Source organism: Coregonus clupeaformis, chromosome 10 (assembly GCF_020615455.1).
Source record: "Coregonus clupeaformis isolate EN_2021a chromosome 10, ASM2061545v1, whole genome shotgun sequence".
NCBI classification, from domain to species: Eukaryota; Metazoa; Chordata; class Actinopteri; order Salmoniformes; family Salmonidae; genus Coregonus; species Coregonus clupeaformis.
Window position 1 is genome coordinate 38,460,850 of NC_059201.1, and position 130,872 is coordinate 38,591,721.

The 130,872-nt window shown below is 42.7% G+C and overlaps 1 protein-coding gene across 1 annotated transcript; it reads left to right on the forward strand.

The window, feature by feature from the left end:
* The first annotated feature begins 12,959 nt into the window (after window positions 1-12,959).
* Window positions 12,960-105,511, forward strand: LOC123491681 (solute carrier family 2, facilitated glucose transporter member 9-like). Its single transcript, XM_045223321.1, has 7 exons — window positions 12,960-13,034; window positions 45,337-45,437; window positions 55,773-55,877; window positions 73,930-74,090; window positions 94,962-95,086; window positions 98,343-98,488; window positions 105,431-105,511. Exons 2-7 carry the CDS (start codon window positions 45,354-45,356, stop codon window positions 105,509-105,511), a joined length of 702 nt encoding a protein of 233 aa, XP_045079256.1. The 5' UTR covers window positions 12,960-13,034; window positions 45,337-45,353.
* The last annotated feature ends 25,361 nt before the right edge of the window (window positions 105,512-130,872 follow it).

Consider the following 130,872-nt stretch of genomic DNA (forward strand, 5'->3'; position numbering starts at 1 on the left):
CATAATCAAATAATATTCAGCTCAGACACCAATACATACCCCACAAGACATACCACCAGGGTTCTCTTCACAGTCCCCAAGTCTGTGACGAGACAAACACACAGACTCTAACACACACATTATTTTTAACTGTATTGTTTGTATACTTTTTTTTTATTCCATTGTTTGTATATCATTTGTATTTTAAATAAAAGCACCTAATTTGGCACATATTTATATTTATATATATAGTGGGAAAATTGATATTTTGGCATCGCAGGTTGGCCCCTAGAAGCCGTGGCAGCCATCTTCCAAAAATGGCAGCCGTATTAATTATAATAAAAAATATTATATAAATTAACAAAAGACAATCCCGCCACCACTTCCCTCATCGAAGGACAACTTTATTTTCAACATCCCTCTGAGAACCCAGGGCCAGGTTCCCCAAACATTTGGTGAGCCACAATATTTACAGCACGCGCTAGGTGAACTGCTATGTCGTTATTTAGCTCACACGCTTTAACTAGTGCAGTGCCAATGTCTTTATCAAATACAGATCCCCTGTCTTGGGCCCGATTTTCGTTCCTGTCAGTTGTGTGCTGTTTACTCCTGCAGTAGACCAGCCAACCTGGAAATAATTTTGCTTGTTAAAGGCTGTCATCCATGCAAGATCAAACGATGTGGTGATACACAAAGTTAGGCAGGATGTCATGTGAAATGTGGTTTTTTGAGGCCATTTTCAAGGGGTCAAATCTGGTGATAATGGAAATAGTAATAGATTTAGGTCAAATATCCTGAAATTCAAACACTTGAATGAATGCATTAAGTCACTTTTCATACAGTTATTATGCTTTAAGACATGCAAATAATAAGCGCTTTACCTTGTGAGGATCGGACACGAGAGATATTGGAACTAATGCAGTCAAAGTTGACATTGTTGAGGTAATGATAGATTTTGCCCATATTCATATTCGCGTCCATATGACCAACATTCGAATGTATACTTAAATATACATACTTGGAAAATGGCAACGTCAATCATGACAATTTATTGGAGATTTGCTGATGATAATGACATACAAATACACAGACTTTCTAAAGTGGTCCTCTGTAGCTCAGCTGATAGAACACGGCGCTTGTAACGCCAAGGTAGTGGGTTCGATCCCCGGGACCACCCATACACAAAACATGTATGCACGCATGACTGTAAGTCGCTTTGGATAAAAGTGTCTGCTAAATGGCATATTATTATTATAAAGCATTGGATGCCATTTGTGCTGAGGTACTCCAATGGCCTTTCAAGGGGAATTTATCCACCATTTAAAGTTTGTCAGGATAAAAATACTTAATCCGAGACAAATCTGTTACAAATGTTATTCCATAACATATAAGATAACATATGTTTTAATGTCATATTCAATGAGTCCAAGAATACAGTAAAACTACAAAATAGGCATACTGACAAAAGCTGGATGTTTTAAACCACCTCCGAATCTGGATGATTCTATTGAACATAACACACTTTACTTACTGATAATGTGATATACTATACATTATACGGCTACAGTCAAATTAGACTGATATTTTAACAATTTAGTCCGAGATTTAAGAAAACGCTCTGAATATCAAAAAATATCATCAATTTAACAGAATTGGATGTATTGTAATACTTACAAAATCAAATGCCTGTGCTAAGATCTGAATAGCAGTTTGACAGAGGTTGTGTTAGTATGTGTAATATTCTCTCCAACATTCATCAAGGTATGATCATGAATATGACCAAAGTCATGGGATGGAAAATATCTTCCATTGCAATCATACTGTGAAATTAGTGCAATCAAGCTTTAAGTGTGTGTGAGCAACAGTACCAACTACTGTATATACTGTATCCCGTAGTTACAGTATCAATCTAGCTACCTTATTCAATTAAATTGTACATTTACTACAAACTCAATACTTTTGTCATTGTTATTTTTAATGGGGTAGCATTACTACTAGACACACAGTAAAATATAAACCTGAGATATAAAAAACACTTGATATATTCAGTGAAAATGAACAAAATTGATCACTATATCCAAATGTTTATGTTTACTATATCTAAATCAAATCACATTTTATTTGTTACATGCGCCGAATACAACAGGTGTAGACCTTACAGTGAAATGCTTACTTACAAGGCCTTAAACAACAATGTCGTTTTAAGAAAAATAAGTGTTAAGTGAAAAATAGAAAAATAACAAATAATTGAAGAGCAGCAGTAAAATAACAGTAGCGAGGCTATATACAGGGGGGTACCGGTACAGAGTCAATGTGCGGGGGCACAGGTTAGTCGAGGTAATTGAGGTAATATGTACATGTGGGTAGAGGTAAAGTGACCACGCATAAATAATAAAAAGAGTAGCAGCAGCGTAAAAATAGGGGGGGCAATGCAAATAGTCCAGGTAGCCATTTGATTAGCTGTTCAGGAGTCTTATGGCTTGGGGGTGGAAGCTGTTAAGAAGCCTTTTGGACCTAGACTTGGCGCTCCGGTACTGACCTAGACTTAGCGCTCCGGTACCGCTTGCCGTGCGGTAGCAGAGAGAACAGTCCATGACTAGGGTGGCTGGAGTCTTTGGCAATTTTTAGGGCCTTCCTCTGACACCGCCTGGTATAGAGGTCCTGGATGGCAGGAAGCTTGGCCCCAGTGATGTACTGGGCCGTACGCACTACCCTCTGTACTTGGAGGCAGAGCAGTTGCCATACCATGCGGTGATGCAACCAGTCAGGATGCTCTCGATGGTGCAGCTGTAGAACTTTTTGAGGATCTGAGGACCCATGCCAAATCTTTTCAGTCTCCTGAGGGGGAATAGGCTTTGTCGTGCCCTCTTCATAACTGTCTTGGTGTGTTTGGACCATTATAGTTTATTGGTGATGTGGACACCAAGGAACTTGAAGCTCTCAACCTGCTCCACTACAGCCCTGTCGATGAGAATGGGGGTGTGCTTGGTCCTCCTTTTCTTTTAGTCCACGATCATCTCCTTTGTCTTGGACACGCTGAGGGAGAGGTTGTTATCATGGCACCACACGGCCAGGTCTCTGACCTCCTCCCTATAGGCTGTCTCATCGTTGTCGGTGATCAGGCCTACCACTGTTGTGTCGTCGGCAAACTTAATGATGGTGTTGGAGTCGTGCTTGGTAATGCAGTCATGGGTGAACAGGGAGTACAGGAGGGGACTGAGCACGCACCCCTCAGGGGCCCCCGTGTTGAGGATCAGTGTGGCAGATGTGTTGTTACCTACCCTTACCACCTGTGGGGCAGCCCGTCAGGAAGTCCAGGATCCAGTTGCAGAGGGATGTGTTTAGTCCCAGGATCCTTAGCTTAGTGATGAGCTTTGAGGGCACTATGGTGTTGAACGATGAGCTGTCGTCAATGAATAGCATTCTCACATAGTTGTTCCTTTTGTCCAGGTGGGAAAGGGCAGTGTGGAGTACAATAGAGATTGCATCATCTGTGGATCTGTTGGGGCGGTATATCAATTGGAGTGGGTCTAGGGTTTCTGGGATAATGGTGTTGATGTGAGCCATGACCAGCCTTTCAAAGCACTCCATGGCTACAGACGTGAGTGCTACTGGTCGGTAGTCATTTAGGCAGGTTAGTGTTCTTGGGCACAGGGCCTATAGTGGTCTGCTTGAAACATGTTGGTATTACAGACTCAGTCAGGGACAGGTTGAAAATGTCAGTGAAGACACTTGCCAGTTGGTCAGCGCATGCTCAGAGTACACGTCCTGGTAATCCGTCTGGCCCTGTGGCCTTGTGAATGTTGACCTGTTTTAAGGTCTTACTCACATCGGCTACGGAGAGCGTGATCACACAGTCGTCCGGAACAGCTGATGCTCTCATGAATGCTTCAGTGTTGCTTGTCTCGAAGGTAGCATATAAGTAATTTAGCTTGTCTGGTAGGCTAGTGTCGCTGGGCAGTTTCCCTTTGTAGTCCGTAATAGCTTGCAAACCCTGCCACATCCGACGAGCGTTGGAGCCGGTCTAGTACGATTCAATCTTAGTCCTGTATTGACGCTTTGCCTGTTTGATGGTTCATTGGAGGGCATAGCGGTATTTCTTATAAGCGTCCGGGATAGAGTCCCGCTCCTTGAAAGCGGCAGCTCTACCCTTTAGCTCAGTGCGGATGTTGCCTGTAATCCATGGCTTCTGGTTGGGGTATGTATGTACGGTCACTGTGGGGACGACATCGTCGATGCACTTATTGATGAAGCCAGTGTCTGATGTGGAGTACTCCTCAGTGCCATTGGAAGAATCCTGGAACATATTCCAGTCTGTGCTAGCAAAACAGTCCTGTAGCTTAGCATCTGCGTCATCTGACCACTTCTGTATTGAACGATTCACTGGTACTGCCTGCTTTAGTTTTTGCTTGTAAGCAGGAATCAGGAGGATAGAAATATGGTCAGATTTGCCAAATGGAGGGCAAGGGAGAGCTTTGTACGCATCTCTGTGTGTGGAGTAAAGGTGGTCTATAGTTTTTCCCTCTGGTTGCACATTTAACATGCTGGTAGAAATGAGGTAAAACTGATTTAAGTTTCCCTGCATTAAAGTCCCCGGCCACTATGTGTGGATGAGCATTTTCTTGTTTGCTTATTGCCTTCTACAGCTCGTTGAGTGTGGTCTTAGTGCCAGCATCGGTTTGTGGTGGTAAATAGACAGCTACGAAAAATATATATGAAAACTCTCTTGGTAAATAGTGTGGTCTACAGCTTATCATGACATACTCTACCTCTACGCTATTCGTTAAATTAAAATGCTAATGGATGGCCCTGCATAATATGTTTGTCTTGGATGAAGTGTTCTTATCCTGACAAACTTTAGAGGGTGGCTAAATTCCCATAGAATGGTAACACAGAGCCCGTCATCAAATGCTTTAGAAATGTGTATTTGTGTGTATCATTAGTTACAGTAATCATCTTCAATAATCTGTCATCATGGATTCGGACTATATAAATATGGTATATACATTTATTTTTTCTTTATATTCAGTGAAAATTGCCAAAATCTATCATTACCTGAAAAATTTCAGCTTTGACTGCATTTACACTTGACCCCTTAGTTCCAATATCTCTGCCCCAGATTGTCCGATCTTCACAAGGGAAAGTGCTTATTGTTTGGAACTTTCTTTCTGAGTAGTTAAAGAGAAGTTCAGGTGGTCAGGTCTGTACAACGCTGGTCTGACCAATCAGAATCCATGCTCCAAGGCTGTTTCGATCACGTCGACTGGAATATGTTCCGGGGCGCCTGTGGGGATGACATCAATGAATACGCCGCTATTGCTGTTGTTGGAAGGAGTACAAGCAGATCTGGGACCAGGCTCAGTTTGGCAAGTGCTGTTAAAAGCGTGATAGCACGAGCTCAGATGTGACATCGCTGCAAGTACACCTGTTCAAAGCATCCATTTCACAAGTGTACCTGCAACGCTTTTTACTTCAAGAAATCGTACAAATCCCCAAATTATAGGTAAAGAATATGTTGTATGTAATGATGTGGATATTTTAACCAGCCTTTGTTTTAAATATATTTCTCACTGCTTGTGGATGGCATTTTCAACACTGCCTTATGTTGGATTTGTATGTTTTATTTGGGCATATTATATCAGCTGGTTACTGTAGTTTGATAAATGGGTCTTTATCCGATCATAACTACTTTTTCTAAATGTAATACGGATGTTTGTCTTTATTTTTATGTCACATGATTTCCTTTAATTATTCATTGGGAATCTACTGATTAATTAACATAAACAATAACGTTATAGTTTAATTCAACAAATGTATTCATTCACAGCGTAGTGTTTTGTTGTCGTTGAATTCACCACAAGTATGCAATTATGCGTAGCACATGGGGATGTGTGAAACTTACTCCGCAGCCTGAAGTGTTCCCACTTGCGCGGCCGAATAGCTTTTCACGTGCTGCACTGACTGGTAAGATGCTTCAGGAGGACGGTCATGTGTCCTAACAAGGCAGAGGTCCTGTGTTCGAGCTTTGGTGTGAGCCGAATCAAGAGGAAATGGTGCTCGCTAAGTAAGCAGCATGACGCCCTGGTGACCGCTCTGACCACCTGCACTTATTGGTGGTGTTCCCATGCTCAGACATTGCATGAATCAACCAACGGTTGCGTACCATGTCATCAACTGTGCCGTGGGGCACCAGATTGCTTTAACATGTGATGTGGTTAGCTGATAAGTAAAATACCTATATATGGGGTGCAAGATCTGGCATGCGTCAGCAACGTCTGAGCAGGGAACACGACCAATAGCAGCGGTCTCTGTAGTTCTGAGAGGAGGGGGGATACCTCAAAAAAGGTCTTGCAGAGCCCATAGGGCCCACTCTGTTAAACTCAAACAAACCAAAAGGGTGCAGGAGGCAGTTTTGTGGTGATCCGCTTCGCAACCTGATTGTATTCACTTGCCAAATCAATTGTTGAAAACTGTTATCAACCTTGATCATACCACAGTTCAACAATACCTTTTGGCTGTCTTTTTCATTGGGTGAATAAATATGAAACACTTTTCAATGCGGTAGTGACGTGGTGTGGGAAGGCCTTTCAGACGTTTTTTTCCCCCCAGTATGTTTAAATTAAGTTACCCAGTCATTCCTCATGTGATAATGCTAATGGATTTAGTGAGAGTCCTTAAGACAAGGAAGCCTGCTAAGAGACTGGTGAGTTATCCTGTCTCTATTAGTTTTTTGTTTTGTTTTGGAGCTTACAACTGCATACATTTGATGGTGCATTAAGTAATGTTTCCACAAACAAAAAGCTATTAATGTCTATGATATATTTAGTGGTAAAGTGGTTTGTTTATTGTCAGAGTAGCTGATCCAGTCACCTTCATCAAAATGAACAGCAATGTCTTTCTGATTCACTATTGGTTCTGGTTCCGGGCAGTTGAAAACATGGACAATATGACATGCAATAGCAAAAGTATACTGTTGGTTTAGTGATCAGATTAAAGACTATTGGTAGAGGAAACAGCCATAAGTTAATAGTTCTAATGAGATGCTCCATTGATATTTGTGAATGTTTTGTCTTGTTTTCTTTTCACATATTGGATTAGTTTCTCAGAGTTACTGTTGTCATGAGGTGGGAGTCACATACCAGGGGCTGAGGAATTCCATCAGGGTCCCAGGAATTCTGGGATTTAAATAAGGTAGGTTAGTTTTTTGTCTAAGAGAGATTTGTCAGTAGCATTCAGATGGAGAAAAGTGGAAGTGTGTAGTATGTTTGTGTGTGTTTGTCGCTCAATCGGTAGCTATATCAATTTAATCAGCAGTTCAGGAACTGCTATGATAATAACAATATGGTTTGCTGGAAACTATACCGTTTGGGACTGTGATCACACTATGGAAGTATTGTTCTTTTTTTGTAAAATTATGATGATGTTTATGAACTGCTGCAGTTAACTTCACACTTCATGATTGTATAAGCCCCACTATGTGTTAACCAAAGGTTTGTAATCTTTAATGGCAATTCTCACAAGGCTAGGTTTACTGTTTTAACCTCTAATCATACCCTTCTCCACCCTTCGCTCAGTCTTATGTCCCTATTAAATCAAAACAGGCCACCTGATTCTAGTAAAAACAAAATTCTCTCCATGTAGGGAGAGAGCATGTTTGAGTTATTACGCAGTTGAGGGGTTTCTTTATGTTTCACAATGTTAAAGAGCAACTGCACCTAAAAAGAAACCTCTCGTTTTGAAAACGTCCTACGTGGCATCGATATGAGTCAGAAACCTTTATTCTAGTCTCAAAATCGACTACAAAGTGTAAATAGGATAATTTTGGTCATAAAGTCAGCCCAAAACGGAGATTGGTGAGATAGGAAAAAATTGTATGTCAGCACCCAAGAAATCATCAATTCGGAGCGCAGCTGCACAGCCTGATCATTTGATTGGTAAGTCCATGGTAAGTCCATGGAAGAGATTTGACCTACTGATTCCATGGCATAGTGTTTATGAACTGATATGCAAAACAATACCAGATTCAAAACTTAGAATTGTTCAATTTAAATTATTATATAAAATTATTGCTACCAATAGAATGTTATTTATATGGGGGATACAATCTTCCCAGCTCTGCAGATTTTGCTGCGAAGAGACAGAATCATTAAATCATTTGTTTTGGTACTGTTCATTTGTTTTTGGACACAGGTCCAGGAATGGCTGAAGGATTGCAATATTTACCTGGCGCTAACCCTGCAGATAGCACTACTGGGTGATCTGAAAAGTCATAGTCAATCGATCAATAATACAATACAATTTTTTGCAAAAATGTTTATTTTCAATGTACAATTTGTAGAAACAATGAGAATAGAAGGGTTCAGAACTTTTGTAAAACATCACAGTACAGTTGAAAAATATATAGCAAATAGAAATCCAATATGGATGGTGTTAAGAGATAGATGGGAGGGGTTGAATGGAGTTGAAGGATGGGACTAATAACAACTAACAACAACTAATAACAACAAGATAACTAATGTAACGCATACCGTGTCCATAATAAGTATATAGGTTATCTCCCGAGTGGCGCAGTGGTCTAAGGCTGTGCCACTAGAGATCCTGGTTCGAATCCAGGCTCTGTCGTAGCTGGCCGTGACCGGGAGACCCATGGGGCGGCGCACAATTGGCCCAGCGTCGTCCAGGGTAGGGGAGGGAATGGCCGGCAGGGATGTAGCTCAGTTGGTAGAGCATGGCGTTTGCAACGCCAGGGTTGTGGGGTTTGATTCCCACGGGGCCAGTATGAAAAAAATAAAAAATAATGTATGCACTCACTAACTGTAAGTCGCTCTGGATAAGAGCGTCTGCTAAATGACTAAAATGTAAATAGGTTGAGAGTGTTTGTGAAAGAGCACAGTTAGAAAGATATAGAAGCAAACCGGATGGACATCATGAAAATGATCGGAGAGGTTGAGGGTAGAGGAAGTTCAGGAGTAAAAACAGATAAAATAGAATTATTGTAAAATTGACTGTGTCGATAAAGTGTATATAGTATGTACAGTGGGGAAAAAAAGTATTTAGTCAGCCACCAATTGTGCAAGTTCTCCCACTTAAAAAGATGAGAGAGGCCTGTAATTTTCATCATAGGTACACGTCAACTATGACAGACAAAATGATACATTTTTTTACAGAAAATCACATTGTAGGATTTTTTATGAATTTATTTGCAAATTATGGTGGAAAATAAGTATTTGGTCAATAACAAAAGTTTCTCAATACTTTGTTATATACCCTTTGTTGGCAATGACACAGGTCAAACGTTTTCTGTAAGTCTTCACAAGGTTTTCACACACTGTTGCTGGTATTTTGGCCCATTCCTCCATGCAGATCTCCTTTAGAGCAGTGATGTTTTGGGTCTGTCGCTGGGCAACACGGACTTTCAACTCCCTCCAAAGATGTTCTATGGGGTTGAGATCTGGAGACTGGCTAGGCCACTCCAGGACCTTGAAATGCTTCTTACGAAGCCACTCCTTCGTTGCCCGGGCAGTATGTTTGGGATCATTGTCATGCTGAAAGACCCAGCCATGTTTCATCTTCAATGCCCTTGCTGATGGAAGGAGGTTTTCACTCAAAATCTCACGATACATGGCCCCATTCATTCTTTCCTTTACACGGATCAGTCGTCCTGGTCCCTTTGCAGAAAAACAGCCCCAAAGCATGATGTTTCCACCCCCATGCTTCACAGTAGGTATGGTGTTCTTTGGATGCAACTCAGCATTCTTTGTCCTCCAAACACGACGAGTTGAGTTTTTACCAAAAAGTTATATTTTGGTTTCATCTGACCATATGACATTCTCCCAATCCTCGTCTGGATCATCCAAATGCACTCTAGCAAACTTCAGACGGGCCTGGACATGTACTGGCTTAAGCAGGGGGACACGTCTGGCACTGCAGGATTTGAGTCCCTGGCTGCGTAGTGTGTTACTGATGGTAGGCTTTGTTACTTTGGTCCCAGCTCTCTGCAGGTCATTCACTAGGTCCCCCCGTGTGGTTCTGGGATTTTTGCTCACCGTTCTTGTGATCATTTTGACCCCACGGGGTGAGATCTTGTGTGGAGCCCCAGATCGAGGGAGATTATCAGTGGTCTTGTATGTCTTCCATTTCCTAATAATTTCTCCCACAGTTGATTTCTTCAAACCAAGCTGCTTACCTATTGCAGATTCAGTCTTCCCAGCCTGGTGCAGGTCTGCAATTTTGTTTCTGGTGTCCTTTGACAGCTCTTTGGTCTTGGCTATAGTGGAGTTTGGAGTGTGACTGTTTGAGGTTGTGGACAGGTGTCTTTTATACTGATAACAAGTTCAAACAGGTGCCATTAATACAGGTAACGAGTGGAGGACAGAGGAGCCTCTTAAAGAAGAAGTTACAGGTCTGTGAGAGCCAGAAATCTTGCTTGTTTGTAGGTGACCAAATACTTATTTTCCACCATAATTTGCAAATAAATTCATAAAAAATCCTACAATGTGATTTTCTGGAAAAAACATTCTCAATTTGTCTGTCATAGTTGACGTGTACCTATGATGAAAATTACAGGCCTCTCTCATCTTTTTAAGTGGGAGAACTTGCACAATTGGTGGCTGACTAAATACTTTTTTCACCCACTATATAAGCTGGAAGTAGAGGCCTAAGCATTGTTGTTCACTAGTTTACTCCGATTAGGGAAGGGGTGGTGGGGTTGTAAAGTAATAAAGGGAAATATATTTTTAAGAAGGATATGTGTGTATATATATGTATGTATATGTATTTATATGTATGTGTATATGTACAGTTGAAGTCGGAGGTTTACATACACCTTAGCCAAATACATTTAAACTCAGTTTTCTACAATTCCTGACATTTAATCCTAGTAAGAATTCCCTGTCTTAGGTCAGTTAGGATCACCACATTATTTTAAGAATGTGAAATGTCAGAATAATAGTAGAGAGAATTATTTATTTCAGCTTTTATTTATTTTATCACATTCCCAGTGGGGTCAGAAGTTTTCATACACTCAATTAGTATTTGGTAGCATTGCCTTTAAATTGTTTAACTTGGGTCAAACCTGTCGGGTAGCCTTCCACAAGCTTCCCACAAAAAGTTGGGTGAATTTTGGCCCATTCCTCCTGACAGAGCTGGTGTAACTGAGTCAGGTTTGTAGGGCTCCTTGCTCGCACACACTTTTTCAGTTCTGCCCACAAATGTTCTATAGGATTGAGGTCAGGGCTTTGTGATGGCCACTCCAATACCTTGACTTTGTTGTCCTTTAAGCCATTTTGCCACAACTTTGGAAGTATGCTTGGTGTCATTGTGCATTTGGAAGACCGATTTGCAACCAAGCTTTAACTTCCTGACTGATGTCTTGAGATGTTGCTTCAATATATCCACATAACCCCCACTGCATGATGCTGCCACCCTCGTGCTTCACGGTTGTGATGGTGTTCTTCGGCTTGCAAGCATTTCCCTTTTTCCTCCATATATAACAATGGTCATTATGGCCAAACAGTTATATTTTTGTTTCATCAGACCAGAGGACATTTCTCCAAAAAGTACGATCTTTGTCCCCATGTGCAGTTGCAAACCATAGTCTGGCTTTTTTATGGCGGTTTTGGAGCAGTGGCTTCTTCCTTGCTGAGCGGCCTTTCAGGTTATGTCGATATAAGACTAATTTTACTGTGGATATAGATACTTTTGTACCTGTTTCCTCCAGAATCTTCACAAGGTCCTTTGCTGTTGTTCTGGGATTGATTTGCACTTTTCGCACCAAAGTACGTTAATCTCTAGGAGACAGAACGCGTCTCCTTCCTGAGCGGTATGACGGCTGCCTGGTCCCATGGTGTTTATACTTGCATACTATTGTTTGTACAGATGAACATGGTACCTTCAGGCGTTTGGAAATTGCTCCCAAGGATGAACCAGACTTGTGGAGGTCTACAATTTATTTTCTGAGGTCTTGGCTGATTTCTTTAGATTTTCCCATGATGTCAAGCAAAGAGGCACTGAGTTTGAAGGTAGGCCTTGAAATACATCCACAGGTACACCTCCAATTGACTCAAATTATGTCAATTAGCCTATCAGAAGCTTCTAAAGCCATGACATCCTTTTCTGGAAGTTTCCAAGCTGTTTAAAGGCACAGTCAACTTAGTGTATGTAAACTTCTGACCCACTGGAATTGTGATACAGTGAATTATAAGTGAAATAATCTGTCTGTAAAGAATTTTTAGAAAAATTACTTGTGGCATGCACAAAGTAGATGTCCTAACCGACTTGCCAAAACTATAGTTTGTTAACAAGAAATGTGTGGAGTGGTTGAAAAACAAGATTTAATGACTCCTACCTAAGTGTATGTAAACTTCCGACTTCAACTGTATGTGTATATGTATATATCTTTTTTTGGTCATTTAGCAGACGCTCTTATCCAGAGCGACTTACAGTTTAGTGAGTGCATACATTTTCATACTGGCCCCCCGTGGGAATCGAACCCACATATATATATATATATATATATATTCTTTTTTTTTTGCGAGAAAAAAAATACATATGGGGGATTGGAAGTGATGCAGACAATTACATTGATGGAAGTTACAATCTATCTGCAATATTAAAGCTGATCTACCCACAAAAAAAAAAAGTCCATGGTCAATTTGGTTTGACATTCGATATCCCTATAGGGCTAGTAAGGGACCATTAGTAAATTACACAATGTACATGGGATAAAATTTTAAAATGTTAATAGCTCCAAATCTCAATGACTGAAAACCTCAAACCAACTATACATTGTAGAAATTCATATACAAATATTGAAAGCATTTAATAACATAACTAAAAGATGTGCAACATGAAAATATTGTCCCATTTACATTGAGTCATTTATTGACAGTCCCTAACTAGCCCCAGAGATAGGCTATCCAATGTCAAACCAACTTTGCCATGGTCGCACACCAGCTGGCTGAAGCTAATTGGCGAAAGAAGTTGGCTAGCACTAGCTAGCCAAGGCGACTTCAAGACACAAAACTTGAAACCGTCTAATCAGATCATCTAGAAGGGTGAGTGACTGTAACTGTGTACTGTTTTGGCAGAGTGAATGTACGAACACTTACCACGTGTGAACACACACACACACACTCACACACACAAGACACCCACGTTAAACCACCCCTTCCAAGACAACTGTTTTTTGGCTTCAGTTATGGCAGCTGCGAATCTTAATGACCAAGCCGAAAAACTAGGCCAAATCAGGAAGTTCAGCCACCCTTTAACTTTGTTTTGCTGAGCACATGCATCCAAACATGCATCCTTGTTTGAATAGGGTCTTCACTTCAGGGCCCTGTGCATTATATCCCGTGACGTTAAAATGTACTGTACCTGAGTGAGAATCTATGTGCATTGCAAGATGACCTACAGTAAGTACCAAGCAAACATGCCCACCAGGCATGCTCCAGGCATAAGCAACACTAGGGCCTCTGGCCGCTAGGGGGGGAACTCAGTCGGGGTCTCAGTTTACTGTTGAGAGTTAGAATAGTAGAATACATAAGGTACAAGCTCAAAATTTGGTTGTGCATCAGCAGTTTTTCTCTTGTTTTGCCAGTCACTGACATTCACTCAATTAGCCATGTCAGCTAACCATTTTTTGATTGGTAAGTTAGTCTAGCCAGTTATCTAAAATTATACACTGAACAAAAATATAAAACGCAACACGTAATAATTTCAAAGATTTTACTGAGTTACAGTTCAAATAAGGAAATCAGTCAATTGAAATAAATTCATAAGGCCCTAATCTATGAATTTAACATGACTGGGAATACAGATATGCATCTGTTGGTCACAGATACCTTTAAAAAAAAAGGAGGGGCGTGGATCAGAAAACCAGTCAGTATCTGGTGTGACCACCATTTGCCTCATGCGGCGCAACACAAATCTCCTTCGCATAGAGTTCATCAGGCTCTTGATTGTGACCTGTGGAATGATGTCCCACTCCTCTTCAATGGCTGTGCGAAGTTGCTGGATATTGGTGGGAACTGGAACACGCTGTCGTACACGTCGATCCAAAGCATCCTAAACATGCTCAATGAGTGACATGTATGTTGAGTATGCAGGCCATGGAAGAACTGGGACATTTTCAGCTTCAAGGAATTGTGTACATTATCATGCTGAAACATGAGGTGATGGTGGCGGATGAATGGCACAACAATGGGCCTCAGGATCTCGTCACGGTATCGCTGTGCATTAAAATTGCCATTGATCAAATGCAATTGTGTTCGTTGTCCGTAGCTTATGCCTGCCCATCATATGGGTAGTCCTCTGTAGCTCAATTGGTAGAGCATGGCGCTTGTAACGCCAGGGTAGTGGGTTCGATTCCCGGGACCACCCATACGTAAAAATGTATGCACACATGACTGTAAGTCGCTTTGGATAAAAGCGTCTGTTAAATGGCATATTATTATTATTATTATAACCCCACCGCCACCATGGGGCACTCTGTTCACAACGTTGACATTAGCAAACCGCTCTCCCACACCACGCCATACACGCTGTCTGCAATCTGCCCGGTACAGTTGAAACCTGGAAACCTCCAGCATGACAGTGGCCATCAAAGGTAAGCATTTGCCCACTGAAGTCGGCCACGACGGCGAACTGCAGTGAGATCAATACCCTGGTGAGGACGACGAGCACACAGATGAGCTTCCCTGTGACGGTTTCTGACAGTTAGTGCAGAATTCCTACGGTTGTGCAAACCCACAGTTTCATCAGCTGTCCGGGTGGCTAGTCTCAGACAATCCCGCAGGTGAAGAAGCCGGATTTGGAGGTTGTGAGGCAGGTTCGACGTACTGCCAAATTCTCTAAAACCACTTATGGTAGAAAAATTTACATTAAATTCTCTGGCAACAGCTCTGGTGGACATAACTGCAGTCAGCATGCCACTGGCACGCTCCTTGAGACATCTGTGACATTGTGTTGTGTGACAAAACTGCACATTTTAGAGTGGCCTTTTATTGTCCCCAGCACAAGGTGCACTTGTGTAATGATCATGCTGTTTAATCAGCTTCTTGATATGCCACACCTGTCAGGTGGATGGATTATCTTGGCAAAGGAGAAATGCTCACTAACAGGGATGTAAACAAATTTGCGCACAAAATTTGATATAAATAAGCTTTTTGTGCGTATGGAAAATTTCTGGGATCTTTTATTTCAGCTCATGAAACATGGGACTAACACTTTACATGTTGCAGTTATATTTTGTTCAGTGTATTAATCATGGCCGAATACCGCACGTGCCCAAGGGGCCTGACCTCCAGGGGGCCTCCATTGATTTTGTTAGTCACTCTTACTTCATTAACATGGCATAAGTCATGGCAAAATTGCAAAAATGTCTATCTGCCCCATGGCAAAATTAGTAGAATCACATTAAGTTGATTAAATTGCTAAATGTTCTCTCCGCCCTATGGCAAAATGGATAAAACTGCAAAAAACTTGATACGGTTGATGTCTGTGCCCCCTAAATCGAATTATCATAATTCAAAAATCCCCATAAAAATCCATCAGTTTAAGCTAGAGATATCATTGGATGCATCTCAATCTACCGCATCCGCCGATGTCGCACTTCCGCATCAGCGGTGAAAGGTGACAGAGCTAGGGCGGTGTTTGTCAGACCATGAGACGTCCCAAAAATCGGTCTTCTCACAAAATCGTCTGTAGCGTCCGAACTATTACGATCCCTCTATGGAAAGATGAGACTCTCACGAACACGATGTTGTTCTCCGTTTTGGTCTACGACCCCCGCAAGCGTCTTGGGCCTCGTCTGAAGTCGGTACAGCCCATCTGCCAACTTCTGTTTGTAGCGTCCGAACAGTTTGGGCTACACCCTATTATGACCCCTCTGTGGAAAGGTGAGACTCTCACAAACAAGTACATGTCAGTTTTGCTCTAGGATGCTCCCAGGACTCACAAGACTCCTCTGAAGGTCCCCCGGTACAAGTTGAAAAAATTAATGGAGGTATATATGGACACTTTTTAGTGCCAAAAATAAGGGGTTAAATACATGTAAAGAAAAATAACATGTTTCCTGATCTTTCTTATATCTCTCAGATATAGGACAGACACTTCAGAACAAACTTCCTTTTGATACTTTTTTGGGACTATTTGTTGTTCAATACGTTTGTATGGGCTAATAGCAGTAAGGCCCAAAAAATTATTCAAGGAGTCCTAAAATTCCAAATCAAATAGCTAAATGATCCTTGGTATGACCTTCTTAAAACATTTCCATATAGCTTAGTAGAACCCCCCCCCATCCCCCGGCTTAAACCCACTCCATCCCCCCCAGCTGCAAAAATGTCTCTCCGCCCCATGGCAAAATGTGTAGAATTGCAGGAAATAAACAATAAAACTTACATTTTTGCTGTCCGCCGTCAAGACGGGCCCCCCCCAACAAAATCTCGCTTAGGGCCCCCAAAAAACTAGAGCTAGCCCTGATGCCCACATTGGCACGATGTGGGCCCAATGCTGGTTAAAATATTGGCCCCATGTAGGCTGGCCAAATATTCGAATGAGTCCCTGCCGCTATATTATGAAGTAGCTGGGCTCGGTGTGGGCTAGCCCTAGCAAACATTGCCTACTAAATACCCACATGGGGCCTATGGGGTCATGTTTGCTGGGTATACATGACCATTGCAACATACAGACAAGATGAAAGGGAAGAGAGGGCAAAGTATAGATGGGAATTCAATAATCGATGTCAACAAATCTTTTGAGTCTGACTGAATTTGACTAGTATGTGTTGTAGGTTGAAAGGAACATTTACAGATGAGAAGATTTGACATGGTTACAAAATTACATTTGTTATGAGTAGGGCCCTGCTTTTTGGTGCAGAAATAGAGGCACTGTGCTTTTACCGGTATTTCCAGCATTATCCACTAGTGTTGCTGCAAGTAGAAAATCCTAGTTGTGTGTAACCACATTGATACTGTATATTTAATGATTATTCAGAATTACTACCTGAATTCCAAATATTCCAGATGAACGTAATAAGGTTAAGAAGATGGTACTGTAAGTTATATGACATACTGTGGGAGGGGAGACTCCTTGACATACAGCAGGGACGTCATCAGGACGGGGCTTTCGGGACTTTAGCCCCGCATATTTTTTCTCTGCTAAGATGCTGTAAAGAACAAATATTCAACTGAATGCGCCACTTAGTTGGAATGGCATACTCTTTTTGGCAAGACAGCATCAGGCTTTCTCTGGTGACATAGTTTCAGCCACTTGCGAATTGAAGGAAATTTGTCGAGTGCACTGTTCGCATACTGGAATTATTTTGGACAAAAATGCGAAGGTAACCTACTTTTTGAAGTGATTTGTTTGACAATCAGATAAAAACAACATGACTGGTTGTGTTCATGCCACATTAAAAGGTAAAACATTTTTACAGTTGTCTTTACTATAAAACACATAAAGAAATAGGAGGTCCCGTGAAAAAAACGTGCCCCCCTATGGAAATAAAATGCCCGTCCAACTGATTTGTTCTGGCGCCGGCCCTACATTGCGCTGCTTTGAGACAAGCATGGGGACTTGTTTTGATAAATCAATCAATGTCAGATTTTTGTTTTCACTGAATCTCCGTTTGGATATTTGGTTACAATCACGCTGGGAAATGTTAGCTAAGTTGAGGTGAGTGCTGATGATCATTAGTCTAGTTTATTCATCTATTAGCAGGACTGATCAGAACATTTTGCTAGCATATTATGCCTAGTGGATTATTTTGCTCTTCACTCGTGTAGTAGCCATGACCCCATTCCTGAAAGGTAAAACTCTCATGAAAACGTAGGCCTACATGTTTTCTGTTTCCCTCTACAATGCTCACCAGCCGCGTAGGAGACATTAGAAGGGACTTTGACAAAACCACAATTGAAAGAAATGCAGATCTTCTCTACACACACACAATTAGGCCTGTTACCTGATGAGCTTCACTGATGTTTTCCTGAACTTTCCAATACGTTTCTGATGCACTACACAGCTGATTCAACTGATGAATTGGATATTTGAATCAGCTGTGTAGTAGTGCTAGGACCGAGTTTGGGAAACCCTTATTAGGCTACTGATGCAAATACGCGTTTTTATACCTTTCCCATAGGCTATTCAAGTCATTTAAAATATTGTCTTATTAGCTTTATGAATATAGAAACTTGGTTAAAAAGGCCATTAGGCCTACATCGTTTGTATAACAATATAGATAAGACCACTATTGGCTAAACAGGAGAAAATAAGTGATTAGATAGGAACACTTGTTCGTTGACTTACTGAAATGATTCACTTGTAATTGTAGGCTACTTGCTGATACTGTATATTATTTTAAATATTATTGTAACAGTAGGCCTACAGTGGTTCCTCAATTAAAAGTTTTGAGCTTATGCTGCGACAGTTAGAATTTTTTTTGTACGATTTTTGTATTTATTTTTTGACAGTTCAAAACATACACATACAAATGACAACTACATCACACCTGCCCAGACCCACCTGCTCACACCCCATCTCCAGCGCCTGCATTACTCTCCGGCACATGGACTCAAACTGCACCATTTTGTTTCTCACCATCGCCCAAGCACTTTCAACATTTGGATAATAAAGCATTTAAAGGCTGACATTGGTTGATTTTCAGTTTTTAAGTATACGTTTTTTCAAGATCCATAGGGTATCTCACTGCACCCTTATTTGCCATGTCTTGAAATACAGTGCCTTGCAAAAGTATTCATCCCCCTTGGCGTTTTTCCTATTTTGTTGCATTACAACCTGTAATGTAAATGGATTTTTATTTGGATTTCATGTAATGGACATACACAAAATAGTCCAAATTGGTGAAGTGAAATGAAAAAAAAATGGAAAAGTGGTGCGTGCATATGTATTCACCCCCTTTGCTATGAAGCCCTTAAATAAGATCTGGTGCAACCAATTACCTTCAGAAGTCACATAATTAGTTAAATAAAGTCCACCTGTGTGCAATCTAAGTGTCACATGATCTCAGTATATATACACCTGTTCTGAAAGGCCCCAGAGTCTGCAACACCACTAAGCAAGGGGCACCACCAAGCAAGCGGCACCATGAAGACCAAGGAGCTCTCCAAACAGGTCAGGGACAAAGTTGTGGAGAAGTACAGATCAGGGTTGGATTATAAAAAAATATCCGAAACTTTGAACATCCCACGGAGCACCATTAAATCCATTATTAAAAAATGGAAAGAATATGGCACCACAACAAACCTGCCAAGAGAGGGCCGCCCACCAAAACTCACGGACCAGGCAAGGAGAGCATTGATCAGAGAGGCAACAAAGAGACCAAAGATAACCCTGAAGGAGCTGAAAAGCTCCACAGCGGAGATTGGAGTATCTGTCCATAGGACCACTTTAAGCCGTACACTCCACAGAGCTGGGCTTTACGGAAGAGTGGCCAGAAAAAAGCCATTGCTTAAAGAAAAAAATAATCAAACATGTTTGGTGTTCGCCAAAAGGCATGTGGGAGACTCCCCAAACATATGGAAGAAGGTACTCTGGTCAGATGAGACTAAAATGTAGCTTTTTGGCCATCAAGGAAAAACGCTATGTCTGGCGCAAACCCAACACCTCTCATCACCCCGAGAACACCATCCCCACAGTGAAGCATGGTGGTGGCAGCATCATGCTGTGGGAATGATGGATGGCGCTAAATACAGGGAAATTCTTGAGGGAAACCTGTTTCTGTCTTCCAGAGATTTGAGACTGGGACGGAGGTTCACCTTCCAGCAGGACAATGACCCTAAGTATACTGCTAAAGCAAACCTCGAGTGGTTTAAGGGGAAACATTTAAATGTCTTGGAATGGCCTAGTCAAAGCCCAGACCTCAATCCAATTGAGAATATGTGGTATGACTTAAATATTGCTGTACACCAGAAGAACCCATCCAACTTGAAGGAGCTGGAGCAGTTTTGCCTTGAAGAATTGGCAAAAATCCCAGTGGCTAGATGGGCCAAGCTTATAGAGACATACCCCAAGAGACTTGCAGCTGTAATTGCTGCAAAAGGTGGCTCTACAAAGTATTGACTTTGGGGGTACAAACCCCCAAAAAATCAATTTTAATTCCAGGTTGCAAGGCAACAAAATAGGAAAAATGCAAAGGAGGGTGAATACTTTCGCAAGCCACTGTATGCAGACAGACGGATTAAAAGTTAGTATCCATTGAAATACTTCTGACAGCCAACTTTCTAACTCCGCCCATAACTTTTGGACTTTATAACAGTCCCAGATGGCATGGATTATTATAACCTAATGAAAAATGAACCTAGTAATCTAATATAATTTACTGCAGGCCCAAATCCTATGGGCTTAACCTTCTGAATTAATAATTATATTGAAGATGGAAGCCGCCTCTTAATGAGTTCCGAGATCCGATCTGTTACCATTCAAAATGACATCAATTTATTTAGCCTAATTGTTTTTATGACTACAGACAGTAGGCTATTATTGCTATTTTCCTGCATTAATTAATTTGTCTGCATGTCTATTCAACATTTGGCTAAAAAGAAACCATGCCAAGAAATAAGAACAATATATTTTCACAATGCAATGCAGCACATTGACACTTTAAAGAGCCTTCTAATATTAGACAAATATACTAAAATAATAACTTCAAAAACAGTCCATTCATCACTGGATTTCTTCAAATTGCTGTGCAGGAAAAGGATGTCATCCACCATGCCTGGTCACAGGCTCGCAGCTTGCTTCTAGCTGAAACCAGGTGACGCTTTATCCTTTGGAACCACACAATTACCAGGTGGACAATGGGCCTCTTGAAGTGATAGAGGAAATCAACAAGACCACAAGTTTCTTTCACAATAGCTGGCCTTATGTTATCTGCAGTTTTGAGCTGCACTCTCCCACTCCGTTTATGTAATGAGCTGTAAGGCACAAGTATCCAATTTTTCGAAAATATGTGAAAAATCCCCCAATTTGTGCCACGGTTTAGACTACCGATAGATGCTGCAGTCAGTCAGAGTTGAGTCCTATTGTAAAGTGTAGCCTAATGGCCAAAAAGGGCAAACTCGCAATGTATTCGAGGCTTCAGTCCTCTGAAGTTTTAAATTTCTAACTCAATATCATAGACCTGATTTGCCCTAATGAAAAATGCATCTACCCCTACAAATCCAGTGATAATTAAATTAAATTAAATATATAAATGTATTATAGTCCACATACTAATTCAAATGAAATGAGCTGTAGCAAGAGGAGAGAGACTGCATATGCTAAAGTCAATCAGAAAGAATGTGTCTGCAGGCCCAAATCCCTGCATTATAATATAACTTATTTTGAACGAATGCCAGTAATGAGTGAGTCACTCAGCCCTATGCTTCTGTTCCTGCTTCTGTTGCCTGTTTGAGTGTTTGTTTAATATCCTACTGATTCTGTGATCACCAAGCCTCATGCAACCACAAAATGTCGGATAAAGCAATTTCACAAATCCAACTGTTTTTAAACTTTGCTATGCTTAATTAAAGGCTTTAAATATATATATATATATATATATATATATATATATATATATATATATATATATATATATATATACACACAGTGGGGGGTAAAGTATTTAGTCAGCCACTAATTGTGCAAGTTCTCCCACTTAAAATGATGAGAGAGGCCTGTAATTTTCATCATAGGTACACGTCAACTATGACAGACAAAATGAGAAAAAAAATCCAGAAAATCACATTGTAGGATTTTTTATGAATTTATTTGCAAATTATGGTGGAAAATAAGTATTTGGTCAATAACAAAAGTTTCTCAATACTTTGTTATATACCCTTTGTTGGCAATGACACAGGTCAAACGTTTTCTGTAAGTCTTCACAAGGTTTTTACACACTGTTGCTGGTATTTTGGCCCATTCCTCCATGCAGATCTCCTCTAGAGCAGTGATGTTTTGGGGCTGTCGCTGGGCAACATGGACTTTCAACTCCCTCCAAAGATTTTCTATGGGGTTGAGATCTGGAGACTGGCTAGGCCACTCCAGGACCTTGAAATGCTTCTTACGAAGCCACTCCTTCGTTGCCCGGGTGGTGTGTTTGGGATCATTGTCATGCTGAAAGACCCAGCCACGTTTGCTGATGTAAGGAGGTTTTCACTCAAAATCTCACGATACATGGCCCCATTCATTCTTTCCTTTACACGGATCAGTTGTCCTGGTCCCTTTGCAGAAAAACAGCCCCAAAGCATGATGTTTCCACCCCCATGCTTCACAGTAGGTATGGTGTTCTTTGGATGCAACTCAGCATTCTTTGTCCTCCAAACACGACGAGTTGAGTTTTTACCAAAAAGTTCTATTTTGGTTTCATCTGACCATATGACATTCTCCCAATCCTCTTCTGGATCATCCAAATGCACTCTAGCAAACTTCAGACGGGCCTGGACATGTACTGGCTTAAGCAGGGGGACACGTCTGCACTGCAGGATTTGAGTCCCTGGCGGCGTAGTGTGTTACTGATGGTAGGCTTTGTTACTTTGGTCCCAGCTCTCTGCAGGTCATTCACTAGGTCTCCCCGTGTGGTTCTGGGATTTTTACTCACCGTTCTTGTGATCATTTTGACCCCACGGGGTGAGATCTTGCGTGGAGCCCCAGATCGAGGGAGATTATCAGTGGTCTTGTATGTCTTCCATTTCTAATAATTGCTCCCACAGTTGATTTCTTCAAACCAAGCTGCTTACCTATTGCAGATTCAGTCTTCCCAGCCTGGTGCAGGTCTACAATTTTGTTTCTGGTGTCCTTTGACAGCTCTTTGGTCTTGGCCATAGTGGAGTTTGGAGTGTGACTGTTTGAGGTTGTGGACAGGTGTCTTTTATACTGATAACAAGTTCAAACAGGTGCCATTAATACAGGTAACGAGTGGAGGACAGAGGAGCCTCTTAAAGAAGAAGTTACAGGTCTGTGAGAGCCAGAAATCTTGCTTGTTTGTAGGTGACCAAATACTTATTTTCCACCATAATTTGCAAATAAATTCATAAAAACTCCTACAATGTGATTTTCTGGAAGAAAAATTCTCAATTTATCTGTCATAGTTGACGTGTACCTATGATGAAAATTACAGGCCTCTCTCATCTTTTTAAGTGGGAGAACTTGCACAATTGGTGGCTGACTAAATATTTTTTCCCCCACTGTATATATATATATATTCATTAGAACAGACTCTCTGGTATTGCTTATCATTTATTTAGTGTTGTTTACATTGTTCCAAACAGGCACAAAAATAATATTGTAATCTAACAGCACCTGTTTGTCATGCAACAATATCTTATGCGCTTTTGACAATGATTTTACATGAGGCCTAATTCACATCAAATGCCTAAACTACTTATATCCACTAGGCTAATAAATAATCTAAAATTTCCTTTAAATTATTTAATTAACCTATATCATGTTATTTCAAGTTAATTCCTTTGGCGCACATGCAAAAGCGATTTGGAGTTGAACGAGAGTAACAAAATGTATTACAATTGAATTTTAATGAACTGAATTTCCACTCCCCCTCCCTGGCTCAAGACGGCGCCAGGCTGCCCATCATTACCCACACCTGTTACCATCATTACGCGCATCAGCGCTCATTGGACTCATCTGGACTCCTTCACTATGTTGATTTCCCCTTCTATATCTGTCTGTTCCCCAGTTTGATCACCGTGTCTGCATTGATGTTATTTCGTTTCCCCTGACCAGATGCTGTCCGTGTTTTGTTCCATGGTTTTTATTTATTAAATCATCACCCTGTCTCTCAGCGTCTGTCGAACAGAGATCGTTACAGAATGCAGACACCAATATTGGAAGCATCAGGACGTTTTTTTTTTTTTTTTTTTTGGTGACGTCGGGTTCGTGTGCTGCTGCCGAAGGATCTGGGGGTGCCTCAGCTGGCTCGTCGGGCTTCCACGCCTTAGCTGGCTCGAGAGGTTTCCTTGCCTCAGTCGGCTCGGCAGGCTCCCATCCCACGTCATGCCTCAGCCGGCTCGTCGGGCTCCCACGCCTCAGCCGGTTCATCAGGTTCACATCCCACGCCTCAGCCGACTCATCAGGCTCCCACGCCTCAGCCGGCTCGTCAGGCTTCCACGCCTCAGCCGGTTCATCAGGCTCACATCCCACGCCTCAGCCGGCTCGTCAGGCTTCCACGCCTCAGCCGGTTCATCAGGCTCACATCCCACGCCTCAGCCGGCTCGTCAGGTTTCCACGCCTCAGCCGGTTCATCAGGCTCACATCCCACGCCTCAGCCGGCTCGTCAGGCTTCCACGCCTCAGCCAGTTCGTCAGGCTCACATCCCACGCCTCAGCCGGCTCGTCAGGCTTCCACGCCTCAGCCGGCTCGTCAGGCTCCCACGCCTCAGCCGGCTCGTCAGGCTCCCACCCCTCAGCCGGCTCGTCAGGCTTCCACGCCTCAGCCGGCTCGTCAGGCTTCCACGCCTCAGCCGGCTCGTCAGGCTTCCACGCCTCAGCCAGCTCGTCAGGCTCCCACGCCTCAGCCGGCTCGTCAGGCTCCCACGCCTCAGCCGGCTCGTCAGGCTTCCACGCCTCAGCCGGCTCGTCAGGCTTCCACGCCTCAGCCGGTTCATCAGGCTCACATCCCACGCCTCAGCCGGCTCGCCAGGCTTCCACGCCTCAGCCGGCTCGTCAGGCTTCCACGCCTCAGCCGGCTCGTCAGGCTTCCACGCCTCAGCCGGCTTGCCAGGCTTCCACGCCTCAGCCAGTTCATCAGGCTCACATCCCACGCCTCAGCCGGCTCGTCAGGCTTCCACGCCTCAGCCGGCTCGTCAGGCTCCCACGCCTCAGCCGGCTCGTCAGGCTTCCACGCCTCAGCCGGCTCGTCAGGCTTCCACACCTCAGCCGGCTCGTCAGGCTTCCACGCCTCAGCCGGCTCGTCAGGTTTCCACGCCTCAGCCGGCTTGCCAGGCTTCTACGCCTCAGCTGGCCCGTCAGGCTCAACTGGTTCCCACTCCTCGTCCGGCTCGTCTGGCTCCCATGCCTCGGCCAGCCCGTCAGGCTCGCTCAGGCGTCCCTAGAGGGGGGGGGTACTATCACGCCTGCTCCCGTTCCCCCTCCCTGGCGCCCGAGGGCCCATCATTACGCACACCTGTTACCATCATTACACGCATCAGTGCTCATTGGACTCACCTGGACTCCTTCACTTTGTTGATTGCACCTTCTATATCTGTCTGTTCCCCAGTTTGATCCCTGTGTCTGCAATGATGTTATTTCTTTTCCCCTGTCCAGACGCTGTTCGTGTTTTGTTCCATGTCTTTTATTTATTAAATCATCACCTGGCTTCCCGTCTTCCAGTGTCTGTCGAACCGAGATCGTTACACTCTTGTTACACTAAGGTTTTTATTCTAAGAGAAACTTAAAATGTTCTGTTATATTCTTAACATACAGTGAGGGAAAAATGTATTTGATCCCCTGCTGATTTTGTACGTTTGCCCACTGACAAAGAAATGATCAGTCTATAATTTTAATGGTAGGTTTATTTGAACAGTGAGAGACAGAATAACAACAAAAAAATCCAGAAAAACGCATGTCAAAAATGTTATAAATTGATTTGCATTTTAATGAGGGAAATAACTATTTCACCCCTCTGCAAAACATGACTTAGTACTTGGTGGCAAAACCCTTGTTGGCAATCACAGAGGTCAGACATTTCTTGTAGTTGGCCACCAGGTTTGCACACATCTCAGGAGGGATTTTGTCCCACTCCTCTTTGCAGATCTTCTCCAAGTCATTAAGGTTTCGAGGCTGACGTTTGGCAACTCGAACCTTCAGCTCCCTCCACTGATTTTCTATGGGATTAAGGTCTGGAGACTGGCTAGGCCACTCCAGGACCTTAATGTGCATCTTCTTGAGCCACTCCTTTGTTGCCTTGGCCGTGTGTTTTGGGTCATTGTCATGGTGGAATACCCATCCACGACCCATTTTCAATGCCCTGGCTGAGGGAAGGAGGTTCTCACCCATGATTTGACGGTACATGGCCCCGTCCATCGTCCCTTTGATGCGGTGAAGTTGTCCTGTCCCCTTAGCAGAAAAACACCCCAAAGCATAATGTTTCCACCTCCATGTTCGATGGTGGGGATAGTCCCGGGGGCGGCAGGTAGCTTAGTGGGTAAGAGCGTTGTGCCAGTAACCGAAAGGTCGCTGGTTCTAATCAACAAGCTGACTAGGTGAAAAATCTGTCGATGTGCCCTTAAGCAAGGCACTTAACCCTAATTGCTCCTGTAAGTCGCTCTGGATAAGAGCGTCTGCTAAATGACTAAAATATAATGTAAATCTGTTCTTGGGGTCATAGGCAGCATTCCTCCTCCAAACACGTTGAGTTGATGCCAAAGAGCTCCATTTTGGTCTCATCTGAACACAACACTTTCACCCAGTTCTCCTCTGAATCATTCAGATGTTCATTGGTAAACTTCAGACAGGCCTGTATATGTGCTTTCTTGAGCAGGGGGACCTTGCGGGCGCTGCAGGATTTCAGTCCTTCACGACGTAGTGTGTTACCAATTGTTTTCTTGGTGACTATGATCCCAGCTGCCTTGAGATCATTGACAAGATCCTCCCATGTAGTTCTGGGCTGATTCCTCACCGTTCTCATGATCATTGCAACTCCACGAGGTGAGATCTTGCATGGAGCCCCATGCCGAGGGAGATTGACAGTTATTTTGTGTTTCTTCCATTTGCGAATAATCGCACCAACTGTTGTCACCTTCTCACCAAGCTGCTTGGCGATGGTCTTGTAGCCCATTCCACCCTTGTGTAGGTCTACAATATTGTCCCTGACATCCTTGGAGAGCTATTTGGTCTTGGCCATGGTGGAGAGTTTGGAATCTGATTGATTGATTACTTCTGTGGACAGGTGTCTTTTATACAGGTAACAAACTGAGATTAGGAGCACTCCCTTTAAGAGTGTGCTCCTAATCTCAGCTCGTTACCTGTATAAAAGACACCTGGGAGCCAGATATCTTTCTGATTGAGAGGGGGTCAAATACTTATTTCCCTCATTAAAATGCAAATCAATTTATAACATTTTTGACATGCGTTTTTCTGGATTGTTTTGTTGTTATTCTGTCTCTCACTGTTCAAATAAACCTACCATTAAAATTATAGACTGATCATTTCTTTGTCAGTGGGCAAACGTACCAAATCAGCAGGGGATCAAATACTTTTTTCCCTCACTGTATATGTGTTGACTGAATATACACATGTGATGTCTGCTAAATTAACAAGTTGATGGTGAAGCCATGAAGCCTCGGCTACTAAGCACAGAGAAATAAAACTACAAAAAAAGGTTTCACATATTTCCAAGACCTGAGCTATTTAATGTATGTTTTATTTATTACATTTACATGTGGAATGTTACCGAATAGATAACAACAATAGAAATAAGCATCTGGTGGCATTGGTAGAGAGTCAGGCGGAGAATGGAATTAAAGTGCACTGTACTGTAGTACGCAACAATGCTGTGGGCCAGGTGTAAATGGTTAAGCAGCCGTTCCAATAAATTGGAATACTAACGAAGCCATCCGCCCTTGACGGGATGGATCCATAATGAATTGCAATGGGAATAAATATCACTGAATGACGGAAATATTGGAATAAAGTTGGCTAATGCAATTGAAGGCAACAAATAGTTGCTTACTGAAACACCCAAAGTCATCCAATTGTTATAATAGGATTTGAAGCAATAGCCTACCCGCGTGTGGTCAACTATTTCAGCAGCCTTTCACGCTGCTTTGAGACAAGCATGGGGACTGGTCTTGATAAATCAATCCGATTTTTATTTTCACTGAACTTCCATTTGGATTTTGGTTAGCCTACAATTAGGCTGTGGAAATGTTAGGATTATTTTGCCCTTCACTTGCAGTCTACTCCTAGGCCTACTCCCGACCCGTCAAGTTGTACAGCGCCATATTTTCCTAACAGAAACCCTGAGGCCTACATAGGCTACTGTAAAATGCATTTTTGTTTTTCTTGGAATAGAAACGCCATAATATTAATCAATTTAATCAAGCAAAACTAACAGTATAAACAGCACAACAAATACAATAATAATTTACAAAAAAATCAATCCCATATAGTCTGTTCTAACAAAAAAAGGTTTTAAAGTCTGTAGTACAGCCAATATTAAAAACAGTCAAATGCATTCAATCGCTTTAGCCAACATGTTGTGGTTTATTCATTGTTTAATTATTCAAGGATCCCTTTGTTACTTCGTTTTATAACTACAATGCTTGACTGTATTTAAAGATATGGAGGACTTGTATGCTGTGTGATGACATGCACAAATTAATAAATGATTGGTTGATATACTATATATTGAAGTAGGCCTTTATGCCAATAAGTAAGTAACGCTAAAACAGCTACAGTAAACAGGACTCTTAGGCCTACAGCTCCATGTCATTTCAGTAACTTAATTTCAATAAAAACCTTGAACCCACCTGCCCCTGACTTTTCCTAAATATGTGTATTTTACACTCTAGCAGTAGGCCTACATTGAGATAAATATCATAAAAGACATGAAGGTCTGCTGCACCATATGCATATTAACAGTAGAATAGCCGGGACTGGATGAGTAGCCTACCAATAGCTGCCAGTCTAATAAATCAAACTAATATACACAATCACAAAGAAATCCATTAATATTTTGTTTAGGGAGGTCATAAAAAACATGGTACTAAGACAATTTATTTCAAAAGAACAGAATAGCATGTTTTAAGATGTATTTATCTGTGCTATAGTAGCTGAGGCTATGGCTGCGCCATGTCAAATTATTTAACTTGTTAATTTAGCAGACATCACATGCTTATATTCCCCATCCCTTTACAATATGAATATGATGGAATATAACAGAATACAATAGAAAGGATATTTTCCCCAAATCAGTATTTGCTGATTGTCATCAGTAGGCATGGAGCTGTAACTTTATATTTTGAAAGAGAGACCATCTGTAAAACATTTTGTGTTGTTTGGCAAAACTAGGTTCGTTAAAAACATTGGAATATGCTCTTTCGGATAGGGTACAGCAATCGAAACGTCTGGCCTGCATGGACCTTGTAGGATTATTTGGAAAACTAAGCAAGCACCAACAAGCTTCATAAAGACGTCCTCAAAGATGCCCTCTGGTGGTCGAACTAGCATTAATGGCAACAAAGGCTAACAGTAAAATACTATGACGTTATGCACTCCAACTTGCCATAACATTCCGCAGCATCCCGCAAGCTGTGCTGCAGTATGATGCAACTTTTAAATGAGGATCCACTGCTACCTGCACAATAACCACATATGGGGTTACTGACCACAATCCATTTAATTAATAATAAGAAGTGTTGATTATTTGGCCTTGGGGAGAGCACAGTGCATGGAAGAAAACATAGCCGCTGGAAGTGCTATAGATAAATTGAAATAGATTCTCCAAATGTATATAATCTTTCCTGTCTTTACAGAAATAAATTAAATATATTTTTTTAATGTTGTGGATTGTGTTTTATCACATCACGAGCACATAGGCCTACAGTCGGGAAGTCCGCAATTGTGCAGCATGCACTGCAAATATGTAAATTGTTTCTAGGTGATTCCGACTTTCTGAGTTGTCTTGAAAGCACCATCAGTAGGCCTATGTCAGTGTCAGTGTGTGGGGAAGTGTGTTTCAGATTAATAAAATGTTTTTCTTTTATTGTAACTTTAAATGTTTCAACATCCATACATGCCTGTGTGCGTGCGTGCGTGTGTTTGCTTACAGTGATTTCCTCAGTCAGTGCCTGTTAATCATTTGTTAAGGGGGGTATAAAAAAACTGAATGTCTTTTAAGGACTGTCTCATTGTCAGCAGGAGAGTTTAAGGGTCAGTGTTAGGTTCCCTCTCCCTGTGTATAAGCTGCTGGGAAAGAGTCTTGTGGGTAAGTTAAGTCAGTGATGACATGTCACATTCCTTCTCTGTGTCATTATAGAGAATGCATTTATAATCAGAGCCTTGAAAATTGCATGGGCATTTTAGAGTCTGTATTTGTTTTCAGTTTGATTTCCTATTGGTTAACCTTTGACCATGGCTTTGATTGTGTTTGGTTGTTAACACTGGCACAAGTGATTTAGTAGAGGGTAGAGTATTCATCTAATTATCTCCATGAATGTAGTTCAGGTTGTTTGGTCTCTGAATAATCTTGTTTTCGGGAAGTGTCTTTGTCTGTAAAGCGAGTGAGCTTATCAGGAGAAATATCAAGTGTTAATTTGGTTGTAGCATATTGGACTACACCAGAGGTTGTTTACAACCTGTACTATACAGTCCTTGATCAAATACATCATGTTTGTTAAAAACTTTCAAGTACTTGAGATGAGTGTGATTTAGCATGCCCGGTACAATCAAACCAATGGAATGTGAACTGGAACATTTACCAGCAATATCTTTTGGTTTAAAGGGGGGCTATACTCACCGATTCCGCCTGGGTTTTTCTGCTGCTCATTAAGAAAAAACTAGATTTGCGTCATGGGGGTGTGGTTCGATGTGGGTGTGTTATGTTCGCTATGTTGTACCCTGGCAGTTATTGTTGTTTGTCCCTCTTGAGTCATTGTAGCAACATTTCTCCCTCAAAATAGTCAGAATTAAGCTAAGATAAATCAAGAAATCTGTCATTAATATAGACCTTTTTGCAGAGGTCTTAGTTGCACAATTGTACATCTAGCTAAGGTGTTTGGTGGAGTATTTCTCAAGTTAAAATATGTGCATGAAAAGTCAGTGCGCTGCAGAGAGTATCGAGTCAGCTGTTGCTGCGCTCAGGACTGATTTCTGAGAACATGTCTACAACTTCATTAGCAAGCTGTCAAACTATTCTAAATGAAGCACAAGCTACATGCTGTTTATCAGTGCCCAAAATAAGTTCCATCTCTGTGTTTGTCAATTAAGCTAGCTAGTAGCTAGCAGGCACATATAGCAGGCAGGCCACATTAGCTAAATCAGCTTATCAAGTCACTGGTAACTTGTATGCTTCGGTGCCGTTTTGTTTTTACAACTTTCTCACTATTACCGGAGTATGCGTCTGTCTGGCAGTGTTTCATAGTGAATCATGTTACAAAACAGGTCCAGTTTAATATCTTTCTGAGTTTTCTCTGGTTTTGTAGAAACACCTGCATCTAGACACAGACATTTATTTGAGCTTTTTTCCCGAATCGCCAAGAGCAGTTTAGTTAAAAAATCAATGGCAGCGTTTTGTATAAGCTACCCTGTAACGTTGAGTATGGAAACATAGTTATCACATATCTCATGTAACACACTGTAGATCAATTCCAGGATCATGGTTATTGTTTCAGTCACAGAATCACAAAATGATCTGTGTAGATCTACCGGATGGCTAAGCTAGTATCATGTGGTGGTCACCTTCCCAGGGACCTGAAGTGAGCCATGGTTTGTATCGGACAAGAGGTTATGTTTGTGTATTTGTGAGTATGTTGTGCTTTTGCAAGTGTCATATTGAATCTCTGAGCTGCTTGGCCATACATCTAACCTGTCTTTCTGGGTGTGAATTCAATTTCCAGCTTCTTATCCCACTGCTGACCTTTCAGACCTCCAACAGGGAGTCACCAAGCTACCATCGAGGAATGGGATAAGCCCCATGCCTTGAGCTCTGCAATATTGGAAAAGTGCCTTTGTTACCAACAAAACAGATTGCTTATAAATTATCCTCTTGCATTTTGTGGCTTGGTGTGATACAGTCTCTGTGCCTAATTACTTTTTGGTAACACTGTATTTAAAGGTACACATGTGAGCCACTAATTGGGAGTTTATCAGTGTGTAGATCAGTAGCTAACAAGCCCTTTATTATATTTTATAAGGCATATTAGGCATTCATTAAGTGTTTTCTTACTTAAGTGTTACTGGCCTTTCCTTAACCTCATTATTAGCCATAATAAAGGCATATTAATAATAAAGAACAAGAAACAGACTCTTAGTATGCTGTTCAGATGTTATCTTATTCTTACTTGCAGAAATATTGTTCAGAAATGACCTCATTGGACAGAAAGGGACTCACCTCCCCACACCCATGATCCAAAGCATATGTGTGCCTGAAACAAAGGATTTGTGTAGATTCATGACATCAGAAATGGATTAATAATCATTCATACTGCCAACATCATACAGCCAACATTCATTCAAATATGTGGGTGTGTGGTTTGCATACAGTTTTTTTTGTGAAACCATTACTGAATGTTCCAGTTTATGTTCTGTTGTGTGATGCCAATAACAACTGGGTGTGTACACCATATAAATAGAATGAGTAGAACGGGTGTCCCCATTGAAGTCAATGATGGCATAATGAGTGGACTGGCAGCCATTGCGAGTGTACCCATAGGAGCAAAGCAGGAAGCAAAAACTAGGTAGAAAATATATAGGTTAGGACAACATAATAATTCCATGCAGCAGCGTTTGAAAATAAACAAATTCATTGGGCCAGCGCCTTTGCTGATTCTACAGGATTAGCGTTGAAAACGTGACCAGCGATCAGGACATCAAGCGATAAAGTATCTGTAGATCTTCTTTTTTTTTGTTGTTGAATAGAATGACAGTAAAACAGTTACAGTGAGGGGAAAAAAGTATTTGATCCCCTGCTGATTTTGTACGTTTGCCCACTGACAAAGAAATGATCAGTCTATCATTTTAATGGTAGGTTTATTTGAACAGTGAGAGACAGAATAACAACAACAAAATCCAGAAAAACACATGTCAAAAATGTTATAAATTGATTTGCATTTTAATGAGGGAAATAAGTATTTGACCCCCTCTCAATCAGAAAGATTTCTGGCTCCCAGGTGTCTTTTATACAGGTAACGAGCTGAGATTAGGAGCACACTCTTAAAGGGAGTGCTCCTAATCTCAGTTTGTTACCTGTATAAAAGACACCTGTTCACAGAAGCAATCAATCAGTCAATCAGATTCCACACTCTCCACCATGGCCAAGACCAAAGAGCTCTCCAAGGATGTCAGGGACAAGATTGTAGACCTACACAAGGCTGGAATGGGCTACAAGACCATCACCAAGCAGCTTGGTGAGAAGGTGACAACAGTTGGTGCGATTATTCGCAAATGGAAGAAACACAAAAGAACTGTCAATCTCCCTCGGCCTGGGACTCCATGCAAGATCTCACCTCGTGGAGTTGCAATGATCATGAGAACGGTGAGGAATCAGCCCAGAACTACATGGGAGGATCTTGTCAATGATCTCAATGGGACCATAGTCACCAAAAAAACAATTGGTAACACACTACGCAGTGAAGGACTGAAATCCTGCAGCGCTCGCAAGGTCCCCCTGCTCAAGAAAGCACACATACATGCCCGTCTGAAGTTTGCCAATGAACATCTGAATGATTCAGAGGAGAACTAGGTGAAAGTGTTGTGGTCAGATGAGACCAAAATGGAGCTCTTTGGCATCAACTCAACTCGCCATGTTTGGAGGAGGAGGAATGCTGCCTATGACCCCAAGAACATCATCCCCATCGTCAAACATGGAGGTGGAAACATTATGCTTTGGGGGTGTTTTTCTGCTAAGGGGTCAGGACAACTTCACCGCATCAAAGGGACGATGGACGGGGCCATGTACCGTCAAATCTTGGGTAAGAACCTCCTTCCCTCAGCCAGGGCATTGAAAATAGGTCGTGGATGGGTATTCCAGCATGACAATGACCCAAAACACACGGCCAAGGCAACAAAGGAGTGGCTCAAGAAGAAGCACATTAAGGTCCTGGAGTGGCCTAGCCAGTCACCAGACCTTAATCCCATAGAAAATCTGTGGAAGGAGCTGAAGGTTTGAGTTGCCAATCAAAATGCAAATCCATTTATAACATTTTTGACATGCGTTTTTCTGGATTGTTTTGTTATTCTGTCTCTCACTGTTCAAATAAACCTACCATTAAAATGATAGACTAATCATTTCTTTGTCAGTTGGCAAACGTACCAAATCAGCAGGGGATCTACTTTTTTCCCTCACTGTATGCTATGTGTTTGCTGAGTAGTTAGCTGAAATTCACAACGATTGTGTTTATTTTCCAAGGTTAATGGCAAACTTTCTCTACCGCTAACATTCACTTCCAGTCAATTTCGCTCACATTGCTAGTCCCGTTGTTTAGAATTGTTCCGCATTCATACAAAGATTTATGAGATATTAGAATCCTCTTGTCCTAACCTGTATATTTTCGACCTAGAAGTCGCTACATGACGTCTTGCCATTGCCGCGAGGATGTCACAGCACCAGTCCCGATGTAGTTGGGCCTCTGTGCGCCTATGTAAATATTCCATAAAAAATCTGCCGTTTCCAGCTACAATAGCCATTTACAACATTAACAATGTCTACACTGTATTTCTGATCTATTTGATGTTATTTTAATGGACAAAAAAATTGCTTTTCTATCGAAAACAAAGATATTTCTAAGTGACCCAAAACTTTTGAACGGTAGTGTATATATATATATATATATATATACAGTGGGGAAAAAAAGTATTTAGTCAGCCACCAATTGTGCAAGTTCTCCCACTTAAAAAGATGAGAGAGGCCTGTAATTTTAATCATAGGTACACGTCAACTATGACAGACAAAATGAGAAAAAAAAATCCAGAAAATCAAATTGTAGGATTTTTAATGAATTTATTTGCAAATGATGGTGGAAAATAAGTATTTGGTCAATAACAAAAGTTTCTCAATACTTTGTTATATACCCTTTGTTGGCAATGACACAGGTCAAACGTTTTCTGTAAGTCTTCACAAGGTTTTCACACACTGTTGCTGGTATTTTGGCCCATTCCTCCATGCAGATCTCCTCTAGAGCAGTGATGTTTTGGGGCTGTCGCTGGGCAACACAGACTTTAAACTCCCTCCAAAGATTTTCTATGGGATTGAGATCTGGAGACTGGCTAGGCCACTCCAGGACCTTGAAATGCTTCTTACGAAGCCACTCCTTCGTTGCCCGGGCGGTGTGTTTGGGATCATTGTCATGCTGAAAGACCCAGCCACGTGTCATCTTCAATGCCCTTGCTGATGGAAGGAGGATTTCACTCAAAATCTCACGATACATGGCCCCATTCATTCTTTCCTTTACACGGATCAGTCGTCCTGGTCCCTTTGCAGAAAAACAGCCCCAAAGCATGATGTTTCCACCCCCATGCTTCACAGTGGGTATGGTGTTCTTTGGATGCAACTCAGCATTCTTTGTCCTCCAAACACAACGAGTTGAGTTTTTACCAAAAAGTTATATTTTGGTTTCATCTGACCATATGACATTCTCCCAATCCTCTTCTTGATCATCCAAATGCACTCTAGCAAACTTCAGACGGGCCTGGACATGTACTGGCTTAAGCAGGGGGACACGTCTGACACTGCAGGATTTGAGTCACTGGCGGCGTAGTGTGTTACTGATGGTAGGCTTTGTTACTTTGGTCCCAGCTCTCTGCAGGTCATTCACTAGGTCCCCCCGTGTGGTTCTGGGATTTTTGCTCACCGTTCTTGTGATCATTTTGACCCCACGGGGTGAGATCTTGCGTGGAGCCCCAGATCGAGGGAGATTATCAGTGGTCTTGAATGTCTTCCATTTCTTAATAATTGCTCCCACAGTAGATTTTTTCAAACCAAGCTGCTTACCTATTGCAGATTCAGTCTTCCCAGCCTGGTGCAGGTCTACAATTTTGTTTCTGGTGTCCTTTGACAGCTCTTTGGTCTTGGCCATAGTGGAGTTTGGAGTGTGACTGTTTGAGGTTGTGTACAGGTGTCTTTTATACTGATAACAAGTTCAAACAGGTGCCATTAATACAGGTAACGAGTGGAGGACAGAGGAGCCTCTTAAAGAAGAAGTTACAGGTCTGTGAGAGCCAGAAATCTTGCTTGTTTGAAGTTGACCAAATACTTATTTTCCACCATAATTTGCAAATAAATTCATTAAAAATCCTACAATGTGATATTCTGGATTTTTTTCCCTCATTTTGTCTGTCATAGTTGAAGTGTACATATGATGAAAATTACAGGCCTCTCTCATCTTTTTAAGTGGGAGAACTTGCACAATTGGTGGCTGACTAAATACTTTTTTTCCCCACTGTAAACAAAAACTTGGGGGATTGTAAGTGATGCAGACAATTACATGAATGGAAGTTACAATCTATCTACAATATTAAAGCTGATCTACCCCCCAATTATTTATTAAATAAAAAAAATTAAAAATAAAGGGCGGCAGGTAGCTTAGTGGGTAAGAGCGTTGTGCCAGTAACCGAAAGGTCGCAGGTTCTAATCCCCAAGCCGACTAGGTGAAAAATCTGTCGATGTGCCCTTAAGCAAGGCACTTAACCCTAATTGCTCATGTAAGTCGCTCTGGATAAGAGCGTCTGCTAAATGACTAAAATGTAAATGTAATAAAAAATAACTCTCTTATGCTCTGCTATTGCACGATTCTAATTTGTACATAGGTCACAAATAAAGCTATCCCCAGTAAAATGTAAGCACAGCTCCTGCACTGCTCACACCTAATCCAGTCCCCACCTGTGACTGAAAACAGAGGGAAAAAAACGTAGCTAGCTACAGTGCATTCGGAAAGTATTCAGACCCCTTGACTTTTTCACATTTTGTCTACACACAATACCCCATAATGACAAAACAAAAACAGGTTTTTAGAAATGTGTGCAAATATATATCTATAAAATAAAAAACGGCAATATTACATTTACATAAATATTCAGACCCTTTACTCAGTACTTTTTTGAAGCACCTTTGGCAGCGATTACAGCCTCAATTCTTCTTGGGTATGATGCTACATGCTTGGCACACCTGTATTTGGGGAGTTTCTCCCAATCTTCTCTGCACATCCTCTCAAGCTCTGTCAGGTTGGATGGGGAGCGTCGCTGCACAGTTATTTTCAGGTCTCTCCAGAGATGTTCGATTGGGTTCAAGTCCCGGCTCTGGCTGGGCCACTCAAGGACATTCAGAGACTTGTTCCGAAGCAACTACTGCATTGTCTTAGCTGTGTGCTTAGGGTCGTTGTCCTGTTGAAAGGTGAACCTTCGCCCCAGTCTGAGTTCCTGAGTGCTCTGGAGCAGGTTTTCATCAAGGATCTCTCTGTACTTTGCTCCGTTCATCTTTTCCTCAATCCTAACTAGTCTTCCAGTCCCTCCGCTGAAAAACATCCCCACAGCATGATGCTGCCACCACCATGCTTCACAGTAGGTATGGTGCCAGGTGTCCTTCAGATGTGATGCTTGGCATTCAGGCCAAACAGTTAAATCTTGGTTTCATCAGACCAGAGAATCATGTTTCTCATGGTCTGAGAGATGGTTGTCCTTCTGGAAGGTTCTCCCATTTCCACTTAGGAACTCTGGAGCTCTGTCAGAGTGAACATTGGGTTCTTGGTCACCTCCCTGACCAAGGCCCTTCTCCCCTGATTGCTCAGTTTGGCCGGGCCAGCTCTAGGAAGAGTCTTGGTGGTTCCTGTAATGTATACGCTGGGAGATAGGAAGCAGGTGCAGAATGTGAGTTTAATAATAAGAATCATGAAGATAAACAAGGCAGGAGAAGCGTACAGAACGTGAACAAAAACAATACTGCCTGATGACTTAGGCTACAGAGGGCTAAATAAAGGGAGATGATGAAGTCCAGGTGTGCGTAATGATGATTGCCAGGGCCGGTGGTTAGTAGACCGGCGATGTCGAGCACCGGAGTGGGGGAGCGGGAATAGGCGTGACAGTGGAGCTGCAGGGGACGGCTGCGAGGGTGAAGGGCGTGCCGCTCTGGACGTCGGAGATGGAAATCCCGGATGGTGTTGGGGTCCAGGATGTAGGCCACCGGGACCCATCAGCGCCCCTGTGGACCTTGCCCCTCCCAGTCCACTAGGTACTGGAGCCGACCTCCACGACGTCGGGAGTCCAGGAGGGCCCTGACAGCATAGGAGGGGTCCCATCAATGTCCAGGAGAGGCAGAGGGGTGCCGTGGGTGACAACACCAGCCAGGAGACCAGGAACCATTGGCCTGAAGAGGCAAACATGAAAAGAGGGTGAGATCCGGTAGTTGATGGGGAGTTGTAATCGGTATGTTACCTCATTGACCCTCCGGAGGACTTTGAAAGGTCCCATAAACCGGGGGCTCAGCTCCCGGCAGGGCAGGCAGAGCGGGAGATTCCTGGTGGAGAGCCAGACGCGATCACCAGGATGGAACACGGGAGCCTCACTGCAGTGGCGGTCCCCCTGCTCCTTCTGGTGGCGGACGACGCAATGGCGCCTCACGTGGGCAACGATCCAAACCTCCTCTGCATGCCGGAACCACTCGTTCACCGCAGGGGCTTTGGTCTGGCTCGGGGTCCATGGGGCGAGGGCTGGCTGATACCCCAGGGCGCACTGGAAGGGAGTCAGCCCGGTGGAGGAGTGACGAAGTGAGTTCTGGACGTACTCCACCCAGGGAAGGAACCGGGCCCACTCCTCCTGCCGGTCCTGACAGTGACTCCTAAGGAACTTCCCCAGCTCCTGGTTGGTCCTTTCCACCTGCCCATTGGACTGAGGCTAGTACCCGGATGTGAGGCTGGCCGTGGCCCCAGTTTCTCCATGAAGGCTCGCCATACCCGCGACAAGAATTGGGAGACATGGTCTGAGACGTTGTCTGTAGCACTCGCGCTGGAAAAACGCAGGACCATTGTTACACTCATTTCCGCTATGCATCCTTTCGGCAAATCTGACCACGACTCCATTTTGCTCTTCCCTTCCTATAGGCAGAAACTCAAACAGGATGCACCCGTGCTTAGGACTATTCAACGCTGGTCTAACCAATCGGAATTCACGCTTCAAGATTGTTTTGATCACGCTGACTGGGATATGTTCTGGGTAGCCTCTGAGAATAATATAGACGTATAAGCTGATTCGGTGAGTGGGTTTATAAGGAAGTGTATAGGAGATGTCATATCCACTGTGGCTATTATAAACTACCCTAACCAGAAACCGTGGATAGATGGCAGCATTTGCGAAAAACTGAAAGCACGAACCATCGCATTTAACCATGGCAAGGTGACAGGGAATATGGCAGAATACAAACAGAGTGGTCGTTCCCTCCGCAAGGCAATCAAACAGGAAAAATGTAAATATAGAGACAAAGTGGAGTCGCAATTAAACGGCTCAGACACGAGACGTATGTGGCAGGGTTTACAAACAATCACGGACTACAATAGGAAAACCGGCCACATCACTGACACCGACGTCTTGCTACCAAACAAGCTAAATAAGTTATTTGCCCGCTTTGAGGATAACACAGTGCCACCGACGCGGCCAGCTACCAAGGACTGTGGGCTCTCCTTCTCCGTGGCCGACGTGAGTAAGACATTTAAGCGTGTTAACCCTCGCAAGGCTGCTGGCCCAGACGGCATTCCTAGCCGCTTCCTCAGAGCATGTGCAGACCAGCTGGCTGGTGTGTTTACGGACATATTCAATCTCTCCATATCCCAGTTTGCTGTCCCCACATGCTTCAAGATGGCCACCATTGTTCCTGTTCCAAGAATGCAAAGGTAACTGAACTAAATGACTATCGCCCTGTAGCACTCACTTCTGTCATCATGAAGTGCTTTGAGAGATTAGTCAAGGTTCATTTCACCTCCACCTTACCTGTCACCCTAGACCCACTTGAATTTGCATACCGCCCCAATAGGTCCACAGAAGATGCAATCGCCATCACACTGCACACTGCCCTATCCCATCTGGACAAGAGGAATACCTATGTAAGAATGCTGTACCCTCCAAGCTCATTATCAAGCTTGAGGCCCTGGGTCTCAACCCCGCCCTGTGCAATTGGGTCCTGGACTTCCTGACGGGCCGCCCCCAGGTGGTGAAGGTAGGAAACAATATCTCCACTTTGCTGATCCTCAACACTGGGGCCCCGCAAGGGTGTGTGCTCAGCCCCCTCCTGTACTCCCTGTTCACCCATGACTGCATAGCCATGCACGCATCCAACTCAATCATCAAGTTTGCAGACGACACAACAGTAGTAGGCTTGATTACCAACAACGATGAGACAGCCTACAGGGAGGAGGTAATGGCTCTCGGAGTGTGGTGTCAGGAAAATAACGTCTCACTCAACTTTTAAAAAACTAAGGAGATGATCGTGGACTTCAGGAAACAGCAAAGGGAGTACCCCCTATCCACATCGACGGGACAGCAGTGGAGAAGGTTAAAAGTTTTAAGTTCCTCGGCGTACATATCACTGACAAACTGAAATGGTCCACCCACACAGACAGTGTGGTGAAGAAGGCACAGCAGCGTCTCTTCAACCTCAGGAGGCTGAAGAAATTTGGCCTGTCACCTAAAACCCTCACAATCTTTTACAGATGCACAATTGAGAGCATCCTGTAAGGCTGTATCACCGCCTGGTACGGCAACTGCACCATCTACAACCGCAGGGCTCTCCAGAGGGTGGTGCGGTCTGCACAACGCATCACCGGGGGCAAACTACCTGCCCCCCAGGACACCTAGAGCACCCGATGTCACATGAAGGCCAAAAAGATCATCAAGAACAACTACCACCCGAACCACTGCCTGTTTACCGCGCTATCATCCAGAATGCGAGGACAGTACAGGTGCATCAAAGCTGGGACCGAGAGACTGAAAAACAGCTTCTATCTCAAGGCCATCAGACTCTTAAACAGCCATCACTAGCACAGAGAGGCTGCTGCTTACATACAGACTTGAAAATCACTGGCCACTTTAATAAATGGAACACTAGTCACATTAATAGTGCCACTTTAATGTTTACATATCTTGCATTACCCATCTCATTTGTATATACTGTATTCTATACTATCTATTGCATCTTAGACTATGCCACTCTGATAATGATAATGACATTGCTCATCCATATATTTATATATTATTTATCCATTCCTTTACTTAGATTTGTGTGTATTAGGTTTTTGTTGTGGAACTGTTAGATATTACTTGCTAGATATTGCTGCACTGTCGGAACTAGAAGCACAAGCATTTCGCTACACTCGCAATAACATCTGCTAACAATGTGTATGTGACAATACATTTGATTTTCATTTGATTTGACAGGAGAAGCGTACAGAACGTGAACAAAAAACAGTACTACCTGATGACTTAGGCTACAGAGGGATAAATAAAGGGAGAGTAATCAGGGTGATGATGAAGTCCAGGTGTGCGTTATGATGATTGCCAGGGCTGGTGGTTAGTAGACCGGCAACATCGAGAGCCGGAGTGGGGGAGCGGGAGTAGAAGTGACAGTTCCAAACATCTTCCATTTAAGAATGATGGATGCCACTGTGTTCTTGGGGACCTTCTATGTTGCAGAAATGTTTTGGTACCCTTCCCCGGATCTGTGCCTTGGTACAATCCTGTCTCGGAGCTCTACAGACAATTCCTTCGACCTCATGGCTTGGTTTTTGCTCTGACATGCACTGTCAACTGTGGGACCTTATATAGACAAGTATGTGCCTTTCCAAATCATGTTGTTAAAACATCTCAAGGATGATCAATGGAAACAGGATGCACCTGAGCTCAATTTAGTAAATTATGTAAATAAGGTATTTCTGTTTTTCATTTTTTATAAATTAGCAAACATTTATGAAAACCTGTTTTTGCTTTGTCATTATGGGTAACATGTGTAGATTGATGAGGAAAAAATGTAATTTAATCCAATTTAGAATAAGGCTGTAACGTAACAAAATGTGGAAAAAGTCAAGGGGTCTGAATACTTTCCGAATGTACTGTACATGACATAAAATGCTGTGTAAAATAGCTAAAAGGCTATAAAGTAACATTAACTGTAAAGCAATCAGTCACTAGTGGAAACATTGCAATTAAGTTACGTTATATTTTTTATGTATTTTATATCAGACAATCTGGTAGTAAGGTTGCTAGCTAGCACTCCTAGCAGCTTATGCTAACTAGCTAGCTGGCTAGCATTTACTGCTAGTGAAGTTGTCAGCTAGCAAGTTAGCATAAACTAGTGCTAACTGGGCTATTCATTGTCTAAATGACTGGTAGAAATACATTCATAACCATAAAGGGGTAACTAGCTCCCAGGGGCCAGTTACCCCCTAGTAAGGGGAGGTGAGTTGCCCCCAACACACTCATCCAACATATTACTACTTCACTCAAAAAGTATCTACATTTTTCTCTCTAAACATATGGATTATTTATCTTAAGGCTTTCCTTCTTGTATATTTAAAAAACAGTTATATATCTAACTTAATTGGAATATATCCACAAATTTTTCAAAACGTAAAGAAATTATATCAACTTACCACAAAATTGTTTTGTTGAAAAAGTTGTGAAGATACAGAGGACATTTTTTGTTGAGCAGGAGCAGTGGCAGCCAGGGACAATGAAATAATATATACAATTGATAAATTGGTGTAGGAAGGCAGTTCCATGAGCTCATATTTGGACCAAAATGGGCACAATGGGGGAAACCGATCCAAAGTGTGGGCTTATTGAGGCAAAGTGAGGGCAGCCCTCACCAGATATGGGCTGCTAATACTGGGCCAATAAATACACATATAGCCTAAATACATAGCCTAAATACACATATGTCGTTCTGAAATGTTGATGGATGTGAGGAGCAGTCCAAATGGTATTTTAACAGTACACAAACCAAAAGTTACATTAGATTGTATTTGACTACTAAAAAAATGAATGTACAGTGCCTTGCAAAGGTATTCATCCCCCTTGGCGTTTTTCCTATTTTGTTGCATTACAACCTGTAATTTAAATGGATTTTTATTTGGGTTTCATGTAATGGACATACACAAAATAGTCCAAATTGGTGAAGTGAAATAAAAAATCAAAAAAAAAATCAAAAAAATTAATAACGGAAAAGTGGTGCGTGCATATGTATTCACCCCTTTGCTATGAAGACCCTAAATAAGATCTGGTGCAACCAATTACCTTCAGAAGTCACATAATTAGTTAAATTAAGTCCACCTGTGTGCAATCTAAGTGTCATTAATCAGAGAGGCAACAAAGAGACCAAAGATAACCCTGAAAGAGCTGCAAAGCTCCACAGCGGAGATTGGAGTATCTGTCCATAGGACCACTTTAAACCGTACACTCCACAGAGCTGGGCTTTATGGAAGAGTGGCAAGAAAAAAGCCATTGCTTAAAGAAAAAAATAAGCAAACACATTTGGTGTTTCCCAAAAGCCATGTGGGAGACTCCCCAAATATATGGAAGAAGGTACTCTGGTCAGATGAGACTAAAATTGAGCTTTTTGGCCATCAAGGAAAACGCTATGTCTGGCGCAAACCCAACACCTCTCATCACCCCGAGAACACCATCCCCACAGTGAAGCATGGTGGTGGCAGCATCATGCTATGGGGATGTTGTTCATCGGCAGGGACTGGGAAACTGGTCAGAATTGAAGGAATGATGGATGTCACTAAATACAGGTACATTCTTGAGGGAAACCTGTTTCAATCTTCCAGAGATTTGAGACTGGGACAGAGGTTCACCTTCCAGCAGGACAATGACCCTAACCATACTGCTAAAACAAACCTCGAGTGGTTTAAGGGGAAACATTTAAATGTCTTGGAATGGCCTAGTCAAAGCTCAGACCTCAATCCAATTGAGAATCTGTGGTATGACTTAAAGATTGCTGTACACCAGCGGAACCCATCCAACTTGAAGGAGCTGGAGCAGTTTTGCCTTGAAGAATGGGCAAAAATCCCAGCGGCTAGATGTGTCAAGCTTTTAGAGACATACCCCAAGAGACATGCAGCTGTAATTGCTGCAAAAGGTGGCGCTACAAAGTATTGACTTTGGGGGGGGGGGGTGAATAATTATTCATGCTCAAGTCTTATTTCTTGTTTGTTTCACAATAAAACATATTTTGCATCTTGAAAGTGGTAGGCATGTTGTGTAAATCAAATGATATAAACAAAAATCTCTTTTAATTCCAGGTTGTAAGGCAACAAAATAGGAAAAATGCCAAGGGGGGTGAATACTTTCGCAAGCCACTGTATATGCAAATAAATGTCCAATAGAAGCCTATGCTTTTTAAAGAATACAATTGAGGGGCTGATTCCTAATTAGATACGCCATGCATCTAACTCAGAACTCCTGAGCCAGTTAACATGCCTACCATTGGCTGTCATTCCCTCTATGTTCAATGTAGGTCGGAGTCACTACAGAGTAACCGAGTGGCGCAGCAGTCTAAGGCACTGCATCTCAGTGCTTGAGCCGTCATTACAGACACGCTGCTTCGATTCCAGGCTGTATTGCAACCGGCCGTGATTGGGAGTCCCATATCGCGGCGCATAATTGGTCCAGCATCGTCCGGGTTTGGCCGGTGTAGGCCGTTATTGTAAATAAGAGTTTGTTTTTAACTGACTTGCCTAGTTAAATAAAGCGAGTTGGATTTAGAGTTGTCGTAAACGTGCAAGGCTGTCTAGCAGCGTGGGTGTAAAGACAGGTGTGGGTGCGCATCAAAAACCAATGTCCACAAGATGCCAGCCTTTTAGTTTACAGGGAAGTGATAGGAAGCAGAATTGGAGGCTTACACCTCCCATGTAAAATACATGAATGAATTCCACCTCTAGTCTGGCAGGAACTATGAGAAGTGCAATATAATGTCAACCACCAGATGGCAGACTGACTTTACCTCTCTTTCTTCATCCATAACCTGTCAACCACAGAGTAGCCAAGGACTGTGTGGTTCAGTTGGTTCTTTTTTAGAACCGTGTTATACAGTCTAGGTCCCTCAAACTCATCTCTGGACCTCAAAGCTATTTCCACCGTTTTTTTCTTTATTCCCCTCTAACCAGGGACTGATTTAGACCTAGCACATAAAAAAAACTAAGGCCTTTGATCTCGTAGGGAAAGAGTTATCAAAAATGGCTTCTTGACATTTCCAGGCCAAGGGAAGCACAATATTCTTTCTCCAGCCCATGCTGTGAGCAATCATGTCTGAGTTAGTATCCAGTTGAGTTTATTTTTGTTCCTGTTGCACATACTAACCATTTATTTTAGAAGGAAATGGATTCAATTGTACATGCTCACAGATCAAGAAAAGTGTTGTTTTATCTTCACCTGGAAACTTCCTGGTTTGACTGAATAGAAACTTCTTGGACCTATTGTTGCACTCATCCACCTCATGATCTGCATTTTATACAGAGTTAGTGTGTTTAGGGTCGTAGAAGCTGATGTTTAGTTAATTTAATGTCAGCACAACAGACCCTCTTTACACACTGAGTCACAAGCTACTTCCCTAAAATCACTTCCCTTACCACACTGCTTGTCTCCATACATGCAGTATGTCCTCCTTTGAACAGTATGAATAATGCCACATTTGACTTCATTGTCATTTCAGTGTCTTAGAACTAAAAAATGGAAATGCGAGAGCAAACCGAAGATCCTGAACCGAACAACAACATCGAAAATTCTGAACCAGACCACAAGTCAACAGAAAAGGTTAGTTGGTAATTTCTGGATATTTTCAAAGGGAGTCATACTGTATCTTCGTTTATGGCTTAGCACGTGGTGGCTTATCACCATGTGGGGATATCATTGTTTTTAAATCATTCATGTGTGAGGTTATGGGTGTTCCTGTCACCAATGTGGGTTATGGTTGTACAGTGCCTTCAGAAAGTATTCACACCCCTTGACTTTTTCTATATTTTGTTGTGTACAGCCTGAATTTTATGTGTGGGGTACAGAGATGAGGTAGTCATTTAAAAAATCACTATTATTGCACAACGAGTGAGTCAATGCAACTTAAGTGACTTGTTAAGCAAATATTTAGTCCTGAACTTATTTAGGTTTGCAATAACAAAGGGGTTGAATACTTATTGACTCAAGACATTTCAGCTTTTCATTTTCTATTAATTTGTAAAAATTTCAAAAAACAGAATTCCACTTTGACATTATGGGGTATTTATTGTGTGTAGGCCAGTGACAAAAAACGTAATTTAATCCATTTTAAATTCAGGCTGTAACACAACAAAATGTGGAAAAAGTCAAGGGGTGTGACTACTTTCTGAAGGCACTGTATGTGTACACGTAATCTCAGTGACCTATGTCATGTTACAGTACACTTTGGATAACAAGGTTCATTCTGATTATTCTCCACCATGACCCAATTACATGTGCTAATCAGATATTGGATGTGATGTGGTGTGGGTTATCCACAATTCAGAGTGCTTCTAATAGCTGGTTACATAACCACCTGTTCTAAGAAGCTATATTACCATGTGTGATCCGGATGGACCCAGACAGATATTCCTTAATGTACAATATGGCTCTATGCACACACTGACACTCAAACACATGCACACGGGGACACACACACACACACGATCGTTTACGAACGAGAAGGACCAAGGCGCAGCGTGATATGCATTCATATTTATTAACGACTAAACACACGACAAAACAACAAACGAAACGTGAAGTCCAAGGTAGCATACAAACAACATACCTTACACGGAACAAGATCCCACAACTAACAGGTGCCAAAAGGCTGCCTAAGTATGGTCCCCAATCAGAGACAACGAGCTACAGCTGCCTCTGATTGGGATCCACCCCGGCCAACATAGATCTGCACATGCTAGATCTAAAACATAGAAATCAACATAGCAACACACAACACGGAAAATACACACCCTGACTCAACAAATACAAGTCCTCAGAGTCAGGGCGTGACAGTACCCCCCCCCCAAAGGTGCGGACTCCAACCGCGCCACATAAACATAACAGGGTAGGGGCCGGGTGGGCATTCCGCCTCGGAGGCGGATCCGGCTCCGGGTGTGACCACCACTTACTCTCCACCTCCCCGTTGCGCCCCTGATCTGGTCTGGACCTCGGCGCGCTGCTTCCCCTCTCCTTCCTCCCACGAAGTACCAAGCCCTGTCTGGACCCTGGTGTGGGAGACCCCGAACCTGGAGAGGGGCTGGCGTCTGGGTCTGGACTGGAACCGCTGACTGGAGCTGGACCCGACGACGGTGGATCGAACTGCTCTGGCTCCGAAGTGGAGCCGCTGACCGGAGCTGGATCAGGCACCGGTGGAGCGGACTACTCTGGCTCCGGAGTGGAGCCGCTGACCGGAGCTGGACTGGACCCCGGTGGAGCGGATAGCTCTGGCTCCGGAGTGGAGCAGCTGACCGGTGCCGGACCAGGCACCGGTGGAACAGGCACGGGCCGTGCCGGACTGGACACACGCACCACTGGCTTGGTGAGGGGAGCAGGAACGGGCCGGACCTGGCTGATGACGCACACCCCTGGCTTGGTGCGGGGAGCAGGAACGGGCCGGACTGGGCTGACGACGCGCACCACTGGCTTGGTGCGGGGAGCAGGAACGGGCCGTACCGGACTGGCGACGCGCACCACTGGCCTCGTGCGGGGAGCAGGAACAGGCCGGGCCGGGCTGGCGACGCGCACCACTGGCTTGGTGCGATGGACAGGCACAGGTGCTGGCGTCTGGGAGGGGCTGGCGAACCTGGAGAGGGGCTGGCGTCTGGGTCTGGACTGGAACCGCTGACTGGAGCTGGACCCGATGACGGTGGATCGAACTGCTCTGGCTCCGAAGTGGAGCCGCTGACCGGAGCTGGATCAGGCACCGGTGGAGGAACAGGCCGGACCGGGCTGTCGACGCGCACCACTGGCTTGATGCGAGGAGCAGGAACGGGCCAGACCGGACTGGCGACACGCACCACTTGATTGGTGCGAGGAGCGGGACTGGGTTCCTTCATTAACCCCCGCTCCTTCTGCTGCCTAACCAGCTCCTCTCGCCGTGCCTCTACACTTTCCTTCTGCTCCCTCTGAACCAATGACCCCCCTAATCTGGTGGCCTCCTCTGCTAAACAGCTGAACCGCTCTATCGCGGCCTCCTGCTGCCTCGTCGTCCACGGCGTGAGCCCCCCCCTAAATTTTTTTGGGGATTGTCTCTCCCCCGTGATCATGGCCTCCATCCCTCTTGCCAGACTCTCGCTCATCTCCTCCCAAGTCCATCCTCTCTCCTCGTCACGCTGCTTGATCCAGGATTGGTGGGATCTTCTGTCACGATCGTTTACGAACGAGAAGGACCAAGGCGCAGCGTGATATGCATTCATGTTTATTAACGACACAACAAACGAAACGTGAAGTCCAAGGTAGCATACAAACAACATACCTTACACGGAACAAGATCCCACAACTAAAGGTGCCAAAAGGCTGCCTAAGTATGGTCCCCAATCAGAGACAACGAGCTACAGCTGCCTCTGATTGGGAACCACCCCGGCCAACATAGATCTGCACATGCTAGATCTAAAACATACAAATCAACATAGCAACACACAACACGGAAAATACACACCCTGACTCAACAAATACAAGTCCTCAGAATCAGGGCGTGACACACATACACATGCAATGATGCCACACACTCACACTGTCACACTCTTTTACACTCGACATATACACTGCTGCTACTCTGTTTATTATCTATCCTGTTTGCCTAGTCACTTTTACCCCTACATACAGTGCCTTCAGAAATGATTCATACCCTTGACTTATTCCACATTTTGTTGTTACAGCCTGAATTCAAAATAGATTTTTAAAAAGATCTCACCCATCTACACACAATACGCCATAATGACAAAGTTAAATATCTAATTTACATAAGTATTCACACCCCTGAGTCAATACTTTGTAGAAGTACCTTTAGCAGAGATTACAGCTGCGAGTCTTTCTGGGTAAGTCTCTAAGAGCTTTTAACACTTGAATTGTGCAACATTCTTTTAAAAATTCTTCAAGCTCAGTCAAATTGGTTGTTGATCATTGCTAGACAACCATCTTCAGGTCTTGCCATAGTTTTTCAAGTAGATTTAAGTCAAAACTGTAACTCGGCCACTCAGGAACATTCATTGTCTTCATGGTAAGCAACTCCAGTGTAAATCTGGCCTTGTGTTTTAGGTTATTGTCCTGCTGAAAGGTGAATTGATCTCCCAGTGTGTCACGGTTTTGGCCGAGGCTGCTCCTCCTCCTTGTTCGGGCAGGCTTCGGCGGTCGTCGTCCCCGGAGTACTAGCTACCACCGTTGTATGTTTCGATGTTTGTTTGGTTTTGTCTGATTGGTTACACCTGTTTCTGTTTTGTGCCTATTATGTGTCCTATAAGTTCTCATCGCTTGAGTCTTGTGTTGTGTGTAATTGTTTCTCCAGTCAGCAAGGGGCTGTAATTATTTTCTCTCCAGTATTTGTTTTGAGAGAGTGACCGCACTGTGTGCGCATTTGTTTGTATTTTTGTGCTTTACGCAGTGTGCGTAAAGTTCGCTTGCCTCCGGCTTGGATTTAGCCGTGTGTTCTGTTTATCGTGTCTTTACTAAAGACTGTTGGACGAAGCCTCTGTTGTCCTGCGCTTGATTCCACACCACATCCACGCTCGCACCTGACACAGTGTCTGGTGGAAAGCAGACTGAACCAGGTTTTCCTCTAGGATTTTTCCTGTGCTCAACTCCATTATGTTTATTTTTTATCCTGAAAAACTCCCTAGTCCTTGCAGATTACAAGCATACCCATAACATGATGCAGCTACCACTATGCTTGAAAATATGGAAAGTGGTATTCAGTAATATATTATGAGTACCACGCTGGGAATGCTGTGCCTCCCGGACCTGCTTCCCGGGGATGTAGCCGCGGGGCTATAGCGGCATGACAGCGCATCTGGCTTGACATTCTTGGGTCCCGGTCGGTATGAGAGGGAGAAGTTGAACCAGGTGAAAAGCAGGGCCCACCTAGCTTGCCTGAAATTGAGACGCTTGGCAGTGCGGAGATATTCCAAGTTCTTGTGGTCTGTCCACACAATGAACGGATGTTCAGCCCCCTCCAGCCAGTGCCTCCACTCCTCCAACGCTTCTTCACCGCGAGAAGCTCATGATTCCCCACATCGTAATTCCTCTCCATGGTTTTGAGGCGATTGGAGAAGAAGGCGCAGGGATGTAAGTTGAGGTCCAGGGCCGAACGCTGGGACAGGACCACCCACACTCCGACATCCGAAGCATCGGCCTCCACCACGAACTGGCAGGATGGGTCAGGATGAACCAAGATGGGAGCAGTGGTGAAACGGTGTTTGAGGTCCCGGAATGCCCGGTCAGCAGCTTGGGACCATATGAACGGAACCTTGGGAGAGGTGAGTGTAGACGAGGGAAGCAAGGGTGCTGTGACCCTGAATAAAGTGCGATAAAAGTTGCAGAATCCCAGGAAACGTTGCAGCTGCACTCTGGACGTAGGCCAGGGCCAATCCACCACCGCTCTCACCTTCCCGGGATCCATCTGTACACTCCCTGCAGCGATGATGTAGCCCAGGAAGGGGATGGTGGAGTGATGGAATTCGCATTTCTCCACTTTCACAAAAAGCTGGTTCTCCAGGAGGCGTTGGAGGACGTGTCGGACGTGGAGCACGTGTTGTTGGGTGGAGCGGGAGAAGATGAGGATGCCTTCGAGGTAGACGAAGATGAACCGGTTCAACATGTCGCAGAGAATATCATTAACCAGGGCCTGGAACACAGCTGGAGCATTGGTAAGGCCCAATGGCATGACCAGATACTCGTAGTGACTGCTGGCCGTGTTGAAGGCAGTCTTCCATTCGTCCCCCTCCCGTATCCGCACCAGGTGGTAGGCGTTCCGTAGGTCCAGCTTGGAGAACACATTGGCATCCTGGAGCGGCTCGAAGGCTGAGGAGATGAGTGGTAGTGGGTAGCGGTTCTTCACCGTGATGTCATTGAGGCCCAGTTAGTCGATGCAGGGGCACAGGGTTTTGTCCTTCTTCTCCACAAAGAAGAATCCTGCGCCGGCAGGGGAGGCAGAAGGATGGATGAACTCGGCAGCTAGGGAGTCCTGAATGTAGGTCACATTCTAGCATTTTAGTCCAATGACTGCGGAGTAGTTAAGATGAAAATGGTGTGAGAATATAATTTGTATTACAATTTTTTTATCCAGTTAACATGGGAGATTAGCCTTGTTTGACCATCATGATCTCACAAGCTTACAGATGTAGGATCTTAATTTGAGCCAGTTTGCTACAGCAGGAATATAATCCTGCAGCAGCGGGAAATGTGAATTATTATGTGAATTATAATTTTTGCTCTGTTTGAAATGCTCTCTTCTGTAAAACAAAAAAGCATGCAGAATATATTGACTTCAACCATTCCCTCGTCTTTGTTAGTATTTTACATTATTTGATTTTGATCTTAATTATTCAAGATCATCCCAAATATATGTACTGTTTTCTATGCCCCCGTTTTCAGGCCATTGGTGAAGATCAAGGTGCTATTTTCCCTAAATGTTTGTTTCAGTCCATATAACTACATTGTCAAACAGAACCTCTTTGGGCCGGTTCCCCAGAGACAGATTATGCCTAGTCCTGGACTAAAAAGCATGTTCAATGGCCAATTTACGTATTTTACTCCAGTGGTAGGCTTAATATGGGTCTGGGAAACCAACCATTGGTGTTATGGACTACAGGTAGTCAAGGACATTGATATTTTTGCTCTTGCATCCAGACTCTCTGTATTGTGGTCAGTTCTACTGTGAGGGGGACAAAGATGTCTACATTCTCCTGCAGCAGTCACAGACAGTCTACAGATCACATACCAACCAGTACATGTATGCTGTCATGTGACTGTAAGTCGCTTTGGATAAAAGCGTCTGCTAAATGGCATATTATTATTATTATTATTATGTATCCTACAAACAGGTGCACGAGTGCACACATGCACACACATACACCACAGCAGGGTGGAAAGGCTCTTGCCACATCCTGTCCTTCTGAAACTTCAGCCTATCACATTTCAGAGACTCGTTGTGTTCAGAGGGGATTGATGGAAATACTGTTGAAATAAACCTCAGATACCTCAGATACATTTAACTGAAACTATTTAACATCTTTACCAGACTATTTTAGCAAGATATGAAAACCAAAACTAAATTCACCCTCCAAAAATACCAACATGAGAAATGTAATAATGTTTCTGACTATTACAACAAGCATCTCACGAGCAATGACACCCCCCTTGTCATGCTAAATTTCCATGGAAATGTTCAGTGTCATTGTTTGTTGCTGACGTATCTGCACCTCTATTATCTCATTAAGATAATAACTACAGTAGATAGGAAAAATATTGCCTCTAATGCACACTGTGGAGAGTCATATGGAGCCACAGGAAGACTGTTTCTTATTTTTTACTTTTGGATGTTGGCAATATATACTGTAGATGTACATGAAACCTGCTTTTTATTGTGCGGTGTAGTTGTCAAAAAGGTTAAAAAGAAAGCCTGAATAAAATATTGTAATTTTGGCTCATGTAAGGAGCAGGAGACATTGACCCCTCCCCAACCTCCCATCACACCAGTTGATGAACTTTCTTTGTGGTTTTCCTGTGAGCAGGCTCCTCATCTTCCTCTCTATTAAAACCATTCTCTCAGTCACAGACACCGTACTTATTATGTAGTTTGTGACAGTCTGTTTCTCAGGAAAATAGCATTATTCACCCCTGATCTGGCTCATCATCTGTTTTTCGTCATCCTCATTTGCTGTGAGTTATTCCCTTAACCAACAATGCAGTTTTAAGAAAAATAAGTGTTAAGTAAAAAATACCATACACCCTTCCCTAGTGGTCCCATGCAGTCTACAAAATCACACCAGAGGTATGCCTTCCCTTTGACACCAGACATATGCCACTAATTTGATTCAGCAGGTGGTTAGTGGACTGGTCAATCAGGTCACTTTAGGGGTTATTTTGTTTCGGTATATTTGGTATTGCCTTGTTATTTTACCATGACTATGTTGGTTATTTCTAAAATCCATGCAAATATTTATCTGTCAGCTGAATTTAGCAGAGCTGGTATAAGAACAATTGTCGATCAAAAACTGTAGAATGGTTTGGTCCATTTCCCACCTTGAACCTTGTGCATCTCCCATTTCACTTTCTTTTTCCTTCTGCACATGTTGGAGAAAGGTAGGTCTATGTGTTTTTCTGCTCTGCTTATTCTGTAATAACATTGTGTAAATATCACTCTATGTCCACTAAAAATAGATACAATATTGTCAACTTTATTTATGTTGGAATTCTGTTTTAGAATGTTATTTTGTACTCAAGCTTAATGGAATGTTCCCTGTAATCTTGAGCACGAGCTTCTATAGCTAGCTAGCTCTGTGTTGTTTTTAGCAATTTGCTAGCAATGCAGCTTAGCTACCTAGCATTTTAGCTACCGGTATGCTGTTTTTTCCTTTTGTAAAACAAGTATTCATTGTGTTTTCACTGGTCATGCACTGAGGGTTATTGCTTTATCCAACAGGCGTGGATGCAGTTGATAAATTGAACTGAAGGCTGTTGTTTTCCTTTTTAATAGCTACATGCTGGCAGTAAATAATATAGCTAGCTAGCTAATGTTACTCAGCTCCATCCAGACAGCTGTGTTGGTGTCATCCTTATCTACTAGCTATAACACAGAATAAAACCTGTTACACATGGTTTTATTATACATGTCCCACCTCTCTATCACAGGTTATTATTGTACTAATTATGGGGATGTTATAATTGACAGTCAATCGTTTCCTCCAATGCATAGGCCTACAACTGCCTTTACAGTGAATAAAATCAAGATCACGTTATAATCATAATATAATACTAGGCGCAAATTAATTAATAACAGTTTCAATAATGCACTGTAATGATGTAATGATGGGCAACCCCAAAGTTTGAAGTGCTGCAAATTGTGTTTTAATTTCAAAATGTAACTCATAGTCAATGGAGAATGTAGTTGACTACTTGTGCAGTAATGAACTTATTTAAACTTCTCCCTCCTCTCAGCAAGCAGCATTTATTTTTTGATGCAACAGTCACATTAGAAACATCTGTTCCCATGTTGCAGTGAAGCAATTACTCTTTGCCTAATTATATTGCAACCACAAGCAACATTTTCACGAGAAATTAGTTCACTGTAATGAGAAAAACATTAACAGATTCTGAACCTTCTATTGGAATGTAATTTAATTCCATACACACCTAGAAAGTCTCTGTGTCAGATCCAATTGAAATATTAGCCCAAGTGCACTTGTTAGCACTCTCCTCCTTCCTCACAATGGCTCTTTGTACTACACTGTGCCTTGGTCTTGTTCAGTCACCCACAGTAGAGGCTGGTTGCCTGGGTGAATGATACAATGTATTTTAACCCCGGATCTAAATCCATTCATGCTCCTGAGATTCAGATATATTTATTCTCAAAAAGTAGATGAGTATTGTTCTTAGAGATGAAGAAGGCGTGTGAAATTCATTTGAGTTCAGTCAAAAACAGAGAGGAGCAACGATTTGATTTGCTGCAAACATTTTTCTGGGGTTTCACTTGCTGATCAGATGACTGTGAGGAACCTTTTCATTTGTATTATTCGAAGACAACTATATAACCACCAATCTATTGTACCTGTGCAATAATCAAGAGTGACTCATCCACATGCATGGTTAGGATTAGTTTTCAGTTGTTTAATCTCTATAGGGATTTAAAACATGGCTGTAAGGAGTGGGTTACCCAGAATGAATAAGCAGCCAAAAGGTTGTGATGTAGCCTAATGATACACTGATTAAATTGAGATGACAATAGAATGAAGAGCTTTAGGCTAACTGTACTATATTTAGCTATAACTGGATACATTTGTAAAAGCTGCAAAGTTTGATCATCCCTTTGGGGGGGGGTACACTGCATCCTGTCACAGTGACGGTAATACAATATTCTATTCTCATACACATACAGCTGATCTGTCTACTCAACAGGCCCTAACCCTTGGCACGTTGCACATGTGCTTATTATCCATGGGTTGGCATTGACTTGACCTGGTGGTTGGTTTTAAAGCAGTAACATTCTCTCTCTAGGACATACGGGGGAGGCCTAGATAGATCAATGGATTGTCCTTGCAAGAATATGCCTGGGTCTCACCCTTATGGAGGACTAAAAGTGCCACAATTAAATAAATAAATACACCATTAAATAATTACTTAAATGTGTCATTAATTAATTCAAATTAGAATTAAATACATACATGTGTAATTAAATGTATCATTAATTAATTCAAATACCGATTCATTTTATGTAAAATACATATATAATTATTTCACTATTTACATTTACATTTCATGATCCTGCATTGCAGTGATTCATGAATTACTTAAAACTGTCAAACTGACCCATCAAAGTCAATGGGCGGGGCTAACGCGAATCTAGTCTGATCCATTGCTTTGGTCTGAAGTAGAGTAGGCCAACCTGGATAGAGACAATGGAGGATCTCCGTGAACTTTCCAGGGAGTTGGTTAGAGACATTTTAAACTTAGCAGAGGATGTAGAAGCAGGACCTGCTGACATTATCCGGAATTGATTTGTCTTGGCTTGATGCAGAGGGTAACCAATCAGGCGTTAGGTTCCGCCTACCAACTTTTGATGGGTCAGTTTGACAGTTTTAAGTAATTCAGGAAGCACTCCAACGCAGGACCATGAAATGTAAATGTAAATAGTGAAATTATTATATATGTATTTTACATAAAATGAATCGGTATTTGAATTAATTAATGACACATTTAATAACACATTTATGTATTTAATTCTAATTTTAATTAATTAATGACACATTTAAGTAATTATTTAATGGTGTATTTATTTATTTAATTGTGGCACTTTTAGTCCTCCATACACCCTGACCTTGATTGGATTGTACATGTATATGAAATGCAACTGTACAATGACATTACCTCTGAAATGGCTTAATGTGGTATGTGTGTTTTTAGCCACAGCGCATCACTGCCTGTCTGGTGAATGCAGCCTTCTTTGGTGCCCTTGGGTCATCTTATCTCTATGGCTACAACCTGTCTGTCGTCAACGCTCCTGCACTGGTGAGTCGATTTATTGTGTCACCTCAGATGTACTCCTGTAGCTAAAGGTGTCACCTAACATTGATTTTCCCTTGTGACACCTTGTTAGCACTCTTCAAAAAAATGTAAACCATGAAGTCCAATAGACCAGCTGTACTTTAATGGCTCAACTTTTAACAGGTTACTTTAGATACAGTTGTAAAAGGTTCATATTCTAAACTGCGATCCTATGGGAATCCCACTATTTGGGAAACAGACCAGGGCCTCGTTTCCCAGAGCCTTCATAGTGTTAAGATCATCGTTAGAACCATCTTATGATGTACAGTGTATCTTTAGTACCCAAGGTGTTTCTCAGAGCCTTCATTAGTAAAGTGGCTCTTAAAAACGTTCGCTCATCTATAAGTGATCCAGACCACTTGCAGAGCAGCCAAAGTGCATCGTTTGGCTTCTTTTCTGCCTTAACTCACAAGATATCGTTCTAAAACAATTTATACGTGTTTTGTATGAATGGGCATGATCATACGATGATAAATGTTTCATTTGGGTAATGTATAGGATCTATATAATGTAATATTTAATGAAAAGATTAACAACGTGCTCAACTCCACATTATATAAACTTAGATCGGGTGCTGAATCCTCATATATAATCTAAAGAACAAAAATAGTCCAAATGTTACAAATACATATTTCAAATTATCCAGCCGCACAGTCGGTTGGTGTATATGTTGCGCATATTCGCACCAACCTGAGCCCATTGCAGACTCACAATGATGGGGCTATCCTTAAAAAATACAGGCTCCCACGAGAAGAATTCTCGGACTAAAAAACCTAAATGTGTGCAGTAGAGGGTTAGTTACTGTATAAAAGGAAACTATCTGAGACAGCTCTATTGAGGTGCAGTGTGCTAAAAGCACTGTGGAGGAAAGAAGGCGCCTGGGGTTCAAATCTTGAAATCAATTAACATTACATGATGAAAATGTTTAGTTTGTAGATTATTGTGTTATTTATTTTCATTCATAAAAACTATTCTGCAAAATGTATAGGCCTACCATACGTTTCACATGAAATGTGGGCTATTAGTCGTGTTTTCTTATGATGCAAGTGGCATCGACTTCAGCACCAGTGAACTGGAGAGCTCCCCCAACGGGATCATGTGAAAAACCAAACATGGCCCCAACTATGCTTTTAGCTGTGGCACTTACAGGTTCACTCTAAGTGCTTGTGTGGGAAACACTATTAAAAAGTTGGCTTGTAAATATCTATGTATCTTGTACGATCATCGTAATGCTTAAATTACATCGCAGCTGGGAAACAAGGCCCAGATTAGTTTGCCCATCCATGCTCGACAAAAAGTAAATGGACAAAGATCAGTAATCATCATTGTTTTTTGGGTTTATTGGGTCTGCCACTACCCTCCAAACAAACGCAGTACGCACGCATGCACTCACACCATTTGTTTCTTTACTCACAAAAATGGCAAGGACATCATCTTATCATCTGATCCTACCTACCCGGCTAATCAACCCATATGCCTCCTACCCTCAGACTACACGTCTCCCGAGTGGCGCGTCTCCCGAGTGGCGCAGTGGTCTAAGGCACTGCATCGCAGTGCTAGCTGTGCCACTAGAGATCCTGGTTCGATTCCAGGCTCTGTCGTAGCCGCGACCGGGAGACCAATGGGACGGCGCACAATTGGCCCAGCGTCGTCCAGGGTAGGGGAGGGAATGGCTGGCAGGGATGTAGCTCAGTTGGTAGAGCATGGCGTTTGCAACGCCAGGGTTGTGGGTTCGATTCCCACGGGGGGCCAGTATGAAAAAAATAAAAAAAATAATGTATGCACTCACTAACTGTAAGTCGCTCTGGATAAGAGCGTCTGCTAAATGACTAAAATGTCAAATGTAAATGTACATGAATGGGCTTACCGGTATCCTGCTTTGTACCCATATTCATATGATGGGCTACTTCACCCATCAGATTCTAAGCCCTGTCTAAGCCGGGGGGTGGTTCTACTAAGCTACAGTATATGAAATTGTTTTAAGAAGGTCATACCAAGGACCATTTAGCTATTTGATTTGGAATTTTAAGACCCCTTGAAGTATCCCAAAAATATATAAGAAATATTTTTGATGATATTTTTTTTGGGGGGGTCTTACTGCTATTAGCCGATACAAACGCATTGAATAACAGATTCAATACATGAATAGTCCCAAAAAAAGATCAAGTGTCTCTCCTATATCTGAGAGATATAAGAAAGATCAGAAAACATTTGTTTGTTTTTCTGACATGTATTTAACCCCATATTTTTGGCATTAAACAGTCTCCATACTGTATATACAGTACAGTGCATTGCAAAAGTATTCATCCCCCTTGGAGTTTTTCCTATTTTTTTGCATTACAACCTGTAATTTAAATGGATTTTTATTTGGATTTCATGTAATGGACATACACAAAATAGTCCAAATTGGTGAAGTGAAATAAAAAAAATAACTTGTTTCAAAAAATTCTAAAAAATCAATAACGGAAAAGTGGTGCGTGCATATGTATTCACCCCCTTTGCTATGAAGCCCCTAAATAAGATCTGGTGCATTCAATTACCTTCAGAAGTCACATAATTAGTTAGATTGCACACAGGTGGACTTTATTTAAGTGTCACATAATCTGTCACATGATCTCAGTATATTTACACCTGTTCTGAAAGGCCCCAAAGTCTGCAACACCACTAAGCAAGGGGCATCACCAAGCAAGCGGCACAATGAAGACCAAGGAGCTCTCCAAACAGGTCAGGGACAAAGTTATGGAGAAGTACAGATCAGGGTTGGGTTATAAAAAAATATCAGAAACTTTGAACATCCCACGGAGCACCATTTAAATCCATTATTAAAAAATGGAAAGAATATGGCACCACAACAAACCTGCCAAGAGAGGGCCGCCCACCAAAACTCACGGACAAGGCAAGGAGGGCATTAATCAGAGAGGCAACAAAGAGACCAAAGATAACCCTGAAGGAGCTGCAAAGCTCCACAGCGGAGATTGGAGTATCTGTCCATAGGACCACTTTAAGCCGTACACTCCACAGAGCTGTGCTTTACGGAAGAGTGGCCAGAAAAAAGCCATTGCTTCAAGAAAAAAATAAGCAAACACGTTTGGTGTTCGCCAAAAGCCATGTGGAAGACTCCCCAAACATATGGAAGAAGGTACTCTGGTCAGATGAGACTAAAATTGAGCTTTTTGGCCATCAAGGAAAACGCTATGTCTGGCGCAAACCCTACACCTCTCATCACCCCGAGAACACCATCGGCAGGGACTGGGAAACTGGTCAAAATTGAAGGAATGATGGATTGCGCTAAATACAGGAAATTCTTGAGGGAAACCTGTTTCAGTCTTGCAGAGATTTGAGACTGGGACGGAGGTTCACCTTCCAGTAGGACAATGACCCTAAGCATACTGCTAAAGCAACACTTGAGTGGTTTAAGGGGAAATATTTAAATATCTTGGAATGGCCTAGTCAAAGCCCAGACCTCAATCCAATTGAGAATCTGTGGTATGACTTAAAGATTGCTGTACACCAGCGGAACCCATCCAACTTGAAGGAGCTGGAGCAGTTTTGCCTTGAAGAATTGGCAAAAATCCCAGTGGCTAGATTTGCCTAGTTTATAGAGACATACCCCAAGAGACTTGCAGCTGTAATTGCTGCAAAAGGTGGCTCTACAAAGTATTGACTTTGGGGGGGTGAATAGTTATGCATGCTCAGGTTTTCTGTTTCTTGCCATTATTTCTTGTTTGTTTCACAAGAAAAAATATTTTACATCTTCAGAGTGGTAGGCATGTTTTGTAAATGAAATGATACAAACCCCCCCAAAATCAATTTTAATTCCAGTTTGTAAGCAACAAAATAGGAAAAATGCCAAGGGGGGTGAATACTTTCGCAAGCCACTGTATACCAGGCGGTGTCAGAGGAAGTCCCTAAACATTGTGAAAGACTCCAGCCACCCTAGTCATAGACTGTTCTTTCTGCTCCCGCACGGCAAGCGGTACCGGAGCACCAAGTCTAGGTCCAAGAGGCTTCTAAACAGATTCTACCCCCAAGCCATAAGACTCCTGAACATCTAATCAGATGGCTTCCCACCTTTGCACAGAGGGTCATATTAGTGTGTAGCCCAAACGGTTCGGACGTTACAGACAGAAGTTGGCAAATTGGCTGTACCGACTTCAGACGGGTCTCCTGACACTTGTGGAGGTCGTAGAGCAAAATTGAGAACATCATCGCGTTCGTGAGAGTCTCATAGAGGAGTATTAGTTTATAGGCCACGTTCGGACGCTACAGACGATTTGGTGAGAAAACCGATTTTCAGGATGTCTCATGGTCTGACAAACGCTCTAGCTCTGTCACCTTTCACAGCAGATACGGAAGTGCGACATAGGCGGATGCGGTGGATTGAGACGCATCCAATGCAAAAAACAGATATCTCTAGCTTAAACTGACAGATTTTTATGGGGATTTTTTTATATGCTAATTATTTTCCACGGGGGCGCGGACATCGACCTTAGGGGGGGTTATGGGGATAGTTTGGGATTTTGGCAATGATGCCATTTAACTACAGTGAGGGGGAAAAAGTATTTGATCCACTGCTGATTTTGTATGTTTGCCCACTGAGAAAGAAATTATCAGTCTATAATTTTAATGGTAGGTTTATTTGAACAGTGAGAGACAGAATAACAACAAAAAAATCCAGAAAAACGCATGTCAAAAATGTTATAAATTGATTTGCATTTTAATGAGGGAAATAAGTATTTCACCCCTCTGCAAAACATGACTTAGTACTTGGTGGCAAAACCCTTGTTGGCAATCACAGAGGTCAGACGTTTCTTGTAGTTGGCCACCAGGTTTGCACACATCTCAGGAGGGATTTTGTCCCACTCCTCTTTGCAGATCTTTTCCAAGTCATTAAGGTTTTGAGGCTGACGTTTGGCTACTCAAACCTTCAGCTCCCTCCACAGATTTTCTATGGGATTAAGGTCTAGAGACTGGCTAGGCCACTCCAGGACCTTAATGTGCTTCTTCTTGAGCCATTCCTTTGTTGCCTTGGCCGTGTGTTTTGGGTCATTGTCATGCTGGAATACCCATCCACGACCCATTTTCAATGCCCTGGCTGAGGGAAGGAGGTTCTCACACAAGATTTGACGGTACATGGCCCCGTCCATCGTCCCTTTGATGCGGTGAAGTTGTCCTGACCCCTTAGCAGAAAAACACCCCCAAAGCATAATGTTTCCACCTCCATGTTTGACGGTGGGGATAGTGTTCTTGGGGTCATAGGCAGCATTCCTCCTCCTCCAAACACAGCGAGTTGAGTTGATGCCAAAGAGCTCCATTTTGGTCTCATCTGACCACAACACTTTCACACAGTTCTCCTCTGAATTATTCAGATGTTCATTGGCAAACTTCAGACGGGCATGTATATGTGATTTTTTGAGCAGGGAGACCTTGCGGGCGCTGCAGGATTTCAGGCCTTCACGGCGTAGTGTGTTACCAATTGTTTTCTTGGTCACTATGGTCCCAGTTGCCTTGAGATCATTGACAAGATCCTCCTGTGTAGTTCTGGGCTAATTCCTCACCGTTCTCATGATCATTGCAACTCCACGAGGTGAGATCTTGCATGGAGCCCCAGGCCGAGGGAGATTGACAGTTATTTTGTGTTTCTTCCACCCTTCACCTAACCCTTTAACCTATCTCCTAACCTAGCTAATGTTAGCCAGTTAGCTACCGTTAGCCACCTAGGCACCTAGCTGGAATTCGTAACATATTGTACTTTTAGCAAATTCGTAACATACAATACGAATTGTAATTCATAACATATCATATGAAATGGGTGATGGACATCCACAAATGAATACATACAGTGGGGAGAACAAGTATTTGATACACTGCCGATTTTGCAGGTTTTCCTACTCACAAAGCATGAAGAGGTCTGTAATTTTTATCATAGGTACACCTCAACTGTGAGAGACGGAATCTAAAACAAAAATCCAGAAAATCACATTGTATGATTTTTAAGTAATTAATTTGCATTTTATTGCATGACATAAGTATTTGATCACCTACCAACCAGTAAGAATTCCAGCTCTCACAGACCTGTTAGTTTTTCTTTAAGAAGCCCTCCTGTTCTCCACTCATTACCTGTATTAACTGCACCTGTTTGAACTCGTTACCTGTATAAAAGACACCTGTCCACACACTCAATCAAACAGACTCCAACCTCTCCACAATGGCCAAGACCAGAGAGCTGTGTAAGGACATCAGGGATAAAATTGTAGACCTGCACAAGGCTGGGATGGGCTACAGGACAATAGGCAAGCAGCTTGGTGAGAAGGCAACAACTGTTGGCGCAATTATTCGAAAATGGAAGAAGTTCAAGTTGATGGTCAATCACCCTCGGTCTGGGGCTCCATGCAAGATTTCACCTCGTGGGGCATCAATGATCATGAGGAAGGTGAGGGATCAGCCCAGAACTACACGGCAGGACCTGGTCAATGACCTGAAGAGAGCTGGGACCACAGTCTCAAAGAAAACCATTACATTTACATTTACATTTACGTCATTTAGCAGACGCTCTTATCCAGAGCGACTTACAAATTGGTGCATTCACCCTATAGCCAGTGGGATAACCACTTTACACATTTTTTTTTTTTTTTTTTTTGGGGGTAGAAGGATTACTTTATCCTATCCCAGGTATTCCTTAAAGAGGTGGGGTTTCAAATGTCTCCGGAAGGTGGTGAGTGACTCCGCTGTCCTGGCGTCGTGAGGGAGCTTGTTCCACCATTGGGGTGCCAGAGCAGCGAACAGTTTTGACTGGGCTGAGCGGGAACTGCAGAGGGGGAGCCAGCAGGCCAGAGATGGATGAACGCAATGCCCTCGTTTGGGTGTAGGGACTGATCAGAGCCTGAAGGTACGGAGGTGCCGTTCCCCTCACTGCTCCATAGGCAAGCACCATGGTCTTGTAACGGATGCGAGCTTCAACTGGAAGCCAGTGGAGTGTGCGGAGGAGGGGGGTGACGTGAGAGAACTTGGGAAGGTTGAACACCAGACGGGCTGCGGCATTCTGGATGAGTTGTAGGGGTTTAATGGCACAGGCAGGGAGCCCAGCCAACAGTGAGTTGCAGTAATCCAGACGGGAGATGACAAGTGCCTGGATTAGGACCTGTGCCGCTTCCTGTGTAAGGCAGGGTCGTACTCTCCGAATGTTGTAGAGCATGAACCTGCAGGATCGGGTCACCGCCTTGATGTTAGCGGAGAACGACAGGGTGTTGTCCAGGGTCACGCCAAGGCTCTTCGCACTCTGGGAGGAGGACACAACGGAGTTGTCAACCGTGATGGCGAGATCATGGAACGGGCAGTCCTTCCCCGGGAGGAAGAGCAGCTCCGTCTTGCCAGGGGTTCAGCTTGAGGTGGTGATCCGTCATCCATACTGATATGTCTGCCAGACATGCAGAGATGCGATTCGCCACCTGGTTATCAGAAGGGGGGAAAGGAGAAGATTAGTTGTGTATCGTCAGCGTAGCAATGATAGGAGAGGCCATGTGAGGATATGACAGAGCCAAGTGACTTGGTGTATAGGGAGAAAAGGAGAGGGCCTAGAACTGAGCCCTGGGGGACACCAGTGGTGAGAGCACGTGGTGCGGAGACAGCTTCTCGCCACGCCACTTGGTAGGAGCGACCGGTCAGGTAGGGACGCAATCCAGGAGTGAGCCGCGCCGGAGATGCCCAGCTCGGAGAGGGTGGAGAGAAGGATCTGATGGTTCACAGTATCAAAGGCAGCAGACAGGTCTAGAAGGACAAGAGCAGAGGAGAGAGAGTTAGCTTTAGCAGTGCGGAGAGCCTCCGTGACACAGAGAAGAGCAGTCTCAGTTGAATGACCAGTCCTGAAACCTGACTGGTTTGGATCAAGAAGGTCATTCTGAGAGAGATAGCAAGAGAGTTGGCTAAAGACGGCACGCTCAATAGTTTTGGAAAGAAAAGAAAGAAGGGATACTGGTCTGTAGTTGTTGACATCAGTGGGATCGAGTGTTGGTTTTTTGAGAAGGGGTGCAACTCTCGCTCTCTTGAAGACGGAAGGGACATAGCCAGCGGTCAAGGATGAGTTGATCAGCGAGGTGAGGTAGGGGAGAAGGTCACCGGAGATGGTCTGGAGAAGAGAGGAGGGGATGGGATGGGGTCAAGCGGGCAGGTTGTTGGGCGGCCTGCAGTCACTAGTCGCAAGATTTTATCTGGAGAGAGAGGGGAGAAAGAAGTCAAAGCATAGGGTAGGGCAGTGTGAGCAGGACCAGCAGTGTCATTAGACTTAACAAACGAGGATCGGATGTCGTCAACCTTCTTTTCAAAGTGGTTGACGAAGTCATCCACAGAGAGGGAGGAGGGGGGTGGGGGGTGGGGGGGGAGGATTCAGCAGTGAGGAGAATGTGGCAAAGAGCTTCCTAGGGTTAGAGGCAGATGCTTGGAATTTAGAGTGGTAGAAAGTGGCCTTAGCAGCAGAAACAGATGAAGAAAATGTAGAGAGGAGGGAGGAAAAGATGCCAGGTCGGCAGGGAGTTTAGTTTTCTTCCATTTCCGCTCAGCTGCCCGGAGCTCTGTTTTGTGAGCTCGCAATGAGTCATCAAGCCACGGAGCTGGAGGGGAGGACCGAGCCGGCCGGGAGGATAGGGGACACAGGGAGTCAAAGGATGCAGAAAGGGAGGAGAGGAGGGGTTGAGGAGGCAGAATCAGGAGATTGGAGGGAGAAGGATTGAGCAGAGGGAAGAGATGATAGGATGGAAGAGGAGAGAGTAGTGGGAGAGAGAGAGTGAAGGTTGCGGCGGCGCGTTACCATCTGTGTAGGGGCAGAGTGAGTAGTGTTGGAGGAGAGCGAGAGAGAAAAGGATACAAAGTAGTGGTCGGAGACATGGAGGGGAGTTGCAGTGAGATTAGTAGAAGAGCAACATCTAGTAAAGATGAAGTCAAGCGTATTGCCTGCCTTGTGAGTAGGGGGGGACGGTGAGAGGGTGAGGTCAAAAGAGGAGAGGAGTGGAAAGAAGGAGGCAGAGAGAAATGAGTCAAATGTAGACGTAGGGAGGTTGAAATCCCCCAAAACTGTGAAGGGTGAGCCATCCTCAGGAAAGGAATTTATCAAGGCGTCAATCTCATTGATGAACTCTCCAAGGGAACCTGGAGGGCGATAGATGACAAGGATATTAAGCTTAAATGGGCTAGTGACTGTGACAGCGTGGAATTCAAATGAGGAGATAGACAGATGGGTTAGGGGAAGAATTGAGAATGACCACTTGGGAGAGATGAGGATTCCTGTGCCACCACCCCTCTGACCAGATGCTCTCGGGGTATGCGAGAACACATGGTCAGATGAGGAGAGAGCAGTAGGAGTAGCAGTGTTTTCAGTGGTAATCCATGTTTCCGTCAGCGCCAGGAAGTCGAGGGACTGGAGGGTAGCATAGGCTGGGATGAAGTCAGCCTTGTTGGCAGCAGAACGGCAGTTCCAGAGGCTGCCTGAGACCTGGAACTCCAGGTGTGTGGTGCGTGCAGGGACCACCAGGTTAGAGAGGCAGCAGCCACGCGGTGTGAGGCGTTTGTGTAGCCTGTGCGGAGAGGAGAGAACAGGGATAGGCAGAGGCATAGTTGACAGGCTGTAGCAGATGGCTACAATAATGCAGAGGAGATCGGAATGAAATGAACTAAACATCTGGGAAAGGAGAGAGCAGGGCCTCCCTCACCAAAAAAAAATATAACTCTCCCAACTTCCACCTCAGAAACTATAATTGTTTCACTGAACCACCCGAATAAAACTCTCCCAACTTCCACTTTAGAAATTAGAATTGTTGTAAACTACAGCGGTTCAATGTTTCAAGGAATAGACTCAACTTACTTTATTCAGCTAGCTAACTATGACGCCATAGCTAACTAGCATGCTAGCATCCAATAACACACAGTTTAGCACCAATACTTGGTTACAACAAACTACCAATAGTGTGTTAACACACTAAACAGATAATTTGTGTCCGTGTCTAGTTCTTTCATAACGCAGCAATAATTAAATGTTGGCTAGCTAGCACAAAGATATTGTATTTGGCTACTACAGTACAGCTAGCTGGTAGTGTTGGCTAGCTAGCAATGGCTGCTGTGTTGACTTTGTTTGAAAAACGGCGTCGCTGCGAACGAATGTAGCTGGCTAAAAGGATATTGTATTCAGTTGCTACCGTTGCTAATAGCCACTCGCCAGCTAGTCCAGGAGGTGAGTTAGCTAGCTAGCTTCGTGCTACACCCTGCACCGCCGAATACAAAAGTAACCTACAATAACTACATACAACAACTACCCACAACAGCCCACGATGCCTACCTATAATACCTAATAATATACAGCCCACGATGCCTACCTATAATACCTAACTACAATCTAAATACATAGCTTAAGCCTTACTCGACAAAGCCCAAGCTATGTATAAAGCCAAACTTACCCGACGCCAGCTGTCTGGGTGGCAGACTGCAATCAGTAGCTGTAATTAAGTACAGCAGCTACCAACCACCTAACGTTAATGCCTCGGATAATGAGGTTAGAAAAACAGCTGAATGGTAGGCAGCTAGCTGGCTCAATCACAGGTACTCTTAAGCGTGAAATAACATTGGAAACAACTAACCACAGTTGCTAAAAGTTACCAGTAGCTACCCGCTAGCTAGTTAGCTTTGTTGGTCCAAGTAGTGGGTCAGCTAGCCTCGTGCTTCGCCGGGGTCCGCCGAATACAATACTTACCTACAATAACCTACAATAACCTACAATAACTACCTAAGTAAACTACCTACAATACCCAACTACAATACCTACCTACAATCTAAATACATGGTTTAAGCTTTACTCAACACCATATAAGAAGCCAAGCTTACCTCCTGCTAGAGAAAACACAACCTCTCCCGACCACCGACACACACACGACACATTAGTAACACACTACGCCGTCATGGATTAAAATCCTGCAGCGCATGCAAGGTCCCCCTGCTCAAGCCAGCGCATGTCCAGGCCCGTCTGAAGTTTGCCAATGACCATCTGGAGGATCCAGAGGAGGAATGGGAGAAGGTCATGTGGTCTGATGAGACAAAAATAGAGCTTTTTGGTCTAAACTCCACTCGCCGTGTTTGGAGGAAGAAGAAGGATGAGTACAACCCCAAGAACACCATCCCAACCGTGAAGCATGGAGGTGGAAACATCATTCTTTGGGGATGCTTTTCTGCAAAGGGGACAGGACGACTGCACCGTATTGAGGGGAGGCATATGGATGGGGCCATGTATCGCGAGATCTTGGCCAACAACCTCCTTCCCTCAGTAAGAGCATTGAAGGTCGTGGCTGGGTCTTCCAGCATGACAACGACCCGAAACACACAGCCAGGGCAACTAAGGAGTGGCTCCGTAAGAAGCATCTCAAGGTCCTGGAGTGGCCTAGCCAGTCTCCAGACCTGAACCCAATAGAAAATCTTTGGAGGGAGCTGAAAGTCCGTATTGCCCAGCGACAGCCCCAAAACCTGAAGGATCTGGAGAAGGTCTGTATGGAGGAGTGGGCCAAAATCCCTGCTGCAGTGTGTGCAAACCTGGTCAAGACCTACAGGAAACGTATGATCTCTGTAATTGCAAACAAAGGTTTATGTACCAAATTTTAAGTTCTGCTTTTCTGATGTATCAAATACTTATGTCATGCAATAAAATGCAAATGAATTACTTAAAAATCATACAATGTGATTTTCTGGATTTTTGTTTTAGATTCGTCTCTCACAGTTGAAGTGTACCTATGATAAAAATTACAGACCTCTACATGCTTTGTAAGTAGGAAAACCTGCAAAATCGGCAGTGTATCAAATACTTGTTCTCCCCACTGTACCATACGAAACGTAACATATCATACTAAAAGGAGTGCATCCAATTTACATACAGAATAATACGAAATGCTTTGAGACCAGGTTGGAATAAAAAGAGAGCTGAGTTATTTTGCTTCTTTTGTTGTTTTTTTACCCCGGAGTTCACTTTTAAGAGGACTACATGTGATAACCATAAGAGTGTACAGGATCAGCTGAGGAGGGTTGCCACTTTGTTCACCCTGAAATGTTAGGCACCACCAACCCTTCTGAGCTCCTTTCGCTCCCTTTCATAAATGCTTTAATAAATGCACTTTCACAGGTGGCTGCGCAAATGGAATGGCATCAAACACCTGGAAATCATGTGTTTGATATATTTATTACCATTCCAATGATTCCGCTCCAGTCATTACCACAAGCCTGTTCTCCCCAATGAAGGTGACACCAACCTCCTGTGCTGCACTTTAATGTTGAACGTAATGTTCATGTAGGTTATTAATGTACCCTATGACCACAAATTCTCCTCTGGAAAGTTTCTTCCAAGTATCTTGACTTTCTTCTAATTAAATCTAAAATATAGATGGCAAGTTCCGAAAATAATCTCCCTCTCCATCTGGAGCCGTTTTGGGTTTTGAGAAATGTTTCTTATGTATGGTCATTCGTCCAGTCAGAGACTAGAATCTAGCAGAGGGAGGTGAGTGGAAAAAGCTTTGGCAAAGACCAATTGAGGTCCAAACGCACCAGCTCTTCATCTAATATAAAATATAAAAAAATGCATTCCTATGCACCTATGCATTCGAAAAAACGTATGTTGTTTAAGTCTTCTCGGGAGATGCCATCACCTTTTCCTTTTAGGTACTGTAGGTGAATGGTATTTCAGTCTTAGAGCATTTCATTCTGCTAGCCTTAGGACTTTCTAATGTTTCTATTTGCCACACAAGCAAGACATCACAAGGGAGCTATACCAACCGGCAGAAAAATAGTTTTGATTTATCATTGTATGGCACGGCGCAGAGTTTCAGGGACTGTAATTCTCCAGTGTGAACTGTGTGTAGCCCTTCAAATTGTCATAGCACATCACTCAAGAAGACGAGAGCCATCATCCCTTTTCAGATGGAAACACAGCTTTCGTTGTTTGGTTTGTTTGTCATTGTTCATTGTAGTCCCTTGTAGCTCAGTTGGTAGAGCATGGCGCTTGCAACGCCAGGGTTGTGGGTTCGATTCCCACGGGGGACCAGTATGAAAATGTATGCACTCACTAACTGTAAGTCGCTCTGAATAAGAGCGTCTGCTAAATGACTAAAATGTAAATGTAAAATGTTCACTCAGTGCTGGCTTTGTGTTTGTTTTTCTGCGTCCCATGGGTAACTTGATTTGTTTTAGAATGAGGGGAACGTCCTCTGCAGTGGTCAGTATTTTCCCGGAGGATGTCATAGAGGTTTCAGGCATCAATTCCATAACAACCTGTGTCTTAGAGACAGATCATGATTGATGATAAGTATTTTGTTGTAAATGACATACAGTGGGGAAAAAATGATTTAGTCAGCCACCAATTGTGCAAGTTCTCCCACTTAAAAAGATGAGAGAGGCCTGTAATTTTCATCATAGGTACACGTCAACTATGACAGACAAATTGAGAAAAAAATATCCAGAAAATCACATTGTAGGACTTTTAATGAATTTATTTGCAAATTATGGTGGAAAATAAGTATTTGGTCTCCTACAAACAAGCAAGATTTCTGGCTCTCACAGACCTGTAATTTCTTCTTTAAGAGGCTCCTCTGTCCTCCACTCGTTACCTGTATTAATGGCTTTGTTATCAGTATAAAAGACACCTGTCCACAACCTCAAACTGTCACACTCCAAACCTGCACCAGGCTGGGAAGACTGAATCTACAACAGGTAAGCAGCTTGGTTTGAAGAAATCAACTGTGGGAGCAATTATTAGGAAATGGAAGACATACAAGACCACTGATAATCTCCTTCGATCTGGGGCTCCACGCAAGATCTCACCCCGTGGGGTCAAAATGATCACAAGAACGGTGAGCAAAAATCCCAGACCCACACGGGGGGACCTAGTGAATGACCTGCAGAGAGCTGGGACCAAAGTAACAAAGCCTACCATCAGTAACACACTACGCCGCCAGGGACTCAAATCCAGAAGGGGCCAGACGTGTCCCCCTGCTTAAGCCAGTACATGTCCAGGCCTGTCTGAAGTTTGCTAGAGTGCATTTGGATGATCCAGAAGAGGATTGGGAGAATGGCATATGGTCAGATGAAACCAAAATAGAACTTTTTGGTAAAAACTCAACTTGTTGTGTTTGGAGGACAAAGAATGCTGAGTTGCATCCAAAGAACACCATACCTACTGTGAAGCATGGGGGTGGAAACATCATGCTTTGGGGCTGTTTTTCTGCAAAGGGACCAGAACGACTGATCCGTGTAAAGGAAAGAATGAATGGGGCCATGTATCAGGAGGTTTTCACTCAAAATCTCACTACATCAGCAAGGGCATTGAAGATGAAACGTGGCTGGGTCTTTCAGCATGACAATGATCCCAAACACACCGCCCGGTCAACAAAGGAGTGGCTTCGTAAGAAGCATTTCAAGGTCCTGGAGTGGCCTAGCCAGTCTCCAGATCTCAACCCCATAGAAAATCTTTGGAGGGAGTTGAAAGTCTGTGTTGCCCAGCGACAGCCCCAAAACATCACTGCTCTAGAGGAGATCTGCATGGAGGAATGGGCCAAAATACCAGCAACAGTGTGTGAAAACCTTGTGAAGACTTACAGAAAACGTTTGACCTGTGTCATTGCCAACAAAGGGTATATAACAAAGTATTGAGAAACTTTTGTTATTGACCAAATACTTATTTTCCACCATAATTTGCAAATAAATTCATTAAAAATCCTACAATGTGATTTTCTGGAATTTTTTCCCTAATTTTGTCTGTCATAGTTGACGTGTACCTATGATGAAAATTACAGGCCTCTCTCATCTTTTTAAGTGGGAGAACTTGCACAATTGGTGGCTGACTAAATACTTTTTTTCCCCACTGTACCTAGATATTCCAAGTAAAATACAACAACAAAAAGTTGAGGCATGGAGCAACAGTTATTACAATGATGCATACTATATATTGCCCACCATGGGTTGGAGCTATCCTCACAGTGTATTGCTGTTTATATCACCATGGTATAGGCTAGTGCTGCAACAGCACTCCTCCCCCCAAGCCAGTCAGTACAAGGTTTTATTAGAGATTGAGCCAGAAAGCTTTTAACCTTGTTTCCTGAATTGAACCAAACTACTAAAAAGTCGGTTACACAATAAAGGGTCTGTGACGAAACATAGAGAGAAACTTGTAGAGAGCATTTTGTGATACGTGTGTCACGTCTCCTCCCGTTGCTCCCCTCCGGTGCTCTGATTCGCCGGTCTACTGAGCCACCGGTCTGCGCGCACCACCTCGGCAACACTGGAATGGAAACCCAACGCACCCTAAACACCTCCAGCGCACCTGCACCTCATCATCTCATCACCACCCCTATATAGCCCTGGACTGTTCAGTGTTGTGTTGTGTGTGATTGTTAGTGTCTTGTCGTGTACTCGCTCTTTGTTGTTCTTCTCTTGCTTAGTGTTAAGTAAACCTTTACATTGTTGATTCCTGCGTCTGCGTCCTGCCTCTTCGTATCCTCAGTACTCGTCACAACGTGAAAAGGCCCCTTTGTGCATTTGGCTGTGTAACCACTTTTAACAGCTTCCCTCTGCTAATTTAGATACAGTGAGGCCTATGGTGCAAACATGCTGTTTGATTTCCTTGATAACAGGAAACATCGTAGAGAAATTAGACGGTAGTATGGATTAAAGCCCAAGACCCACCTCCTGATTCATCCCAGAACAGTGGGGTTCCTCTGATAATTGGGCCTACAGATGTAGGATCTTAATTTGATCCCCCTGTTGCAGGATAACTTTCCTGCAATGCAAAACCTGTAGTGTATTTGAGGTTTAAAAAGGCTTCTGAAGTTTCTAATTTCCACGTTGAAATTCCAGACTTAATTTCCCTTGCGAAAAATGTATCTACCCTTACGAAAATGTCCATTTAATTATGATCCACATAATAATTCACATTTCCTGTGGTTGCAGGAATATTTTCCTGCTGTAGCAAACAGGCTCAAATTAAGATCATACATCTGTATTGTGGACAAGCTGAGAAAACCAAAGGTCAGTGTCAGCCTTGGTTACAGGCTTGTATCGTAGATGTAAGTAAATGACACAGACCAAAAACTAGTAATTGACAGAAACAATGTCTAAACTTTTTCTGTCACCTGACTAAGTTTAAAGCCATCATTGTATGTCTAATATATCAATGTGTGTGTTTATTTCATGAAAATAACTCCATCAAATATATTTTGTATCATTTATTTCCCTGAGCCTCCTTTTGCCATTGAAATGCTCAGTCTGATTGGCGGATATGATGTAGACTATAGAGCCCTTCAAAGTAGGAGAATACATATGCAAATAAAAGATGACTGGTCATTGGTCAGAATAATCAGATCAGATTGGGATGTCATGCTGTGGGCCAAAACTCCTTCCCACTTGAACAGGCTGAAATTTCAGGCGTTTTGTTTCCAAAAAGCTTGTACACTAGAAAGACGTTATCATCATTTTTCACAGTTTCCGAGTGTTATTTCAATCTCATAGTGTGGAAATATCATTTAAAAAACAGGATAATCATGTTTTTGACTACACTGCCCTTTAATGCTTTTCAGGCAGCGTTATGTTGCTTTTTAAATGCCCTCTCTCAACCAAGAATGACGCCCCCTTGATCAGTCAACATAAACATTATGTTTATGTAAAAAGCTTAATTCCAAAATGCTATATATCCATTTTCAGAAATGTTGGTAAATTAGCTTTTATTGTTTAAAGAAATTATGAGATTGTTGTGTTTATTCACTATCTAATCATGGAATGGGGTTGTTTAATGACAGAGATGTATTTGTTTAAAATCTATCACTTGATGGTTTCATTTCAGAGAGACAAATAATCAAGTTTTCTTTTCAAAATGCGATATATCTGCCTCACTCTCAGAGAAATAAGTAGTACTGCTAGGGTTTACACAGTCAAATGTAACACAACTACATTTTTAATAAAGAACTGTACAAATTATACATTTGTTACATCAATATTAAAAATATATATTAATTAGTTAATTACTCCACAGTCTGAGCTCAAAATGACTGCCATGGCATTTGTCCTTCCACATCACAAATTAGTTGGCTAATTGGATCCTGAGTAGTCTGATAGTCCCTAGACACATGCAGTCTAAGTCTCCCACCCTGTATCTAAATCCAGTTAGCCGTCTGTGTCCCTCTAACACATTCTTAATATACATCTTTGATATACTCACAAATCAATGAATTGAAGCTAATTATAGTCCAGACACTCACGAACGCACGCACGCACACAGGCGCACGCACACACACACAGTCAATAGAAATCATTTGGGCTGGTTAGACTTCCTCATAGACCAGCTTTGCATGCGTTTCCCTCTCATGGTCCCTTCAGGTGTGGACTGTGTGTGAGAGTTTGTGAAGTTAGGATCCACTGATGATGAAGCTGCAGTCCTCCAGAAGCCAAGCTGGTCATCTGGTTCAATGGCCAAGGAAGTCTTCCTTTTGGGATGGAAGGTTGTAGGATAAGAATGAGAGAGAGAGAGTGCCAGAGACAGACTGGAGACTTGGAGGTTAGCTTTGAAAATAGTGAAATGTCTGACAGACAGGAGAGGTGAATAACTTTTGACTTTCAAGTCTAAATTGCTCTGACGAAGGCCAAGAGGCCGACACGTAAGCTTTAATCAAATAAGTGATACAACCGGGTTTCTCTTTTCTTTGAAGTTATAGCATTATTCTCAACACACCTGCAATGAGAACTCAGATGTGCAAGGGCTTTTTTGAATTTTAAGTCTAAATTGGGGGAGTGTACACATACATATATGTGAATTCACCCATAATTGCTGTCTAGGTGTCCTGGTTCACATTTTTCTAAATGTACAGCATGGACCTTATTAAAAGGTTATGCAAACATTACTTTGAAATCGGATGGAAAAGAAAGCATTTTAATAATTTACCTTGTGTGAATAATGAGTACAAATATTTTTGCTGAGATGCTGACTTCCTTCCTCATCCTCCCTGTACAGTATATAAAGATATTTTACAACAAGACATGGATGGAGCGCTACGGAGAACCCATAGGAGCAGACATGGTCACCATGCTATGGTCCGTCACAGTCTCCATATTTGCCATTGGGGGCCTGCTTGGAGCGCTCTGCGTCACGTTGCTCACGAAACTCATTGGAAGGTAAGTTGGAACACACCTATGATAAGCATTAAAAGAAGAGGCTTGCTGACATAGATATCAATGCATATAAATGAACATTTAAGCCTACATATTTCTCTGCATGGCTCCGTTATTAAGAAGATTAACCATTGCGCTGGTAAGGTAGCGCAGAGGCTTGCAGTTAATTAGGTCCAGTTTTGATGATAAGTGCTTCTGGCATTGTCTGTTGAGTGATCTTTGAGGTGGGAGCACATGACGGTATATTGACAAGTGAACTTCTGAATGTCCATTAGAGTGAAAGGCCTGAACATAGCTTTATCTATTATCTTCATCTTTTATTTTTTTTGTGCAACAACAACACTCACCACACTATTAGCTATTGAAGCAAGGAGAGGAGTTGGCATATACGTTCAAACCGTCCATCCCTCCTTTGGGATTCTTCCCCCATCTCCTTCTCCTCATCAACCTTTGAAAGCGGCTACCTAGATAAACCCTTCCCCCATCTGTTCTTCAGTCTTCTTCCCTCCCTCCCTATCGTCTTTCTCTCTTAGCATTTCAGTGAGCGAACCTTTAGTGGTCAGGACGCACGTAGACAGATAGACAGGACACGGTAGATGGAACATGGCAGGAAGAGCTGAGTGCTGACATCCTAAGGATTCCAGCAGGCCTGGGCGTGGGTGATTCCCTCTAATGGATGCTCCACAGGCCCCCCATGGAGCCAGGCACCACTACATCCGCTCCAGGCACATCTCCATCCATCACAAGGACACTTGCCAGCCAAGCGGATTCCAATAGACGTTTCTGGCCTTTGATGTCACCAGGGATCCTTGAGTTGGTATAATTTCCCAATTAGCGTCCCAAATCAGCGCTTTATGGGTACTATATAGTGTTCCGATTTTGAAACATATCAACGGAATTAAATGTCGATTTCAGACCTGGAGAAGCCACAGAAAAATAAACACAATTTGAGTCCATATTCCCTCCCCCGGGGAGAGAAACGTGTAAAGTGAATTTAACATGAAGCCTCCATTAACTGAGTACAGCTTCATGCCTCAGTTCCCCATTCCCTCTCTCTTCTCATCTGAGAAACTGGTGGGTGTGAGGCTAAAGATGACTTAAAGTCCTGCAGACACAAATAGTACATGACGCAGGGGCAAATGTGTGAGCCACCTTTCAGCTGCAGCACTTAAAACTCCTTGGAATTATTCAGCAGAACTGTATTCAAGTACTGTTTAGCAGAGGTGGGACAAAGTCATTGTTATGCAAGTCACAAGTAAGTCTCAAGTCTTTGCCCTCGAGTCCCGAGTCAAGTCGAGTCAAAGATGAGGCAAGTCCCAAGTCGAGTCAAAAGTCAAAGCCATCAAGTCTCAAGTCGAGTCCAAAGTCCTACCATTTTAGTTTCGAGTCATTTCAAGTCCTCTTACCACAGAAATAAAATGTATACAAATCATGTATGTCTGTAAGATTTGTATTTATTTAAACCTTTTTATACAATAACATTAATCAAATACAGCAAAAAACATAACATTTAATTTTCACAAAAAAAATGCTTGTATTTGAACAGCATATTGCACTAGAACAATGAGAGAGAGAGAGAGAGAGAGAGAGAGAGAGAGAGAGAGAGAGAGAGAGAGAGAGAGAGAGAGAGAGAGAGAGAGAGAGAGAGAGAGAGAGAGAGAGAGAGAGAGAGAGAGAGAGAGAGAGAGAGAGAGAGAGAGAGAGAGAGAGAGAGAGAGAGAGAGAGAGAGAGAGAGAGAGAGAAAAAAAAAAGAATGGTTTACGGGGAAGGACAAACACCAAAGCTCTGGAAGTAAAAACAGTGTGGGAACCTGCACTGCAAATGAACAGATCTTACTCCATGTGAAACTCCTACCACAGGAGAGAGAGAGCTGTGTGGACAGGTGATGAGCAGAGAGTGAGTGTGTGTGCGCGCATGCGTGCTGTGGACAGGTGGAGGGAGGCCCCTATACTGCATTGCATTTGCAAAAGATCAAATTGGCCAAAAGTCTGTCAGTCATTTGTGCACGATGGGGACGCAGAATGATGCCACCATGGCTGAAAACTCGCTCCACTGGAGCACTAGAAGCAGGCACTGCCAAGACTCGGATGGCTACTTGAAAGAGTGAAGGAAGAGTCTTACTGTTCAGTGCCCAGAACAAAAGGGCATTCTGTCCTTCTGCCATGTCAATGTAGTGACTTAGCTGTACTGCTGGTGGGGTCCCAACATCCCTTTTCTGCCTCTTATGGTATGCAGCAAACAGCCCTTCTCCTTCCATGTCCTCTAGTTCTTCTTCAGCAGGCACCGGCACAGGCTGCTCTGTCTCTGCAGCATCTTGCAGGATCAATTCTAAAAATAAAAATAAAAACGTGTCACAACAGCAGAAACAAAAGAGCCCTTATTTCTGATGTTGATGATACTGTTCAAGACTGAAATTTTTTATTATTGTTAAAGTCAGATTAATATCACATTAGATCCTATATCAGATTAAGATCAAATTATTGTACGTTGCATTTAAGTTGCATTGCAAGTCAATAATATTTACCTTTAACTCGTTGTGCCACCTCTGCCTTGATGTCACGGTTGACCAGCACATGGGGGCTCAATCCACAGCAGACAAAAGGCTGGATCCAAGGCAGCTGCTTTCAGGTAGACTGTGTCTGAAAAGGGGGCAGTGATCCCTTCTTGAGACTGGGCCATTTTTACATTAATGAAGATCCCAAGAAATCTTTTTTTCAGGGATGCCTGCAGACCTCTGACCAGGCCACTCAGGGAAACGAACTTGAGGCTTCAGCTTCTCAAGATGGTGATTGAGGGACAAGATGGATGGAACAACTGCACTGATTGTAATGACTTTCTCCCCCTGTGTCAAATCAGTTGCTTCTCCGAACGGTTTTAAGATGTCCACCAACTCCTTCAGCAGATTCCACTCTCGTGGTGTGAATGACAGTTCTTTATGCCCGGCCTTCTCAAGAACTGCGCAGAGCTTTTGCTGATCACAATGAAGGACTGCTTTTACCTGCCGCAGTGTGGAATTCCACCTCGTGCTCACTGCAGCAGGGATGCCTCTGTGCTCCCCAAATTCACCATCGAAGATGTCTTTAAACGTTGTGCTTGTGTGGAGCAGGGAGCTAAGTTTTGATAACTTGGAGAGAGAAGGACATGCCGCTTTTGTTTCTTTCAAACCGTCTCCCACAACCAGCTGCAATGTGTGTGCAAAACACTGCAGGCGCTGTTTCTTTGCCATAGCAGCATCGACGGTTTGCTGGTCTTCTTGGGTTAAGTCATGCCATAGCTCAGGATCATCAAGATTATCTCCAGCATCTTCATCTTCCTCCTGTTCGCTAGGGAAGCAGACTGTAAATGCCTTGGCATGTTAGCAGCATTGTCACTAATTATATAGTCCAATTTAGCTTTGATGTTGTATTCATCACATATTGCCTCAAATTGGTCACAGATTCGCTCTGCTGTGTGAGAGCCTTTGAAGCGGTTGCAGGCCAAGAGATTAGTCTTTAGCTGTACCCTCTCTGCATCTCGCTCCATCCAGTGCACAGTGACACCAAGGAATCCCCTCATCTTTCGATCAGACCAAATGTCCACAGTGACTGAAACATGGTCAGTGTTGCTCAATTGAGTTTTTAACTTTGACCGTCTCTCCTCAGCAAGGCTCTCTGTTTTTGTGGTCAGCGTTCGGCGACATACTGGGGTATACTTGCTGTCCAGCACAGCCAGAAAGTGACGAAAGCTCTTATTTTCCACAATAGACAGAGGGAAATTGCAATCAATAATCAAGTCAGACAGTATCGCATTGGAGATGGCCTTCTGCTGTGGGTGGGTCAGGCTGTAACGCCCTACACGAGTGTCAAGGAATTGTGAGATTGAAGGCTGTTGTGGTTCATCTACGATGATTTTGTTCATCTGGTATTCTTCATACCTGTAACAGAGAAGAATATGAAACAGATGTCAGAAAATCCTTTACAGCCACACATGTTGTATTTGAAACTACTCTTTACTCATATCAATGTTGTTGTGTTAATATTCATTGCCTATTGTACACTACGGTTTACGATAATACATTTCAGTTTCAGTGTATGCAATATTAAGAATATTTTCACTGCTTCAAAATTCATAAGAAAGCCCTTTCCCTCAAGAAACTGAAGTCATATGCTTTATAGCAGTGGTTTTCAAAGTGGGGACGGGGACCCTTGGGTGCCGCGAGGGGTTCTAGGGGGGCCATGGCAAGTTGGCATGAAAAGTATAGAAAAACAAAATAATTGAATAAATTAAATAACTAAAGTAAACCAAATTAAACCAAAAATAAGCTAAACAATATTCCCATTAGTTAAGAACTGCACTATAATAATCTATTGCATCTCTGAACATTACTACTATAATCGTTATTATTTTATTATATACTGTATATATCCCAGTGGTGCGCTGCCTCACAGACCTACTGTAGACTACGGTAGCACTCTGTCCATGCGCTGTCTGCTGTTTGGGCATGATATGAAAAGGGAAGGCTAATGGTGGATCTACTGTGACTGTGTTATCATTTTCCTCTTTACAATGTATACGTCTTACTATGTTTCCTGTTGTACTTGGATGGGTTTAGGGATGCACCAACTACATCCGAGTTGTGAAAGGGGGGTGCATTCATTGTTTAATTGTGATATTTTGTCTTCAGCGACAGTTCTGCTTAGTTGTGATTAACCAAAATTACATAAACGACCTCAATGAGGCAGCACACCAGCAACTCTGAAACTGAATTCTAAAAGCGCTTAACGTGAAAAGCTTAACGTTGCTTAATGCTTAATATACTAAGACAGTAATATTATAAGACCAAACTCTGCAAATATCATATTAATAAAGCATACTATGTACAAAACATCAGATGAGCCCAGAATATGAACGCAAACACGTTTAATAACACGTTGCGTTTTCCTCCCATAGAAAACCATTATAAGAAAAGGCTTAACGTGTCTTATGTACTAAGACAGTGTTATTAAAAGACCAAACTAAGTAAATATCATATCAATAAAGTATACTATGTACAAAACATCAGATGAGCCCAGAATACATAGTAGCCTACATAAGACATGTTAAGCCTTTTCTTATAATGGTTTTCTATGGGAGGAAAACACTTAACGTGTTGTTAAACGTGTTTGCGTTCATATTCTGGCCTCATCTGATGTTTTGTACATTTAGTATACTTTATTAATATGATATTTATAGTTTGGTCTTTTAATATTACTGTCTCAGTATATTAAGACACGTTAAGCCTTTTCTTATAATAGTTTTCTATGGGAGGAAAACGCAAGCGTGTTATTAAACGTGTTTGCGTTCATATTCTGGGCTCATCTGATGTTTTGTACATAGTATACTTTATTAATATGATATTTACAGAGTTTGGTCTTTTAATAACACTGTCTTAGTACATTAAAGAACGTTAAGCGTTTTTTCACGAAAGCGTTTTAGAATGTCCATATAATAGCAGTTCAAAAATCCATATTTTTGTAAGCATGAACCAGCAAGGGAGACGTGCGTTTGTCTCGTTGATACAGTAAATATGCAGCAGCTAGCTAGTAAGTTACGGTACATCCGATAAGGTGCGTAGCATTCGTTTCAAAACTTACCTTTCTTTGTGCAACTTCAGGTGTCGAACAAAGTTGGACGTTGTGGCAGCTCCGTCTGTAATCTTCGATCCGCATGTTTTGCAGATTGCAACTCGTTTTTTGTCGACTACCTCGTAATTTTTATAGCCAAACCAAACTATCTTCGGTATCATTTTGACAACTGGCGCGTTGTTGCTTGATGTGCTTCATTGGTTGTCTTGCAATGTGCCTGCTTAGATGCTGTCGAATCAAAACAACGTGGGACTACAGTGATTGGATAACGTGCAGGCAGCGCGCGCTCTCTGTATGCATACAGGTGGATGGTGCACATTTTTTTCACAGATGCAGATAAACGGAGAGCGGCGCGGCCGTGTGAAAAAAATTTTCCCCAGTTTTCATGGGAAGTAGCAAGTCTTCTCGAGTCATAAGGCGCAAGTCCAAGTGAAGTCACGAGTCATTGATGTTAAAGTCCAAGTCGAGTTGCAAGTCTTTGTACATTTTGTCGAGTCGAGTCTGAAGTCATCAAATTCATGACTCGAGTCTGACTCGAGTCCAAGTCACATGACTCGAGTCCACACCTCTGCTGTTTAGTGCATACATCTATACAAAATAATTGTGGGGAATTATAGAGATATTTATTGTTGCAATACCCTGGGTTAGGGAATTTGTCACATAATTTTGTTTTGACACCATAGAAACTGTGGGAGGAGACATGTATCATCTGATGTCTCATTCCTTTCACTTGACTCCATTATTTCCTTCTCAATTTGTGGAAATAGTATAGCATTTTCTGAGGTGAAACATTTCAGAAATGCTTAATTTTACCAGAGTGAATCAGGGTTTCTGAATTTGAATGACCTGTAGCGTATTTGTTTCTGTGCTCCAGTCAATAATACTCCAAGTCAATAACAGAAACAGTATTTGTGTCAGTCCATTACCTATAGCCTACTCCAAATGACATAATGGACCTACATAGAATACTAAAGGTTTCAACCCTTCTTGTTCACAGACAAAAGTTTTCACTGAACTTGATCAACTTGGTCCATGCGGCTCACTCCCATTGTAGCAATGCAGCTGCTTAATTACAACTACTGTTCCCGGTGCGGACATATTAGCACACTGCGGCCCATAATGATTCTGAGAGTTTGATGCCCCCTGTTGCAGCTCTTGACATTGGTGGAGAGCGATAACATAGACTCTAGAGGTGTGTTGACATCGCCAAGATATCATTCCTTTTTTGCCCTCCCTGATTTGTGGCCCGAGTGATTGAGCGGTTAAGACTACATGCATGTGGTAATAGAAGCTATAGATAATAGAAGCTGAAGTGTTCTAGTCCCTTTGTGTCTTCTTTATACCTCCTACTCATCACTGAAACGTTAGGTAGACTATCTAAAAAGGGACAACCTGTACATGCTCAGACTTAGAGACCATTAGGGGATGACAGTAAAATATGATGTGACAGTTTATGATGTAAGCAATAGTCTTAACCTCACCATACATCATCCTTAATAGCCTTAGAATGAGATTCATAAATATTTATCATATGACTAATACAACCTGGGTTGATTACTTTCTGCATGGCCTAAAATGAGTCGATGAAAGAGACAGCGACATAATATATGATCAGGAATACAAAATGGTTGCTTTTAGATAGCATTGTAAAGGAGGAAATCAAGTGTGATGACCATTGTGAAACGACCCAGCGGCAAAATTTGGCACAACATCTTACGTTATTTTCTGGTTGTACACTGGTTTTCTGGCGCTGGTATGTATAGCGGCAGTTTTACGGGCTTCTGACCAATTAGCATTTTAGTTTTTTTGCGCTGATCTTAACTTGTTTTGTACATAATGATTCCTCCATTCCTCCATCGTTTCCTATGACCGAAAATAGCTTCTGGACATCAGAACAATGATCACTAACCTCGATTTGGAGGAATTCTACTTCAATGACTTGGCCACGCAGGACATACTGCTCACCGGGGACCAGGCTCTAATCCCCGACTCTCGGAAGAGGTAAAGACGGCGATATAGAGGCCGACGTGGGGGCACCTTAATGAAACTACGGCGGCGAGTGAATAAACCGCCACTACCCTCTGTTCTATTGGCGAATCACTGGAGAACAAACTAGATGAGCTCCTTTCGAGACTATCCTATCAATGGCACCTCACCTGAAGAACTGTAACATCCTATGCTTCACAGAGTCTTGGCTGAATGAGGACATGGTTAATATGAATCTAGCTGTTTTTTCTATGCATCGGAAGGACAGAACGGCAACGTCTCGTAAACTCAAGGGCAGGGGTGTGTGTCTCTTTGTTAACAACAACTGGTGCACAATCTATATTATTAAAGGAGAAGTTTACCCAAAATCCGGAAACTCCCACGTGATTCCATACATTGAAATTAGTTCAGTGGAGTTTGCCCTCTCCCCCTCTCTCTCCCTGTAGTACTGAAACAGCTGCAAAAATGGGTCACATGACTCATGACCTTTGCTGGATGCAGGCCTCTCTCTGCTCCGTTGCCAGTGAATTCATGATTTAGAAATCTGTGAAGTGTGGACAAATTCGTTGTTTTATTGAAAGCGTACGGCCAAATTAGCTATTTCTGTCAAAAGTACTATCGGTTTTTAGTCAAGAAATGTGTACTTTTCCACCTAAAACATTTGCGATTATTTTGTATCATTATTTTATGTAGCCAACTGCCACAGCAGCGGAGATGGGTAACAACTGGTGCATGTGCGCACTCAGGGAATCCCTGCTACTTAGAAACTGCACGTTATGCCCTTATTAATTTACTTAAGCCTGAGTATTCGGACGAAGAATTGAGGCAAATTGAGCTTTCAGATGGCCGCTGCCCTCTAGCCACCAGTAGCTGGACCACAGCCCCAACCCATCCTTCGGATCAACACAGACTGCTGGTGCAGTTGTGGCAATTACACTCCAATGCCGCGAATGAGGAATGTTTGTGCTGCAGAGAATTTGAATACGTGACTACAATTCTTACAGAAATGGAGGAACGTAATGATGATAAGGAGCAGTTAGTTAGCTTTTTCAACAAATGGGATTTTGCTGACCACATAAATTCTAGAATTTTTTTCCGTATTCCAAAAACAAATTGAAGACGCACCGCTGTTCCAGCTGGGCCAAATGGACAGTTATCTAACGAGTAAGTAGCTACTTTACATAAACCTCTATGAGCGGGACCATTAGTGAGTTTGTTTTCGCCCAAAACACTATATAGCCTACAGTATGTTTATTTATGACAGTTTGGGGATACTCTATTCTGCAATGTAAAGTGACACAATGTCTATTGTCTCTCAACTGTCATAAATACATGGAGCACATATGCTAACCTGTAGAGCACTTTTATGTCTACATGATATGGTGCCATGGTAATAACACAATAAAAACACATTGAACGTCAAGAATCAGGCTAGGCTACATACCTCTCCATGCTTGCTTTGTCGCTTCAAACACGCCTTTGTATTTTGGCACTGTGTCAGATCCAGTCCATGGAAATACAGTAGCAACAGCTGCATCTTTTAGTATCCTTCGGTTTTCTGTCTCCATAATTTCAGATTGCTTATCTCGTTCATATGCATTGTCGCTGAAGTGCTTGCTACACACATGCAGCGAAGCAAGGTTGGCTGCAGGAGTATTTACATCGTATTTACTATGTCGAATTGCTACTAACCATCTTCTGCATCTTTTATCGGAAAACAGTGACATTTGGTGCCTTCTTCCCTTGGTTTCCTGTATAAAGTGCAGCCAGGGACTGAACACCAACTTGCTGCCATCTCGTTTTCCACTTTGCGTAACTAACTTTACCTGCGATCAGTGACGTGTATTCATGCCAAGGGAATGCCAGGCTTGATGCCAAGGGAAGCCAGGCTTTCCCCAAAAATCTACAAAGAAAAAAAGAAAAACCTTAATGTGCTTCTTCTTGAGCCACTCCTTTGTTGCCTTGGCCGTGTGTTTTGGGTCATTGTCATGCTGGAATACCCATCCACGACCCATCCCCAACCCATTTTCAATGCCCTGGCTGAGGGAAGGAGGTTCTCACCCAAGATTTGATGGTACATGGCCCCGTCCATCGTCCCTTTGATGCGGTGAAGTTGTCCTGTCCCCTTAGCAGAAAAACACCCCCAAAGCATAATGTTTCCACCTCCATGTTTGACGGTGGGGATGGTGTTATTGGGGTCATAGGCATCTTTCCTCCTCCTCCAAACACGGCGAGTTGAGTTGATGCCAAAGAGCTCGATTATGGTCTCATCTGACCACAACACTTTCACCCAGTTCTCCTCTGAATCATTCAGTTGTTCATTGGCAAACTTCAGACGGTATATGTGCTTTCTTGAGCAGGGGGATCTTGCAGGCGCTGCAGGATTTCAGTCCTTTACGGCGTAGTGTGTTACCAATTGTTTTCTTGGTGACTATGGTCCCAGCTGCTTTGAGATCATTTACAAGATACTCCTGTGTAGTTCTGGGCTGATTCCTCACCGTTCTCATGATCATTGCAACTCCACGAGGTGAGATCTTGCATGGAGCCCCAGGCCGAGGGAGATTGACAGTTATTTTGTGTTTCTTCCATCCTTTTTGTGTTTCTTCCATCCTTCTCACCAAGCTGCTTGGCGATGGTCTTGTAGCCCATTCCAGCCTTGTGTAGGTCTACAATCTTGTCCCTGACATCTTTGGAGAGCTCCTTGGTCTTGGCCATGGTGGAGAGTTTGGAATCTGATTGATTGATTGCTTCTGTGGACAGGTGTCTTTTATACAGGTAACAAGCTGAGATTAGGAGCACTCCCTTTAAGAGTGTGCTCCTAATCTCAGCTCGTTACCTGTATAAAAGACACCTGGTAGCCAGAAATCTTTCTGATTGAGAGGGGGTCAAATACTTATTTCCCTCATTAAAATGCAAATACATTTATAACATTTTCTGGATTTTTTTGTTGTTATTTTGTCTCTCACTGTTCAAATAAATCTACCATTAAAATTATAGACTGATCATTTCTTTGTCAGTGGGCAAACGTACCAAATCAGCAGGGGATCAAATACTTTTTTCCCTCACTGTATATACTGTATTCTATACTATTCTACTGTATCTTATTCTATGCCGCTCTGACATTGCTTGTCCATATATTTATATATTCTTAATTCGGGAGCTAGAAACACAATAATTTCACTACATCCGCAGTGTGGATTACAATCGGAAACCCAGTCACGAGCTTCCCAGTGACACAAGCCTACCAGACAAGCTAAATGCCTTCTATGCTCGCTTCGAGGCAAGAAAGACTGAACCATGCGTGAGAGCACCAGCTGTTCCTGATGACTGTGTGATCACGCTCTCCATTGCTGATGTGAGTTAGACCTTTAAACAGGTTAACATTCACAAGGCCGGATTACCAGGACACGTACTCAGAGCATGCACTGACCAGCTGGCTAGTGTCTTCACTGACATTTTCAACCTCTCCCTGACCCAGTCTGTAATACCTACATGTTTCAAGCAGACCACCATTGTCCCTGTGCCCAAATACTATCACCCCCAGCCCTCACATATGTATCCATTAACTGTTTTGAAAGGCTGGTCATTGCTCACAACAACACCATCACCCCAGGCACCCTGGACCCACTCTAATTCGCATACCGCCCCAACACATCCACAGATAACCACACTGCCCTTTCCCATTTGGACAAAAGGAACACCTACGTGAGAATGGTGTTCATTGACTACAGCTCAGCATTCAACACCATAGTGCCCTCGAAGCTCATCACTAAGCTGATGGGCCTCCACTAGGTGGTAAGGGTAGGCAACAACACATCCGCCACGCTGACCCTCAACACGGGGGCCCCTCAGGGGTACATGCTTAGTCCCCTCCTGTACTCCCTGTTCACCCACAACTGCGTGACCGCGCACGACTCCAACACAATCATGAAGTTTGTCGACGACACAATGGTGGTAGGCTGATCACCGATGACGATGAGACAGCCTATAGCGAGGAGGTCAGAGATAGGGCTGTAGTGGAGCAGGTCGAGAGCTTGAAGTTCCTCAGTCCACATCACTAAGGAGCTATCATGGTCCAAACACACTAACACTGTTGTTAAGATGGCATAACAACGCCTCTTCCCTCTCATGAGGCTGAAAAGATTTGGCATGGGCCCTCAGATCCTCAAAAAGTTATATAGCGGCACCATTGAGAGCATCTTGACTGGCTGCATCACCGCTCGGTACGGCAACTGCAAGGTACCCGACCACAAGGCGCTACAGAGGGTGGTGAGTACGGCCCAGTACATCACTGGGTCCGAGCTCCCTGCCATCCAGGACCTCTATACCAGGCGGTGTCAGAGGAAGGTCCAAATAATTGTCAGACTCCAGCCACCCAAGCCACAGACTGTTCTCTCTGCTACCGCACGGCAAGCGGTACTAATGCACCAAGTGTGGAACCAACAGGACCCTGAACAGCTTCTACCACCAAGCCATAAGACTTCTAAACAAGAGTGCTAAATAGCTAATCAAATGGCTACCCGGACTACCTGCATTGACCCTTTTTGCACTAACTCTCTTGTACTGACTCTATGCACACACACACTGGACTCTACCCACACACTGACACTGACACCCCAACACACACACACACACACACACACACACACACACACACACACACACACACACACACACTATGAATCCTGTTGCCTAGTCACTTTACCCCTACCTTTATGTACAGTGCATACTGTAGATACCTCAATTACCTCGTACCCCTGCACATCGACTCGGTACTGGTACTCCCTGTATATTGCCATGTTATTTCTACTCTTTATTTTTATTAAATATTCTATTTTTATCTTATTTTTTTTATCTTATCTTTAACTCTGCATTGTTGGAAATGGACCTGTGAGTAAGCATTTCACTTTTAGTCTACACCTGCTGTCTACGAAGCATGTGACAAATAACATTTGATTTGAGAAGACATTTTATAACCAGAATACAACCACATAAAGATGTGTTTTTCTGGTTGCTAAAATAATGTTAATAAAAACCTTATACAAGCAGTATACAACCCAACCAGTCTTTCCTGCTAAGGAAAGTAATGTGGGTAAAGGAGGCAGGGAGGTCTGCTATCTTACATGTTACTGAAAATATTATCACCTGGAGGGTATGACAGGAAGTAGGATCAATACGTTAGCTAACTAAGTATACCAGTAAGATATGAGTTGAAGTTAGAAAATAAGTAGGGCATCATCTACCCCCCAAAAATCCTTTCAATTGACCCAAACATACTGTACCAGGATTTGTAGTTATTCTATTATGCAAAACGAAGATTAATCTACACAAGCTCTCTTACTCAAGGGCAGATTGGAACATAATGTTTTTTGGTCTGAAAAGTAATTTTCTTTCTCAGAGGTCTGTGGACCAATTCCACTCCTCGATCTAATTTCAGTGAAGGGATGATGAGTTCGCAAGGTTGGGGATTGTTGTGCTCAGTGTAATTTAGTCAGTGCCTCGACTGCAGTGTCAATGCCCCTGCTACCCTCTTTTACCTCAATTCTCTCCAACAAATGTACATTTCAAAGAATCCATTTACTTAACTGTCCTTGACTTGAGGTTCATAGATGTTGAATTGCATGCAGCAAAGCAAACAATTTTGGACGAAGCATTTGTGTTTAAAGAACTGTTTGGCCAGAGAGACTGAGATTCTTATTAGATAAACCAGTGAGATTACACTTTTGTGAGAATGTCCAACTGTAATTACATCCTTTTGAGAGGAAAATAAAGAAAGGTTGAGATTGGGAAACCTATCCAGATGAGATTTATATATATACACATATGTCATGACTTGCCCTCATTGGTTGAGGATCAAACATTCCTGCTAGGCAAAGGTTTGAACACCCCCTTTCCTGGGGGCCAGTTTTATGACTTAACAGCCGTTCATAAATAGTTTGCAGAAAAGTACTCCTTTTGGTCACTATTATGGGAAGAAAGAATTTCCCTGTGAGACAAAGGAAGTCTTCCCGCCAAGACTCCAACATCCAAAAGTGGATAATGAAACAATATTCCTACTTAAAATAATGTGGGAAATGGTCAGTGGGGATCTAAAGAATAATCATGTCATATTGTTTATTATTTTGTGTCATTAAGGATGGTATCAAGTAATAACTGTAACTCGGAAAGTGTACATAATCTATCAAGTTTACATCTAAAGGGCTCCTTGCTCTGATTTCTTCCTTCCCTCCCTCCCTCCCTCCCTCCCTCCCTCAATGTAATCAGTGTTCATAGTATGAGAGTATTTTGGTGAAGATAGGAATGTGATTTTAGTCTTCTAAGGAGATAATAGTTTTTCATATAAACTATGCACAGTGACTAGCCACGCCCCGAGTGACATCAGAGATCATGTAAACATGATGGAACGCCCCTTTTACCCCGAGTGCATAAAAAGTCTTGAAAAACAAATCAATCTTTAGACCAGCAGACGTGAAGCGTGAGCTAAACATTGCAAATGGTTGAATTTCTACCCAGACCAGCAAGCCCCACGGCTTAAAATGGTTGAAACTCTACAGACCAGCAGACGTGAACCTTCTAGGCAGAGTTGCAAAGAAAAAGCCATATCTCAGACTGCCCATCTTAATCTTTTCTTTTTATTGGCCAGTCTGAGATATGGCTTTTTCTTTGCAACTCTGCCTAGAAGGTCAGCATCCCGGAGTCGCCTCTTCACTGTTGACGTTGAGACTGGTGTTTTGCGGGTACTATTTAATGAAGCTGCCAGTTGAGGAACTGTGAGGCGCCGGGGCCTCCCGCTCCTCTTTCTATTCTGGTTAGAGACAGTTTGCGCTGTTCTGTGAAGGGAGTAGTACACAGCGTTGTACGAGATCTTCAGTTTCTTGGCAATTTCTTGCATGGAATAGCCTTCATTTCTCAGAACAAGAATAGACTGACGAGTTTCAGAAGAAAGTTCTTTGTTTCTGGCCATTTTGAGCCTGTAATCTAACCCACAATTGCTGATGCTCTAGATACTTAACTAGTCTCAAGAAGGACAGTTTTATGCTTCTTTAATCAGCACAACAGTTTTCAGCTGTGCTAACATAATTGCAAAAGGGTTTTCTAATGATCAATTAGCCTTTTAAAATGATAAACTTGGATTAGCAAACACAACGTGCCATTGGAACACAGGACTGATGGTTGCTGATAATGGGCCTCTGTACGCCTATGTAGATATTCCATTAAAAATCAGCCGTTTCCAGCTACAATAGCCATTTATAACATTAACAATGTCTACACTGTATTTCTGATCAATTTGATGTTATTTTAATGGACGAAATAAATTGTTTTCTTTCGAAAACAAGGAAATTTCTAAGTGACCCCAAACTTTTGAACGGTTGTGTATATATACACACTATATGACCAAAAGTATGTGGATACCTGCTCATCGTACATCTCATTCCAAAATCATGGGCATTAATAAGGAGTTGGTCCCCCCTTTGCTGCTATAACAGCCTCCACTCTTCTTAGAAGGCTTTCCACTAGATCTTGGAACATTTCTGAGGGGACTTGCTTCCTTTCAACCACGAGCATTAGTGAGGTCGGGCACTGATGTTGGGCGATTAGGCCTGGCTCGCAGTCGGCGTTCCAATTCATCCCAAAGGTGGTCGATGGGGTTGAGGTCAGGGCTCTGTGCAGGCCAGTCATGTTCTTCCACACCGATCTCGAACAAACCATTTCTGTATGGACCTTGCTTTGTGCATGGGGGCATTGTCATGCTGAAACAGGAAAGGGCCTTCCCCAAACTGTTGCCACAAAGTCGGAAGCACAGAATCGTCTAGAATGCCATTGTATGCTGTAGCGTTAAGATATCCCTTCACTGGAAATAAGGGGCCTAGCCCAAACCATGAAAAACAGCCCCAGACCATTATTCCTCCTCCACCAAACTTTACAGTTGGCACTATTCATTGGGGCAGGAAGCGTTCTCCTGCCATCCGCCAAACCCAGATTCGTCCGTCGGACTGCCAGATGGTGAAGCGTGATTCATCACTCCAGAGAACGTGTTTCCACTGCTCCAGAGTCCAATGGCGGCGAGCTTTACACCACTCCAACCAACGCTTGGCATTGCGCATGGGGATCTTAGGATTGTGTGTGGCTGCTTGGCCATGGAAACCCATTTCATGAAGCTCCCGACGAACAGTTATTGTGCTGACGTTGCTTCCAGAGGCAGTTTGGAACTCGGTAGTGAGTGTAGCAACCAAGGACAGACGATTTTTATGGGCTACGCGCTTCAGCACTCGGCGGTCCCATTCTGTGAGCTTGTGTGGCCTAACACTTTGAGGCTGAGCCGTTGTTGCTCCTAGACGTTTCCACTTCACAATAACAGCACTTACAGTTGACCGGAGCAGCTCTAGCAGGGCAGAAATTTGACGAACTGACTTGTTGGAAAGGTGGTGCCACACTGAAAGTCACTGCGCTCTTCAGTAAGGGCATTCTACTGCCAATGTTTGTCTATGGAGATTGCATGGCTGTGTGCTCAATTGTATACACCTGTCAGCAAAGGGTGTGGCTGAAATAGCCGAATCCACTAATTTGAAGGGGTGTCCACATACGTTTGTATATATAGTGTACCTGTTTACACTTGTCACTGCCAGCAATAACATTTTCGCATATTGTTTTTCTATCTATGGTATCCAGCTTCTCCTGGTAGATAATATCAGACAGGCAGCAACATGGTTTAATCTGTTTTGTGTCATTGTTGAGTGCAGCCACGTCTTCAACCTCCTGAGGGCACTAAAGCTCCTTTCTGCTTCAGAGGACAGGAATGATAAGGAGCAACCTGACCAGTGCTTCAATATCTGTAAGTTAGCCACAAACTTCTACTGGCAGTCCTCTTAGAATTTCTGCAGCCTTTGCACTAGAACTGAATGAGCAGTTGAGTAAAAACATGGGCAGTTGCACTGCAGTAATCTCTGGATGTAAATCTACAATAGAGTCAATCTGTTCAGTGAGCGGAGTGTCCCACATTAAAAAATAGTGTAGTATTCACTGTAGTGTTTTTGCTGACTAAAGTCTGCAAAACCACTACAGTCAATACTGTAGTATTTACTGTAGTATACTGTATTATAGTGTAGTATTTACAGTTAACTGTAGTATAAAATACTGTAGTAAAAGAAAAGTAGTAAATACTATATTATTTAATGTAGTATTTTTGCTGATTGTATTTACTGTAGTGTTTTTGCGGACTGTAGTATTCTGTAGTGTTTTTGGGGACATTACTGTAGTATTTACTATAGGGTTTTTGTTTTATTATATTTGACAAGGAAGAGGAGGCTTTCTTCTTCAGGAAACCTACTGGTGAAATACTAAAAGAGAACGTTTTCCATAACCTGTAGGTAGGTAGGACTGGGTCTGAACGGACAGTTCAAAGCTTCTGCTCTTTTCTATAACCTGTAGGGAACATAATATATGGTCTATACTTGGCATGTAGGTTTCTCAATTATGGGTGGCACACATTGTGATATGGGGGAGTTGAATGGGCAGGGTATATGCAAATAAGATACTGTAGTGTTTACTATTGTAGTGTTTTTGCGGACATTACTGTAGTATTTACTGCAGTGTTTTTTTGTGTGGATAATATTGTAGTATTTACTAGGCACTCCAGCTCTCCAATAACAGATTATGCCAGCACAAGACCCAGTACAGTTTTGCCTTCCTTGAATTGTTGCTGCAGGCCATTAGCAGTGGTTGCTGTAGGATAGTTACCTTCCGCCATCTTCTCTAAACTAGAGAGGACAGAGTCATACTGAAGTAGGACTGCTTTGATGGGTTTATGTCTGACAGTCCATTTGGTCTGGCAGAGAGGTTTGAGGGCAGTAGGAGTGACATGATCTGATGTTGCAATCCGATTTAACATTACTTTGAATTTACTGGACAGTCCACACAAGATGCCCAATTGATGGACCCAATCAAGGGAATCTTGGATTAGGACGGAAGCTGAGCAGGCTTTCTGCGTAATCAGGTTCACACAATGTGCTCCGCAGTGCACATACACCGTTTTTTGATATCAGTACCTGTGCACCAGAGTGCTTACCCGACATGTTGGCTGCTCCTTCATACAGTATATCTGGCCATGCAATTCTGACAGGGCTAGATTTCATCTTATTATAACATCCATTGCCATCTTGGTGAGGCTCTGTCCTGTCGCTTCAAGCACTGCAGACCTATGCATTTCTCATGTGGCAGCAAGTCATGGTCGACATCTCAGGCATATAGACTCTTGCTCTTTCCCTGAGACATCTTGCGTTCCTTCAATTACTAAGGAAAACGGAGTAATCGGAAGAGATCGGAAGGTATTGCCTATTATTCAAATGATGTCATTGCTCATTAAGTTAAGCATTTCATTCTGTATCTTAGGGCTAGTGTAATCATGGTTGCATGTTCTTAAGCAGCTGTGAAGGACTGTGTCATCTTCTGCCTTTTAAAAGTTTGTACAGATTTCTGTTTCTTCCACATGACCTCTTAAGGCCTTACCCTGTCTTACTAAGTACTTCACTGAACCTACAATCTTCAGTAGACATTGTCTTGCTTCCTCTTGTTGTCTGGCTAAAGAAGTAGATAACTGAGTCCACAGGGTTTGATTATTGTGCACTCACTGTAACTGAGTGGCAATAGGAGTGACTTTTAGCATGAGCTGAAAACTTTTCAAAAGACTTCTTCCCATTTCTAAAGCCTGTGGTGACAAATGTAGGGTCTGATTTTGTGCCAAAGGGTGACCTCTTATTAAGAAAAAAGTTGGTGCAATGGAAGCATAAAACCCACTTCAAAGAGGCACTGTAATGCAGCCAGGGAAAATCTTGAAATGGCAAAACTCTGTCAGCTCGCTTCTGGATAACAATAAACATGGGATGTGGTTGATTTGGCTTTGTGCTGGTGCTGATGTTGATTTCTTCTATTTGTCCTCTGGCTCTGTCCCTGTCATCTGTGCTCAACTGGCCGCTGACTTGTGGCTCAGTCCCCTACAAACATTGTCTTCATTTCTATTGCCAAAATAGAAAGGCCTTTCTTTTGCCAAAATATGATGAAACTTAAACAATAGTACAGCTACAAGACATGTCTTAGGACTACACTTAAATACTCCAATTTGTGTGTTCACCATTGTTACATTACATATCCTCACCTGATGACCAATTCGTCTTCTCCCTGCCTCAACATGGGCCATGCTCTCTCTCTCTCTCTCTCCACTGACTACAGTCTGCAAAGATGATGATTTGAACTCTCTGTGCGCAATGTAAATTGCTGTGCAAAGTGCTTTACCAGACTGCCTTATAACTCAAATTCCAAACTGGATGACCTGTTCGTCCTCTCCCTGCCTCAACATGGGCGGTGCTCCCTCTCTCTCTCTACTGTGTCCCTGACCCCTGCCATGACAACCAAATGAAATCAGAATGTAGGCAACAACTGTTTTCAGCAAAGATGAGGAGTTGAACTGATGGTGCCTTTTAACTCATACTCTCACCTGAGGATCTATTTTTCCTCTCCCTGCCTCAACATGGGCGGTGCTCTCTCTCTTTCTTGCTCTCTCCACTGACTGTCTTTGACCCCTGCCATAATCATTTGACCAAATACCATTATCATATGACAAAAATGGCTGGCCTTAACAATGATGGGGTTAGCTTATTAACATTAATTTTATTCTGCTTTTATTAGCTAAATTATTTATTTACTGGCTGGCAATACAGTGTCTTGAGAAAGTATTCACACTCCTTGACTTTTTCCAAATGTTGTTGATTTACAGCCTGAATTAAAAAATGAATTAAATTGAGATTTGTTTTGTCACTGGCCTACAGACAATGCCCCATAATGTTAAAGTGGAATTATGTTTTTTCAAATGTTTGCAAATTAATAAAAAATATAAAGCTGAAATGTCTTGATGTCTATAGCAGCCTGAATAACGAGTAACATAATAAGTTGCATGGACTCACTCTGTGTGCAATAATAGTGTTTAACATGATTTTTGAATGATTACCTTATCTCTGTACCCCACACATACAATTATCTGTAAGGTCCCTCAGTCGAGCAGTGAATTTCAAACACAGATTCAACCACAAAGACCAGAGAGGTTTTCCAATGCCTCGCAAAGAAGGGCACCTATTGGTAGATGGGTAAAAAGAAGACATTGAATATCCCTTTGAGCAACTTTAGGAGACGGTCCTGGTGCTTGCTGGACTTTCTTGGGTGCCCTGACGCCTTCTTCACAACAATTGAAACTCTCTCCTTGAAGTTGTTGATGATCCGATAAATGGTTGATTTAGGTGCAATCTTACTAGCAGCAATATCCTTGCCTGTGAAGCCCTTTTTGTGCAAAGCAATGATGACTGCACGTGTTTCCTTGCAGGTAACCGTGGTTAACAGAGGAAGAACAATGATTTCAAGCACCACCCTCCTTTTTAAAGCTTCCAGTCTGTTATTCTAACTCAATCAGCATGACAGAGTGATCTCCAGCCTTGTCCTCGTCAACACTCTCACCTGTGTTAACGAGAGAATCACTGACATGATGTCAGCTGGTCCTTTTGTGGCAGGGCTGAAATGCAGTGGAAATGTTTTTTGGGGATTAAGTTAATTTTCATGGCAAAGAGGGACTTTGCAATTCATTGCAATTCATCTGATCACTCTTCATGACATTCTGGAGTATATGCAAATTGCCATTATCAAGAGGCAGCAGACTTTGTGAAAATTAGTATTTGTGTAATTCTCAAAACTTTTGACCACGACTGTAGAGTCCATGCCCCGATGAATTGAGTCTGTTCTGAGGGCAAAAAGGGGGGGTGCAACCCCCCCCCCCCCAGTTACATTTGACATTTTAGTCATTTAGCAGACGCTCTTATCCAGAGCGACATACAGTTAGTGAGTGCATACATTTTCATACTGGCCCCCCGTGGGAAACAAACCCACAACCCTGGCGTTGCAAGCGCCATGCTCTACCAACTGAGCTACGTGCCTACATCAGCCTGTTATGATGATAAAGTAGTTAATTCATTAAAGCTACAATCTGGATTAGTTTTAAAGCAGTTTTCAATCAATATCCAAGGACATCAAGCTCAGTGAGCTGTAAGGTTTGAAGCTGGGGTACAGGCTGTCTCACTAATTGACTGAAGGAAAGAAGATGTATTCATTAGTTCACCCAATCCTTTTTTCCTCAATCATAAGAAGTACTGTTTCAATATTGCTCCGTGGAAAATTCAACCTATTCTGAACTCCTCCCTTCTTCCCTATCTCTCTCTTTCCCCCTCTGTCTCTCTCTCTGTGTAGGAAGGGCACCTTGCTCTTGAATAACGGCTTTGCAGTGATAGCTGCTCTTTTGTTAGCCCTGGGAGAGAAGGCTAGATCTTTCGAGATGCTCATCATCGGTCGTTTCGTCATGGGGGTGGACTCTGGTGAGTGCTCTTTCTGCTAGGCTGGAGAAATCTGACCATTATCCCCCAACTATCTAAAAATAGTCTCAACCAGGAGATTCTCAAGACTCGTAGATGACTCACCAACGACATACTATTATACAATTATAGTAAGTATATAGAACAAGCCAAGAGATTAAATCAGTGCCTATAACCCAATACAATTGTTTCATTAGGGTGTGTTCATATGGGTGATTTTGAGAAAATGAACCTGTTGATTATAGTACCAAGATCTAAAAGAACTAGAGCTAATCGTAAACGCACCATGTGGTTACAATATGTAAGCACAATATAGCTGCTGATGAAGATGTAAAGGTGAAAATGTAAAGACGATACAGGATCAATAACACACACAGTTTATCCTGGAATCTGTTATTTTATAATAGATGTTACCGTCAGTGAGATCCATCTCCTGGTATGTGGCGATTCAACACGCCCCTACCTGTCTAGTGTACAGTGCCTTCAGAAAGTATTCATACCCTTTGACTTATTCCACATTTTGTTGCTACAGCCTGAATTCAAAATGGATTAAATAAAAAACATGTTCTCACCCATATACACACATTACCCCATATTAACAAAGTGAAAACATGTTTTTAGAAATTTTAGCAAATGTATTGAAAATTAAATACAGAAATATATAATTAACATAAGTATTCACACCACTGAGTCTCTACCCTGTTATGTTTATGTTGTGCGGTCGGAGTCCGCACCTTTGGGGGTACTGTCACGCCCCGACTCAGAGGACGCTTGTATGTTGAGTCAGGGTGTGTATTTTCCTTGCGGTGTTTGTCCATGTTGTACATTCTATTATGTGTATTTCTATGTTGGCCGGTGTGGTTCCCAATCAGAGGCAGCTGTAGCTCGTTGTCTCTGATTGGGGACCATACTTAGGCTGCCTATTGGCACTAGTGGGTTGTGGGATCTTGTTCCAGTTAAGGTATGTTGTGTTGTGCTGCCTTGGACGTCACGTTTCGTTTCGTTTTGTTGTTTTGTCGGTTGTTTACTCCTTTAAATAAACATGTATGCATATCACGCTGCGCCTTGGTCTGACCCGTCCTTCAACGAACGTGACACCTGCTGAAAGGTAAATTTGTCTCCCAGTGTCTGTTGGAAAGCAGACTAAACCAGGTTTTTCTCTAGGATTTTGCCTGTGCTTAGCTCTATTCCATTTCTTTTTATCCAAAAAACCCTCCTTATTCCTTGCCGAAGACAAGTATACCCATAACATGGTGCAGCCACCATCATGCTTGAAAATATGAAGGGTGGTACTCAGTGATGTGTTGTGTTGGATTTGCCCCAAACATAACGCTTTGTATTCAGGACAAAAAGTGTATTTCTTTGCCACATCTTATACAGTTTTACTTTAGTGCCTTATTGCAAACAGGATGCATGTTTTGGAATATTTTTATTCTGTACAGGCTTCCTTCTTTTCCTTCTTTTCACTCTGTATTGTAGAGGTCCCTCAGTGAATTTCAAACACAGATTCAACCACAAAGACCAGGGAGGTTTTCCAATGCCTTGCAAAGAAGGGCACCTATTAGTAGTAAAAAAATAAAAAAATAAAAGCAGACAGTGAATATCCCTTTGAGCATGGTGAAGCTATTAATGACACTTTGGATGGTGTATCAATACACCCAGTCACTACAAAGATACAGGAGTCCTTCCTAACTCAGTTGCCGGATAGGAAGGAAACCGCTCAGCATGAGGCCAATGGTGACTTTAAAATAGTTCGAGTTGAATGGCTGTGATAGGAGAAAACTGAGAATTGATCAACAACATTGTATTTACTCCACAATAATAATCTAATTAACAGAGTGAAAAGAAAGAAGCCTGTAAAGAATACAAATATTCCAAAAACATGCATCCTGTTAGCAACAAGGTACTAAAGTGATACTGCAAAAAATGTGGCAAAGCAATTAACTTTTTATCCTGAAGTGTTATGCTTGGAGAAAATCCAACACCACACATTACTGGGTACCACTTTCCATATGTTGAAGCATAGTGGTGGCTGCATCATGTTATGGGTATGCTTGTAATCGTTAAGGATTTAAAAAAAATAAACAGAATGGAGCTAAGCACAGGCAAAATCATAGAGGAAAACCTGGTTCAGTCTGCTTTCCGCCAGATACTGGGAGATTAATTTACCTTTCAGCAGGACAATAACCTAAAATCTACACAACAAATCTACAGGACAAATCTACACTGGAGTTGCTTACCAAGATGACAGTGAATGTTCCTGAGTGGCCAAGTTACAGTTTTGACTTAAATCTACTTGAAAATCTATGGCAAGACCTGCATATTTATTTCTATCAATGATGAACAACCAATTTGACAGAGCTTGAAGAATTTAGGAAAGAATAATGTGCAAATGTTGCACAATGCAGGTGTGGAAAGCTCTTAGAGATTTACCCAGAAAGACTCACAGCTGTAATCGCTGCTATTGGTGCTTCATTCAAAGTATTGACTCAGGTTTGTGAATACCTATGTAAATGAGATATTTCTGTATTTTATTTTCAATAGATAATGTCTAATAACATGTTTTCACTTTGTCATTATGGCGTATTGTGTGTAGATGGTTGAGAAAAAATCGATGAAATTCTTTTTGAATTCAGGCTGTAACACAACATACTTTCTGAAAACACTGTGTTCCTCTCATGGGCATTGTGAAACCACACATCATCTTTCATCTACACCTGATTTCTAATAATTTTTACTTTGAGATTCCATTCAAATTCAATTGCTCCAAAGGCTTTAAAGCTTTTAATTGATTCTGGACTTCAGGGAATTCTCCCGCCAGTAGAAATAGGAGTCTACGTCTTCCCCGGTCAACAGCTGTCCTGTGTCAAACCTGATATGATAGACTTTGATGTGTTTTCACTTTTGATGTGACTTTGATCCACACAGAATAAATAATATTGTGGCCTAGCAGTTTGCGCATTCTAGCATGTTTTTGTGAAGGAGAATTTGTATATACAGCATGGTTATATGACTAGGAAATATTGGTTAACACAAGAAATGCAATCTCCTTCAGCAGAATCTGCTGAGACAATAAAAGCACCCATTATTGGATATAGTCTATTTTTACTATTCAGGCGTGTTTACACCATGAGGTTATTACTGAGTTAGTGCTCATTTTTAATCCACAACAATTAATCACTTTTAAAGAGTAAATCCTATGCAGTCCATGTTGAACTTAATATCCATTGATTTTGTGCTTGTTGGCTTGTGTTTCCAGGTATTGCTCTCAGCGCCCTGCCCATGTATCTGGGCGAGATATCCCCCAGACACGTGAGAGGCTCCATTGGCCAATTCAACGCCATACTCATCTGCCTGGGGGTGTTCACCGGACAAGTCCTGGGACTTCCTGAACTTCTGGGCCAGGTTAGTACTGTTGGTGACGGATTCCACGATACGGTGCCATTATTAGGACGGTAATTGTGATTCTCTCCCGTAATGAAGAGTTGAATGAGTGTCAAATCCACATTTGAGATATGAGAGCAAAACTTGAACTGTCATGGCAAATCTCATGTTTTATCTCTGCATCATGTATGTGTTATTATTTCAAGTTAGGGGATGTGGCTAGTCAAATTACTAGGCCTCTCCAACCACATTTACCCTACCTTGGCCAGTGACACTCCAACCCAACAGACCTGGGTAAAATACAGTGCCTTCGGAAAGTATTCAGACCCCTTGACTTTTTCTACATTTTGTTACGTTACAGCCTTATTCTAAAATTGATCAAATTGTTTTTTCCCCTCATCAATCTACACATAATACCCCATAATGACAAATCAAAAACAGGTTTTCAGAAATGTTTGCAAATGTATATAAAAAACCCCCCAGAAATATCACATTTACGTAAGTATTCAGACCCTTTCCTCAGTACTTTGTTGAAGCACCTTTGGCAGCAATTACAGCAACGGGTCTTCTTGGGTATGACGCTACAAGCTTGGCACACCTGTATTTGGGGATTTTCTCCCATTCTTCTCTGCAGATCCTCTCAAGCTTTGTCAGGTTGCTGCACAGCTATTTTCAGGTCTCTCCAGAGATGTTCGATCGGGTTCTGGCTGGGCCACTCAAGGACATTCAGAGACCACTCCTGCTGCGCTGTCTTGGCTGTGTGCTTAGGGTCGTTGTCCTGTTGGAAGGTGAACCTTCGCCCCAGTCTGAGGTCCTGAGTGCTCTGGAGCAGTTTTTAATCCATTTCTGTACTTTGCTCGGTTCATCTTTGCCTCGATCCTGACTAGTCTCCCAGTCCCTGCCGCTAAAAAACATCCCCACAGCATGATGCTGCCACCACCATGCTTCACCGTAGGGATGGTGCCAGGTTTACTCCAGACGTGATGCTTGGCATTCAGGCCAAAGAGTTCAATCTTGGTTTCATCAGACCAGATAATCTTGTTTCTCATAGTCTGAGAGTCTTTAGGTGCCTTTTGCCAAACTCTTGGTGGCCTGATTGGTGGAGTGTGTCACGATCGTTGAGAGACGGGTCAGACCAAGGTGCAGCGTAAAAAGCGTACATGTTTATTTAACTAAATAAACATACAACAAAATAAGAAACAACGTAACGTGAAGTCCTCCGGCTATACACATACAAGCCTAATACGGAACAGATCCCACAATACACAGTAGGCAATGGGCTACCTAAGTATGATCCCCAATCAGAGACAATGAGCGACAGCTGCCTCTGATTGGGGAATCCTACCCGGCCAGACATAGAAATATAATACCTAGAACATAAACATAGAAATTCTAACATAGATTTCCACACCCTGACTCAACAAACAAGAGTTCCATACGTCAGGGCGTGACAGAGTGCTGCAGAGATATTTGTCCTTCTGGAAGGTTCTCCCTTCTCCACAGAGGAACTCTAGAGCTCTGTCAGAGTGACCATCGGGTTCTTGGTCACCTCCCTGACCAAGGCCCTTCTCCCCCGATTACTCAGATTGGCCGAGTGGCCAGCGCTAGGAAGAGTCTTGTTGGTTCCAAACTTCTTCCATTTAAGAATGATGGCGGCCACTGTGTTCTTGGGGACCTTCAATGCTGCAGAAATGTTTTGGTATCCTTCCCCAGATCTGTGCCTCGACACAATCCTGTCTCGGAGCTCTACGGACAATTCCTTTGACCTCATGGCTTAGTTTTTGCTCTGATTTAATGTGGACCTTATATAGACAGGTGTGTGCCTTTCCAAATCATGTCAAATCAATTGAATTTACCACAGGTGGACTCCAATCAAGTTGTAGAAACATCTCAAGGATGATCAATGGAAACATGATGCACCTGAGCTAAATTTTGAGTCTTATAGCAATGGGTCTGAATACTTATGTAAATAAGGTATTTCTGTTTTTTAAATTTTTTATATTTGCTAAAATGTCTAAAAACCTGTTTTCGCTTTGTAATTATGGGGTATTGTGTGTAGATTGCTGAAAAAATAAATATTTGATCAATTTTAGAATAAGGTTGTAACTTAACAAAATCTGGAAACAGTCAAGGGGTCTGAATACTTTCCGAAGGCACTGTACATATGTATAATAGGTCTACTTTCAAATACTTGAGAAGGCACTTGATTTAGCTTGCCCGGTACAATGAAATCAATGGAATAGACACAAATGTGTAAACTCCGTCCACCCTGCATCTCGGTCGAGCTTAGTAAAGGACACCTCATTATTTGTGAGTATTTGACATAATGTGTTTTACCCTGGTCAGCAGTCCAATCATGTACTTCCTCATATTTCCAATCCACGTGCTGAAGATATGTGTAAAATGTTCTGCTCCCTCTCAACAATTCTCAGTCCTGTTTCACTAATGTGATTATCTTCTTCGCTGCATTTAAAATGAACATGGTTAGCTTTACCCCAAGGGGATATTCATCGGCCAAATTCTGCCGGATTATCGGTAGGACTACACAACAGACACCTCCTCAGGGTGTGAGTGTCTTACAACCCAAAATAGTGTACTGATTATGGCCATGGCTAATGACAGCTGGCACCTCTCAGTTGCACAAGCCATTCCCTTGTGTTGCTTTCTATCTGGCTATTGGCTTGTGGCTATTTCTGTCCTTCTATCTGGCTATTTTCTCCTGTGTGGTAGAAATACAGTAAATGTCTGGATCCTTTTATTGCCTTTACACTCTTCCAGCATCAAAGAGTATGCTGCAGGTGAAACACCCCACTTTAATATCTGATCTACTCTGCACAAATATTTCCCAGGCAAACTCCCTACTTCCTGCAAAGACATTCCTTGTAATGGTCTCCACAGTTGACAACTGAGGATGTCATAATATGGATGCCGTTCTATGGTACATCGTGCTTTGCCAGATTAGTCAGATGAGTCACAGCTGATTATTGGGACTGTTATTTGAGGGGCTGTCTATGTAAATGAGTGTGCCTCTTGTCTTTGAGTTTGACTAGACCAGAGACTAGAGGGCTCAGTCAACTTCATAGTAAAATAAATCCAAGATTGGCTTAGGACTGGATCTCTTATACACCTCTTGTAAAAACACAGCTCTTGTTATATTAACAATTTGACTGAGGAAAGAAACTCTGAAGTAAATCTGAAGAAACTCTGTCTCATCCGATTCGAAGTGAACACTCCAAAATTAATGAATTATTTCCACTAAGGACTCAGGCTGCAAATTATCTTATCAGCTTCTTCCCCTCTGTCCTTGTTCCCCTAGAGGGTAGGTGACATCAACGTAGCCACATGTAACATATGGATTTGCATTAGTATTCGCATCAAAAGTCCAAATGCAAAGTTACACTGCACTTTTAATTTTTTTTAGTTATTACATAAAACCGATCAGAATTCCGGAAAATTGTCGGAAAATGTTTTTCCGGGGTGTGATGTAATATGGCATATTCCCTATACTGTAAACTCCAACATAAACAACTTCAAATGTATAACTTCAAATTAAACAAAATTGTTTGCACCAATGACTACCGGTTTCAATTACATGTTCAGTCAATTTACAAGCAAATACTTTATGAATTTATTGTTACAAATCAACTTGCAAGGTTGCTAGCCAATTAGCCTGCTAACGTTAGCACTACCAGCCTGCTAATATTACGTTAGCACTGAATGAGTCAGCCAGTTGCGATCAACACCTAGCTTACAGCTGTCAATTTCTTCCCCCAATGGAGCAGGGCGAGAAATACAGTGCCTTCGGAAAGTATTCAGACCCCTTGACTTTTTCCACATTTTGTTATGTTACAGCCTTATTCTAAAATGGATAAAATAAAATACAATCCTCAGCAATCTACACACAATACCCCATAAAGACAAAGTGAAAACAGGTTTTTAGAAATTTCTGCAAATGTATTAAAATAAAAAAACAGATTTACAAACCTTATTTACATAAGTATTCATACCCTTTGCTATGAGACTCGAAATTGAGCTCAGGTGCATCCTGTTTCCATTGATCATCCTTGAGATGTTTCTACAACTTGATTGGAGTCCACCTGTGATAAATTCAATTGATTGGACATGATTTGGAAAGGCACACGCCTGTCTATATAAGGTCCCACAGTGGACAGTGCATGTCAGAGCAAAACCAAGCCATTAGGTCGAGGAATTGTCTGTAGAGCTCCGAGACAGGATTGTGTCGAGTCACAGATCTGGGGAAGGGTACCAAAACATTTCTGCAGCATTGCAGGTCCCCAAGAACACAGTGGCCTCCATAATTCTTAAATGGAAGAGGTTTGAAACCACCAAGACTCTTCCTAGAGCTGGCCACCCGGCCAAACTGAGCAATCGGGGGAGAAGGGCCTTGGTCAGGGAGGTGACCAAGAACCCAATGGTCACTCTGACAGAGCTCTAGAGGTCCTCTGTGGAGATGGGAGAACCTTCCAGAAGGACAACCATCTCTGCAGCACTCCACCAATCAGGCCTTTATGGTAGAGTGGCCAGACGAAAGCCACTCAACAGTAAAAGGCACATGACAGCCCGCTTGGAGTTTGCCAAAAGGCACCTAAAGACTCTCAGACCATGAGAAACAAGATTCTCTGGTCTGATGAAACCAAGATTGTACTCTTTGGCCTAAATGCCAAGCGTCACGTCTGGAGGAAACCTGGCACCATCCCTACGGTGAAGCATGGTGGTGGCAGCATCATGCTGTGGGGATTTTTTTCAGCGGCAGGGACTGAGAGAATAGTCAGGATCGAGGCAAAGATGAATGGAGCAAAGTACAGAGAGATACTTGATGAAAACCTGCTCCAGAGCGCTCAGTACCTCTGACTGGGGTGAAGGTTAACCTTCCGACAGGACAACGACCCTAAGCACACAGCCAAGACAACGCAGGAGTGGCTTCGGAACAAGTCTCTGAATGTCCTTGAGTGACCCAGCCAGAGCACAGACTTGAACCCGATCGAACATCTCAGGAGAGACCTGAAATTAGCTGTGAAGCAACACTCCCCATCCAACCTGACAGAGCTTGAGAGGATCTGCAGAGAAGAATGGGAGAAACTCCCCAAATACAGATGTGCAAAGCTTGTAGCGTCAAACCCAAGAAGATGCAATGTTGTAATCGCTGCCAAAGGTGCTTCAACAAAGTACTGAGGAAAGGGTTTGAATATTTATGAAAATGTGATATTTCTGGGGGGTTTTAAATATACATTTGCAAACATTTCTTAAAACCTGTTTTTGATTTGTCATTATGGGGTATTATGTGTAGATTGATGAGGGAAAAAAACAATTTAATCAATTTTAGAATAAGGCTGTAACATAACAAAATGTGGAAAATGTCAAGGGGAGATTGACACATTTTTTGGACATTTGTTACAGCCAGGTGATGGTTTGATAATGGGTTTTCTCTATACCCCAGGGAATCTCCCCCTGTAGCATTAGAAACGGTGAGATCGTGGACACATTGGTAAAAAAGTAATCATTTTCTCCTCTGATGGGGGTTTGAGGAAGGGGGTAAGGGGGTTTCTTGGAGTTACAAACGGCACTCCTCTGGGTGAGTTTTATCTCACAGACATTGATTTAGTTTGGGAGGCACTATTTATTTGCTGTAGAAACTCAAGGGAAGAAACAAGGTTTAAGTAGATGAACTGTCCCTCGGTCTTCAGAGATTACCCCAGAGATTGAGCAGCCTCTAGCTAGCTTCCCTGGACCAAAAGCTCATCACAACATCCATAAATATTCTCCAATGACCTATTATGCCCTCAGATGATGTACTGTAAATATGAACAGATATTGTAGCTGATGGGGTTTTGGCACAACATTTTGACAATTTTTGGAGTAGACTTCCTGGCAGAATGAATGGGCTTTTCACTGCTACTCTTACCAGCAGCAGGCCCTGTATTGTAGTATTGTTGACATGTAAAGCCACAACTTTGTGAAGACTGTGGATGCTCACAGGTCATGTGCCCTCAATTAAAAATAGTCCTACTTGGAGTAAGATTATTGAACATATTGTAATAAAATTCTCAGTAGAATGGAAGTAATGGATGCAGAGCCCATAATTGAATCGCTATCTGAATTATCTTATTTTGAAAAAGACTCCAAATTATCCAAATAACTACCAATTAAATCCCACCCCCTGTGATGTATGAGAGACTTGATTGGTCACTCAGTTGGCAAATTTGATATGGCTGGGTGTTTGTATCCCATTTAATTACCTTGTGGTTTAAAAGGATTCTGAGTTATCTGTAACAGGGAATATGTTCTGTCTCATGGATTTCATAACCACGTTTTTATAACAATTCAATAATGATGAGATTGAAGACTGGAATCAATTCAACCATTTACTGTCTCTGAATATGCTGAACTCAACACACACAACTCCCATGATGTTCTGCGGCACAACCCCAATACACAACATCTCCTCCCCACCTATTTAAAATGTCCCCATTATGAACAACAGTAACTGTTCTACAAGTGCAAGTGTCTTGGTGCCTGCCTATCTCTCGTAGGGTAACGGCGGTCAACCTGACTCTCAAAAACAATGTCTTTAGACTGTGGCGTTGACACAGGTGTAGGCATGTGAGTAGCCTGTGTCACAGTCTCGTCACACACTTGTGTGGTTGCGGCTGAGTCAGTGTCCTGAGAACATGTCTGTGAGCCCCGAGGTGATGACTGCTGGGTCAGGGTGTCACGCAGTAACAGTTCTGGACCACTCACGACTGGTGGTTCTGTCAGGGTTGCTTTACTCAACAGTAACTGATCTGTGTGCCTTTTACAGATGAGGTCCTCTGCAGTTTAGACAGTGTAGGACACAGGACCAGTCTGAGCAATGACTGTAGCAGTAACCCACTTTGGTCAGTTGAGGTAGTTCCTATATAAGACAATTTCTCCAGGATTGAAAGCTCTGTCCTTTGTTCTCAGTCCACAAAGTTTGACTTGGCTCGCCTGTTGACGTCACACCGTCTCCTTTGCGTTCGGAGGTTTGAGAAGGTCGAAGCTTGAGTGTAGCTCTCTTTTCATGAATAGCGATGCAGGTGAAGCCTTGGTGGTTGCATAAGGCGTGTTCTTGTAGGATAGCAGGAAGCTGTTCAAGCGTTGGTGCAGTGTCCATTGACCCTGAGACGCTTTTAAGGCATGTTCCATGGTCTGTACGAACCTCTCCGCCCGCCCGTTGTTCGATGGATGACAAGGTTCTGACCTGATGGGCTGTACGCCATTCACCTGTAGGAACATGTCCATTTCTTGGGACACTAGCTGCGGTCCATTGTCGCTAAAGAGTTGGAGTGATGATCCAAACCGACTAAACACTTCTCCAAGCTTTCTTGATGGTCTTCTCTGCAGTAGTAGACCTCATGATGGTAACCTCTGGGCGATTGCTATGAGCATCCACGACCACGAGAAACATCCACGACCACTCTTCCTCCAGCCAATCCACGAATGAAGAGGTGCAAGTTGAGGTACGTTGCTAACCTTCTGACATGCAGAATATTTTTTTGCTTTTTTCTTAATACTCCCATCCAATCCAGGCTACCAGAAGTAGCTTTTGTACGATTTCCTTAATGCGAACCATTCCACAATGACCTGAGTGTAGCTGTTGCAACACTGGTTTCCTCAGCTAAGGCGGAATGATAACTGTCCTACCAACAGCATCTCCTGTGGTTTACCTTTGATGATGATGTCCATCACTGTAGATAACACCAGGTCGTTTCTGGTGTTTCTCCGCAATTGTGTTGAAGTGACTGGTATGTTTACCCTTTTGTCTGAAGTAGATGTCGACTTGGCATGACTCTGGTTTAACCACCAAGGCTTCACCTTCACCTGATTGTGAATGGCGCCGGACGGGATGGCTGCCGTTTTATGGGCTCCTAACCAATTGTGTTATTTTGTGTGTTTTTTGGCATTGTTTGTAAGTTATTTGATGCTACCGTCTCTTATGACCGAAAAGAGCTTCTGGATATCAGAACAGCGATTACTCACCTCGAACTGGATGAAGTCGGGCGCGAAGGATATAATGTTGCTCCCAGACAAGGCCCAAATCCCTGTCATTCGCATGAAGAAAAGGAAATACAGGTGGCGGAGATCAGGGTGCCTTGTGAGAATTAGTTGGCGAGTGGGTAACCCGCCTCTACCGTCCGTACTATTAGCCAACGTGCAATCACTGGAGAATAAACTGGATGAGCTCCGTTCGAGACAATCCTACCAACGGGACATTAAAAACTGTAATATCTTATGTTTCACCGAGTCGTGGCTGAACGACGACACGGATAATATACAGTTGTGGGGGTGTGTGTCTATTTGTCAATAACAGCTGGTGCACGATGTCTAATATTAAGGTAGTCTCGAGGTATTGCTCGCCTGAGGTAGAGTACCTCATGATAAGCTGTAGACCACACTGTCTACCAAGAGAGTTTATCTATATTTTTCATAGCCGTCTATTTACCACCACAAACCGACGCTGGCACTAAGACCGCACTCAACGAGCTGTATAGCCATAGGCAAACAAGAAAATGCTCATCCAGAAGCGGTGCTCCTAGTGGCCAGGACTTTAATGCAGGCAAACTTAAATCCATTTTACCTCATTTTTACCAGCATGTCACATGTGCAACCAGAGGGAAAAAAAACTCTAGACCACCTTTACTCCACACACAGAGACGCGTACAAGCTCTCCCTCGCCATCCATTTGGAAAATCTGACCATAATTCTATCCTCCGGATTCCTGCTGACAAGTAAAAACTGAAGCAGGATTTACCAGTGACTCGCTCAATACGGAAGTAGTCAGATAGCGTGGATGCTACGCTACAGGACTGTTTTGCTAGCACAGACTGGAATATGTTTCATCCAATGGCATTGAGGAGTATACCACCTCAGTCACCGGCTTCATCAATAAGTGCATCGACGACGTTGTCCCCACAGTGACCATACGTACATATCCCAACCAGAAGCCTTGGATTACAGGCAACATCCGCACCGAGCTAAAGGCTAGAGCTGCCGCTTTCAAGGAGTGGGACTCTAATCCAGATGCTTATAAGAAATCCTACTACACCGGCTCTGACGCTCGTTGGATGTGGCAGGGCTTGCAAACTATTACGGACTACAAAGGGAAACCCAGCCGCGAGCTGCCCTATGACGCAAGCCTATCAGATGGGCTAAATGCCATTTATGCTCGCTTTGAGGCAAGCAACACTGAAGCATGCATGAGAGCACCAGCTGTTCCGGACGACTGTGTGATCACGCTCTCCGTAGCCGATGTGAGCAAGACCTTTAAACAGGTCAACATTCACAAGGCCGCAGGGCCAGACGGATTACCAGGACGTTTACTCAGAGCATGCGTGGACCAACTGGAAAGTCTCTTTACTGACATTGTCAACCTCTCCCTGTAATACCTACATGTTTCAAGCAGACCACCATAGTCCCTGTGCCCAAGAAAGCATAGGTAACGTGCCTAAATGACTACCGCCCCGTAGCACTCACATCGTTATTTTTTAAACCTTTATTTAACTAGGCAAGTCAGTTAAGAACACGTTCTTATTGACAATGACGGCCTACACCGGCCAAACGGACGACTCTGGGCCAATTGTGCGCTGCCATATGGGACTCCCAATCACTGCCGGTTGTGATACAGCCTGCAATCGAACCAGGGGGTCTGTAGTGACGCCTCAAGCACTGAGATGCAGTGCCTTAAACCGCTGCGCCACTCGGGAGCTCACATCAACACCATCATCCTGGAAAGCCTAGACCCACTCCAATTCGCATACCACCCCAACAGATCCACAGATGACGCAATCTCAATCGCACTCCACACTGCCCTTTCTCACCTGGACAACAGGAACACCTATGTGAGAACGCTGTTCATTGACTACAGCTCAGTGTTCAACATCATAGTGCCCACAAAGCTCATCACTAAGCTAAGGACCTTGGGACTAAACACCTCGCTCTGCAACTGGATCCTGGACTTCCTGACGGGCCGCCCCCAGGTGGTAAGGGTAGGCAACAATGCTGATCCTCAACACAGGGGCCCCTCAGGGCTGCTTGCTTAGTCCCCTCCTGTACTCCGTTCACCCACGACTGCATGGCCAAGCACGCCATCATTAAGTTTGCAGACGACACAACGGTGGTAGGCCTGATGTCGTGGAAATTCTAATCAAAAGGAAGAGAGACTGCAGATTCTTCAAACAATCATACTTTAATATCGATTAATTATTGCAATAATGGAGCTGGTCAACGAACCACACCCGTAGGTGATTCGTTGAGAGCCCAACAATACAAAAAATGCAGAGGTCTTATATAGTAGACCTAAAACATGCTTAGTCCTGGCTGGTTCCACCACTCCCCGGCAGATCGGGGCATCATGAGCTACCTTTTGTTCATCTTGTGGTTATGTGTACCGGGTGTGTGAGATCATAACGCAAAAACAAGTGATAACGTTACTCCTTTCTGCTGATATAATTGTCAGTGATGCTCAAGCCAGCCTCTGTCACTTCATATCTCCACACAGCTGTGCCCTTGAAAAAGATGAAAAGTACAGGATGGACCAAAAACGGGTCACTCTCAGACGGGTTACAGGAGGGGGTCGCAGTTCCGGAGCGACCCACTAGGTGTCATCCTCCGACAACCTTTGGCACCTCCTCACTCACAATCTGGACTAATCATTATCCAATTGGTGTCACCTGTGTCTACCTGTTCACCTTTGTATTTATGCCCTCACTTCCCTGTGTTCCCTTGCTCTGTTATCTCTGCTAGTTCTCGATGCCAAACAGTACTAATCAGTGTCTGATCGTAAGACGTATGTACAGGTACTTGAGAAGTGTTCTCCCTGTTTCATTGTTGTTTTCAGTCATAGTTAGTATTTCGTATGTTTGCTGTCAGCCTGTTTTTGGAGACCAATTTGCTCCTCCTTTATTTTTTTTGTGTGACAAGTCCGTTATTTTGTATCCTGGTTTTGGGACCACCAGTAAAGATCCTTGTTTCACCATCTCTGTCTACTGCCTACTGTCTATCCTGCACTGCACCTGGGTCACACCTCACACCCACACCAACCCTTACACAGACAGCCCTTTGTCTTGGCCGTGTGACTATGTTGAACAAGAGGCAGAGTGGAAATTGACAGGTTTAACGCTCATACAGTGCATATGCATAACAAAGCTTAGCATTAAGAACTATTAAAGTAATTATTCATTACATTGTCTCTGCTATACAAGCTTAAAGAGGTTATACAGGATTTCTTCCCTCGCACTGATCACCGACAACGATGAGACAGCCTATAGGGAGAAGGGGGTGTGCTCGGCCCTCAACGTCAGCAGACAAAGAGCTGTTCGTGGACTACAGGAAACGGAGGGCCGAGCACGCCCCCATCCACATCGACGGGGCTGTGGTGAAGCTGGTTGAGCATTTCATCTTCCTCTGTATCCACATCACTAAGGAATTGTCATGGTTCACACACACAAACACAGTCATGAAGAGGGCACGACAACGCCTCTTCCTCCTCAGGAGGCTGAAAAGAGTCGGCATTTGCCATCAGATCCTCAAAGAGTTATACAGCTGCACCATTGAGAGAATCTTCTGGCTGCTTCACTGCTTGGTATGGTAACTGGTTGGCATCTGACCGGAAGGCGCCACAGAGGGTAGTGCGTATGGCCCAGTACATCACTGGAGCCAAGCTCCCTGCCATTCAGGACCTCTATACCAGGCGGTGTCAGAGGAAGGCCCTAAAAATTGTCAAAGACTAGCCACCCAAGTCATAGACTGTTCTCTCTGCTACCGCAAGGCAAGATGTACAGATACATCAAGTCTGGAACCAACAGGAGCCTGAACAGCTTCTACCCCTAAGCCATAATACTTGGTACTGGTAACCCATGTATATAGCCAAGTTATCGTTACTCATTGTGTATTTATTCCTTGTGTTAAAATGTATCTGCATTGTTAGGAAGGGCCTGTAAGTAAGCACTTCACTGTTGGTTTACACCTGTTGTTTACGAAGCAGGTACATTTTTTGATTGGACTACTTTACATTTTAGTCATTTAGCAGACACTCTTATCCAGAGCATACATTTTCATACTGGCCCCCCGTGGAAATCGAACCAACAACCCTGGCGTTGCAAAAGCCATGCTCTACCAACTGAGCTACACGGGACTTTCAGTCTCTTGTGTAGTTTCACTCCATAGCCCACATACTAGTCTGTCTCTAATGGTGTCATTTAGAACATCATTAAACTCACAGTGCTCTGATAGTTTCTTAAAAGCTGTAATGCAGTATGTAACTTTTTGGGGGCCGACCCGACAAAATGTACACAGAAATGTGAGTTATAGATCTGTTTTTCCCATTGAAAGCAAGTCTAAGAAGCGGTAGATCTGTTCTATGTGCACTATTTATATGTTTCCCATTTTAAAGTTTAGTTTTTGTGTCTTTTACTTTCGGTTTTGTACACCAGCTTCAAACAGCTGAAAATACAATATTTTTGGTTATGGAAAATATATTTCACAGCGGTTTAGATGGTACAATGATTCTCTACACTATACTTGCTTGTTTTGTCACAAACTGAAATTAGGCGAACTATTAGTATTTTAGCAACCAGGAAATGGCGGAGCAGCAGCAAACATTTTCACTGATTCTCCTTCTTCCTGATTGCAACTGTGGAACCTAAACCTTTCAGCAATAAGTAGTGTTTTTTTGTGAAAAGTGTCCTTTCAGTATTTCCACAATATCCCCCTGTCTTATCTCCTGGGCTGTCTGGCTGTAGCAGGTTGCGCAGCAAACCAAATGTCTCTGACCCCATAACATTAAAAAATGTAGCAATACTTTTGTCCTCATCAATGTGTATGAGCTCCACTGCTCTATACTTTCATCAAACTGTCCAATGTTTCCAACACTTCCAGACCTATTCCGTTTCTCAAAAAGGCTCCTGCTTGTCACTTACTTCAATATTGTCCTCAACCACTGCAACGTTCTGTTCAGCCACGGCAATAATTTCCTCAGTCACGTGATTTTCATTCATTTCACTCACTGACGCTGCATCCTCAAATTCGCTCATTTAGCAGTTTTTTATTCCAAAGTTCGTCTTCACAGTTGAATAAATGTCCTTTCCTTTACTCACTCTTTTTAATCATGTTTTTCCTCTCCGACCTCCGTCTCTAGTCATTTTCTGACGTCCATGACGATTCTAACTCTCTTTCTTAGCTAGCTAGCTCGAATATGCACTTGCCTCTGCTAGCAATACACTGTGCTAAACTTAACCGAGACTGTACCATGGAAAATAACAGTTTTAAACTGGTAAAAACCTAACTTCTTCCGGACAGAATAGTTCCTGTAGGTGCAGACTTACTCAATATTTTGTTATGTCTCGTGCGTTTCATAACCACGTCTTCGAAACAATTCAATAATGATGAGACAGGAATTCATTCAACCATTTATCTTAACGTGCTCAACACACACAACTCCCAAGATGCTCTGCGACACAACCCCAATACACAACAGCGTATTTTATTTATATTGTTTTGATTGGAGCATCACTGATGTAGTCCATGCCTCAAACAGACATTTATTGACCCACTCTTCTATCTATTTCCTGTTCTGGGTTCTATCCTGCCATGAGAAACTGGCAGAAGGTCAAGGCTTTGGGCTGACTTTCAGAGGACAGTATTTGTGGCTGCAGCTACCCCACAAATGCACAAAACCTCTGATTTGTTCATCCAACCCTCAGGCACCGGAGATCTGTATCCTCCTCCTTCACTGTAATGAGACGGCATCCACATTCTTGCTAGTGATAAAGAGTTGCCGGCAAGAAAAAGCCACTTCAAATATAGATTTTCCATTGCACTCATGTATCATGTATACTGAGTTTGGAGTTTTCTTTCTCCCCAGCCTCAGCCACGTGAATCCCCTTTGGGCTTGGTACTATAGCTTTGTTTTGTTTAAATGAGTAATGATCCAGGTCAGTGGCCTAATTTCCAAACTGAAGTGTGTATTATCAGGGGCTCCCATGTGGAGATGGGATCAGGGCTCAGGAGGGAGCCACGGCCGGTGGCTCAGTTGATTTGCTCCAGTTAAAGCTATATCCCTGTTAGCACACACACTGAACATGGCTCACGGGCTATTTTCAAGTGAAATTACTATATCTTGGTGTGTGTTGCTATATCTTGGTGTGTGTTGCCTGGTCTGTGTAAGTTTATGTTGTGGATAGTGTGTGTGCTTGAAGGTTTTGGCATTCTGGTTTAGAGGACAGAAGTCATTGGAACATTTGAGCAGCCAGCGAAATCCCAGTGTCCCTGAATGTTACATCTGGACTGCACTACATCAATGTGAAGGAGACTGACAGCCCATTTGTGATGAGTGTGATAGAAGGAGTCAGGCACAGGAGGGTAAATCACCGAATACAGAGTTTATTCCATCCATTCCGTACACAAATGTACACATTCCGTACACAAATGCGCTGGATAGCGACACACGAAAACAGGCACAGGGAAAACTACCTAACCTGGCAATACACGGTACGGGATACTCAAACAATATACAGGCACAGGGGAAAATATCTACCCCGGCAATACAAAGGGAGAGTAGCTACACCGAGCTACACTACTCTCACAATAAACAATCATCCACAAGGACAAGGGGTGCAGAGAGAACACTTATACACAGACTAATGAGGGGATAAGAACCAGGTGTGTATAATTGACAAGACAAGACAAATGGAATAATGATATATGGAGCGGCAGTGGCTAGTAAGCCGGTGACGACGAACACCGAAGCCTGCCCGAACAAGGAGGGGAGGCAGCCTCGGCGGAAGTCGTGACACCATTCCCCACATCCATTCCTGGTTTATTACATAAAAGAGGCCAGCACACAGAGAATAACAAAACAGGTTTCTGCTGACTTAAACATAAAGTGATTTTCTAAAAGGCCATATTCTAGGGACATGAACATATAAAGGAAGTTGATAAAAGAGAAATAACAATATTGAATGTATTTTACATGCTATTACCTACAGATCTTAATTTGATCACCATGTTGCAGGAAAACTCTCTTAAAACGTGTAGTGTATTTGAGGTTTAAAAAGGCTTTTGAAGTTTGTAATTTCCTTGATTTTCCCTTACGAGAAATGTATCAACCCCTACCATGTCCATGAATTATACTCCAAATAATATTTCACATTTCCTGTTGCTGCAGGATTATTTTCCTGCTGTAGCAAACTGGCTCAAATTAAGATCCTACATCTGTTAGCTTTTAACGACCCATAAGGGACCTAACACAGATCGGTAAGCTCTCTACTACAGATCGGTAAGCTCTCACATAATCTTATCTTCTTCAGGTGAGCAAGCATGCTTGGCTCCATTAGAAAACCTAACTCACTGTGTATGACATTGAGATAATGTAGGACCACATCTGACCCAATTCAACACATCCCTAGCCTTGCTACAGACTGAAATGCTGGTCTCATGTATTTTTAGTAACATAGCTATATACATTTTGGTCGTGGAAAATATGTAGACCTAGCATATTATGTTTTAGAGAGGCGTACTGTATGTTTTTTTTTACATTGGAAGCTTACAATGAGGGTTTTACACTAAACAACCAGCTTAGTACTGTCCTAGGTGCATAGATGAATAGCTATATTACCTAATGCATCTATCCATGCAATGGGGTCATTCAATAGTCCTAATGTATGCATAACCCTGCCCTATTATTTATTTTCCTAATCTGCGAGGTTAATATGGTCTCTAGATTGTGACCCACTTGTTAGTCGGCTTGACAGAATACTGTTTGATGGTACAATATGTTGGTGTCGGCTAGCTCTCCTTATGATTAACTGAGTGGACTATCTAGGTTAAAGGGGCAATCTGTAGTTGGTACATCCATTTTGGGATTTATAAATGAATTACATGTACCCATTGATTCATTAATTATATAAATTAGCAATACCTCATGAGTTTAGTTCAACTGTCTTACCCCATCATAACTCAAATTATAAGCTTGTTTTACTCCAGTGTTTGTAAACAAAGTACATGTAAACAAACACTATATAACCACAAAACATGGTTAAAACTATAATTTTGATCATGTATGGTCAGTCCTTGCATCCATAGCGCCGTCTATGAATTTGAGTGGTTACATTTCTCCAGCCCCATCCCTCAGCTTTTTACAGAAACCGGGGCGGGGAGTACACATTCTTATTGTTTCAGCTGCTGATTGCCACTTTAAATCAATAAAATGAAGCTGAACCTTCTCCACTCATTAATTAAGTTGCAATATAAGTGTGATTTTGAATTGAGAAAAAGACTGATTCATTCAATAAATGAATATCTTATACCTTAAAGGGGCTATTTGCAGTTCAAACAATAACAAAGCGGACACCTCACCGCTCTTTAACACTGTTTTGGTAAACAGCTGATGGATGGGGCTAGAGAAATGTACCACTCTCAAATTCATAGACAAAGCTATGGATGCAAGGACTGACCATCCATGATATCAAACAAATAGCTTTATCTATGTTTTGATGCTATACTGTGTTTGAGGCTTAACAATTGTGTTGTTACAAACAAAGGAGTAAAACAAGCTTATATTTTGAGTTCTGATGGGGTTTGACAGTTGAAATAAGATCATGAGGCATTTACAAGTTATATTCTTCAAGAATCAGTCATTATATATCATTAATTTAAAAGTCCAAAAATGGATGTAGCAATCTGGGATTTGAAGTCTGTTCAATGGTAATTTAAATTCTTGATGTAGGCATACACCAATTGATTATTGAGTTCAACTGAGTTCATGAGCTTAGTTTAACTGTCTTTAACAGTTTGCTGAAAAACAAATCCCAGATTGTGGCTTTAAAGACAGCTGAGTGAACCTCTCCTCACCTGAAAAAAGGAACCATGTGGGAGTAGTTAAAAATTAGTGCTGTGAATTACCAGGCTATCTCAGCACATTTCGGCTTTAGCTGAGATGAGTAATCTAACTGCATAGGCCATCAAATCACCAACTAGGCCTAATGATCATAGGTGACTATATTTCTGACATACTACAGCAATCCTGTTAAACATAATTGAGCTTCACCCTTTCATTCTTTTCCCAGCCATCCACCACCGTAGACAGCTCAGTAGTGCTTTAGTTTTTTTTAACTACTTTACTTTTCTGCTTTAGTAATCCTCACCAAGGGTCAATCTTCAGAGAAAAACGCCTCTCCCAATCCAAGTTGATTACTATGTACTTACTGTATCTGTTTGGCTAACACTCACCAAGCTGTAGTCAAAGACTTCATAGAAAAAACACACATGTAGCACACATCTCTCCATGTGCCACACTAATTTTATGGGATGACATTACCAAAATATACTTTGTTTTACATTCTGTATTTACATTTATGTAGCTACAATGTGTAATCTAAATATTTCAGAATTTCTATAGGGACCATTTTTCTTCTTGTTATTAGGGAGCTGAGGTCCTCCCAGGCTCCTTGCGAGTAGCTAGAGACCTAATATTTTTGCTCCAAAGGGCATCTTAGGTAACACTTTATTTGGATAGTCCATCTGTAGATGCTCCACAGACTATCTACAGACTATCAGTAACATTTCTACTAACTATTTAGTAACCCTAACCCAAGCCCTAACCTTAACCCTTATCCTCACCCTGAACTTAACCCTTACCCTAACCACCCTAGCCCTAACCCCAACCTTAACCCTTACCCTAACCCCTATTCTAAACCTAACCCTAACCGTAACCTTAGCAAGCTTTTGTTTATCAACAGATAGTGTGTTGATATTATGACCATCTGTAGAATATCCAGACTATCCAAATAAAGTGTGACCGCATCTTAAGCCACAGTCCCTGCAAAATCTCTGAAACCTCACTGAGACCGACACGGCATGTATTTGCAGATGGGAGGAGTGCGTTTTGTCCCAGGGGTGCGTTTTGTCCCGGGAATGTTGCTTTTTCCCCCCGTTCATAGTGAATGAGTGAGTCCATGGTCCATTTTGATCTGGTAGATGCAGTCTTGGTTATGATGGTGTGATAACAAGTCAGCGATCCCACTCTCTGTTCAGGCTGACTGTCTTGGCTTAAACTAATGTGTTACTGCCCCGCAAGGGGGCAACAGTTTTCTGTAATACTATTGTTTACTGCATAGGAGATTAAACAGGACTCATGGTCCCATGTTTAACCCGACATGCCATGTCTGCCTTCACTCTATCTCAACATGGTATCAGAAGTGACAACACTAATAATACTGTAACCCAACTCCAATTTTTGCGAAAACAATGCTAACAAACTAGTATACAGTTCGCTTCCCGGTTGGTTGAGTAAAAACTCAAGTAATGACGAAATACAACAGCGCTAACAGACTACTCTAGCTCAGCTAACGTTAGCTAGCTGGCAACGTAATGTTAGCTTTTGAAGAGACTCTGCCGCAGTGAAGAAAACCTAACTAATTACCATTCGAGAGAGACTTCAAGAGTCACAGTGAAGAAAACTTAGCAACTTGCCATTCGATATCACCAAGAGTAAATACGTCCTCGAGAGACATGGCCAACAATGGCAATCAAGCATTTTTCCCATATTTCTCCACCTTGGAATGTGATTTCAAACGACCAGAAGAATGGCCGTTGTGGCTCAGTAGATTCCAGCGCTTCAGACAAGCCTCGGGGCTAGATAAAACAGTGTCAAGAGAAACTAGATGGTAATTTTCCATGAAGAAACATTTTGTGACTTGCTTCAGCTCTTTGAAAGCATTTGTGTGGTAGTGGAAGTAGTTTAAAGCGGTTTACTTAAGTGAAGCGGTGAAATATATTCAAAGTGGTCCTCTGTAGCTCAATTGGTAGAGCATGGCGCTTGCAACGCCAGGGTAGTGGGTTCGATCCCCAGGACCACCCATACGTAAAAATGTATGCACACATGACTGTAAGTCGCTTTGGATAAAAGCATCTGCTAAATGGCATATTATATTATAAAATGTAACCATGCCAGCCCAGGACCTCCACGTCCGGCTTCTTCACCTGTGGGATAGTCTGAGCGGGGAGGCAGGGTTCTGAGGAGTTTTTCTGTCTGCAATAAAGCCCTTTTGTGGGGAAAAACTCATTCTGATTGACTGGGCCTGGCTCCCCAGTGGTTGGGCCTATACCCTCCCAGGCCCACCCATGGCTGCGCCCATGGCAGAAAGTGGGGGTAGATCTCTTTCATCGACTCTACTTACCTAGTGATGCTCGACTACTTATCTAGGTTTATCAAGTTTGCCAAGCTGCTCCTCACAACCTCAAAAGCAGTAGTGGAGCACATGAAGTCCTGGTTTGCACGCAGCAGGGTGCCCCTCCAGGTATGCTCGGACAATAGACCCCAATTCTCCTCCGACACCTTCTGCAAATATGCAGAGACTTGGGACTTCACCCATGTGACTTCTAGCCCTCTCTATCCTCAAATTAATGGAGCAGCTGAGTGGGCTGTTCAGACTGCAAAACAGCTCCTTAAGAAATTGTCTGATCCATACCTTGCACTCTTGGCTTATCGCTTCACTTCTTTATCTGGGGGGTACAGCCCTGCTTCCAGGCAGAAAACTTTGCACTACTGTGCCAACACATACCTCACTCCTGGCACCAGGGTGGCCTGAACTCCCTCCCTTCATGGACAACCAATCAAACAAAAACATGACTACCTCATCACTGTACAGTCGTGGTCAAAAGTTTTGAGAATGACACAAATACTAATTTTCACAAAGTCTGCTGCCTCAGTTTTGATGATGGCAATTTGCATATACATTGAGGGAAAAAACGTATTTGATCCCCTTCTGATTTTGTATGTTTGCCCACTGACAAAGACACGATCAGTCTATAATTTTAATGGTAGGTTTATTTGAACAGTGAGAGATAGAATAACAACAAAAAAATCCAGAAAAAACGCATGTCAAAATGTTATGAATTGATTTGAATTTTAATGAGGGAAATAAGTATTTGACCCCTCTGCAAAACATGACTTAGTACTTGGTGGCAAAACCCTTGTTGGCAATCACAGAGGTCAGACGTTTCTTGTAGTTGGCCACCAGGTTTGCACACATCTCAGGAGGGATTTTGTCCCACTCCTCTTTGCAGATCTTCTCCAAGTCATTAAGGTTTCGAGGCTGACGTTTGGCAACTCAAACCTTCAGCTCCCCTCCACATATTTTCTATGGGATTAAGGTCTGGAGACTGGCTAGGCCACTCCAGGACCTTAAAGTGCTTCTTCTTGAGCCACTCCTTTGTTGCCTTGGCAGTGTGTTTTGGGTCATTGTCATGCTGGAATACCCATCCACGACCCATTTTCAATGCCCTGGCTGAGGGAAGGAGGTTCTCACCCAAGATTTGACGGTACATGGCCCCGTCCATCGTCCCTTTGATGCGGTGAAGTTGTCCTGACCCCTTAGCAGAAAAAACACCCCCAAAGCATAATGTTTCCACCTCCATGTTTGACGGTGGGAATGGTGTTCTTGGGGTCATAGGCAGCATTCCTCCTCATCCAAACACGGTGAGTTGAGTTGATGCCAAAGAGCTCGATTTTGGTCTCATCTGACCACAACACTTTCACCCAGTTCTCCTCTGAATCATTCAGATGTTCATTGGCAAACTTCAGACGGGCCTGTATATGTGCTTTCTTGAGCAGGGGGACCTTGCGGGCGCTGCAGGATTTCAGTCCTTCATGGCGTAGTGTGTTACCAATTGTTTTCTTGGTGACTATGGTCCCAGCTGCCTTGAGATCATTGACAAGATCCTCCCGTGTAGATCTGGGCTGATTCCTCACCGTTCTCATGATCATTGCAACTCCACGAGGTGAGATCTTGCATGGAGCCCCAGGCCGAGGGAGATTGACAGTTATTTTGTGTTTCTTCCATTTGCGAATAATCGCACCAACTGTTGTCACCTTCTCACCAAGCTGCTTGGCGATGGTCTTGCATCCCATTCCAGCCTTGTGTAGGTCTTCAATCTTGTCCCTGACATCCTTGGAGAGCTCTTTGGGCTTGGCCATGGTGGAGAGTTTGGAATCTGATTGATTGATTGCTTCTGTGGACAGGTGTCTTTTATACAGGTAACAAGCTGAGATTAGGAGCACTCCACTTTAAGACTGTGCTCCTAATCTCAGCTCATTACCTGTATAAAAGACACTTGGGAGCCAGAAATCTTTCTGATTGAGAGGGGGTCAAAGACTTATTTCCCTCATTAAAATGCAAATCAATTTATAACATTTTTGACATACGTTTTTCTGGATTTTTTTGTTGTTATTCTGACTCTCACTGTTCAAATAAACCTACCATTAAAATTATAGACCGCTCATTTCTTTGTCAGTGGGCAAATGACAAAATCAGCAGGGGATCAAATACTTTTTTCCCTCACTGTACTCCAGAATGTCATGAAGAGTGATCAGATGAATTGCAATTAATTGCAAAGTCCCTCCTTTGCCATGAAAATTAACTTAATCCCCAAAAAACATTTCCACTGCATTTCAGCCCTGCCACAAAAGGACCAGCTGACATCATGTCAGTGATTCTCTCGTTAACACAGGTAAGAGTGTTGACAAGGACAAGGCTGGAGATCACACTGTCATGCTGATTGAGTTAGAATAACAGACTGGAAGCTTTAAAAGGAGGGTGGTGCTTGAAATCATTGTTCTTCCTCTGTTAACCATGGTTTCTGCAAGGAAACACATGCCGTCATCATTGCTTTGCACAAAAAGGGCTTCACAGGCAAGGATATTGCTGCTAGTAAGATTGCACCTAAATCAACCATTTATCGGATCATCAACAACTTCAAGGAGAGAGGTTCAATTGTTGTGAAGAAGGTGTCAGGGCGCCCAAGAAAGTCCAGCAAGCGCCAGGACCGTCTCCTAAAGTTGATTCAGCTGCGGGATCGGGGCACCACCAGTGTAGAGCTTGCTCAGGAATGGCAGCAGGCAGGTGTGAGTGCATCTGCACGCACAGTGAGGCGAAGACTTTTGGAGGATGGCCTGGTGTCAAGAAGGGCAGCAAAGAAGCCACTTCTCTCCAGGAAAAACATCAGGGACAGACTGATATTCTGCAAAAGGTACAGGGATTGGACTGCTGAGGACTGGGGGTAAAGTCATTTTCTCTGATGAATTCCCTTTCCGATTGTTTGGGGCATCCGAAAACACCTTGTCCGGAGAAGACAAGGTGAGCGCTACCATCAGTCCTGTGTCATGCCAACAGTAAAGCATCCTGAGACCATTCATGTGTGGGGTTGCTTCTCAGCCAAGGGAGTGGGCTCACTCACAATTATGCCTAAAGAACACAGCCATGAATAAAGAATGGTACCAACACATCCTCCGAGAGCAACTTCTCCCAACCATCCAAGAACAGTTTGGTGATGACCAATGACTTTTCCAGCATGATGGAGCACCTTGTCATAAGGCAAAATGTATAACTAAGTGGCTCGGTGAACAAAACATCGAAATTTTGGGTCCATGGCCAGGAAACTCCCCAGACCTTAATCCCATTGAGAACTTGCGATAGATCCTCAAGAGGCGGGTGGACAAACAAAAACCCACAAATTCTGACAAACTCCAAGCATTGATTATGCAAGAATGGGCTGCCATCAGTCAGGATGTGGCCCAGAAGTTAATTGACAGCATGCCAGGGCGGATTGCAGAGGTCTTGAAAAAGAAGGGTCAACACTGCAAATATTGACTCTTTGCATAAACTTAATGCAATTGTCAATAAAAGCCTTTGACACTTATGGAATGCTTGTAATTATACTTCAGTATACCATAGTAACATCTGACAAAAATATCTCATAACTCATTCTCAAAACTTTTGACCACGACTGTACCCCACACATACAATTATGTCCATGCATTTCAAGGCTGCATTGAGACAATGACTTATCAGTGACCCAAGCCCTGCTCAGATAATCCCTACCATTGTGTCACTACATTGTCGTAGTGCTGCTGCAAATGTACATTCTCCCAGGGGCGTTGGCAGTCCTAATGTAAGTAACCTAATTTATGTCCCTCTAACTCCCCTGAATGCCTCTGTCAATCCTACAGCTATTGTATGCAGTAATCATGCGCCTATGAACCTGAGTTATACGGTTAGCACTGAGGCGGTTTGCCCTAATAGGAAGTCCACTGTGTGCAGCTCAAACATAAATATCACTGTCATGTCTACCTCGGATAAGCCTGCCAGTAAAGCAATAAAAACAATCATGAATCCCAGAAAAGTGGTTCATGAAATCGATAACTTTCTAGTAACAGATGACGTTCATATACTGACTATCTCTGAAACTCACTTAGATAATACCTTTGTTAATACAATGGTAGCAATACATGGTTTCAACATCTTCAGAAGAGACAGGAATGCCAATGGTGGAGGTGTTTGCTGTGTATGTTCAGAGTCATATTCCTGTAACGCTTAGTGAGGATCTCATGTCAAATGCTGTTGAAGTAATATGGCTACAGGTTCACCTGCCTCACCTAAAGCCCATTCTTGTGGAAAGCTGCTATAGACCACCAAGTGCTAACAGTCAGTATCTGGATAATATGTGTGAAATTCTTGATAATGTATGTGATATCAACAGAGAGGTATATTTTCTGTGACCGAAATATTTCACTGGCTTTCATTAAGCTGCCCACTCAAGAAAAAGCTGCAAACTATAACCAGTGCCTGCAACCTGGTTCAGGTTATCAGTCAATTTACCAGAGTATTTACAAACAGCACAGGAATGAAATCATCCACATGTATTGATCACATCTTTACTAATGCTGCAGAAATCTGCTCTAAAGCAGTATCCAAATCCATCGGATGTTGTGATCATAATATAGTAGCCATATCTAGGAAAACTAAAGTTCCAAAGGCTGGGCCTATAGTGTATAAGAGGTCATACAATAAGTGTTGTAGTGATTCCTATGTTGAAGGTGTAAAGAATAAAGACGCTGCACTTGACACATTTATGAAATTGCTTATTCCAGTTACTAATAAGCATGCACCCATTAAGAAAATGACTGTAAAAACTGTTAAATCCCAATGGATTGATGAGGAATTGAAAAAGTGTATGGTTGAGAGGGATGAGGCAAAAAGAATGACAAATAAGTCTGGCTGCACAGCCGATTGGCAAACATAGTGTAAATTGAGAAATCGTGACTAAACTGAACAAAAATAAGAAGAAACTGTACTATGAAACAAAGATAAATGATATAAAAAAATGATAGTCAAAATGAAGTTTTGGGCAAAAAGGCAAACTTGGCTCCATCATTCATTAAATCAGATGGCTCATTCATCACAAAACCCACTGATATTGCCAAGTTCTTTATTAAATTTTTTTCATTGGCAAGGTTAACCTAAACATCCAAGCATAACTGACCAAATTATGAAAGACAAGCATTGTCATTTTGAATTCCGTAAAGTGAGTGTGGAAGAGGTGAAAACATTATTGTTATCTATCAACACTGACAAGCCACCTGGGTATGACAATAATAATAATAATATGCCATTTAGCAGACGCTTTTATCCAAAGCGACTTACAGTCATGTGTGCATACATTTTTTGTGTATGGGTGGTCCCGGCGATCGAACCCACTACCTTGGCATTACAAGCGCCGTGCTCTACCAGCTGAGCTACAGACAACTCTTATGGAAATTACTGACGATGATAGCGGACGATAATGCCACTCCTATTTGCCATCAATTCTAAGCCTACAGGAAAGTTTTTTCCTCAGGCCTGGAGGGAAGCAAAAGTCATTCCGCTACCCTAGAATAGCAAAGCACCCTTTACTGGCTCAGATAGCCGACCAATCAGGCTGTTACCAACCCGTAGTAAAGTTTTGGAAAAAATTGTTTGACCAGATACAATGCTATTTTACAGTAAACAAATTAACAACGTATTTTCAGCACGCTTATAGGGAAGGGCATTCAACACGTACAGCACTTACAGAAATGACTGATGATTGGCTGAGAGAATAAAAAGATTGTGGGAGCTGTTTTGTTAGACTTCAGTGCAGCTTTTGACATTATCGATCATTATCTCCTGCTGGAAAAACGTATTTGTTATGGCTTTACACCCCCTGCTATATTGTGGATAAAGAGTTACTTGTCTAACAGAATGCAGAGGGTGTTCTTTAATAGAAGCCTCTCCAACATAATCCAGGTAGAATCAGGAATTCCCCAGGGTAGCTGTTTAGGCCCCTTACTTTTTAAAAACTTTACTAACGACATGAGTTAAGCCAGTGTGTCTACGTATGCGGATTACTCAACACTATACACGTCAGCTACTGCAGCAACTGAAATGACTGCAACACTTAACAAAGAGCTGCAGTTAGTTTCAGAATAGTTGGCAAGGAATAAGTTAGTCCTAAATATTTCCAAAACTAAATGCATTGTATTTGGGACAAATCTTTCACTAAATCCTAAACCTCAAATACATCTCTTAATGAATAATGTGGAAATTGAGTAAGTTGAGGTGACTAAACTGCTTGGAGTAACCCTGGATTGTAAACTGTCATGGTCAAAACATATTGATACAACAGTAGCTAAGATGGGGAGAAGTCTCTCCATAATACAGCGCTGCTCTACCTTCTTAACAACACTATCAACAAGGCAGGTCCTACAGGCCCTAGTTTTGTCACAGCTAGACTACTGTTCAGCAGTGTGGTCAGGTGCCACAAAGAGGAGTTGGCTCAGAACAGGGCAGCACGGCTGGCCCTTAAATGTACACGGAGAGCTAACATTAATGATATGCAGTACTACATAGAGCCATGACTACATGGAACTCTATTCCACATCAGGTAACGGATGCATGCAGTAGAATCAGTTTTTAAAAAAAGGTAAAAATACAGCTTATGGAACGGCGGGGACTGTGAAGAGACACACTCAAAGGTACAGACACATGCATACGCATACATTGTAATATTGTTGTGTGGTGGTATTATACATTTTGTATTGTACATTTTGTATTGTAGATATGTAGTGGTGTAATAATGTTATATGATGTAATGTTTTATCTTTTGTTTTATATGTAATGTAAGTGTTTTAATGTGTTTGGATCCCAGGAAGAGTAGCTGCTGCCTTGGCAGCAGCAAATGGGGATCCCTAATAAATACAAGTACAAATACATGCATACACACACATATTAACATACGCACATGGGTTTTGTGTTGTACATATGTAGTAGTAGAGTAGTGGCCTGATGGCACACAGTTAAGGTGTTGTGAAATGTTTTGTAATGTTTTTTAAATTGTTTAACTGCCTTAATTTTGCTGGACCCTAGAAGAGTAGCTGCTGCCTTGGCAGCAGCTAATGGGTATCCATAATTAATACCAATTATCTTTAAGGTCCCTCAGTTGAGCAGTGAATTTCAAACACAGATTTAACCACAAAGACCTGGGAGGTTTTCCAATACCTCGCAAAGAAGGGCACCTATTGGTATATGGGTGAAAAAGTAGACATTGAATATCCCTTTGTGCATGGTGAAGTTGTTAATTACACTTAGGATCAATACACCCAGTCACTACAAAGACACAGTCGTCCTTCCTAACTCAGTTGTCGGAGAGGAAGGAAACCGCTCGGGGATTTCACCATGAGGCTAACAGTGACTTTAAAACAATTAAAGAGTTTAATGGCTGTGATAGGAGAAAACTGAGGATGGATTAAAAGAAGGGAGTCTGTACAGAATACAAATATTCCAAAGCATGCATCCTTTTTTCAATAAGGTAATAAAGTAATAATGCTAAAAATATGGCAAAGCAATTAACTTTAACAAAGTGTTATGTTTGGGGCAAATCCAATACAACACATTGCTGAGTACCACTCGCCATATTTTCAAGCACAGTGGTGGCTGCATCATATTATGGGTATGCTTCTAATCGTTAAGAACTGGGTAGTTTTTCAGGATGAAAATGTAACGTAATGGAGCTAAGCACAGGCAAAATCATAGAGGAAAACCTGGTTCAGTCTGCTTTTCGCCAGACACTGGGAGATGAATTCACCTTTCAGCAGGACAATAACCTAAAACTCAAGGCCAAATCTGCACTGGAGTTGCTTACCAAGAAGACAGTGACTGTTCCTGAGTCGCCGAGTTACAGTTTTGACTTAAATCTGATTGAAAATCGATGGCAAGACTTGAAAATGGTTGTCTAGCAATGATCAACAACCAATTTGACAGAGCTTGAAGAATTTTGAAAAGAATAATGGGCAAATATTGTACAATCCAGGTGTGCAGAGCTCTCAGAGACTTACCCAGAAAGACTCACAGCTGTAATCGTTGCCAAAGTTGATTGTAACGTGTATTGACTCAAGGGTGTGAATACTTATGTAAATGATATATTTCTGTAGTTTCATTAAATTTGGAAATATTTCTAAAAATATGTTTTCATTATGGGGTATTGTGTGTACGTAGATGGGTGAGATTTAAAAAAAAAAAACATTTTGAATTCAGGCTGTAACACACAACAAAATGTGGAATAAGTCAAGGGGTATGAATACTTTCTGAATGCACTGTAGCTATGCAGCTAGCCAACTAAAGCCAACACACAATCAAATCAAGCAGCTGAAATGACAGCAAACTATGTGAACTTTCGTTTGTTTTACCTTTGTTTCTTTTGCCATTTCTTTGGATATATCCATTATAATGATCCTGATAAATGAATTCGCATTGATGGTGGAGATCGTATTATTTTAATTTTTTGAAACATTGTTCCACAGGTTTAGACAAACCGCAACTGTTGCAAACGAGCTGAGGGAAAGATTGTCTAAATGCTTTTTTTCCAGGGGAGATTAAGTTTATAAATTGACTGGCTGGGCTTTGGGACAGACTGCCTATACAATAGGTACAGAAACTACATGACAGTGAGAGGCGTTTATTTGAATCCTGGCTTCAGTGTTTACCCTTGTTTGTCTCAAAATACCTGTTATTCTTCTACTTCACATTAGTCATTTCATTAATTATCGTAGTTACTGCACAGCTTTACTTCCAAGGCCTTATTATAGACTTTACTTGAAACAGAAACAGTTTATTCAACTGGACTGCCTTCATCTCTAGGCAGAGATAATAGGTACCATTAAAGTCACTAAGAAAGGAGATGCTTACTATAACTCACATCAGGGCTCAAAGCCTTTGGATTAAACTGCTCTAAATGAAGGCATAGCTCTGCATAGTTCTGTCACATCATAGTCACACAGTGACCCACTTCACATTGACTCGCAAAAACATTCAACATTGTAGCGTACCAAATTCTGAAAAATCATGTGGTGCAGTAAACATGAATTAATCCAACCACCAATGTAGCTGAAGGGCCACACACTATAGAAACCAGCAATTAATTTGAATGTCTGTTCTATCCATTGTAATTATACTGAACAAAAATATAAACGCAACAATTTCAACGATTTTACTGAGTACAGTTCATATAATGAAATCTGTCAATTGATAAAGTGAGCCATGAGGGGCCTGGGAGGTCATAGGCCCGCCCACTGGGGAGCCAGGCCCAGCCAATCAGAACGAGTTTCTCCCTACAAAAGGGCTTTATTACTGACAGAAACACTCCAAATCAAATCAAATTTTATTTGTCACATACACACATTTAGCAGATGTTATTGCGGGTGTAGCGAAATGCTTGTGTTTCTAGCTCCAACAGTGCAGTATATCTAACAATACACACAATACACACAACCTAAAAGTAAAAGAATGGAATTAAGGAATATATCAATGTTAGAAATATTAGGATGAGCAATGTCGGAATGGAATAGACTAAAATTCAGTAGAATAGAATAGAGTATATACATATGAGATGAGTAAAGCAAAATTACAGTTGAAGTCGGAAGTTTACATACACCTTAGCCAATTACATTTATACTCAGTTTTTCACAATTCCTGACATTTAATCTTAGTAAAAATTCCCTGTCTTAGGTCAGTCAGGATCACCACTTTATTTTAAGGATGTGAAATAGAATAATAGTAGAGATAATTATTTATTTCAGCTTTTCTGTCTTTCATCACATTCCCAGTGGGTCAGAAGTTTACATACACTCAATTAGTATTTGTTAGCATTGTCTTTAAATTGTTTAACTTGGGTCAAACGTTTCGGGTAGCCATCCACAGGCTTCCCACAATAAGTTGGGTGAATTTTGGCCCATTCCTCCTGACAGAGCTGGTGTAACTGAGTCAGGTTTGTAGGCCTCCTTGCTCGCACACGCTTTTTCAGTTCTGCCCACACATTTTCTATAGGTTTGAGGTCAGGGCTTTGTGATGGCCACTCCAATACCTTGACTTTGTTGTCCTTAAGCCATTTTGCCGCAACTTTGGAAGTATGCTTGGGGTCATTGTCCATTTGGAAGACCCATTTGCGACCAAGCTTTAACTTCCTGACTGATGTCTTGAGATGTTGCTTCAATATATCCATGTAATTTTCCTTCCTCATTATGCCATCTATTTTGTGAAGTGCACCAGTCCCTCCTACAGCAAAGCACCCCCACAGCATGATGCTGCCACCCCCGTGCTTCACGGTTGGGAGGGTGTTCTTCGGCTTGCAAGCGACCCCCTTTTTCCTCCAAACATAACGATGGTCATTATGGCCAAACAGTTATATTTTTGTTTCATCAGACCAGAGGACACTTCTCCAAAAAGTACGATCTTTGTCCCCATGTGCAGTTGCAAACCGTAGTCTGGCTTTTTTATGGCGGTTTTGGAGCAGTGGCTTCTTCCTTGCTGAGCGGCCTTTCAGGTTATGTCGATATAGGACTCGTTTTACTGTGGATATAGATACTTTTGTACCTGTTTCCTCCAGCATCTTCACAAGGTCCTTTGCTGTTGTTCTGGGATTGATTTTCACTTTTCGCACCAAAGTACGTTGATATCTAGGAGACAGAACGTGTCTCCTTCCTGGTGGTATGATGGCTCGTGTGGTGTTTATACTTGCGTACTATTGTTTGTACAGATGAATGTGGTACCTTCAGGCGTTTGGAAATTGCTCCCAAGGATGAAGCAGACTTGTGGAAGTCTACACATTTTTTTCTTGGCTGATTTCTTTTGATTTTCCCATGATGTCAAGGAAAGAGGCACTGAGTTTGAACTATAGTTTGTTAACAAGAAATGTGTGGAGTGGTTGAAAAAGGACTTTTAATGACTCCAACCTAAGTGTATGTAAACTTCCGACTTCAATTGCATGTTGAGTCATTAAAACTCGTTTTTAAACCACTCCACAAATGATCTTGTTAACAAACAATAGTTTTGGCAAGTCGGATAGGACATCTACTTTGTGCATGACACAAGTCATTTGTCCAACAATTGTTTACAGACAGATTATTTCACTTATAATTCACTGTATCACAATTCCAGTGGGGTCAGAAGTTTACATACACTAAGTTGACTGTGCCTTTAAACAGCTTTGAGTCAATTGGAGGTGTACCTGTGGATGTATTTCAAGGCTTATCTTCAAACTCAGTGCCTCTTTGCTTGACATCATGGGAAAATGAAAAGAAATCAGCCAAGACCTCAGAAAAAATGGTAGACCTGGTTCATCGTTGGGAGCAATTTCCAAACGCCTGAAGGTACCACATTCATCTGTACAAACAATAGTACGCAAGTATAAACACCATGGGACCACACAGCCGTCATTCCGCTCAGGAAGGAGACACGTTCTGTCTCCTAGACATCAACGTACTTTTGTGCGAAAACTGAAAATCAATCCCAGAACAACAGCAAAGGACCTTGTGGAGATGCTGGAGGAAACAGGTACAAAAGTATCTATATCCACAGTAAAACGAGTTCTATATCGACATAATCCGAAAGGCCGCTCAGCAAGGAAGAAGCCACTGCTCCAAAACCGCCATAAAAAAAGCCAGACTACGGTTTGCATCTGCAACATGGGGACAAAAGTAATACTTTTTGAGAGATGTCCTCTGGTCTGATGAAACCAAAAAATAGAACTGTTTGGCTATAATGACCATCGTTATGTTGGAGGAAAAAGGGGGTTGCTTGCGAGCAAGAACACCATCCCAACCGTGAAGCACGGGGGTGGCAGCACCATGCTGTGGGGTGCTTTGCTGCAGGGAGGGACTGGTGCACTTCACAAAATAGATGACATCTTGAGGAAGGAAAATTATGTGGATATATTGAAGCAACATCACAAGACATCAGTCAGGAAGTTAAAGCTTGGTCGCAAATGGGTCTTCCAAATGGACAATGACCCCAAGCATACTTCCAAAGTTGTGGCAAAATGGGTTAAGGACAACAACGTCAAGGTATTGGGATTGGCCATTACAAAGCCCTGACCTCAATCCTATAGAACATTTGTGGGCAGAACTGAAAAAGCGTGTGCGAGCAAGGAGGCCTACAAACGTGACTCAGTTACACCAGCTCTGTCAGGAGGAATGGGCCAAAATTCACCCAACTTTTTGTGGGAAGCTTGTGGAAGGCTACCCAAAATGTTTGACTCAAGTTAAACAATTTAAAGGCAACGCTACCAAATACTAATTGAGTGTATGTAAACTTCTGACCCACTGGGAATGTGATGAAAGAAATAAAAGCTGAAATAAATCATTCTCTCTACTATTATTCTGACATTTCACATTCTTAAAATAAAGTGGTGATCCTAACTGACCTAGGACAGGGAATTATTATTATTATCATTATTATTTTTAGGGGATAGATCAGCTTTAATATTGCAGATAGATTCTAACTTCCATCAATGTAATTGTCTGCATCACTTCCAATCCCCCATATGTTTTTGTTTTGTTTTTTTCTCGCATATATATATATATATATATATATACATACATGCATACCTACACATACATACATATCCTTTAAAAATATATACAGTGAGGGGGAAAAAAAGGATTTGATCCCCCTGCTGATTTTGTACGTTTGCCCACTGACAAAGAAATGATCAGTCTATAATTTTAATGGTAGGTTTATTTGAACAGTGAGAGACAGAATAACAACAACAAAATCCAGAAAAAATGCATGTCAAAAATGTTATAAATTGATTGGCATTTTAATGAGGGAAATAAGTATTTGAACCCCTCTCAATCAGAAAGATTTCTGGCTCCCAGGTGTCTTTTATACAGGTAATGAGCTGAGATTAGGAGCACACTCTTAAAGGGCGTGCTCCTAATCTCAGTTTGTTACCTGTATAAAAGACACCTGTCCACAGACGAATCAATCAATCAGATTCCAAACTCTCCACCATGGCCAAGACCAAAGAGCTCTCCAAGGATGTCAGGGACAAGATTGTAGACCTACACAAGGCTGGAATGGGCTACAAGAACATCGCCAAGCAGCTTGGTGAGAAGGTGACAACAGTTGGTGCGGATTATTCGGAAATGGAAGAAAGACAAAATAACTGTCAATCTCCCTCGGCCTGGGGGCTCCATGCAAGATCTCACCTCGTGGGAGTTGCAATGATCAATCAATCAA

Bases quoted from the DNA above. Each gene is read 5' to 3' on its own strand.
- LOC123491681 (XM_045223321.1), top strand. From the start codon at position 45,354: ATGGAAATGCGAGAGCAAACCGAAGATCCTGAACCGAACAACAACATC. The intron at 45,438-55,772 runs GTTAGTTGGTAA...GTGTGTTTTTAG, and splicing joins ACCACAAGTCAACAGAAAAG to CCACAGCGCATCACTGCCTG. The intron at 74,091-94,961 runs GTAAGTTGGAAC...CTCTCTGTGTAG, and splicing joins CTCACGAAACTCATTGGAAG to GAAGGGCACCTTGCTCTTGA.